Below are 144,179 nucleotides of genomic sequence, written 5' to 3' on the forward strand. Positions count from 1 at the left end.
CAGAACTGCGCAATCAAAAGTATGGTTTAACTCTGTTAGCTGAATGCACATATCAGAAATAAGTTTCACACAATGCCTCTGTGTAGTTTTTATTTGAATATATTATTTTTCCCTATATAGGCCTCTTAGGGCTCAGAATGTCCAATTGCAGTTTCTACAGAAAGAGTGTTTCAGAACGGCTCAATCAAAAGTAAGTTTCAACTCTGTTAGTTGAATGTACAGAACAGAAAGATGTTTCATACAGTGCTTCTGTGTAGTTTATATTTGAACATATTCCTTTTTCCACTATTACCCACTTAGCGCTCCGAATGTCCAGTTGCATTTTCTAAAGACAGAGTGTTTCAAAACTGCTCAGTCAAAAGTATGGTTTAAGTCTGTTAGCTGAATGCTCAGATCAGAAAGAAGTTTCACAGAATGCTTCCGTGTAGTTTATATTTGAATATATTCCTTTTTCCACTACTACCCTCTTATCGCTCCAAATGTCTAGTTGCATTTTCTACAGAAAGAGTGTTCAGAACTGCTCAATGAAAAGTATGGTTTAATTCTGTTAGCTGAATGCACAGATCAGAAATAAGTTTCACAGAATGATTCTGTGTAGTTTATATTTGAAGATGTTACTTTTTCTAGTATTACCCTCTTAGCGCTCAGAATGTCCACTTGCATTTTCTACAGAAAGAGTGTTCAGAACGGCTCAATCAAAAGTATGGTTTTACTCTATTAGTTGAATGCCCATATCCGAAATAAGTTTCACAGAATGCTTCTGTGTAGTTTTTATTTGAAGATATTCTTTTTCAAAATATAGGACTCTTAGCGCTCAGAATGTCCAATTGCAGTTTCTACAGAAAGAGCTTTTCAGAACGGCTCCATCAAAAGTAAGGTTCAACTCAGTTAGTTGAATGCACAGAACAGAAATAAGTTTCACAGAATGCTTCTGTGTAGTTTATATTTGAATATATTCCTTTTCCAGTATTACGGTCGTAGCGCTGCGAATATCCACTTGCATTTTGTAAAGAAAGAGTGTTTCAGAACGGCTCAATCAAAAATAAGGTTCAACTCTGTTAGTTAAATGCACAGAAGAGAAAGGAGTTTCATACAATGCTTCTGTGTAGTTTATATTTGAATATATTACTTTTTCCACTACTACCCTCTTAGCGCTCCAAATGTCCAGTTGCATTTTCTACAGAAAGAGTGTTCAGAACTGCTCAATCAAAAGTATGCTTTAACTCTGTTAGCTGAATGCACAGATCAGAAAGAAGTTTCACAGAATGATTCTGTGTAGTTTATATTTGAAGATATTCCTTTTTCCACTATTACCCACTTAGCGCTCCAAATGTCCAGTAGCATTTTCTACAGAAAGAGTGTTTCAGAACTGCTCAATCCAAAGTATGGTTTAACTCTGTTAGCTGAATGCACAGATCAGAAAGTAGTTTCACAGAATGCTTCTGTGTAGTGTTTATATGAAAATATTCTTTTTACCAATATAGGCCTCTTAGCGCTCAGAATGTCCAATTGCAGTCTCTATAGAAAGCGTGTTTCAGAACGGCTCAATGAAAAGTAAGGTTCACCTCTTTTAGTTGAATGCACAGAACAGAAAGTAGTTTCACAGAATGCTTCTGTGTAGTATTTAGTTGAAGATATTACTTTATTGACTATTACCCACTTAGCGCTCTGAATGTCCACTGGCAGTTTCTACACAAAGAGTGTTTCAGAACTGTTCCTTCAAAAGTAAGGCTCAACTCTATTAGTTGAATTCAGAGAACAGAAAGGAGTTTCAGAGAATTTTTCTGTGTGGTTTTTATTTGGAGATAATCCTTTTTCCCCTATTACAATCTTAGCGCTCCGAAGGTCCACTTATATTTTCTACACAAAGCGTGTTTCATAACTGCTCAATCAAAAGTATGGTTTAGCTCTGTTAACTGAATGCACATATCAGAAATATGTTTCACAGAATGCTTCTGTGTAGTTTTTATTTGAAGATATTCTTTTAAACAATGTAGGCCTCTTAGCGCTTAGAAAGTCCAATTGCAGTTTCTACAGAAAGAGTGTTTCAGAACGGCTCAATCAAATGTAAGGTTCAACTCTGTTAGTTGAATGCACAGAACAGAAAGAAGTTTCACAGAATGCTTCTGTGTAGTTTATATTTGAATATATTCCTTTTTCAACTATTACGCTCTCAGCGCTCTGAAAGTCCACTTGCATTTTCTACAGAAAGAGTGTTCAGAACGGCTCAATCAAAAGTATGGTTTTACTCTGTTAGTTGAATGCACAGATCCGAAAGAAGTTTCACAGAATGCTTCTGTGTAGTTTTTATTTGTAGATATTCTTTTTCCCAATATAGGCCTTTTAGCGGTCAGAATGTCCAATTGCATTTTCTACAGAAAGAGTGTTTCACAACGGCTCCATCAAAAGTAAGGTTCAACTCAGTTAGTTGAATGCACAGAACAGAAAGAAGTTTCACAGAATGCTTCTGTGTAGTTTATAATTGAATATATTCCTTTTTCCACTATTACCGTATTAGCGCTCCGAATGTCCACTTGCATTTTCTACAGAAAGAGTGTTCAGAACTGCGCAATCAAAAGTATGGTTTAACTCTGTTAGCTGAATGCACATATCAGAAATAAGTTTCACACAATTCTGCTGTGTAGTTTTTATTTGAAGATATTATTATTCCCAATATAGGCCTCTTAGAGCTGAGAATGTCCAATTGCAGTTTCTACAGAAAGAGTGTTTCAGAACGGCTCAATCAAAAGTAAGGTTCAACTCTGTTAGTTGAATGCACAGAACAGAAAGAAGTTTCATACAATGCTTCTGTGTTGTTTATATTTGAACATATTCCTTTTTCCATTATTACCCACTTAGCGCTCCGAATGTCCAGTTGCATTTTCTACAGTCAGAGTGTTTCAAATCTCCTCAATCAAAAGTATGGTTTAACTCTGTTAGCGGAATGCTCAGATCAGAAAGAAGTTTCACAGAATGCTTCTGTGTAGCTTATATTTGAATATATTCCTTTTTCCATTACTACCCTCTTAGCGCTCCAAATGTCCAGTTGCATTTTCTACAGAAAGAGTGTTCAGAACTGCACTATCAAAAGTATGGTTTAACTCTGTTAGCTGAATGCACATATCAGAAAGAATTTTCACAGAATGATTCTGTGTAGTTTATATTTGAAGATAATCCTTTTTCCACTATTACCCTCTTAGTGCTCCGAATCTCCACTTTCATTTTCTACAGAAAGAGTGTTTCAGAACGGCTCAATCAAAACTAAGGTTCAACTCTTTTAGTTGAATGCACAGAACAGAAAGAAGTTTCACAGAATGCTTCTGTGTAGTATTATTTGAAGATATTCCTTTTTCGACTATTACCCTCTTAGCGCTCTGAATTTCCACTGGCAGTTTCCACACAAAGAGTGTTTCAGAACTGCTCCTCCAAAAGTAAGGCTCAGCTCTGTTAGTTGAATTCAGAGAACAGAAAGGAGTTTCAGAGAATGCTTCTGTGTAGTTTTTATTTGGAGATATTCCTTTTTCCACTATTACCCACTTAGCGCTCCGAATGTCCAGTTGCATTTTCTACAGACAGACTGTTTCAAAACTGCTCAGTCAAAAGTATGGTTTAACTCTGTTAGCTGAATGCTCAGATCATAAAGAAGTTTCACAGAATGCTTCCGTGTAGTTTATATTTGAATATATTCCTTTTTCCACTACTATTCTCTTATCGCTCCAAATGACTAGTTGCATTTTCTACAGAAAGAGTGTTCAGAACTGCTCAATGAAAAGTATGGTTTAATTCTGTTAGCTGAATGCACAGATCAGAAATAAGTTTCACAGAATGATTCTGTGTAGTTTATATTTGAAGATATTACTTTTTCTAGTATTACCCTCTTAGCGCTCAGAATGTCCACTTGCATTTTCTACAGAAAGAGTGTTCAGAATGGCTCAATCAAAAGTATGGTTTTACTCTATTAGTTGAATGCCCATATCCGAAATAAGTTTCACAGAATGCTTCTGTGTAGTTTTTATTTGAAGATATTCTTTTTCAAAATATAGGCCTCTTAGCGCTCAGAATGTCCAATTGCAGTTTCTACAGAAAGAGCTTTTCAGAACGCCTCCATCAAAAGTAAGGTTCAACTCAGTTAGTTGAATGCACAGAACAGAAATAAGTTTCACAGAATGCTTCTGTGTAGTTTATATTTGAATATATTCCTTTTCCTGTATTACCGTCTTAGCGCTGCGAATATCCACTTGCATTTTCTAAAGAAAGATTGTTTCAGAACGGCTCAATCAGAAATAAGGTTCAACTCTGTTAGTTAAATGCACAGAAGAAAAAGGAGTTTCATACAATTCTTCTGTGTAGTTTATATTTGAATATATTACTTTTTCCACTACTACCCTCTTAGCGCTCCAAATGTCCAGTTGCATTTTCTACACAAAGAGTGTTCAGAACTGCTCAATCAAAGGTATGCTTTAACTCTGTTAGCTGAATGCACAGATCAGAAAGAAGTTTCACAGAATAATTCTGTGTAGTTTATATTTGAAGATATTCCTTTTTCCACTATTACCCACTTAGCGCTCCAAATGTCCAGTAGCATTTTCTACAGAAAGAGTGTTTCAGAACTGCTCAATCCAAAGTATGGTTTAACTCTGTTAGCTGAATGCACAGATCAGAAAGAAGTTTCACAGAATGCTTCTGTTTAGTGTTTATATGAAAATATTCTTTTTACCAATATAGGCCTCTTAGCGCTCAGAATGTCCAATTGCAGTTTCTATAGAAAGAGTGTTTCAGAACGGCTCAATGAAAAGTAAGGTTCACCTCTTTTAGTTGAATGCACAGAACAGAATGTAGTTTCACAGAATGCTTCTGTGTAGTATTTAGTTGAAGATATTCCTTTATTGACTATTACCCACTTAGCGCTCCGAATGTCCACTGGCAGTTTCTACACAAAGAGTGTTTCAGAACTGTTCCTTCAAAAGTAAGGCTCAACTCTGTTAGTTGAATTCAGAGAACAGAAAGGAGTTTCAGAGAATGCTTCTGTGTGGTTTTTATTTGGAGATAATCCTTTTTCCCCTATTACAATCTTAGCGTTTCGAAGGTCCACTTATATTTTCTACACAAAGAGTGTTTCATAACTGCTCAATCAAAAGTATGGTTTAGCTCTGTTAACTGAATGCACATATCAGAAATATGTTTCACAGAATGCTTCTGTGTAGTTTTTATTTGAAGATATTCTTTTTAACAATGTAGGCCCCTTAGCGCTTAGAAAGTCCAATTGCAGTTTCTACAGAAAGAGTGTTTCAGAACGGCTCAATCAAAAGTAAGGTTCAACTCTGTTAGTTGAATGCACAGAACAGAAAGAAGTTTCACAGAATGCTTCTGTGTAGTTTATATTTGAATATATTCCTTTTTCAACTATTACCCTCTTAGCGCTCCGAATGTCCACTTGCATTTTCTACAGAAAGAGTGTTCAGAACGGCTCAATCAAAAGTATGGTTTCACTCTGTTAGTTGAATGCACAGATCCGAAAGAAGTTTCACAGAATGCTTCTGTGTAGTTTTTATTTGTAGATATTCTTTTTCCCAATATAGGCCTTTTAGCGGTCAGAATGTCCAATTGCAGTTTCTACAGAAAGAGTGTTTCACAACGGCTCCATCAAAAGTAAGGTTCAACTCAGTTAGTTCAATGCACAGAACAGAAAGAAGTTTCACAGAATGCTTCTGTGTAGTTTATAATTGAATATATTCCTTTTTCCACTATTACCGTATTAGCGTTCCGAATGTCCACTTGCATTTTCTACAGAAAGAGTGTTCAGAACTGTGCAATCAAAAGTATGGTTTAACTCTGTTAGCTGAATGCACATATCAGAAATAAGTTTCACACAATGCTGCTGTGTAGTTTTTATTTGAAGATATTATTATTCCCAATATAGGCCTCTTAGAGCTGAGAATGTCCAATTGCAGTTTCTACAGAAAGAGTGTTTCAGAACGGCTCAATCCAAAGTAAGGTTCAACTCTGTTAGTTGAATGCACAGAACAGAAAGAAGTTTCATACAATGCTTCTGTGTTGTTTATATTTGAACATATTCCTTTTTCCATTATTACCCACTTAGCGCTCCGAATGTCCAGTTGCATTTTCTACAGTCAGAGTGTTTCAAATCTCCTCAATCAAAAGTATGGTTTAACTCTGTTAGCGGAATGCTCAGATCAGAAAGAAGTTTCACAGAATGCTTCTGTGTAGCTTATATTTGAATATATTCCTTTTTCCACTAATACCATCTTAGCGCTCCAAATGTCCAGTTGCATTTTCTACAGAAAGAGTGTTCAGAACTGCTCAATCAAAAGTATGGTTTAACTCTGTTAGCTGAATGCACATATCAGAAAGAAGTTTCACAGAATGATTCTGTGTAGTTTATATTTGGAGATAATCCTTTTTCCACTATTACCCTCTTAGCGCTGGGAATCTCCACTTTCATTTTCTACAGAAAGAGTGTTTCAGAACGGCTCAATCAAAACTAAGTTTCAACACTTTTAGTTGAATGCACAGAACAGAAAGAAGTTTCACAGAATGCTTCTGTGTAGTATTTAGTTGAAGATATTCCTTTTTCGACTATTACCCTCTTAGCGCTCTGAATTTCCACTGGCAGTTTCTACACAAAGAGTGTTTCAGAACAGCTCCTCCAAAAGTAAGGCTCAGCTCTGTTAGTTGAATGCAGAGAACAGAAAGGAGTTTCAGAGAATGCTTCTGTGTAGTTTTTATATGGAGATATTCCTTTTTCCACTATTACTAACTTAGCGCTCCGAATGTCCATTGCATTTTCTACAGAAAGAGTGTTTCAGAACGGCTCAATCAAAACTAAGGTTCAACACTTTTAGTTGAATGCACAGAACAGAAAGAAGTTTCACAGAATGCTTCTGTGTAGTTTTTATTTGTTGATATTATTTTTCCCAATATAGGCCTCTTAGCGCTCAGAATGTCCAATTGCATTTTCTACAGAAAGAGGTTTCCAGAACGGCTCAATCAAAAGCAAGGTTCAACTCTGTTAGTTGAATGCACAGAACAGAAAGAATTTTCACAGAGTGCTACTGTGTAGTTTATATTTGAATATATTCCTTTTTCCACTATTACCCTCTTAGCGCTCCGAATGTCCACTTGCATTTTCTACAGAAAGAGTGTTCAGAACTGCGCAATCAAAAGTATGGTTTAACTCTGTTAGCTTAATTAACATATCAGAAATAAGTTTCACACAATGCTTCTGTGTAGTTTTTATTTGAAGATATTATTTTTCCCAATAGAGGCCTCTTAGCGCTCAGAATGTCCAATTGCAGTTTCTACAGAAAGAGTGTTTCAGAAAGGCTCAATCAAAAGTAAGGTTCAACTCTGTTAGTTGAATGCACAGAACAGAAAGAAGTTTCATACAATGCTTCTGTGTAGTTTATATTTGAACATATTCTTTTTTCCACTATTACCCACTTAGCGCTACGAATGTCCAGTTGCATTTTCTACAGACAGAGTGTTTCAAATCTGCTCAATCAAAAGTATGGTTTAACTCTGTTAGCTGAATGCTCAGATCAGAAAGAAGTTTCACAGAATGCTTCTGTGTAGTTTATATTTGAATATATTCCTTTTTCCACTAGTACTCTCTTAGCGCTCCAAATGTCCAGTTGCATTTTCTACAGAAAGAGTGTTCAGATCTGCTCAACCAAAAGTATGGTTTAACTCTGTTAGCTGAATGCACAGATCAGAAAGGAGTTTCACAGAATGATTCTGTGTAGTTTATATTTGGAGACATTCCTTTTTCCACTATTACCCTCTTAGGGCTCCGAATCTCCACTTGCATTTTCTACAGAAAGAGTGTTTCAGAACGGCTCAATCAAAACTAAGATTCAACTCTTTTAGTTGAACAAACAGAACAGAAAGAAGTTTCACAAAATTCTTCTGTGTAGTTTTTATTTGTAGACATTCTTTTTCCCTATATAGGCCTCTTAGCCCTCAGAATGTCCAATTGCAGTTTCTACAGAAAGAGTGTTTCAGAACGGCTCAATCAAAAGTAAGGTTCAACTCTGTTAGTTGAATGCACAGAAGAGAAAGAAGTTTCATACAATGCTTCTGAGTAGTTTATATTTGAACATATTCTTTTTTCCACTATTACCCACTTAGCGCTACGAATGTCCAGTTGCATTTTCTACAGACAGAGTGTTTCAAAACTGCTCAATCAAAAGTACGGTTTAACTCTGTTCGCTGAATGCTCAGATCAGAAAGAAGTTTCACAGAATGCTTCTGTGTAGTTTATATTTGAATATATTCCTTTTTCCACTTCTACGCTCTTAGCGCTCCAAATGTCCAGTTGCATTTTCTACAGAAAGAGTGTTCAGATCTGCTCAATCAAAAGTATGGTTTAACTCTGTTAGCTGAATGCACAGATCAGAAAGAAGTTTCACCGAATGATTCTGTGTAGTTTATATTTGAAGACATTCCTTTTTCCACCATTACCCTCTTAGCGCTCCGAATCTCCACTTGCATTTTCTACAAAATGAGTGTTTCATAACTGCTCAATCAAAAATATGTTTTATCTCTGTTAACTGAATTTACAGATCAGAAATAAGTTTCACAGAATGCATCTGTGTAGTTTTTATTTGAAGATATTCTTTTTCCCAATGTAGGCCTCTTAGCGCTTAGCATGTCCAATTGCAGTTTCTACAGAAAGAGTGTTTCAGAACGGCTCAATCAAAAGTAAGGTTCAACTCTGTTAGTTGAATGCACAGAACAGAAAGAATTTTCACAGAGTGCTACTGTGTAGTTTATATTTGAATATATTCCTTTTTCCACTATTACCCTCTTAGCGCTCCGAATGTCCACTTGCATTTTCTACAGAAAGAGTGTTCAGAACTGCGCAATCAAAAGTATGGTTTAACTCTGTTAGATTAATTAACATATCAGAAATAAGTTTCACACAATGCTTCTGTGTAGTTTTTATTTGAAGATATTATTTTTCCCAATAGAGGCCTCTTAGCGCTCAGAATATCCAATTGCAGTTTCTACAGAAAGAGTGTTTCAGAAAGGCTCAATCAAAAGTAAGGTTCAACTCTGTTAGTTGAATGCACAGAACAGAAAGAAGTTTCATACAATGCTTCTGTGTAGTTTATATTTGAACATATTCTTTTTTCCACTATTACCCACTTAGCGCTACGAATGTCCAGTTGCATTTTCTACAGACAGAGTGTTTCAAAACTGCTCAATCAAAAGTATGGTTTAACTCTGTTAGCTGAATGCTCAGATCAGAAAGAAGTTTCACAGAATGCTTCTGTGTAGTTTATATTTGAATATATTCCTTTTTCCACTACTACTCTCTTAGCGCTCCAAATGTCCAGTTGTATTTTCTACAGAAAGAGTGTTCAGATCTGCTCAATCAAAAGTATGGTTTAACTCTGTTAGCTGAATGCACAGATCAGAAAGAAGTTTCACAGAATGATTCTGTGTAGTTTATATTTGGAGACATTCCTTTTTCCACTATTACCCTCTTAGCGCTCCGAATCTCCACTTGCATTTTCTACAGAAAGAGTGTTTCACAACGGCTCAATCAAAACTAAGGTTCAACTCTTTTAGTTGAACAAACAGAACAGAAAGAATTTTCACACAATTCTTCTGTGTAGTTTTTATTTGTAGACATTCTTTTTCCCAATATAGGTCTCTTAGCGCTCAGAATGTCCAATTGCTGTTTCTACAGAAAGAGTGTTTCAGAACGGCTAAATCAAAACTAAGGTTCAACTCTGTTAGTTGAATGCACAGAACAGAAAGAAGTTTCATACAATGCTTCTGTGTAGTTTATATTTGAACATATTCTTTTTTCCACTATTACCCACTTAGCGCTACGAATGTCCAGTTGCATTTTCTACAGACAGAGTGTTTCAAAACTGCTCAATCAAAAGTATGGTTTAAATCTGTTAGCTGAATGCTCAGATCAGAAAGAAGTTTCACAGAATTCTTCTGTTTAGTTTATATTTGAATATATTCCTTTTTCCACTACTACGCTCTTAGCGCTCCAAATGTCCAGTTGCATTTTCTACAGAAAGAGTGTTCAGATCTGCTCAATCAAAAGTATGGTTTAACTCTGTTAGCTGAATGCACAGATCAGAAAGAAGTTTCACCGAATGATTCTGTGTAGTTTGTATTTGAAGACATTACTTTTTCCACTATTACCCTCTTAGCGCTCTGAATCTCCACTTGCATTTTCTACAAAAAGAGTGTTTCATAACTGCTCAATCAAAAATATGTTTTATCTCTGTTACCTGAATTTACAGATCAGAAATAAGTTTCACAGAATTCATCTGTGTAGTTTTTATTTGAAGATATTCTTTTTCCCAATGTAGGCCTCTTAGCGCTTAGCATGTCCAATTGCAGTTTCTACAGAAAGAGTGTTTCAGAACGGCCCAATCAAAAGTAAGGTTCAACTCTGTTAGTTGAATGCACAGAACAGAAAGAATTTTCACAGAATGCTACTGTGTAGTTTATATTTGAATATATTCCTTTTTCCACTATTACCCTCTTAGTGCTCCGAATGTCCACTTGCATTTTCTACAGAAAGAGTGTTCAGAACTGCGCAATCAAAAGTATGGTTTAACTCTGTTAGCTTAATGAACATATCAGAAATAAGTTTCACACAATGCTTCTGTGTAGTTTTTATTTGAAGATATTATTTTTCCCAATAGAGGCCAATTAGCGCTCAGAATGTCCAATTGCAGTTTCTACAGAAAGAGTGTTTCAGAAAGGCTCAATCAAATGTAAGGTTCAACTCTGTTAGTTGAATGCACAGAACAGAAAGGAGTTTCATACAATGCTTCTGTGTAGTTTATATTTGAACATATTCTTTTTTCCACTATTACCCACTTAGCGCTACGAATGTCCAGTTGCATTTTCTACATACAGAGTGTTTCAAAACTGCTCAATCAAAAGTATGGTTTAACTCTGTTAGCTGAATGCTCAGATCAGAAAGAAGTTTCACAGAATGCTTCTGTGTAGTTTATATTTGAATATATTCCTTTTTCCACTACTACTCTCTTAGCGCTCCAAATGTCCAGTTGCATTTTCTACAGAAAGAGTGTTCAGATCTGCTCAACCAAAAGTATGGTTTAACTCTGTTAGCTGAATGCACAGATCAGAAAGAAGTTTCACAGAATGATTCTGTGTAGTTTATATTTGGAGACATTCCTTTTTCCACTATTACCCTCTTAGGGCTCCGAATCTCCACTTGCATTTTCTACAGTAAGAGTGTTTCAGAACGGCTCAATCAAAACTAAGGTTCAACTCTTTTAGTTGAACAAACAGAACAGAAAGTAGTTTCACACAATTCTTCTGTGTAGTTTTTATTTGTAGACATTCTTTTTCCCAATATAGGCCTCTTAGCGCTCAGAATGTCCAATTGCAGTTTCTACAGAAAGAGTGTTTCAGAACGGCTCAATCAAAATTAAGGTTCAACTCTGTTAGTTGAATGCACAGAACAGAAAGAAGTTTCATACAATGCTTCTGTGTAGTTTATATTTGAACATATTCTTTTTTCCACTATTACCCACTTAGCGCTACGAATGTCCAGTTGCATTTTCTACAGACAGAGTGTTTCAAAACTGCTCAATCAAAAGTATGGTTTAACTCTGTTAGCTGAATGCTCAGATCAGAAAGAAGTTTCACAGAATGCTTCTGCGTAGTTTATATTTGAATATATTCCTTTTTCCACTACTACGCTCTTAGCGCTCCAAATGTCCAGTTGCATTTTCTACAGAAAGAGTGTTCAGATCTGCTCAATCAAAAGTTTGGTTTAACTCTGTTAGCTGAATGCACAGATCAGAAAGAAGTTTCACCGAATGATTCTGTGTAGTTTATATTTGAAGACATTCCTTTTTCCACTATTACCCTCTTAGCGCTCCGAATCTCCACTTGCATTTTCTACAAAAAGAGTGTTTCATAACTGCTCAAACAAAAATATGTTTTATCTCTGTTAACTGAATTTACAGATCAGAAATAAGTTTCACAGAATTCATCTGTGTAGTTTTTATTTGAAGATATTCTTTTTCCCAATGTAGGCCTCTTAGCGCTTAGCATGTCCAATTGCAGTTTCTACAGAAAGAGTGTTTCAGAACGGCTCAATCAAAAGTAAGGTTCAACTCTGTTAGTTGAATGCACAGAACAGAAAGAATTTTCACAGAATGCTACTGTGTAGTTTATATTTGAATATATTCCTTTTTCCACTATTACCCTCTTAGCGCTCCGAATGTCCACTTGCATTTTCTACAGAAAGAGTGTTCAGATCTGCGCAATCAAAACTATGGTTTAACTCTGTTAGCTTAATGAACATATCAGAAATAAGTTTCACACAATGCTTCTGTGTAGTTTTTATTTGAAGATATTATTTTTCCCAATAGAGGCCTCTTAGCGCTCAGAATGTCCAATTGCAGTTTCTACAGAAAGAGTGTTTCAGAAAGGCTCAATCAAAAGTAAGGTTCAACTCTGTTAGTTGAATGCACAGAACAGAAAGAAGTTTCATACAATGCTTCCGTGTAGTTTATATTTGAACATATTCTTTTTTCCACTATTACCCACTTAGCGCTACGAATGTCCAGTTGCATTTTCTACAGACAGAGTGTTTCAAATCTGCTCAATCAAGAGTATGGTTTAACTCTGTTAGCTGAATGCTCAGATCAGAAAGAAGTTTCACAGAATGCTTCTGTGTAGTTTATATTTGAATATATTCCTTTTTCCACTAGTACTCTCTTAGCGCTCCAAATGTCCAGTTGCATTTTCTACAGAAAGAGTGTTCAGATCTGCTCAACCAAAAGTATGGTTTAACTCTGTTAGCTGAATGCACAGATCAGAAAGAAGTTTCACAGAATGATTCTGTGTAGTTTATATTTGGAGACATTCCTTTTTCCACTATTACCCTCTTAGGGCTCCGAATCTCCACTTGCATTTTCTACAGAAAGAGTGTTTCAGAACGGCTCAATCAAAACTAAGGTTCAACTCTTTTAGTTGAACAAACAGAACAGAAAGAAGTTTCACACAATTCTTCTGTGTAGTTTTTATTTGTAGACATTCTTTTTCCCTATATAGGCCTCTTAGCCCTCAGAATGTCCAATTGCAGTTTCTACAGAAAGAGTGTTTCAGAACGGCTCAATCAAAAGTAAGGTTCAACTCTGTTAGTTGAATGCACAGAACAGAAAGAAGTTTCATACAATGCTTCTGAGTAGTTTATATTTGAACATATTCTTTTTTCCACTATTACCCACTTAGCGCTACGAATGTCCAGTTGCATTTTCTACAGACAGAGTGTTTCAAAACTGCTCAATCAAAAGTATGGTTTAACTCTGTTAGCTGAATGCTCAGATCAGAAAGAAGTTTCACAGAATGCTTCTGTGTAGTTTATATTTGAATATATTCCTTTTTCCACTACTACGCTCTTAGCGCTCCAAATGTCCAGTTGCATTTTCTACAGAAAGAGTGTTCAGATCTGCTCAATCAAAAGTATGGTTTAACTCTGTTAGCTGAATGCACAGATCAGAAAGAAGTTTCACCGAATGATTCTGTGTAGTTTATATTTGAAGACATTCCTTTTTCCACCATTACCCCCTTAGCGCTAAGAATCTCCACTTGCATTTTCTACAAAAAGAGTGTTTCATAACTGCTCAATCAAAAATATGTTTTATCTCTGTTAACTGAATTTACAGATCAGAAATAAGTTTCACAGAATGCATCTGTGTAGTTTTTATTTGAAGATATTCTTTTTCCCAATGTAGGCCTCTTAGCGCTTAGCATGTCCAATTGCAGTTTCTACAGAAAGAGTGTTTCAGAACGGCTCAATCAAAAGTAAGGTTCAACTCTGTTAGTTGAATGCACAGAACAGAAAGAATTTTCACAGAGTGCTACTGTGTAGTTTATATTTGAATATATTCTTTTTTCCACTATTACCCTCTTAGCGCTCCGAATGTCCACTTGCATTTTCTACAGAAAGAGTGTTCAGAACTGCGCAATCAAAAGTATGGTTTAACTCTGTTAGCTTAATTAACATATCAGAAATAAGTTTCACACAATGCTTCTGTGTAGTTTTTATTTGAAGATATTATTTTTCCCAATAGAGGCCTCTTAGCGCTCAGAATGTCCAATTGCAGTTTCTACAGAAAGAGTGTTTCAGAAAGGCTCAATCAAAAGTAAGGTTCAAATCTGTTAGTTGAATGCACAGAACAGAAATAAGTTTCATACAATGCTTCTGTGTAGTTTATATTTGAACATATTCTTTTTTCCACTATTACCCACTTAGCGCTACGAATGTCCAGTTGCATTTTCTACAGACAGAGTGTTTCAAAACTGCTCAATCAAAAGTATGGTTTAACTCTGTTAGCTGAATGCTCAGATCAGAAAGAAGTTTCACAGAATGCTTCTGTGTAGTTTATATTTGAATATATTCCTTTTTCCACTACTACTCTCTTAGCGCTCCAAATGTCCAGTTGTATTTTCTACAGAAAGAGTGTTCAGATCTGCTCAATCAAAAGTATGGTTTAACTCTGTTAGCTGAATGCACAGATCAGAAAGAAGTTTCACAGAATGATTCTGTGTAGTTTATATTTGGAGACATTCCTTTTTCCACTATTACCCTCTTAGCGCTCCGAATCTCCACTTGCATTTTCTACAGAAAGAGTGTTTCACAACGGCTCAATCAAAACTAAGGTTCAACTCTTTTAGTTGAACAAACAGAACAGAAAGAAGTTTCACACAATTCTTCTGTGTAGTTTTTATTTGTAGACACTCTTTTTCCCAATATAGGCCTCTTAGCGCTCAGAATGTCCAATTGCTGTTTCTACAGAAAGAGTGTTTCAGAACGGCTCAATCAAAACTAAGGTTCAACTCTATTAGTTGAATGCACAGAACAGAAAGAAGTTTCATACAATGCTTCTGTGTAGTTTATATTTGAACATATTCTTTTTCCACTATTACCCACTTAGCGCTACGAATGTCCAGTTGCATTTTCTACGGACAGAGTGTTTCAAAACTGCTCAATCAAAAGTATGGTTTAACTCTGTTAGCTGAATGCTCAGATCAGAAAGAAGTTTCACAGAATGCTTCTGTTTAGTTTATATTTGAATATATTCCTTTTTCCACTACTACGCTCTTAGCGCTCCAAATGTCCAGTTGCATTTTCTACAGAAAGAGTGTTCAGATCTGCTCAATCAAAAGTATGGTTTAACTCTGTTAGCTGAATGCACAGATCAGAAAGAAGTTTCACCGAATGATTCTGTGTAGTTTATATTTGAAGACATTCCTTTTTCCACTATTACCCTCTTAGCGCTCTGAATCTCCACTTGCATTTTCTACAAAAAGAGTGTTTCATAACTGCTCAATCAAAAATATGTTTTATCTCTGTTACCTGAATTTACAGATCAGAAATAAGTTTCACAGAATGCATCTGTGTAGTTTTTATTTGAAGATATTCTTTTTCCCAATGTAGGCCTCTTAGCGCTTAGCATGTCCAATTGCAGTTTCTACAGAAAGAGTGTTTCAGAACGGCCCAATCAAAAGTAAGGTTCAACTCTGTTAGTTGAATGCACAGAACAGAAAGAATTTTCACAGAATGCTACTGTGTAGTTTATATTTGAATATATTCCTTTTCCCACTATTACCCTCTTAGCGCTCCGAATGTCCACTTGCATTTTCTACAGAAAGAGTGTTCAGAACTGCGCAATCAAAAGTATGGTTTAACTCTGTTAGCTTAATGAACATATCAGAAATAAGTTTCACACAATGCTTCTGTGTAGTTTTTATTTGAAGATATTATTTTTCCCAATAGAGGCCTCTTAGCGCTCAGAATGTCCAATTGCAGTTTCTACAGAAAGAGTGTTTCAGAAAGGCTCAATCAAATGTAAGGTTCAACTCTGTTAGTTGAATGCACAGAACAGAAAGAAGTTTCATACAATGTTTCTGTGTAGTTTATATTTGAACATATTCTTTTTTCCACTATTACCCACTTAGCGCTACGAATGTCCAGTTGCATTTTCTACATACAGAGTGTTTCAAAACTGCTCAATCAAAAGTATGGTTTAACTCTGTTAGCTGAATGCTCAGATCAGAAAGAAGTTTCACAGAATGCTTCTGTGTAGTTTATATTTGAATATATTCCTTTTTCCACTACTACTCTCTTAGCGCTCCAAATGTCCAGTTGCATTTTCTACAGAAAGAGTGTTCAGATCTGCTCAACCAAAAGTATGGTTTAACTCTGTTAGCTGAATGCACAGATCAGAAAGAAGTTTCACAGAATGATTCTGTGTAGTTTATATTTGGAGACATTCCTTTTTCCACTATTACCCTCTTAGGGCTCCGAATCTCCACTTGCATTTTCTACAGTAAGAGTGTTTCAGAACGGCTCAATCAAAACTAAGGTTCAACTCTTTTAGTTGAACAAACAGAACAGAAAGAAGTTTCACACAATTCTTCTGTGTAGTTTTTATTTGTAGACATTCTTTTTCCCAATATAGGCCTCTTAGCGCTCAGAATGTCCAATTGCAGTTTCTACAGAAAGAGTGTTTCAGAACGGCTCAATCAAAAGTAAGGTTCAACTCTGTTAGTTGAATGCACAGAACAGAAAGAAGTTTCATACAATGCTTCTGTGTAGTTTATATTTGAACATATTCTTTTTTCCACTATTACCCACTTAGCGCTACGAATGTCCAGTTGCATTTTCTACAGACAGAGTGTTTCAAAACTGCTCAATCAAAAGTATGGTTTAACTCTGTTAGCTGAATGCTCAGATCAGAAAGAAGTTTCACAGAATGCTTCTGTGTAGTTTGTATTTGAATATATTCCTTTTTCCACTACTACGCTCTTAGCGCTCCAAATGTCCAGTTGCATTTTCTACAGAAAGAGTGTTCAGATCTGCTCAATCAAAAGTATGGTTTAACTCTGTTAGCTGAATGCACAGATCAGAAAGAAGTTTCACCGAATGATTCTGTGTAGTTTATATTTGAAGACATTCCTTTTTCCACTATTACCCTCTTAGCGCTCCGAATCTCCACTTGCATTTTCTACAAAAAGAGTGTTTCATAACTGCTCAATCAAAAATATGTTTTATCTCTGTTAACTGAATTTACAGATCAGAAATAAGTTTCACAGAATGCATCTGTGTAGTTTTTATTTGAAGATATTCTTTTTCCCAATGTAGGCCTCTTAGCGCTTAGCATGTCCAATTGCAGTTTCTACAGAAAGAGTGTTTCAGAACGGCTCAATCAAAAGTAAGGTTCAACTCTGTTAGTTGAATGCACAGAACAGAAAGAATTTTCACAGAATGCTACTGTGTAGTTTATATTTGAATATATTCCTTTTTCCACTATTACCCTCTTAGCGCTCCGAATGTCCACTTGCATTTTCTACAGAAAGAGTGTTCAGATCTGCGCAATCAAAACTATGGTTTAACTCTGTTAGCTTAATGAACATATCAGAAATAAGTTTCACACAATGCTTCTGTGTAGTTTTTATTTGAAGATATTATTTTTCCCAATAGAGGCCTCTTAGCGCTCAGAATGTCCAATTGCAGTTTCTACAGAAAGAGTGTTTCAGAACGGCTCAATCAAAAGTAAGGTTCAACTCTGTTAGTTGAATACACAGAACAGAAAGAAGTTTCATACAATGCTTCTGTGTAGTTTATATTTGAACATATTCTTTTTTCCACTATTACCCACTTAGCGCTACGAATGTCCAGTTGCATTTTCTACAGACAGAGTGTTTCAAATCTGCTCAATCAAAAGTATGGTTTAACTCTGTTAGCTGAATGCTCAGATCAGAAAGAAGTTTCACAGAATGTTTCTGTGTAGTTTATATTTGAATATATTCCTTTTTCCACTAGTACTCTCTTAGCGCTCCAAATGTCCAGTTGCATTTTCTACAGAAAGAGTGTTCAGATCTGCTCAACCAAAAGTATGGTTTAACTCTGTTAGCTGAATGCACAGATCAGAAAGAAGTTTCACAGAATGATTCTGTGTAGTTTATATTTGGAGACATTCCTTTTTCCACTATTACCCTCTTAGGGCTCCGAATCTCCACTTGCATTTTCGACAGAAAGAGTGTTTCAGAACGGCTCAATCAAAACTAAGGTTCAACTCTTTTAGTTGAACAAACAGAACAGAAAGAAGTTTCACACAATTCTTCTGTGTTGTTTTTATTTGTAGACATTCTATTTCCCTATATAGGCCTCTTAGCGCTCAGAATGTCCAATTGCAGTTTCTACAGAAAGAGTGATTCAGAACGGCTCAATCAAAAGTAAGGTTCAACTCTGTTAGTTGAATGCACAGAACAGAAAGAAGTTTCATACAATGCTTCTGTGTAGTTTATATTTGAACATATTCTTTTTTCCACTATTACCCACTTAGCGCTACGAATGTCCAGTTGCATTTTCTACAGACAGAGTGTTTCAAAACTGCTCAATCAAAAGTATGGTTTAACTCTGTTAGCTGAATGCTCAGATCAGAAAGAAATTTCACAGAATGCTTCTGTGCAGTTTATATTTGAATATATTCCTTTTTCCACTACTACGCTCTTAGCGCTCCAAATGTCCAGTTGCATTTTCTACAGAAAGAGTGTTCAGATCTGCTCAATCAAAAGTATGGTTTAACTCTGTTAGCTGAATGCACAGATCAGAAAGAAGTTTCACCGAATGATTCTGTGTAGTTTATATTTGAAGACATTCCTTTTTCCACTATTACCCTCTTAGCGCTCCGAATCTCCACTTGCATTTTCTACAAAAAGAGTGTTTCATAACTGCTCAATCAAAAATATGTTTTATCTCTGTTACCTGAATTTACAGATCAGAAATAAGTTTCACAGAATGCATCTGTGTAGTTTTTATTTGAAGATATTCTTTTTCCCAATGTAGGCCTCTTAGCGCTTAGCATGTCCAATTGCAGTTTCTACAGAAAGAGTGTTTCAGAACGGCTCAATCAAAAGTAAGGTTCAACTCTGTTAGTTGAATGCACAGAACAGAAAGAATTTTCACAGAATGCTACTGTGTAGTTTATATTTGAATATATTCCTTTTTCCACTATTACCCTCTTAGCGCTCCGAATGTCCACTTGCATTTTCTACAGAAAGAGTGTTCAGATCTGCGCAATCAAAACTATGGTTTAACTCTGTTAGCTTAATGAACATATCAGAAATAAGTTTCACACAATGCTTCTGTGTAGTTTTTATTTGAAGATATTATTTTTCCCAATAGAGGCCTCTTAGCGCTCAGAATGTCCAATTGCAGTTTCTACAGAAAGAGTGTTTCAGAAAGGCTCAATCAAAAGTAAGGTTCAACTCTGTTAGTTGAATGCACAGAACAGAAAGAAGTTTCATACAATGCTTCTGTGTAGTTTATATTTGAACATATTCTTTTTTCCACTATTACCCACTTAGCGCTACGAATGTCCAGTTGCATTTTCTACAGACAGAGTGTTTCAAATCTGCTCAATCAAAAGTATGGTTTAACTCTGTTAGCTGAATGCTCAGATCAGAAAGAAGTTTCACAGAATGCTTCTGTGTAGTTTATATTTGAATATATTCCTTTTTCCACTAGTACTCTCTTAGCGCTCCAAATGTCCAGTTGCATTTTCTACAGAAAGAGTGTTCAGATCTGCTCAACCAAAAGTATGGTTTAACTCTGTTAGCTGAATGCACAGTTCAGAAAGAAGTTTCACAGAATGATTCTGTGTAGTTTATATATGGAGACATTCCTTTTTCCACTATTACCCTCTTAGGGCTCCGAATCTCCACTTGCAGTTTCTACAGAAAGAGTGTTTCAGAACGGCTCAATCAAAATTAAGGTTCAACTCTGTTAGTTGTATGCACAGAACAGAAAGAAGTTTCATACAATGCTTCTGTGTAGTTTATATTTGAACATATTCTTTTTTCCACTATTACCCACTTAGCGCTACGAATGTCCAGTTGCATTTTCTACAGACAGAGTGTTTCAAAACTGCTCAATCAAAAGTATGGTTTAACTCTGTTAGCTGAATTCTCAGATCAGAAAGAAGTTTCACAGAATGCTTCTGTGTAGTTTATATTTGAATATATTCCTTTTTCCACTACTACGCTCTTAGCGCTCCAAATGTCCAGTTGCATTTTCTACAGAAAGAGTGTTCAGATCTGCTCAATCAAAAGTATGGTTTAACTCTGTTAGCTGAATGCACAGATCAGAAAGAAATTTCACCGAATGATTCTGTGTAGTTTATATTTGGAGACATTCCTTTTTCCACTATTACCCTCTTAGCGCTCCGAATCTCCACTTGCATTTTCTACAAAAAGAGTGTTTCATAACTGCTCAATCAAAAATATGTTTTATCTCTGTTACCTGAATTTACAGATCAGAAATAAGTTTCACAGAATGCATCTGTGTAGTTTTTATTTGAAGATATTCTTTTTCCCAATGTAGGCCTCTTATCGCTTAGCATGTCCAATTGCAGTTTCTACAGAAAGAGTGTTTCAGAACGGCCCAATCAAAAGTAAGGTTCAACTCTGTTAGTTGAATGCACAGAACAGGAAGAATTTTCACAGAATGCTACTGTGTAGTTTATATTTGAATATATTCCTTTTTCCACTAGTACCCTCTTAGCGCTCCGAATGTCCACTTGCATTTTCTACAGAAAGAGTGTTCAGAACTGCGCAATCAAAAGTATGGTTTAACTCTGTTAGCTTAATGAACATATCAGAAATAAGTTTCACACAATGCTTCTGTGTAGTTTTTATTTGAAGATATTATTTTTCCCAATAGAGGCCTCTTAGCGCTCAGAATGTCCAATTTCAGTTTCTACAGAAAGAGTGTTTCAGAAAGGCTCAATCAAAAGTAATGTTCAACTCTGTTAGTTGAATGCACTGAACAGAAAGTAGTTTCATACAATGCTTCTGTGTAGTTTATATTTGAACATATTCTTTTTTCCACTATTACCCACTTAGTGCTACGAATGTCCAGTTGCATTTTCTACAGACAGAGTGTTTCAAAACTGCTCAATCAAAAGTATGGTTTAACTCTGTTAGCTGAATGCTCAGATCAGAAAGAAGTTTCACAGAATGCTTCTGTGTAGTTTATATTTGAATATATTCCTTTTTCCACTACTACGCTCTTAGCGCTCCAAATGTCCAGTTGCATTTTCTACAGAAAGAGTGTTCAGATCTGCTCAATCAAAAGTATGGTTTAACTCTGTTAGCTGAATGCACAGATCAGAAAGAAATTTCACCGAATGATTCTGTGTAGTTTATATTTGAAGACATTCCTTTTTCCACTATTACCCTCTTAGCGCTCCGAATCTCCACTTGCATTTTCTACAAAAAGAGTGTTTCATAACTGCTCAATCAAAAATATGTTTTATCTCTGTTACCTGAATTTACAGATCAGAAATAAGTTTCACAGAATGCATCTGTGTAGTTTTTATTTGAAGATATTCTTTTTCCCAATGTAGGCCTCTTAGCGCTTAGCATGTCCAATTGCAGTTTCTACAGAAAGAGTGTTTCAGAACGGCTCAATCAAAAGTAAGGTTCAACTCTGTTAGTTGAATGCACAGAACAGAAAGAATTTTCACAGAATGCTACTGTGTAGTTTATATTTGAATATATTCCTTTTTCCACTATTACCCTCTTAGCGTTCCGAATGTCCACTTGCATTTTCTACAGAAAGAGTGTTCAGATCTGCGCAATCAAAACTATGGTTTAACTCTGTTAGCTTAATGAACATATCACAAATAAGTTTCACACAATGCTTCTGTGTAGTTTTTATTTGAAGATACTATTTTTCCCAATAGAGGCCTCTTAGCGCTCAGAATGTCCAATTGCAGTTTCTACAGAAAGAGTGTTTCAGAAAGGCTCAATCAAAAGTAAGGTTCAACTCTGTTAGTTGAATGCACAGAACAGAAAGAAGTTTCATACAATGCTTCTGTGTAGTTTATATTTGAACATATTCTTTTTTCCACTATTACCCACTTAGCGTTACGAATGTCCAGTTGCATTTTCTACAGACAGAGTGTTTCAAATCTGCTCAATCAAAAGTATGGTTTAACTCTGTTAGCTGAATGCTCAGATCAGAAAGAAGTTTCACAGAATGCTTCTGTGTAGTTTATATTTGAATATATTCCTTTTTCCACTAGTACTCTCTTAGCGCTCCAAATGTCCAGTTGCATTTTCTACAGAAAGAGTGTTCAGATCTGCTCAACCAAAAGTATGGTTTAACTCTGTTAGCTGAATGCACAGATCAGAAAGAAGTTTCACAGAATGATTCTGTGTAGTTTATATTTGGAGACATTCCTTATTCCACTATTACCCTCTTAGGGCTCCGAATCTCCACTTGCATTTTCTACAGAAAGAGTGTTTCAGAACGGCTCAATCAAAACTAAGGTTCAACTCTTTTATTTGAACAAACAGAACAGAAAGAAGTTTCACACAATTCTTCTGTGTAGTTTTTATTTGTAGACATTCTTTTTCCCTATATAGGCCTCTTAGCGCTCAGAATGTCCAATTGCAGTTTCTACAGAAAGAGTGTTTCAGAACGGCTCAATCAAAAGTAAGGTTCAACTCTGTTAGTTGAATGCACAGAACAGAAAGAAGTTTCATACAATGCTTCTGTGTAGTTTATATTTGAACATATTCTTTTTTCCACTATTACCCACTTAGCGCTACGAATGTCCAGTTCCATTTTCTACAGACAGAGTGTTTCAAAACTGCTCAATCAAAAGTATGGTTTAACTCTGTTAGCTGAATGCTCAGATCAGAAAGAAGTTTCACAGAATGCTTCTGTGTAGTTTATATTTGAATATATTCCTTTTTCCACTACTACTCTCTTAGCGCTCCAAATGTCCAGTTGCATTTTCTACAGAAAGAGTGTTCAGATCTGCTCAATCAAAAGTATGGTTTAACTCTGTTAGCTGAATGCACAGATCAGAAAGAAGTTTCACCGAATGATTCTGTGTAGTTTATATTTGAAGACATTCCTTTTTCCACCATTACCCTCTTAGCGCTCCGAATCTCCACTTGCATTTTCTACAAAAAGAGTGTTTCATAACTGCTCAATCAAAAATATGTTTTATCTCTGTTAACTGAATTTACAGATCAGAAATAAGTTTCACAGAATGCATCTGTGTAGTTTTTATTTGAAGATATTCTTTTTCCCAATGTAGGCCTCTTAGCGCTTAGCATGTCCAATTGCAGTTTCTACAGAAAGAGTGTTTCAGAACGGCTCAATCAAAAGTAAGGTTCAACTCTGTTAGTTGAATGCACAGAACAGAAAGAATTTTCACAGAATGCTACTGTGTAGTTTATATTTGAATATATTCCTTTTTCCACTATTACCCTCTTAGCGCTCCGAATGTCCACTTGCATTTTCTACAGAAAGAGTGTTCAGATCTGCGCAATCAAAACTATGGTTTAACTCTGTTAGCTTAATGAACATATCACAAATAAGTTTCACACAATGCTTCTGTGTAGTTTTTATTTGAAGATACTATTTTTCCCAATAGAGGCCTCTTAGCGCTCAGAATGTCCAATTGCAGTTTCTACAGAAAGAGTGTTTCAGAAAGGCTCAATCAAAAGTAAGGTTCAACTCTGTTAGTTGAATGCACAGAACAGAAAGAAGTTTCATACAATGCTTCTGTGTAGTTTATATTTGAACATATTCTTTTTTCCACTATTACCCACTTAGCGTTACGAATGTCCAGTTGCATTTTCTACAGACAGAGTGTTTCAAATCTGCTCAATCAAAAGTATGGTTTAACTCTGTTAGCTGAATGCTCAGATCAGAAAGAAGTTTCACAGAATGCTTCTGTGTAGTTTATATTTGAATATATTCCTTTTTCCACTAGTACTCTCTTAGCGCTCCAAATGTCCAGTTGCATTTTCTACAGAAAGAGTGTTCAGATCTGCTCAACCAAAAGTATGGTTTAACTCTGTTAGCTGAATGCACAGATCAGAAAGAAGTTTCACAGAATGATTCTGTGTAGTTTATATTTGGAGACATTCCTTATTCCACTATTACCCTCTTAGGGCTCCGAATCTCCACTTGCATTTTCTACAGAAAGAGTGTTTCAGAACGGCTCAATCAAAACTAAGGTTCAACTCTTTTATTTGAACAAACAGAACAGAAAGAAGTTTCACACAATTCTTCTGTGTAGTTTTTATTTGTAGACATTCTTTTTCCCTATATAGGCCTCTTAGCGCTCAGAATGTCCAATTGCAGTTTCTACAGAAAGAGTGTTTCAGAACGGCTCAATCAAAAGTAAGGTTCAACTCTGTTAGTTGAATGCACAGAACAGAAAGAAGTTTCATACAATGCTTCTGTGTAGTTTATATTTGAACATATTCTTTTTTCCACTATTACCCACTTAGCGCTACGAATGTCCAGTTCCATTTTCTACAGACAGAGTGTTTCAAAACTGCTCAATCAAAAGTATGGTTTAACTCTGTTAGCTGAATGCTCAGATCAGAAAGAAGTTTCACAGAATGCTTCTGTGTAGTTTATATTTGAATATATTCCTTTTTCCACTACTACTCTCTTAGCGCTCCAAATGTCCAGTTGCATTTTCTACAGAAAGAGTGTTCAGATCTGCTCAATCAAAAGTATGGTTTAACTCTGTTAGCTGAATGCACAGATCAGAAAGAAGTTTCACCGAATGATTCTGTGTAGTTTATATTTGAAGACATTCCTTTTTCCACCATTACCCTCTTAGCGCTCCGAATCTCCACTTGCATTTTCTACAAAAAGAGTGTTTCATAACTGCTCAATCAAAAATATGTTTTATCTCTGTTAACTGAATTTACAGATCAGAAATAAGTTTCACAGAATGCATCTGTGTAGTTTTTATTTGAAGATATTCTTTTTCCCAATGTAGGCCTCTTAGCGCTTAGCATGTCCAATTGCAGTTTCTACAGAAAGAGTGTTTCAGAACGGCTCAATCAAAAGTAAGGTTCAACTCTGTTAGTTGAATGCACAGAACAGAAAGAATTTTCACAGAATGCTACTGTGTAGTTTATATTTGAATATATTCCTTTTTCCACTATTACCCTCTTAGCGCTCCGAATGTCCACTTGCATTTTCTACAGAAAGAGTGTTCAGATCTGCGCAATCAAAACTATGGTTTAACTCTGTTAGCTTAATGAACATATCAGAAATAAGTTTCACACAATGCTTCTGTGTAGTTTTTATTTGAAGATATTATTTTTCCCAATAGAGGCCTCTTAGCGCTCAGAATGTCCAATTGCAGTTTCTACAGAAAGAGTGTTTCAGAAAGGCTCAATCAAAAGTAAGGTTCAACTCTGTTAGTTGAATGCACAGAATAGAAAGAAGTTTCATACAATGCTTCTGTGTAGTTTATATTTGAACATATTCTTTTTTCCACTATTACCCACTTAGCGCTACGAATGTCCATTTGCATTTTCTACAGACAGAGTGTTTCAAATCTGCTCAATCAAAAGTATGGTTTAACTCTGTTAGCTGAATGCTCAGATCAGAAAGAAGTTTCACAGAATGCTTCTGTGTAGTTTATATTTGAATATATTCCTTTTTCCACTAGTACTCTCTTAGCGCTCCAAATGTCCAGTTGCATTTTCTACAGAAAGAGTGTTCAGATCTGCTCAACCAAAAGTATGGTTTAACTCTGTTAGCTGAATGCACAGATCAGAAAGAAGTTTCACAGAATTATTCTGTGTAGTTTATATTTGGAGACATTCCTTTTTCCACTATTACCCTCTTAGGGCTCCGAATCTCCACTTGCATTTTCTACAGAAAGAGTGTTTCAGAACGGCTCAATCAAAACTAAGATTCAACTCTTTTAGTTGAACAAACAGAACAGAAAGAAGTTTCACACAATTCTTCTGTGTAGTTTTTATTTGTAGACATTCTTTTTCCCTATATAGGCCTCTTAGCGCTCAGAATGTCCAACTGCAGTTTCTACAGAAAGAGTGTTTCAGAACGGCTCAATCAAAAGTAAGGTTCAACTCTGTTAGTTGAATGCACAGAACAGAAAGAAGTTTCATACAATGCTTCTGTGTAGTTTATATTGGAACATATTCTTTTTTCCACTATTACCCACTTAGCGCTACGAATGTCCAGTTCCATTTTCTACAGACAGAGTGTTTCAAAACTGCTCAATCAAAAGTATGGTTTAACTCTGTTAGCTGAATGCTCAGATCAGAAAGAAGTTTCACAGAATGCTTCTGTGTAGTTTATATTTGAATATATTCATTTTCCACTACTACGCTCTTAGCGCTCCAAATGTCCAGTTGCATTTTCTACAGAAAGAGTGTTCAGATCTGCTCAATCAAAAGTATGGTTTAACTCTGTTACCTGAATGCACAGATCAGAAAGAAGTTTCACCGAATGATTCTGTGTAGTTTATATTTGAAGACATTCCTTTTTCCACCATTACCTTCTTAGCGCTCCGAATCTCCACTTGCATTTTCTGCAAAAAGAGTGTTTCATAACTGCTCAATCAAAAATATGTTTTATCTCTGTTAACTGAATTTACAGATCAGAAATAAGTTTCACAGAATGCATCTGTGTAGTTTTTATTTGAAGATATTTTTTTCCCAATGTAGGCCTCTTAGCGCTTAGCATGTCCAATTGCAGTTTCTACAGAAAGAGTGTTTCAGAACGGCCCAATCAAAAGTAAGGTTCAACTCTGTTAGTTGAATGCACAGAACAGGAAGAATTTTCACAGAATGCTACTGTGTAGTTTATATTTGAATATATTCCTTTTTCCACTAGTACACTCTTAGCGCTCCGAATGTCCACTTGCATTTTCTACAGAAAGAGTGTTCAGAACTGCGCAATCAAAAGTATGGTTTAACTCTGTTAGCTTAATGAACATATCAGAAATAAGTTTCACACAATGCTTCTGTGTAGTTTTTATTTGAAGATATTATTTTTCCCAATAGAGGCCTCTTAGCGCTCAGAATGTCCAATTTCAGTTTCTACAGAAAGAGTGTTTCAGAAAGGCTCAATCAAATGTAATGTTCAACTCTGTTAGTTGAATGCACAGAACAGAAAGAAGTTTCATACAATGCTTCTGTGTAGTTTATATTTGAACATATTCTTTTTTCCACTATTACCCACTTAGCGCTACGAATGTCCAGTTGCATTTTCTACAGACAGAGTGTTTCAAAACTGCTCAATCAAAAGTATGGTTTAACTCTGTTAGCTGAATGCTCAGATCAGAAAGAAGTTTCACAGAATGCTTCTGTGTAGTTTATATTTGAATATATTCCTTTTTCCACTACTACGCTCTTAGCGCTCCAAATGTCCAGTTGCATTTTCTACAGAAAGAGTGTTCAGATCTGCTCAATCAAAAGTATGGTTTAACTCCGTTAGCTGAATGCACAGATCAGAAAGAAGTTTCACCGAATGATTCTGTGTAGTTTATATTTGAAGACATTCCTTTTTCCACTATTACCCACTTAGCGCTCCGAATCTCCACTTGCATTTTCTACAAAAAGAGTGTTTCATAACTGCTCAATCAAAAATATGTTTTATCTCTGTTACCTGAATTTACAGATCAGAAATAAGTTTCACAGAATGCATCTGTGTAGTTTTTATTTGAAGATATTCTTTTTCCCAATGTAGGCCTCTTAGCGCTTAGCATGTCCAATTGCAGTTTCTACAGAAAGAGTGTTTCAGAACGGCTCAATCAAAAGTAAGGTTCAACTCTGTTAGTTGAATGCACAGAACAGAAAGAATTTTCACAGAATGCTACTGTGTAGTTTATATTTGAATATATTCCTTTTTCCACTATTACCCTCTTAGCGCTCCGAATGTCCACTTGCATTTTCTACAGAAAGAGTGTTCAGATCTGCGCAATCAAAACTATGGTTTAACTCTGTTAGCTTAACGAACATATCACAAATAAGTTTCACACAATGCTTCTGTGTAGTTTTTATTTGAAGATACTATTTTTCCCAATAGAGGCCTCTTAGCGCTCAGAATGTCCAATTGCAGTTTCTACAGAAAGAGTGTTTCAGAAAGGCTCAATCAAAAGTAAGGTTCAACTCTGTTAGTTGAATGCACAGAACAGAAAGAAGTTTCATACAATGCTTCTGTGTAGTTTATATTTGAACATATTCTTTTTTCCACTATTACCCACTTAGCGTTACGAATGTCCAGTTGCATTTTCTACAGACAGAGTGTTTCAAATCTGCTCAATCAAAAGTATGGTTTAACTCTGTTAGCTGAATGCTCAGATCAGAAAGAAGTTTCACAGAATGCTTCTGTGTAGTTTATATTTGAATATATTCCTTTTTCCACTAGTACTCTCTTAGCGCTCCAAATGTCCAGTTGCATTTTCTACAGAAAGAGTGTTCAGATCTGCTCAACCAAAAGTATGGTTTAACTCTGTTAGCTGAATGCACAGATCAGAAAGAAGTTTCACAGAATGATTCTGTGTAGTTTATATTTGGAGACATTCCTTATTCCACTATTACCCTCTTAGGGCTCCGAATCTCCACTTGCATTTTCTACAGAAAGAGTGTTTCAGAACGGCTCAATCAAAACTAAGGTTCAACTCTTTTATTTGAACAAACAGAACAGAAAGAAGTTTCACACAATTCTTCTGTGTAGTTTTTATTTGTAGACATTCTTTTTCCCTATATAGGCCTCTTAGCGCTCAGAATGTCCAATTGCAGTTTCTACAGAAAGAGTGTTTCAGAACGGCTCAATCAAAAGTAAGGTTCAACTCTGTTAGTTGAATGCACAGAACAGAAAGAAGTTTCATACAATGCTTCTGTGTAGTTTATATTTGAACATATTCTTTTTTCCACTATTACCCACTTAGCGCTACGAATGTCCAGTTCCATTTTCTACAGACAGAGTGTTTCAAAACTGCTCAATCAAAAGTATGGTTTAACTCTGTTAGCTGAATGCTCAGATCAGAAAGAAGTTTCACAGAATGCTTCTGTGTAGTTTATATTTGAATATATTCCTTTTTCCACTACTACTCTCTTAGCGCTCCAAATGTCCAGTTGCATTTTCTACAGAAAGAGGGTTCAGATCTGCTCAATCAAAAGTATGGTTTAACTCTGTTAGCTGAATGCACAGATCAGAAAGAAGTTTCACCGAATGATTCTGTGTAGTTTATATTTGAAGACATTCCTTTTTCCACCATTACCCTCTTAGCGCTCCGAATCTCCACTTGCATTTTCTACAAAAAGAGTGTTTCATAACTGCTCAATCAAAAATATGTTTTATCTCTGTTAACTGAATTTACAGATCAGAAATAAGTTTCACAGAATGCATCTGTGTAGTTTTTATTTGAAGATATTCTTTTTCCCAATGTAGGCCTCTTAGCGCTTAGCATGTCCAATTGCAGTTTCTACAGAAAGAGTGTTTCAGAACGGCTCAATCAAAAGTAAGGTTCAACTCTGTTAGTTGAATGCACAGAACAGAAAGAATTTTCACAGAATGCTACTGTGTAGTTTATATTTGAATATATTCCTTTTTCCACTATTACCCTCTTAGCGCTCCGAATGTCCACTTGCATTTTCTACAGAAAGAGTGTTCAGATCTGCGCAATCAAAACTATGGTTTAACTCTGTTAGCTTAATGAACATATCACAAATAAGTTTCACACAATGCTTCTGTGTAGTTTTTATTTGAAGATATTATTTTTCCAAATAGAGGCCTCTTAGCGCTCAGAATGTCCAATTGCAGTTTCTACAGAAAGAGTGTTTCAGAAAGGCTCAATCAAAAGTAAGGTTCAACTCTGTTAGTTGAATGCACAGAATAGAAAGAAGTTTCATACAATGCTTCTGTGTAGTTTATATTTGAACATATTCTTTTTTCCACTATTACCCACTTAGCGCTACGAATGTCCATTTGCATTTTCTACAGACAGAGTGTTTCAAATCTGCTCAATCAAAAGTATGGTTTAACTCTGTTAGCTGAATGCTCAGATCAGAAAGAAGTTTCACAGAATGCTTCTGTGTAGTTTATATTTGAATATATTCCTTTTTCCACTAGTACTCTCTTAGCGCTCCAAATGTCCAGTTGCATTTTCTACAGAAAGAGTGTTCAGATCTGCTCAACCAAAAGTATGGTTTAACTCTGTTAGCTGAATGCACAGATCAGAAAGAAGTTTCACAGAATTATTCTGTGTAGTTTATATTTGGAGACATTCCTTTTTCCACTATTACCCTCTTAGGGCTCCGAATCTCCACTTGCATTTTCTACAGAAAGAGTGTTTCAGAACGGCTCAATCAAAACTAAGATTCAACTCTTTTAGTTGAACAAACAGAACAGAAAGAAGTTTCACACAATTCTTCTGTGTAGTTTTTATTTGTAGACATTCTTTTTCCCTATATAGGCCTCTTAGCGCTCAGAATGTCCAACTGCAGTTTCTACAGAAAGAGTGTTTCAGAACGGCTCAATCAAAAGTAAGGTTCAACTCTGTTAGTTGAATGCACAGAACAGAAAGAAGTTTCATACAATGCTTCTGTGTAGTTTATATTGGAACATATTCTTTTTTCCACTATTACCCACTTAGCGCTACGAATGTCCAGTTCCATTTTCTACAGACAGAGTGTTTCAAAACTGCTCAATCAAAAGTATGGTTTAACTCTGTTAGCTGAATGCTCAGATCAGAAAGAAGTTTCACAGAATGCTTCTGTGTAGTTTATATTTGAATATATTCATTTTCCACTACTACGCTCTTAGCGCTCCAAATGTCCAGTTGCATTTTCTACAGAAAGAGTGTTCAGATCTGCTCAATCAAAAGTATGGTTTAACTCTGTTACCTGAATGCACAGATCAGAAAGAAGTTTCACCGAATGATTCTGTGTAGTTTATATTTGAAGACATTCCTTTTTCCACCATTACCTTCTTAGCGCTCCGAATCTCCACTTGCATTTTCTGCAAAAAGAGTGTTTCATAACTGCTCAATCAAAAATATGTTTTATCTCTGTTAACTGAATTTACAGATCAGAAATAAGTTTCACAGAATGCATCTGTGTAGTTTTTATTTGAAGATATTTTTTTCCCAATGTAGGCCTCTTAGCGCTTAGCATGTCCAATTGCAGTTTCTACAGAAAGAGTGTTTCAGAACGGCCCAATCAAAAGTAAGGTTCAACTCTGTTAGTTGAATGCACAGAACAGGAAGAATTTTCACAGAATGCTACTGTGTAGTTTATATTTGAATATATTCCTTTTTCCACTAGTACCCTCTTAGCGCTCCGAATGTCCACTTGCATTTTCTACAGAAAGAGTGTTCAGAACTGCGCAATCAAAAGTATGGTTTAACTCTGTTAGCTTAATGAACATATCAGAAATAAGTTTCACACAATGCTTCTGTGTAGTTTTTATTTGAAGATATTATTTTTCCCAATAGAGGCCTCTTAGCGCTCAGAATGTCCAATTTCAGTTTCTACAGAAAGAGTGTTTCAGAAAGGCTCAATCAAATGTAATGTTCAACTCTGTTAGTTGAATGCACAGAACAGAAAGAAGTTTCATACAATGCTTCTGTGTAGTTTATATTTGAACATATTCTTTTTTCCACTATTACCCACTTAGCGCTACGAATGTCCAGTTGCATTTTCTACAGACAGAGTGTTTCAAAACTGCTCAATCAAAAGTATGGTTTAACTCTGTTAGCTGAATGCTCAGATCAGAAAGAAGTTTCACAGAATGCTTCTGTGTAGTTTATATTTGAATATATTCCTTTTTCCACTAATACGCTCTTAGCGCTCCAAATGTCCAGTTGCATTTTCTACAGAAAGAGTGTTCAGATCTGCTCAATCAAAAGTATGGTTTAACTCCGTTAGCTGAATGCACAGATCAGAAAGAAGTTTCACCGAATGATTCTGTGTAGTTTATATTTGAAGACATTCCTTTTTCCACTATTACCCACTTAGCGCTCCGAATCTCCACTTGCATTTTCTACAAAAAGAGTGTTTCATAACTGCTCAATCAAAAATATGTTTTATCTCTGTTACCTGAATTTACATATCAGAAATAAGTTTCACAGAATGCATCTGTGTAGTTTTTATTTGAAGATATTCTTTTTCCCAATGTAGGCCTCTTAGCGCTTAGCATGTCCAATTGCAGTTTCTACAGAAAGAGTGTTTCAGAACGGCTCAATCAAAAGTAAGGTTCAACTCTGTTAGTTGAATGCACAGAACAGAAAGAATTTTCACAGAATGCTACTGTGTAGTTTATATTTGAATATATTCCTTTTTCCACTATTACCCTCTTAGCGCTCCGAATGTCCACTTGCATTTTCTACAGGAAGAGTGTTCAGATCTGCGCAATCAAAACTATGGTTTAACTCTGTTAGCTTAATGAACATATCAGAAATAAGTTTCACACAATGCTTCTGTGTAGTTTTTATTTGAAGATATTATTTTTCCCAATAGAGGCCTCTTAGCGCTCAGAATGTCCAATTGCAGTTTCTACAGAAAGAGTGTTTCAGAAAGGCTCAATCAAAAGTAAGGTTCAACTCTGTTAGTTGAATGCACAGAACAGAAAGAAGTTTCATACAATGCTTCTGTGTAGTTTATATTTGAACATATTCTTTTTTCCACTATTACCCACTTAGCGCTACGAATGTCCAGTTGCATTTTCTACAGACAGAGTGTTTCAAATCTGCTCAATCAAAAGTATGGTTTAACTCTGTTAGCTGAATGCTCAGATCAGAAAGAAGTTTCACAGAATGCTTCTGTGTAGTTTATATTTGAATATATTCCTTTTTCCACTAGTACTCTCTTAGCGCTCCAAATGTCCAGTTGCATTTTCTACAGAAAGAGTGTTCAGATCTGCTCAACCAAAAGTATGGTTTAACTCTGTTAGCTGAATGCACAGATCAGAAAGAAGTTTCACAGAATGATTCTGTGTAGTTTATATTTGGAGACATTCCTTTTTCCACTATTACCCTCTTAGGGCTCCGAATCTCCACTTGCATTTTCTACAGAAAGAGTGTTTCAGAACGGCTCAATCAAAACTAAGGTTCAACTCTTTTAGTTGAACAAACAGAACAGAAAGAAGTTTCACACAATTCTTCTGTCTAGTTTTTATTTGTAGACATTCTTTTTCCCTATATAGGCCTCTTAGCGCTCAGAATGTCCAATTGCAGTTTCTACAGAAAGAGTGTTTCAGAACGGCTCAATCAAAAGTAAGGTTCAACTCTGTTAGGTGAATGCACAGAACAGAAAGAAGTTTCATACAATGCTTCTGTGTAGTTTATATTTGAACATATTCTTTTTTCCACTATTACCCACTTAGCGCTATGAATGTCCAGTTCCATTTTCTACAGAGTGTTTCAAAACTACTCAATCAAAAGTATGGTTTAACTCTGTTAGCTGAATGCTCAGATCAGAAAGAAGTTTCACAGAATGCTTCTGTGTAGTTTATATATGTATATATTCCTTTTTCCACTACTACTCTCTTAGTGCTCCAAATGTCCAGTTGCATTTTCTACAGAAAGAGTGTTCAGATCTGCTCAATCAAAAGTATGGTTTAACTCTGTTAGCTGAATGCACAGATCAGAAAAAAGTTTCACCGAATGATTCTGTGTAGTTTATATTTGAAGACATTCCTTTTTCCACCATTACCCTCTTAGCGCTCCGAATCTCCACTTGCATTTTCTACAAAAAGAGTGTTTCATTACTGCTCAATCAAAAATATGTTTTATCTCTGTTAACTGAATTTACAGATCAGAAATAAGTTTCACAGAATGCATCTGTGTAGTTTTTATTTGAAGATATTCTTTTTCCCAATGTAGGCCTCTTAGCGCTTAGCATGTCCAATTGCAGTTTCTACAGAAAGAGTGTTTCAGAACGGCTCAATCAAAAGTAAGGTTCAACTCTGTTAGTTGAATGCACAGAACAGAAAGAATTTTCACAGAATGCTACTGTGTAGTTTATATTTGAATATATTCCTTTTTCCACTATTACCCTCTTAGCGCTCCGAATGTCCACTTGCATTTTCTACAGAAAGAGTGTTCAGATCTGCGCAATCAAAACTATGGTTTAACTCTGTTAGCTTAATGAACATATCAGAAATAAGTTTCACACAATGCTTCTGTGTAGTTTTTATTTGAAGATATTATTTTTCCCAATAGAGGCCTCTTAGCGCTCAGAATGTCCAATTGCAGTTTCTACAGAAAGAGTGTTTCAGAAAGGCTCAATCTAAAGTAAGGTTCAACTCTGTTAGTTGAATGCACAGAACAGAAAGAAGTTTCATACAATGCTTCTGTGTAGTTTATATTTGAACATATTCTTTTTTCCACTATTACCCACTTAGCGCTACGAATGTCCAGTTGCATTTTCTACAGACAGAGTGTTTCAAATCTGCTCAATCAAAAGTATGGTTTAACTCTGTTAGCTGAATGCTCAGATCAGAAAGAAGTTTCACAGAATGCTTCTGTGTAGTTTATATTTGAATATATTCCTTTTTCCACTAGTACTCTCTTAGCGCTCCAAATGTCCAGTTGCATTTTCTACAGAAAGAGTGTTCAGATCTGCTCAACCAAAAGTATGGTTTAACTCTGTTAGCTGAATGCACAGATCAGAAAGAAGTTTCACAGAATGATTCTGTGTAGTTTATATTTGGAGACATTCCTTTTTCCACTATTACCCTCTTAGGGCTCCGAATCTCCACTTGCATTTTCTACAGAAAGAGTGTTTCAGAACGGCTCAATCAAAACTAAGGTTCAACTCTTTTAGTTGAACAAACAGAACAGAAAGAAGTTTCACACAATTCTTCTGTCTAGTTTTTATTTGTAGACATTCTTTTTCCCTATATAGGCCTCTTAGCGCTCAGAATGTCCAATTGCAGTTTCTACAGAAAGATTGTTTCAGAACGGCTCAATCAAAAGTAAGGTTCAACTCTGTTAGTTGAATGCACAGAACAGAAAGAAGTTTCATACAATGCTTCTGTGTAGTTTATGTTTGAACATATTCTTTTTTCCACTATTACCCACTTAGCGCTACGAATGTCCAGTTGCATTTTCTACAGACAGAGTGTTTCAAAACTGCTCAATCAAAAGTATGGTTTAACTCTGTTAGCTGAATGCTCAGATCAGAAAGAAGTTTCACAGAATGCTTCTGTGTAGTTTATATTTGAATATATTCCTTTTTCCACTACTACGCTCTGAGCACTCCAAATGTCCAGTTGCATTTTCTACAGAAAGAGTGTTCAGATCTGCTCAATCAAAAGTATGGTTGAACTCTGTTAGCTGAATGCACAGATCAGAAAGAAGTTTCACCGAATGATTCTGTGTAGTTTATATTTGGAGACATTCCTTTTTCCACTATTACCATCTTAGCGCTCCGAATCTCCACTTGCATTTTCTACAAAAAGAGTGTTTCATAACTGCTCAATCAAAAATATGTTTTATCTCTGTTAACTGAATTTACAGATCAGAAATAAGTTTCACAGAATGCATCTGTGTAGTTTTTATTTGAAGATATTCTTTTTCCCAATGTAGGCCTCTTAGCGCTTAGCATGTCCAATTGCAGTTTCTACAGAAAGAGTGTTTCAGAACGGCTCAATCAAAAGTAAGGTTCAACTCTGTTAGTTGAATGCACAGAACAGAAAGAATTTTCACAGAATGCTACTGTGTAGTTTATATTTGTATATATTCCTTTTTCCACTATTACCCTCTTAGCGCTCCGAATGTCCACTTGCATTTTCTACAGAAAGAGTGTTCAGAACTGCGCAATCAAAAGTATGGTTTAACTCTGTTAGCTTAATGAACATATCAGAAATAAGTTTCACACAATGCTTCTGTTTAGTTTTTATTTGAAGATATTATTTTTCCCAATAGAGGCCTCTTAGCGCTCAGAATGTCCAATTGCAGTTTCTACAGAAAGAGTGTTTCAGAAAGGCTCAATCAAAAGTAAGGTTCAACTCTGTTAGTTGAATGCACAGAACAGAAAGAAGTTTCATACAATGCTTCTGTGTAGTTTATATTTGAACATATTCTTTTTTCCACTATTACCCACTTAGCGCTACGAATGTCCAGTTGCATTTTCTACAGACAGAGTGTTTCAAAACTGCTCAATCAAAATATGGTTTAACTCTGCTAGCTGAATGCTCAGATCAGAAAGAAGTTTCACAGAATGCTTCTGTGTAGTTTATATTTGAATATATTCCTTTTTCCACTACTACTCTCTTAGCGCTCCAAATGTCCAGTTGCATTTTCTACAGAAAGAGTGTTCAGATCTGCTCAATCAAAAGTATGGTTTAACTCTGTTAGCTGAATGCACAGATCAGAAAGAAGTTTCACAGAATGATTCTGTGTAGTTTATATTTGGAGACATTCCTTTTTCCACTATTACCCTCTTACCGCTCCGAATCTCCACTTGCATTTTCTACAGAAAGAGTGTTTCAGAACGGCTCAATCAAAACTAAGGTTCAACTCTTTTAGTTGAACAAACAGAACAGAAAGATGTTTCACACAATTCTTCTGTGTAGTTTTTATTTTTAGACATTCTTTTTCCCTATATAGGCCTCTTAGCGCTCAGAATGTCCAATTGCATTTTCTACAGAAAGAGTGTTCCAGAACGGCTCAATCAAAAGCAAGGTTCAACTCAGTTAGTTGAATGCAGAGAACAGAAAGAAGTTTCACAGAATGATTCTTTGCAGTTTATATTTGGGTATATTGCTTTTTCCACTATTACCCTCTTAGCGCTCCGAATTTCAACTTGCATTTTCTACAGAAAGAGTGTTCAGTACTGCGCAATCAAAAGTATGGTTTAACTCTGTTAGCTGAATGCACATATCAGAAATAAGTTTCACACAATGCATCTGTGTAGTTTTTATTTGAATATATTATTTTTCCCAATATAGGCCTCTTAGGGCTCAGAATGTCCAATTGCAGTTTCTACAGAAAGAGTGTTTCAGAACGGCTCAATCAAAAGTAAGTTTCAACTCTGTTAGTTGAATGTACAGAACAGAAAGTTGTTTCATACAGTGCTTCTGTGTAGTTTATATTTGAACATATTCCTTTTTCCACTATTACCCACTTAGCGCTCCGAATGTCCAGTTGCATTTTCTAAAGACAGAGTGTTTCAAAACTGCTCAATCAAAAGTATGGTTTAACTCTGTTAGCTGAATGCTCAGATCAGAAAGAAGTTTCACAGAATGCTTCCGTGTAGTTTATATTTGAATATATTCCTTTTTCCACTACTACCCTCTTATCGCTTCAAATGTCTAGTTGCATTTTCTACAGAAAGAGTGTTCAGAACTGCTCAATGAAAAGTATGGTTTAATTCTGTTAGCTGAATGCACAGATCAGAAAGAAGTTTCACAGAATGATTCTGTGTAGTTTATATTTGAAGATATTACTTTTTCTAGTATTACCCTCTTAGCGCTCAGAATGTCCACTTGCATTTTCTACAGAAAGAGTGTTCAGAACGGCTCAATCAAAAGTATGGTTTTACTCTATTAGTTGAATGCCCATATCCGAAATAAGTTTCACAGAATGCTTCTGTGTAGTTTTTATTTGAAGATATTCTTTTTCAAAATATAGGCCTCTTAGCGCTCAGAATGTCCAATTGCAGTTTCTACAGAAAGAGCTTTTCAGAACGGCTCCATCAAAAGTAAGGTTCAACTCAGTTAGTTGAATGCACAGAACAGAAATAAGTTTCTCAGAATGCTTCTGTGTAGTTTATATTTGAATATATTCCTTTTCCAGTATTACCGTCGTAGCGCTGCGAATATCCACTTGCATTTTGTAAAGAAAGAGTGTTTCAGAACGGCTCAATCAAAAATAAGGTTCAACTCTGTTAGTTAAATGCACAGAAGAGAAAGGAGTTTCATACAATGCTTCTGTGTAGTTTATATTTGAATATATTACTTTTTCCACTACTACCCTCTTAGCGCTCCAAATGTCCAGTTGCATTTTCTACAGAAAGAGTGTTCAGAACTGCTCAATCAAAAGTATGCTTTAACTCTGTTAGCTGAATGCACAGATCAGAAAGAAGTTTCATAGAATGATTCTGTGTAGTTTATATTTGAAGATATTCCTTTTTCCACTATTACCCACTTAGCGCTCCAAATGTCCAGTAGCATTTTCTACAGAAAGAGTGTTTCAGAACTGCTCAATCCAAAGTATGGTTTAACTCTGTTAGCTGAATGCACAGATCAGAAAGTAGTTTCACAGAATGCTTCTGTGTAGTGTTTATATGAACATATTCTTTTTACCAATATAGGCCTCTTAGCGCTCAGAATGTCCAATTGCAGTCTCTATAGAAAGCGTGTTTCAGAACGGCTCAATGAAAAGTAAGGTTCACCTCTTTTAGTTGAATGCACAGAACAGAAAGTAGTTTCACAGAATGCTTCTGTGTAGTATTTAGTTGAAGATATTACTTTATTGACTATTACCCACTTAGCGCTCTGAATGTCCACTGGCAGTTTCTACACAAAGAGTGTTTCAGAACTGTTCCTTCAAAAGTAAGGCTCAACTCTATTAGTTGAATTCAGAGAACAGAAAGGAGTTTCAGAGAATTTTTCTGTGTGGTTTTTATTTGGAGATAATCCTTTTTCCCCTATTACAATCTTAGCGCTCCGAAGGTCCACTTATATTTTCTACACAAAGCGTGTTTCATAACGGCTCAATCAAAAGTATGGTTTAGCTCTGTTAACTGAATGCACATATCAGAAATATGTTTCACAGAATGCTTCTGTGTAGTTTTTATTTGAAGATATTCTTTTAAACAATGTAGGCCTCTTAGCGCTTAGAAAGTCCAATTGCAGTTTCTACAGAAAGAGTGTTTCAGAACGGCTCAATCAAAAGTAAGGTTCAATTCTGTTAGTTGAATGCACAGAACAGAAAGAAGTTTCACAGAATGCTTCTGTGTAGTTTATATTTGAATATATTCCTTTTTCAACTATTACGCTCTCAGCGCTCCGAAAGTCCACTTGCATTTTCTACAGAAAGAGTGTTCAGAACGGCTCAATCAAAAGTATGGTTTTACTCTGTTAGTTGAATGCACAGATCCGAAAGAAGTTTCACAGAATGCTTCTGTGTAGTTTTTATTTGTAGATATTCTTTTTCCCAATATAGGCCTTTTAGCGGTCAGAATGTCCAATTGCAGTTTCTACAGAAAGAGTGTTTCACAACGGCTCCATCAAAAGTAAGGTTCAACTCAGTTAGTTGAATGCACAGAACAGAAAGAAGTTTCACAGAATGGTTCTGCGTAGTTTATAATTGAATATATTCCTTTTTCCACTATTACCGTATTAGCGCTCCGAATGTCCACTTGCATTTTCTACAGAAAGAGTGTTCAGAACTGCGCAATCAAAAGTATGGTTTAACTCTGTTAGCTGAATGCACATATCAGAAATAAGTTTCACACAATTCTGCTGTGTAGTTTTTATTTGAAGGTATTATTATTCCCAATATAGGCCTCTTAGAGCTGAGAATGTCCAATTGCAGTTTCTACAGAAAGAGTGTTTCAGAACGGCTCAATCAAAAGTAAGGTTCAACTCTGTTAGTTGAATGCACAGAACAGAAAGAAGTTTCATACAATGCTTCTGTGTTGTTTATATTTGAACATAATCCTTTTTCCATTATTACCCACTTAGCGCTCCGAATGTCCAGTTGCATTTTCTACAGTCAGAGTGTTTCAAATCTCCTCAATCAAAAGTATGGTTTAACTCTGTTAGCGGAATGCTCAGATCAGAAAGAAGTTTCACAGAATGCTTCTGTGTAGCTTATATTTGAATATATTCCTTTTTCCAATACTACCCTCTTAGCGCTCCAAATGTCTAGTTGCATTTTCTACAGAAAGAGTGTTCAGAACTGCACTATCAAAAGTATGGTTTAACTCTGTTAGCTGAATGCACATATCAGAAAGAAGTTTCACAGAATGATTCTGTGTAGTTTATATTTGAAGATAATCCTTTTTCCACTATTACCCTCTTAGCGCTCCGAATCTCCACTTTCATTTTCTACAGAAAGAGTGTTTCAGAACGGCTCAATCAAAATTAAGGTTCAATTCTTTTAGTTGAATGCACAGAACAGAAAGAAGTTTCACAGAATGCTTCTGTGTAGTATTTAGTTGAAGATATTCCTTTTTCGACTATTACCCTCTTAGCGCTCTGAATTTCCACTGGCAGTTTCCACACAAAGAGTGTTTCAGAACTGCTCCTCCAAAAGTAAGGCTCAGCTCTGTTAGTTGAATGTAGAGAACAGAAAGGAGTTTCAGAGAATGCTTCTGTGTAGTTTTTATTTGGAGATATTCCTTTTTCCACTATTACTAACTTAGCGCTCCGAATGTCCACTTGCATTTTCTACAGAAAGAGTGTTTCAGAATGGCTCAATCAAAACTAAGGTTCAACACTGTTAGTTGAATGTACAGAACAGAAAAGTGTTTCATACAATGCTTCTGTGTAGTTTATATTTGAACATATTCCTTTTTCCACTATTACCCACTTAGCGCTCCGAATGTCCAGTTGCATTTTCTACAGACAGAGTGTTTCAAAACTGCTCAATCAAAAGTATGGTTTAACTCTGTTAGCTGAATGCTCGGATCAGAAAGAAGTTTCACAGAATGCTTCCGTGTAGTTTATATTTGAATATATTCCTTTTTCCACTACTACCCTCTTATCGCTCCAAATGTCTAGTTGCATTTTCTACAGAAAGAGTGTTCAGAACTGCTCAATGAAAAGTATGGTTTAATTCTGTTAGCTGAATGCACAGATCAGAAATAAGTTTCACAGAATGATTCTGTGTAGTTTATATTTGAAGATATTACTTTTTCTAGTATTACCCTCTTAGCGCTCAGAATGTCCACTTGCATTTTCTACAGAAAGAGTGTTCAGAACGGCTCAATCAAAAGTATGGTTTTACTCTATTAGTTGAATGCCCATATCCGAAATAAGTTTCACAGAATGCTTCTGTGTAGTTTTTATTTGAAGATATTCTTTTTCAAAATACAGGCCTCTTAGCGCTCAGAATGTCCAATTGCAGTTTCTACAGAAAGAGCTTTTCAGAACGCCTCCATCAAAAGTAAGGTTCAACTCAGTTAGTTGAATGCACAGAACAGAAATAAGTTTCACAGAATGCTTCTGTGTAGTTTATATTTGAATATATTCCTTTTCCAGTATTACCGTCTTAGCGCTGCGAATATCCACTTGCATTTTCTAAAGAAAGAGTGTTTCAGAACGGCTCAATCAGAAATAAGGTTCAACTCTGTTAGTTAAATGCACAGAAGAAAAAGGAGTTTCATACAATTCTTCTGTGTAGTTTATATTTGAATATATTACTTTTTCCACTACTACCCTCTTAGCGCTCCAAATGTCCATTTGCATTTTCTACACAAAGAGGGTTCAGAACTGCTCAATCAAAGGTATGCTTTAACTCTGTTAGCTGAATGCACAGATCAGAAAGAAGTTTCACAGAATAATTCTGTGTAGTTTATATTTGAAGATATTCCTTTTTCCACTATTACCCACTTAGCGCTCCAAATGTCCAGTAGCATTTTCTACAGAAAGAGTGTTTCAGAACTGCTCAATCCAAAGTATGGTTTAACTCTGTTAGCTGAATGCACAGATCAGAAAGAAGATTCACAGAATGCTTCTGTGTAGTGTTTATATGAAAATATTCTTTTTACCAATATAGGCCTCTTAGCGCTCAGAATGTCCAATTGCAGTTTCTATAGAAAGAGTGTTTCAGAACGGCTCAATGAAAAGTAAGGTTCACCTCTTTTAGTTGAATGCACAGAACAGAAAGTAGTTTCACAGAATGCTTCTGTGTAGTATTTAGTTGAAGATATTCCTTTATTGACTATTACCCACTTAGCGCTCCGAATGTCCACTGGCAGTTTCTACACAAAGAGTGTTTCAGAACTGTTCCTTCAAAAGTAAGGCTCAATTCTGTTAGTTGAATTCAGAGAACAGAAAGGAGTTTCAGAGAATGCTTCTGTGTGGTTTTTATTTGGAGATAATCCTTTTTCCCCTATTACAATCTTAGCGCTCCGAAGGTCCACTTATATTTTCTACACAAAGAGTGTTTCATAACTGCTCAATCAAAAGTATGGTTTAGCTCTGTTAACTGAATGCACATATCAGAAATATGTTTCACAGAATGCTTCTGTGTAGTTTTTATTTGAAGATATTCTTTTTAACAATGTAGGCCCCTTAGCGCTTCGAAAGTCCAATTGCAGTTTCTACAGAAAGAGTGTTTCAGAACGGCTCAATCAAAAGTAAGGTTCAACTCTGTTAGTTGAATGCACAGAACAGAAAGAAGTTTCACAGAATGCTTCTGTGTAGTTTATATTTGAATATATTCCTTTTTCAACTATTACCCTCTTAGCGCTCCGAATGTCCACTTGCATTTTCTACAGAAAGTGTGTTCAGAACGGCTCAATCAAAAGTATGGTTTCACTCTGTTAGTTGAATGCACAGATCCGAAAGAAGTTTCACAGAATGCTTCTGTGTAGTTTTTATTTGTAGATATTCTTTTTCCCAATATAGGCCTTTTAGCGGTCAGAATGTCCAATTGCAGTTTCTACAGAAAGAGTGTTTCACAACGGCTCCATCAAAAGTAAGGTTCAACTCAGTTAGTTCAATGCACAGAACAGAAAGAAGTTTCACAGAATGCTTCTGTGTAGTTTATAATTGAATATATTCCTTTTTCCACTATTATCGTATTAGCGTTCCGAATGTCCACTTGCATTTTCTACAGAAAGAGTGTTCAGAACTGTGCAATCAAAAGTATGGTTTAACTCTGTTAGCTGAATGCACATATCAGAAATAAGTTTCACACAATGCTGCTGTGTAGTTTTTATTTGAAGATATTATTATTCCCAATATAGGCCTCTTAGAGCTGAGAATGTCCAATTGCAGTTTCTACAGAAAGAGTGTTTCAGAACGGCTCAATCCAAAGTAAGGTTCAACTCTGTTAGTTGAATGCACAGAACAGAAAGAAGTTTCATACAATGCTTCTGTGTTGTTTATATTTGAACATATTCCTTTTTCCATTATTACCCACTTAGCGCTCCGAATGTCCAGTTGCATTTTCTACAGTCAGAGTGTTTCAAATCTCCTCAATCAAAAGTATGGTTTAACTCTGTTAGCGGAATGCTCAGATCAGAAAGAAGTTTCACAGAATGCTTCTGTGTAGCTTATATTTGAATATATTCCTTTTTCCACTAATACCCTCTTAGCGCTCCAAATGTCCAGTTGCATTTTCTACAGAAAGAGTGTTCAGAACTGCTCAATCAAAAGTATGGTTTAACTCTGTTAGCTGAATGCACATATCAGAAAGAAGTTTCACAGAATGATTCTGTGTAGTTTATATTTGGAGATAATCCTTTTTCCACTATTACCCTCTTAGCGCTGGGAATCTCCACTTTCATTTTCTACAGAAAGAGTGTTTCAGAACGGCTCAATCAAAACTAAGTTTCAACTCTTTTAGTTGAATGCACAGAACAGAAAGAAGTTTCACAGAATGCTTCTGTGTAGTATTTAGTTGAAGATATTCCTTTTTCGACTATTACCCTCTTAGCACTCTGAATTTCCACTGGCAGTTTCTACACAAAGAGTGTTTCAGAACAGCTCCTCCAAAAGTAAGGCTCAGCTCTGTTAGTTGAATGCAGAGAACAGAAAGGAGTTTCAGAGAATGCTTCTGTGTATTTTTTATATGGAGATATTCCTTTTTCCACTATTACTAACTTAGCGCTCCGAATGTCCATTGCATTTTCTACAGAAAGAGTGTTTCAGAACGGCTCAATCAAAACTAAGGTTCAACACTTTTAGTTGAATGCACAGAACAGAAAGAAGTTTCACAGAATGCTTCTGTGTAGTTTTTATTTGTTGATATTCTTTTTCCCAATATAGGCATCTTAGCGCTCAGAATGTCCAATTGCATTTTCTACAGAAAGAGGGTTCCAGAACGGCTTAATCAAAAGCAAGGTTCAACTCAGTTAGTTGAATGCAGAGAACAGAAAGAAGTTTCACAGAATGCTTCTTTGTAGTTTATATTTGAGTATATTGCTTTTTCCACTATTACCCTCTTAGCGCTCCGAATTTCAACTTGCATTTTCTACAGAAAGAGTGTTCAGAACTGCGCAATCAAAAGTATGGTTTAACTCTGTTAGCTGAATGCACATATCAGAAATAAGTTTCACACAATGCTGCTGTGTAGTTTTTATTTGAAGATATTATTATTCCCAATATAGGCCTCTTAGAGCTGAGAATGTCCAATTGCAGTTTCTACAGAAAGAGTGTTTCAGAACGGCTCAATCCAAAGTAAGGTTCAACTCTGTTAGTTGAATGCACAGAACAGAAAGAAGTTTCATAGAATGCTTCTGTGTTGTTTATATTTGAACATATTCCTTTTTCCATTATTACCCACTTAGCGCTCCGAATGTCCAGTTGCATTTTCTACAGTCAGAGTGTTTCAAATCTCCTCAATCAAAAGTATGGTTTAACTCTGTTAGCGGAATGCTCAGATCAGAAAGAAGTTTCACAGAATGCTTCTGTGTAGCTTATATTTGAATATATTCCTTTTTCCACTAATACCCTCTTAGCGCTCCAAATGTCCAGTTGCATTTTCTACAGAAAGAGTGTTCAGAACTGCTCAATCAAAAGTATGGTTTAACTCTGTTAGCTGAATGCACATATCAGAAAGAAGTTTCACAGAATGATTCTGTGTAGTTTATATTTGGAGATAATCCTTTTTCCACTATTACCCTCTTAGCGCTGGGAATCTCCACTTTCATTTTCTACAGAAAGAGTGTTTCAGAACGGCTCAATCAAAACTAAGTTTCAACTCTTTTAGTTGAATGCACAGAACAGAAACAAGTTTCACAGAATGCTTCTGTGTAGTATTTAGTTGAAGATATTCCTTTTTCGACTATTACACTCTTAGCACTCTGAATTTCCACTGGCAGTTTCTACACAAAGAGTGTTTCAGAACAGCTCCTCCAAAAGTAAGGCTCAGCTCTGTTAGTTGAATGCAGAGAACAGAAAGGAGTTTCAGAGAATGCTTCTGTGTATTTTTTATATGGAGATATTCCTTTTTCCACTATTACTAACTTAGCGCTCCGAATGTCCATTGCATTTTCTACAGAAAGAGTGTTTCAGAACGGCTCAATCAAAACTAAGGTTCAACACTTTTAGTTGAATGCACAGAACAGAAAGAAGTTTCACAGAATGCTTCTGTGTAGTTTTTATTTGTTGATATTCTTTTTCCCAATATAGGCCTCTTAGCGCTCAGAATGTCCAATTGCATTTTCTACAGAAAGAGGGTTCCAGAACGGCTTAATCAAAAGCAAGGTTCAACTCAGTTAGTTGAATGCAGAGAACAGAAAGAAGTTTCACAGAATGCTTCTTTGTAGTTTATATTTGAGTATATTGCTTTTTCCACTATTACCCTCTTAGCGCTCCGAATTTCAACTTGCATTTTCTACAGAAAGAGTGTTCAGAACTGCGCAATCAAAAGTATGGTTTAACTCTGTTAGCTGAATGCACATATCAGAAATAAGTTTCACACAATGCCTCTGTGTAGTTTTTATTTGAATATATTATTTTTCCCAATATAGGCCTCTTAGGGCTCAGAATGTCCAGTTGCATTTTCTACAGAAAGAGTGTTTCAGAACGGCTCAATCAAAAGTAAGGTTCAACTCTGTTAGTTGAATGCACAGAACAGAAAGAATTTTCACAGAATGCTACTGTGTAGTTTATATTTGAATATATTCCTTTTTCCACTACTACTCTCTTAGCGCTCCAAATGTCCAGTTGCGTTTTCTACAGAAAGAGTGTTCAGATCTGCTCAACCAAAAGTATGGTTTAACTCTGTTAGCTGAATGCACAGATCAGAAAGAAGTTTCACAGAATGATTCTGTGTAGTTTATATTTGGAGACATTCCTTTTTCCACTATTACCCTCTTAGCGCTCCGAATCTCCACTTGCATTTTCTACAGAAAGAGTGTTTCAAAACGGCTCAATCAGAACTAAGTTTCAACTCTTTTAGTTGAACAAACAGAACAGAAAGAAGTTTCACACAATTCTTCTGTGTAGTTTATATTTGTAGACATTCTTTTTCCCAATATAGGCCTCTTAGCGCTCAGAATGTCCAATTGCAGTTTCTACAGAAAGAGTGTTTCAGAACGGCTCAATCAAAAGTAAGGTTCAACTCTGTTAGTTGAATGCACAGAACAGAAAGAAGTTTCATACAATGCTTCTGTGTAGTTTATATTTGAACATATTCTTTTTTCCACTATTACCCACATAGCGCTACGAATGTCCAGTTGCATTTTCTACAGACAGAGTGTTTCAAATCTGCTCAATCAAAAGTATGGTTTAACTCTGTTCGCTGAATGCTCAGATCAGAAAAATGTTTCACAGAATGCTTCTGTGTAGTTTATATTTGAATATATTCCTTTTTCCACTACTACGCTCTTAGCGCTCCAAATGTCCAGTTGCATTTTCTACAGAAAGAGTGTTCAGATCTGCTCAATCAAAAGTATGGTTTAACTCTGTTAGCTGAATGCACAGATCAGAAAGAAGTTTCACCGAATGATTCTGTGTAGTTTATATTTGAAGACATTCCTTTTTCCACTATTACCCTCTTAGCGCTCCGAATCTCCACTTGCATTTTCTACAAAAAGTGTGTTTCATAACTGCTCAATCAAAAATATGTTTTATCTCTGTTAACTGAGTTTACAGATCAGAAATAAGTTTCACAGAATGCATCTGTGTAGTTTTTATTTGAAGATATTCTTTTTCCCAATGTAGGCCTCTTAGCGCTTAGCATGTCCAATTGCAGTTCCTACAGAAAGAGTGTTTCAGAACGGCTCAATCAAAAGTAAGGTGCAACTCTGTTAGTTGAATGCACAGAACAGAAAGAATTTTCACAGAATGCTACTGTGTAGTTTATATTTGAATATATTCCTTTTTCCACTATTACCCTCTTAGCGCTCCGAATGTCCACTTGCATTTTCTACAGAAAGAGTGTTCAGAACTGCGCAATCAAAAGTATGGTTTAACTCTGTTAGCTTAATGAACATATCAGAAATAAGTTTCACACAATGCTTCTGTGTAGTTTTTATTTGAAGATATTATTTTTCCCAATAGAGGCCTCTTAGCGCTCAGAATGTCCAATTGCAGTTTCTACAGAAAGAGAGTTTCAGAAAGGCTCAATCAAAAGTAAGGTTCAACTCTGTTAGTTGAAACACAGAACAGAAAGAAGTTTCATAAAATGCTTCTTTGTAGTTTATATTTGAACATATTCTTTTTTCCACTATTACCCACTTAGCGCTACGAATGTCCAGTTGCATTTTCTACATACAGAGTGTTTCAAAACTGCTCAATCAAAATTATGGTTTAACTCTGTTAGCTGAATGCTCAGATCAGAAAGAAGTTTCACAGAATGCTTCTGTGTAGTTTATATTTGAATATATTCCTTTTTCCACTACTACTCTCTTAGCGCTCCAAATGTCCAGTTGCATTTTCTACAGAAAGAGTGTTCAGATCTGCTCAACCAAAAGTATGGTTTAACTCTGTTAGCTGAATGCACAGATCAGAAAGAAGTTTCACAGAATGATTCTGTGTAGTTTATATTTGGAGACATTAATTTTTCCACTATTACCCTCTTAGCGCTCCGAATCTCCACTTGCATTTTCTACAGAAAGAGTGTTTCAGAACGGCTCAATCAAAACTAAGGTTCAACTCTTTTAGTTGAACAAACAGAACAGAAAGAAGTTTCACACAATTCTTCTGTGTAGTTTTTATTTGTAGACATTCTTTTTCCCAATATAGGCCTCTTAGCGCTCAGAATGTCCAATTGCAGTTTCTACAGAAAGAGTGTTTCAGAACGGCTCAATCAAAAGTAAGGTTCAACTCTGTTAGTTGAATGCACAGAACAGAAAGAAGTTTCATACAATGCTTCTGTGTAGTTTATATTTGAACATATTCTTTTTTCCACTATTACCCACTTAGCGCTACGAATGTCCAGTTGCATTTTCTACAGACAGAGTGTTTCAAAACTGCTCAATCAAAAGTATGGTTTAACTCTGTTAGCTGAATGCTCAGATCAGAAAGATGTTTCACAGAATGCTTCTGTGTAGTTTATATTTGAATATATTCCTTTTTGCACTACTACGCTCTTAGCGCTCCAAATGTCCAGTTGCATTTTCTACAGAAAGAGTGTTCAGATCTGCTCAATCAAAAGTATGGTTTATCTCTGTTAGCTGAACGCACAGATCAGAAAGAAGTTTCACCGAATGATTCTGTGTAGTTTATATTTGAAGACATTCCTTTTTCCACTATTACCCACTTAGCGCTCCGAATCTCCACTTGCATTTTCTACAAAAAGAGTGTTTCATAACTGCTCAATCAAAAATATGTTTTATCTCTGTTAACTGAATTTACAGATCAGAAATAAGTTTCACAGAATGCATCTGTGTAGTTTTTATTTGAAGATATTCTTTTTCCCAATGTAGGCCTCTTAGCGCTTAGCATGTCCAATTGCAGTTTCTACAGAAAGAGTGTTTCAGAACGGCTCAATCAAAAGTAAGGTTCAACTCTGTTAGTTGAATGCACAGAACAGAAAGAATTTTCACAGAATGCTACTGTGTAGTTTATATTTGAATATATTCCTTTTTCCACTATTACCCTCTTAGCGCTCCGAATGTCCACTTGCATTTTCTACAGAAAGAGTGTTCAGAACTGCGCAATCAAAAGTATGGTTTAACTCTGTTAGCTTAATGAACATATCAGAAATAAGTTTCACACAATGCTTCTGTGTAGTTTTTATTTGAAGATATTATTTTTCCCAATAGAGGCCTCTTAGCGCTCAGAATGTCCAATTGCAGTTTCTACAGAAAGAGTGTTTCAGAAAGGCTCAATCAAAAGTAAGGTTCAACTCTGTTAGTTGAATGCACAGAACAGAAAGAAGTTTCATACAATGTTTCTGTGTAGTTTATATTTGAACATATTCTTTTTTCCACTATTACCCACTTAGCGCTACGAATGTCCAGTTGCATTTTCTACATACAGAGTGTTTCAAAACTGCTCAATCAAAAGTATGGTTTAACTCTGTTAGCTGAATGCTCAGATCAGAAAGAAGTTTCACAGAATGCTTCTGTGTAGTTTATATTTGAATATATTCCTTTTTCCACTACTACTCTCTTAGCGCTCCAAATGTCCAGTTGCATTTTCTACAGAAAGAGTGTTCAGATCTGCTCAACCAAAAGTATGGTTTAACTCTGTTAGCTGAATGCACAGATCAGAAAGAAGTTTCACAGAATGATTCTGTGTAGTTTATATTTGGAGACATTCCTTTTTCCACTATTACCCTCTTAGCGCTCCGAATCTCCACTTGTATTTTCTACAGAAAGAGTGTTTCAGAACGGCTCAATCAAAACTAAGGTTCAACTCTTTTAGTTGAACAAACAGAACAGAAAGAAGTTTCACACAATTCTTCTGTGTAGTTTTTATTTGTAGACATTCTTTTTCCCAATATAGGCCTCTTAGCGCTCAGAATGTCCAATTGCAGTTTCTACAGAAAGAGTGTTTCAGAACGGCTCAATCAAAAGTAAGGTTCAACTCTGTTAGTTGAATGCACAGAACAGAAAGAAGTTTCATACAATGCTTCTGTGTAGTTTATATTTGAACATATTCTTTTTTCCACTATTACCCACTTAGCGCTACGAATGTCCAGTTGCATTTTCTACAGACAGAGTGTTTCAAAACTGCTCAATCAAAAGTATGGTTTAACTCTGTTAGCTGAATGCTCAGATCAGAAAGAAGTTTCACAGAATGCTTCTGTGTAGTTTATATTTGAATATATTACTTTTTCCACTACTACTCTCTTAGCGCTCCAAATGTCCAGTTGCATTTTCTACAGAAAGAGTGTTCAGATCTGCTCAATCAAAATATGGTTTATCTCTGTTAGCTGAATGCACAGATCAGAAAGAAGTTTCACCGAATGATTCTGTGTAGTTTATATTTGAAGACATTTCTTTTTCCACTATTACCCACTTAGCGCTCCGAATCTCCACTTGCATTTTCTACAAAAAGAGTGTTTCATAACTGCTCAATCAAAAATATGTTTTATCTCTGTTAACTGAATTTACAGATCAGAAATAAGTTTCACAGAATGCATCTGTGTAGTTTTTATTTGAAGATATTCTTTTTCCCAATGTAGGCCTCTTAGCGCTTAGCATGTCCAATTGCAGTTTCTACAGAAAGAGTGTTTCAGAACGGCTCAATCAAAAGTAAGGTTCAACTCTGTTAGTTGAATGCACAGAACAGAAAGAATTTTCACAGAATGCTACTGTGTAGTTTATATTTGAATATATTCCTTTTTCCACTATTACCCTCTTAGCGCTCCGAATGTCCACTTGCATTTTCTACAGAAAGAGTGTTCAGAACTGCGCAATCAAAAGTATGGTTTAACTCTGTTAGCTTAATGAACATATCAGAAATAAGTTTCACACAATGCTTCTGTGTAGTTTTTATTTGAAGATATTATTTTTCCCAATAGAGGCCTCTTAGCGCTCAGAATGTCCAATTGCAGTTTCTACAGAAAGAGTGTTTCAGAAAGGCTCAATCAAAAGTAAGGTTCAACTCTGTTAGTTGAATGCACAGAACAGAAAGAAGTTTCATACAATGCTTCTGTGTAGTTTATATTTGAACATATTCTTTTTTCCACTATTACCCACTTAGCGCTACGAATGTCCAGTTGCATTTTCTACAGACAGAGTGTTTCATAACTGCTCAATCAAAAGTATGGTTTAACTCTGTTAGCTGAATGCTCAGATCAGAAAGAAGTTTCACAGAATGCTTCTGTGTAGTTTATATTTGAATATATTCCTTTTTCCACTACTACTCTCTTAGCGCTCCAAATGTCCAGTTGCATTTTCTACAGAAAGAGTGTTCAGATCTGCTCAACCAAAAGTATGGTTTAACTCTGTTAGCTGAATGCACAGATCAGAAAGAAGTTTCACAGAATGATTCTGTGTAGTTTATATTTGGAGACATTCCTTTTTCCACTATTACCCTCTTAGCGCTCCGAATCTCCACTTGCATTTTCTACAGAAAGAGTGTTTCAGAACGGCTCAATCAAAACTAAAGTTCAACTCTTTTAGTTGAACAAACAGAACAGAAAGAAGTTTCACACAATTCTTCTGTGTAGTTTTTATTTGTAGACATTCTTTTTCCCAATATAGGCCTCTTAGCGCTCAGAATGTCCAATTGCAGTTTCTACAGAAAGAGTGTTTCAGAACGGCTCAATCAAAAGTAAGGTTCAACTCTGTTAGTTGAATGCACAGAACAGAAAGAAGTTTCATACAATGCTTCTGGGTAGTTTATATTTGAACATATTCTTTTTTCCACTATTACCCACTTAGCGCTACGAATGTCCAGTTGCATTTACTACAGACAGAGTGTTTCAATACTGCTCAATCAAAAGTATGGTTTAACTCTGTTCGCTGAATGCTCAGATCAGAAAGAAGTTTCACAGAATGCTTCTGTGTAGTTTATATTTGAATATATTCCTTTTTCCACTACTACGCTCTTAGCGCTCAAAATGTCCAGTTGCATTTTCTACAGAAAGAGTGTTCAGATCTGCTCAATCAAAAGTATGGTTTAACTCTGTTAGCTGAATGCACAGATCAGAAAGAAGTTTCACCGAATGATTCTGTGTAGTTTATATTTGAAGACATTCCTTTTTCCACTATCACCCTCTTAGCGCTCCGAATCTCCACTTGCATTTTCTACAAAAAGAGTGTTTCATAACTGCTCAATCAAAAATATGTTTTATCTCTGTTAACTGAATTTACAGATCAGAAATAAGTTTCACAGAATGCATCTGTGTAGTTTTTATTTGAAGATATTCTTTTTCCCAATGTAGGCCTCTTAGCGCTTAGCATGTCCAATTGCAGTTTCTACAGAAAGAGTGTTTCAGAACGGCTCAATCAAAAGTAAGGTTCAACTCTGTTAGTTGAATGCACAGAACAGAAAGAATTTTCACAGAATGCTACTGTGTAGTTTATATTTGAATATATTCCTTTTTCCAATATTACCCTCTTAGCGCTCCGAATGTCCACTTGCATTTTCTACAGAAAGAGTGTTCAGAACTGCGAAATCAAAAGTATGGTTTAACTCTGTTAGCTTAATGAACATATCAGAAATAAGTTTCACACAATGCTTCTGTGTAGTTTTTATTTGAAGATATTATTTTTCCCAATAGAGGCCTCTTAGCACTCAGAATGTCCAATTGCAGTTTCTACAGAAAGAGTGTTTCAGAAAGGCTCAATCAAAAGTAAGGTTCAACTCTGTTAGTTGAATGCACAGAACAGAAAGAAGTTTCATACAATGCTTCTGTGTAGTTTATATTTGAACATATTCTTTTTTCCACTATTACCCACTTAGCGCTACGAATGTCCAGTTGCATTTTCTACAGACAGAGTGTTTCAAAACTGCTCAATCAGAAGTATGGTTTAACTCTGTTAGCTGAATGCTCAGATCAGAAATAAGTTTCACAGAATGCTTCTGTGTAGTTTATATTTGAATATATTCCTTTTTCCACTACTACGCTCTTAGCGCTCCAAATGTCCAGTTGCATTTTCTACAGAAAGAGTGTTCAGATCTGCTCAATCAAAAGTATGGTTTAACTCTGTTAGCTGAATGCTCAGATCAGAAAGAAGTTTCACAGAATGCTTCTGTGTAGTTTATATTTGAATATATTCCTTTTTCCACTACTACGCTCTTAGCGCTCCAAATGTCCAGTTGCATTTTCTACAGAAAGAGTGTTCAGATCTGCTCAACCAAAAGTATGGTTTAACTCTGTTAGCTGAATGCACAGATCAGAAAGAAGTTTCACAGAATGATTCTGTGTAGTTTATATTTGGAGACATTCCTTTTTCCACTATTACCCTCTTAGCGCTCCGAATCTCCACTTGCATTTTCTACAGAAAGAGTGTTTCAGAACTGCTCAATCAAAACTAAGGTTCAACTCTTTTAGTTGAACAAACAGAACAAAAGAAGTTTCACAGAATTCTTCTGTGTAGTTTTTATTTGTAGACATTCTATTTCCCAATATAGGCCTCTTAGCGCTCAGAATGTCCAATTGTAGTTTCTACAGAAAGAGTGTTTCAGAACGGCTCAATCAAAAGTAAGGTTCAACTCTGTTAGTTGAAAGCACAGAACAGAAAGAAGTTTCATACAATGCTTCTGTGTAGTTTATATTTGAACATATTATTTTTTCCACTATTACCCACTTAGCGCTACGAATGTCCAGTTGCATTTTCTACAGACAGAGTGTTTCAAAACTGCTCAATCAAAAGTATGGTTTAACTCTGTTAGCTGAATGCTCAGATCAGAAAGAAGTTTCACAGAATGCTTCTGTGTAGTTTTTATTTGAATATATTCCTTTTTCCACTACTACGCTCTTAGCGCTCCAAATGTCCAGTTGCATTTTCTACAGAAAGAGTGTTCAGATCTGCTCAATCAAAAGTATGGTTTAACTCTGTTAGCTGAATGCACAGATCAGAAAGAAGTTTCACCGAATGATTCTGTGTAGTTTATATTTGAAGACTTTCCTTTTTCCACTATTACCCTCTTAGCGCTCCGAATCTCCACTTGCATTTTCTACAAAAAGAGTGTTTCATAACTGCTCAATCAAAAATATGTTTTATCTCTGTTAACTGAGTTTACAGATCAGAAATAAGTTTCACAGAATGCATCTGTGTAGTTTTTATTTGAAGATATTCTTTTTCCCAATGTAGGCCTCTTAGCGCTTAGCATGTCCAATTGCAGTTTCTACAGAAAGAGTGTTTCAGAACGGCTCAATCAAAAGTAAGGTTCAACTCTGTTAGTTGAATGCACAGAACAGAAAGAATTTTCACAGAATGCTACTGTGTAGTTTATAGTTGAATATATTCCTTTTTCCACTATTACCCTCTTAGCGCTCCGAATGTCCACTTGCATTTTCTACAGAAAGAGTGTTCAGAACTGCGCAATCAAAAGTATGGTTTAACTCTGTTAGCTTAATGAACATATCAGAAATAAGTTTCACACAATGCTTCTGTGTAGTTTTTATTTGAAGATATTATTTTCCCAATAGAGGCCTCTTAGCGCTCAGAATGTCCAATTGCAGTTTCTACAGAAAGAGTGTTTCAGAAAGGCTCAATCAAATGTAAGGTTCAACTCTGTTAGTTGAATGGACAGAACAGAAAGAATTTTCATACAATGTTTCTGTGTAGTTTATATTTGAACATATTCTTTTTTCCACTGTTACCCACATAGCGCTACGAATGTCCAGTTGCATTTTCTACAGACAGAGTGTTTCAAAACTGCTCAATCAAAAGTATGGTTTAACTCTGTTAGCTGAATGCTCAGATCAGAAAGAAGTTTCACAGAATGCTTCTGTGTAGTTTATATTTGAATATATTCCTTTTTCCACTACTACTCTCTTAGCGCTCCAAATGTCCAGTTGCATTTTCTACAGAAAGAGTGTTCAGATCTGCTCAATCAAAAGTATGGTTTAACTCTGTTAGCTGAATGCACAGAACAGAAAGAAGTTTCACAGAATGATTCTGTGTAGTTTATATTTGGAGACATTCCTTTTTCCACTATTACCCTCTTAGCGCTCCGAATCTCCACTTGCATTTTCTACAGAAAGAGTGTTTCATAACTGCTCAATCAAAAATATGTTTTATCTCTGTTAACTGAATTTACAGATCAGGAATAAGTTTCACACAATGCTTCTGTGTAGTTTTTATTTGAAGATATTATTTTTCCCAATATACGCCTCTTAGCGCTCAGAATGTCCAATTGCAGTTTCTACAGAAAGAGTGTTTCAGAAAGGCTCAATCAAAAGTAAGTTTCAACTCTGTTAGTTGAATGCACAGAACAGAAAGAAGTTTCATACAATGCTTCTGTGTAGTTTATATTTGAACATATTCTTTTTTCCACTATTACCCACTTAGCGCTACGAATGTCCAGTTGCATTTTCTACAGACAGAGTGTTTCAAAACTGCTCAATCAAAAGTATGGTTTAACTCTGTTAGCTGAATGCTCAGATCAGAAAGAAGTTTCACAGAATGCTTCTGTGTAGTTTATATTTGAATATATTCCTTTTTCCACTACTACTCTCTTAGCGCTCCAAATGTCCAGTTGCATTTTCTACAGAAAGAGTGTTCAGATCTGCTCAACCAAAAGTATGGTTTAACTCTGTTAGCTGAATGCACAGATCAGAAAGAAGTTTCACAGAATGATTCTGTTTAGTTTATATTTGGAGACATTCCTTTTTCCACTATTACCCTCTTAGCGCTCCGAATCTCCACTTGCATTTTCTACAGAAAGAGTGTTTCAGAACGGCTCAATCAAAACTAAGGTTCAACTCTTTTAGTTGAACAAACAGAACAGAAAGAAGTTTCACACAATTCTTCTGTGTAGTTTTTATTTGTAGACATTCTTTTTCCCAATATAGGCCTCTTAGCGCTCAGAATGTCCAATTGCAGTTTCTACAGAAAGAGTGTTTCAGAACGGCTCAATCAAAAGTAAGGTTCAACTCTGTTAGTTGAATGCACAGAACAGAAAGAAGTTTCATACAATGATTCTGTGTAGTTTATATTTGAACATATTCTTTTTTCCACTATTACCCACTTAGCGCTACGAATGTCCAGTTGCATTTTCTACAGACAGAGTGTTTCAAAACTGCTCAATCAAAAGTATGGTTTAACTCTGTTAGCTGAATGCTCAGATCAGAAAGAAGTTTCACAGAATGCTTCTGTGTAGTTTATATTTGAATATATTACTTTTTCCACTACTACTCTCTTAGCGCTCCAAATGTCCAGTTGCATTTTCTACAGAAAGAGTGTTCAGATCTGCTCAATCAAAATATGGTTTATCTCTGTTAGCTGAATGCACAGATCAGAAAGAAGTTTCACCGAATGATTCTGTGTAGTTTATATTTGAAGACATTCCTTTTTCCACTATTACCCACTTAGCGCTCCGAATCTCCACTTGCATTTTCTACAAAAAGAGTGTTTCATAACTGCTCAATCAAAAATATGTTTTATCTCTGTTAACTGAATTTACAGATCAGAAATAAGTTTCACAGAATGCATCTGTGTAGTTTTTATTTGAAGATATTCTTTTTCCCAATGTAGGCCTCTTAGCGCTTAGCATGTACAATTGCAGTTTCTACAGAAAGAGTGTTTCAGAACGGCTCAATCAAAAGTAAGGTTCAACTCTGTTAGTTGAATGCACAGAACAGAAAGGATTTTCACAGAATGCTACTGTGTAGTTTATATTTGAATATATTCCTTTTTCCACTATTACCCTCTTAGCGCTCCGAATGTCCACTTGCATTTTCTACAGAAAGAGTGTTCAGAACTGCGCAATCAAAAGTATGGTTTAACTCTGTTAGCTTAATGAACATATCAGAAATAAGTTTCACACAATGCTTCTGTGTAGTTTTTATTTGAAGATATTATTTTTCCCAATAGAGGCCTCTTAGCGCTCAGAATGTCCAATTGCAGTTTCTTCAGAAAGAGTGTTTCAGAAAGGCTCAATCAAAAGTAAGGTTCAACTCTGTTAGTTGAATGCACAGAACAGAAAGAAGTTTCATACAATGCTTCTGTGTAGTTTATATTTGAACATATTCTTTTTTCCACTATTACCCACTTAGCGCTACGAATGTCCAGTTGCATTTTCTACAGACAGAGTGTTTCATAACTGCTCAATCAAAAGTATGGTTTAACTCTGTTAGCTGAATGCTCAGATCAGAAAGAAGTTTCACAGAATGCTTCTGTGTAGTTTATAGTTGAATATATTCCTTTTTCCACTATTACCCTCTTAGCGCTCCGAATGTCCACTTGCATTTTCTACAGAAAGAGTGTTCAGAACTGCGCAATCAAAAGTATGGTTTAACTCTGTTAGCTTAATGAACATATCAGAAATAAGTTTCACACAATGCTTCTGTGTAGTTTTTATTTGAAGATATTATTTTTCCCAATAGAGGCCTCTTAGCGCTCAGAATGTCCAATTGCAGTTTCTACAGAAAGAGTGTTTCAGAAAGGCTCAATCAAATGTAAGGTTCAACTCTGTTAGTTGAATGCACAGAACAGAAAGTAGTTTCATACAATGCTTCTGTGTAGTTTATATTTGAACATATTCTTTTTTCCACTATTACCCACTTAGCGCTACGAATGTCCAGTTGCATTTTCTACAGACAGAGTGTTTCAAAACTGCTCAATCAAAAGTATGCTTTAATTCTGTTAGCTGAATGCTCAGATCAGAAAGAAGTTTCACAGAATGCTTCTGTGTAGTTTATATTTGAATATATTCCTTTTTCCACTACTACTCTCTTAGCGCTCCAAATGTCCAGTTGCATTTTCTACAGAAAGAGTGTTCAGATCTGCTCAATCAAAAGTATGGTTTAACTCTGTTAGCTGAATGCACAGAACAGAAAGAAGTTTCACAGAATGATTCTGTGTAGTTTATATTTGGAGACATTCCTTTTTCCACTATTACCCTCTTAGCGCTCCGAATCTCCACTTGCATTTTCTACAGAAAGAGTGTTTCATAACTGCTCAATCAAAAATATGTTTTATCTCTGTTAACTGAATTTACAGATCAGGAATAAGTTTCACACAATGCTTCTGTGTAGTTTTAATTTGAAGATATTATTTTTCCCAATATACGCCTCTTAGCGCTCAGAATGTCCAATTGCAGTTTCTACAGAAAGAGTGTTTCAGAAAGGCTCAATCAAAAGTAAGTTTCAACTCTGTTAGTTGAATGCACAGAACAGAAAGAAGTTTCATACAATGCTTCTGTGTAGTTTATATTTGAACATATTCTTTTTTCCACTATTACCCACTTAGCGCTACGAATGTCCAGTTGCATTTTCTACAGACAGAGTGTTTCAAAACTGCTCAATCAAAAGTATGGTTTAACTCTGTTAGCTGAATGCTCAGATCAGAAAGAAGTTTCACAGAATGCTTCTGTGTAGTTTATATTTGAATATATTCCTTTTTCCACTACTACTCTCTTAGCGCTCCAAATGTCCAGTTGCATTTTCTACAGAAAGAGTGTTCAGATCTGCTCAACCAAAAGTATGGTTTAACTCTGTTAGCTGAATGCACAGATCAGAAAGAAGTTTCACAGAATGATTCTGTGTAGTTTATATTTGGAGACATTCCTTTTTCCACTATTACCCTCTTAGCGCTCCGAATCTCCACTTGCATTTTCTACAGAAAGAGTGTTTCAGAATGGCTCAATCAAAACTAAGGTTCAACTCTTTTAGTTGAACAAACAGAACAGAAAGAAGTTTCACACAATTCTTCTGTGTAGTTTTTATTTGTAGACATTCTTTTTCCCAATATAGGCCTCTTAGCGCTCAGAATGTCCAATTGCAGTTTCTACAGAAAGAGTGTTTCAGAACGGCTCAATCAAAAGTAAGGTTCAACTCTGTTAGTTGAATGCACAGAACAGAAAGAAGTTTCATACAATGCTTCTGTGTAGTTTATATTTGAATATATTCTTTTTTCCACTATTACCCACTTAGCGCTACGAATGTCCAGTTGCATTTTCTACAGACAGAGTGTTTCAAAACTGCTCAATCAAAAGTATGGTTTAATTCTGTTAGCTGAATGCTCAGATCAGAAAGAAGTTTCACAGAATGCTTCTGTGTAGTTTATATTTGAATATATTCCTTTTTCCACTACTACGCTCTTAGCGCTCCAAATGTCCAGTTGCATTTTCTACAGAAAGAGTGTTCAGATCTGCTCAATCAAAAGTATGGTTTAACTCTGTTAGCTGAATGCACAGATCAGAAAGAAGTTTCACCGAATGATTCTGTGTAGTTTATATTTGAAGACATTCCTTTTTCCACTATTACCCACTTAGCGCTCTGAATCTCCACTTGCATTTTCTACAAAAAGAGTGTTTCATAACTGCTCAATCAAAAATATGTTTTATCTCTGTTAACTGAATTTACAGATCAGAAATAAGTTTCACAGAATGCATCTGTGTAGTTTTTATTTGAAGATATTCTTTTTCCCAATGTAGGCCTCTTAGCGCTTAGCATGTCCAATTGCAGTTTCTACAGAAAGAGTGTTTCAGAACGGCTCAATCAAAAGTAAGGTTCAACTCTGTTAGTTAAATGCACAGAACAGAAAGAATTTTCACAGAATGCTACTGTGTAGTTTATATTTGAATATATTCCTTTTTCCACTATTACCCTCTTAGCGCTCCGAATGTCCACTTGCATTTTCTACAGAAAGAGTGTTCAGAACTGCGCAATCAAAAGTATGGTTTAACTCTGTTAGCTTAATGAACATATCAGAAATAAGTTTCAGACAATGCTTCTGTGTAGTTTTTATTTGAAGATATTATTTTTACCAATAGAGGCCTCTTAGCGCTCAGAATGTCCAATTGCAGTTTCTACAGAAAGAGTGTTTCAGAAAGGCTCAATCAAAAGTAAGGTTCAACTGTTAGTTGAATGCACAGAACAGAAAGAAGTTTCTTACAATGCTTCTGTGTAGTTTATATTTGAACATATTCTTTTTTCCACTATTACCCACTTAGCGCTACGAATGTCCAGTTGCATTTTCTACAGACAGAGTGTTTCAAAACTGCTCAATCAAAAGTATGGTTTAACTCTGTTAGCTGAATGCTCAGATCAGAAAGAAGTTTCACAGAATGCTTCTGTGTAGTTTATATTTGAATATATTCCTTTTTCCACTACTACGCTCTTAGCGCTCCAAATGTCCAGTTGCATTTTCTACAGAAAGAGTGTTCAGATCTGCTCAGTCAAAAGTATGGTTTAACTCTGTTAGCTGAATGCACAGATCAGAAAGAAGTTTCACCGAATGATTCTGTGTAGTTTATATTTGAAGACATTCCTTTTTCCACTATTACCCACTTAGCGCTCCGAATCTCCACTTGCATTTTCTACAAAAACAGTGTTTCATAACTGCTCAATCAAAAATATGTTTTACCTCTGTTAACTGAATTTACAGATCAGAAATAAGTTTCACAGAATGCATCTGTGTAGTTTTTATTTGAAGATATTCTTTTTCCCAATGTAGGCCTCTTAGCGCTTAGCATGTCCAATTGCAGTTTCTACAGAAAGAGTGTTTCAGAACGGCTCAATCAAAAGTAAGGTTCAACTCTGTTAGTTGAATGCACAGAACAGAAAGAATTTTCACAGAATTCTACTGTGTAGTTTATATTTGAATATATTCCTTTTTCCACTATTACCCTCTTAGCGCTCCGAATGTCCACTTGCATTTTCTACAGAAAGAGTGTTCAGAACTGCGCAATCAAAAGTATGGTTTAACTCTGTTAGCTTAATGAACATATCAGAAATAAGTTTCACACAATGCTTCTGTGTAGTTTTTATTTGAAGATATTATTTTTCCCAATAGAAGCCTCTTAGCGCTCAGAATGTCCAATTGCAGTTTCTACAGAAAGAGTGTTTCAGAAAGGCTCAATCAAAAGTAAGGTTCAACTCTGTTAGTTGAATGCACAGAACAGAAAGAAGTTTCATACAATGCTTCTGTGTAGTTTATATTTGAACATACTCTTTTTTCCACTATTACCCACTTAGCGCTACGAATGTCCAGTTGCATTTTCTACAGACAGAGTGTTTCAAAACTGCTCAATCAAAAGTATGGTTTAACTCTGTTAGCTGAATGCTCAGATCAGAAAGAAGTTTCACAGAATGCTTCTGTGTAGTTTATATTTGAATATATTCCTTTTTCCACTACTACGCTCTTAGCGCTCCAAATGTCCAGTTGCATTTTCTACAGAAAGAGTGTTCAGATCTGCTCAATCAAAGTACTGTTTAACTCTGTTAGCTGAATGCACAGATCAGAAAGAAGTTTCACCGAATGATTCTGTGTAGTTTATATTTGAAGACATTCCTTTTTCCACTATTACCCTCTTAGCGCTCCGAATCTCCACTTGCATTTCCTACAAAAAGAGTGTTTCATAACTGCTCAATCAAAAATATGTTTTATCTCTGTTAACTGAATTTACAGATCAGAAATAAGTTTCACAGAATGCATCTGTGTAGTTTTTATTTGAAGATATTCTTTTTCCCAATGTAGGCCTCTTAGCGCTTAGCATGTCCAATTGCAGTTTCTACAGAAAGAGTGTTTCAGAACGGCTCAATCAAAAGTAAGGTTCAACTCTGTTAGTTGAATGCACAGAACAGAAAGAATTTTCACAGAATGCTACTGTGTAGTTTATATTTGAATATATTCCTTTTTCCACTATTACCCTCTTAGCGCTACGAATGCCACTTGCATTTTCTACAGAAAGAGTGTTCAGAACTGCGCAATCAAAAGTATGGTTTAACTCTGTTAGCTTAATGAACATATCAGAAATAAGTTTCACACAATGCTTCTGTGTAGTTTTTATTTGAAGATATTATTTTTACCAATAGAGGCCTCTTAGCGCTCAGAATATCCAATTGCAGTTTCTACAGAAAGAGTGTTTCAGAAAGGCTCAATCAAAAGTAAGGTTCAACTCTGTTAGTTGAATGCACAGAACAGAAAGAAGTTTCATACAATGCTTCTGTGTAGTTTATATTTGAACATATTCTTTTTTCCACTATTACCCACTTAGCGCTACGAATGTCCAGTTGCATTTTCTACAGACAGAGTGTTTCAAAACTGCTCAATCAAAAGTATGGTTTAACTCTGTTAGCTGAATGCTCAGATCAGAAAGAAGTTTCACAGAATGCTTCTGTGTAGTTTATATTTGAATATATTCCTTTTTCCACTACTACGCTCTTAGCGCTCCAAATGTCCAGTTGCATTTTCTACAGAAAGAGTGTTCAGATCTGCTCAATCAAAGTATGGTTTAACTCTGTTAGCTGAATGCACAGATCAGAAAGAAGTTTCACCGAATGATTCTGTGTAGTTTATATTTGAAGACATTCCTTTTTCCACTATTACCCACTTAGCGCTCTGAATCTCCACTTGCATTTTCTACAAAAAGAGTGTTTCATAACTGCTCAATCAAAAATATGTTTTATCTCTGTTAACTGAATTTACAGATCAGAAATAAGTTTCACAGAATGCATCTGTGTAGTTTTTATTTGAAGATATTCTTTTTCCCAATGTAGGCCTCTTAGCGCTTAGCATGTCCAATTGCAGTTTCTACAGAAAGAGTGTTTCAGAACGGCTCAATCAAAAGTAAGGTTCAACTCTGTTAGTTGAATGCACAGAACAGAAAGAATTTTCACAGAATGCTACTGTGTAGTTTATATTTGAATATATTCCTTTTTCCACTATTACCCTCTTAGCGCTCCGAATGTCCACTTGCATTTTCTACAGAAAGAGTGTTCAGAACTGCGCAATCAAAAGTATGGTTTAACTCTGTTAGCTTAATGAACATATCAGAAATAAGTTTCAGACAATGCTTCTGTGTAGTTTTTATTTGAAGATATTATTTTTACCAATAGAGGCCTCTTAGCGCTCAGAATGTCCAATTGCAGTTTCTACAGAAAGAGTGTTTCAGAAAGGCTCAATCAAAAGTAAGGTTCAACTCTGTTAGTTGAATGCACAGAACAGAAAGAAGTTTCTTACAATGCTTCTGTTTAGTTTATATTTGAACATATTTTTTTTTCCACTATTACCCACTTAGCGCTACGAATGTCCAGTTGCATTTTCTACAGACAGAGTGTTTCAAAACTGCTCAATCAAAAGTATGGTTTAACTCTGTTAGCTGAATGCTCAGATCAGAAAGAAGTTTCACAGAATGCTTCTGTGTAGTTTATATTTGAATATATTCCTTTTTCCACTACTACGCTCTTAGCGCTCCAAATGTCCAGTTGCATTTTCTACAGAAAGAGTGTTCAGATCTGCTCAGTCAAAAGTATGGTTTAACTCTGTTAGCTGAATGCACAGATCAGAAAGAAGTTTCACCGAATGATTCTGTGTAGTTTATATTTGAAGACATTCCTTTTTCCACTATTACCCACTTAGCGCTCCGAATCTCCACTTGCATTTTCTACAAAAAGTGTGTTTCATAACTGCTCAATCAAAAATATGTTTTATCTCTGTTAACTGAATTTACAGATCAGAAATAAGTTTCACAGAATGCATCTGTGTAGTTTTTATTTGAAGATATTCTTTTTCCCAATGTAGGCCTCTTAGCGCTTAGCATGTCCAATTGCAGTTTCTACAGAAAGAGTGTTTCAGAACGGCTAAATCAAAAGTAAGGTTCAACTCTGTTAGTTGAATGAACAGAACAGAAAGAATTTTCACAGAATGCTACTGTGTAGTTTATATTTGAATATATTCCTTTTTCCACTATTACCCTCTTAGCGCTCCGAATGTCCACTTGCATTTTCTACAGAAAGAGTGTTCAGAACTGCGCAATCAAAAGTATGGTTTAACTCTGTTAGCTTAATGAACATATCAGAAATAAGTTTCACACAATGCTTCTGTGTAGTTTTTATTTGAAGATATTATTTTTCCCAATAGAAGCCTCTTAGCGCTCAGAGTGTCCAAGTGCAGTTTCTACAGAAAGAGTGTTTCAGAAAGGCTCAATCAAAAGTAAGGTTCAACTCTTTTAGTTGAATGCACAGAACAGAAAGAAGTTTCATACAATGCTTCTGTGTAGTTTATATTTGAACATATTCTTTTTTCCACTATTACCCACTTAGCGCTACGAATGTCCAGTTGCATTTTCTACAGACAGAGTGTTTCAAAACTGCTCAATCAAATGTTTGGTTTAAGTCTGTTAGCTGAATGCTCAGATCAGAAAGAAGTTTCACAGAATGCTTCTGTGTAGTTTATATTTGAATATATTCCTTTTTCCGCTACTACTCTCTTAGCGCTCCAAATGTCCAGTTGCATTTTCTACAGAAAGAGTGTTCAGATCTGCTCAACCAAAAGTATGGTTTAAATCTGTTAGCTGAATGCACAGATCAGAAAGAAGTTTCACAGAATGATTCTGTGTAGTTTATATTTGGAGACATTCCTTTTTCCACTATTACCCCCTTAGCGCTCCGAATCTCCACTTGCATTTTCTACAGAAAGAGTGTTTCAGAACGGCTCAATCAAAACTAAGGTTCAACTCTTTTAGTTGAACAAACAGAACAGAAAGAAGTTTCACACAATTCTTCTGTGTAGTTTTTATTTGTAGACATTCTTTTTCCCAATATAGGCCTCTTAGCGCTCAGAATGTCCAATTGCAGTTTCTACAGAAAGAGTGTTTCAGAACGGCTCAATCAAAAGTAAGGTTCAACTCTGTTAGTTGAATGCACAGAACAGAAAGAAGTTTCATACAATGCTTCTGTGTAGTTTATATTTGAACATACTCTTTTTTCCACTATTACCCACTTAGCGCTACGAATGTCCAGTTGCATTTTCTACAGACAGAGTGTTTCAAAACTGCTCAATCAAAAGTATGGTTTAACTCTGTTAGCTGAATGCTCAGATCAGAAAGGAGTTTCACAGAATGCTTCTGTGTAGTTTATATTTGAATATATTCCTTTTTCCACTACTACGCTCTTAGCGCTCCAAATGTCCAGTTGCATTTTCTACAGAAAGAGTGTTCAGATCTGCTCAATCAAAGTATGGTTTAACTCTGTTAGTTGAATGCACAGATCAGAAAGAAGTTTCACCGAATGATTCTGTGTAGTTTATATTTGAAGACATTCCTTTTTCCACTATTACCCTCTTAGCGCTCCGAATCTCCACTTGCATTTCCTACAAAAAGAGTGTTTCATAACTGCTCAATCAAAAATATGTTTTATCTCTGTTAACTGAATTTACAGATCAGAAATAAGTTTCACAGAATGCATCTGTGTAGTTTTTATTTGAAGATATTCTTTTTCCCAATGTAGGCCTCTTAGCGCTTAGCATGTCCAATTGCAGTTTCTACAGAAAGAGTGTTTCAGAACGGCTCAATCAAAAGTAAGGTTCAACTCTGTTAGTTGAATGCAGAGAACAGAAAGAATTTTCACAGAATGCTACTGTGTAGTTTATATTTGAATATATTCCTTTTTCAACTATTACCCTCTTAGTGCTCCGAATGTCCACTTGCATTTTCTACAGAAAGAGTGTTCAGAACTGCGCAATCAAAAGTATGGTTTAACTCTGTTAGCTTTATGAACATATCAGAAATAAGTTTCACACAATGCTTCTGTGTAGTTTTTATTTGAAGATATTATTTTTACCAATAGAGGCCTCTTAGCGCTCAGAATGTCCAATTGCAGTTTCTACAGAAAGAGTGTTTCAGAAAGGCTCAATCAAAAGTAAGGTTCAACTCTGTTAGTTGAATGCACAGAACAGAAAGAAGTTTCATACAATGCTTCTGTGTAGTTTATATTTGAACATATTCTTTTTTCCACTATTACCCACTTAGCGCTACGAATGTCCAGTTGCATTTTCTACAGACAGAGTGTTTCAAAACTGCTCAATCAAAAGTATGGTTTAACTCTGTTAGCTGAATGCTCAGATCAGAAAGAAGTTTCACAGAATGCTTCTGTGTAGTTTATATTTGAATATATTCCTTTTTCCACTACTACGCTCTTAGCGCTCCAAATGTCCAGTTGCATTTTCTACAGAAAGAGTGTTCAGATCTGCTCAATCAATAGTATGGTTTAACTCTGTTAGCTGAATGCACAGATCAGAAAGAAGTTTCACCGAATGATTCTGTGTAGTTTATATTTGAAGACATTCCTTTTTCCACTATTACCCACTTAGCGCTCTGAATCTCCACTTGCATTTTCTACAAAAAGAGTGTTTCATAACTGCTCAATCAAAAATATGTTTTATCTCTGTTAACTGAATTTACAGATCAGAAATAAGTTTCACAGAATGCATCTGTGTAGTTTTTATTTGAAGATATTCTTTTTCCCAATGAAGGCCTCTTAGCGCTTAGCATGTCCAATTGCAGTTTCTACAGAAAGAGTGTTTCAGAACGGCTCAATCAAAAGTAAGGTTCAACTCTGTTAGTTGAATGCACAGAACAGAAAGAATTTTCACAGAATGCTACTGTGTAGTTTATATTTGAATATATTCCTTTTTCCACTATTACCCTCTTAGCGCTCCGAATGTCCACTTGCATTTTCTACAGAAAGAGTGTTCAGAACTGCGCAATCAAAAGTATGGTTTAACTCTGTTAGCTTAATGAACATATCAGAAATAAGTTTCACACAATGCTTCTGTGTAGTTTTTATTTGAAGATATTATTTTTACCAATAGAGGCCTCTTAGCGCTCAGAATGTCCAATTGCAGTTTCTACAGAAAGAGTGTTTCAGAAAGGCTCAATCAAAAGGAAGGTTCAACTCTGTTAGTTGAATGCACAGAACAGAAAGAAGTTTCTTACAATGCTTCTGTGTAGTTTATATTTGAACATATTCTTTTTTCCACTATTACCCACTTAGCGCTACGAATGTCCAGTTGCATTTTCTACAGACAGAGTGTTTCAAAACTGCTCAATCAAAAGTATGGTTTAACTCTGTTAGCTGAATGCTCAGATCAGAAAGAAGTTTCACAGAATGCTTCTGTGTAGTTTATATTTGAATATATTCCTTTTTCCACTACTACGCTCTTAGCGCTCCAAATGTCCAGTTGCATTTTCTACAGAAAGAGTGTTCAGATCTGCTCAGTCAAAAGTATGGTTTAACTCTGTTAGCTGAATGCACAGATCAGAAAGAAGTTTCACCGAATGATTCTGTGTAGTTTATATTTGAAGACATTCCTTTTTCCACTATTACCCACTTAGCGCTCCGAATCTCCACTTGCATTTTCTACAAAAACAGTGTTTCATAACTGCTCAATCAAAAATATGTTTTATCTCTGTTAACTGAATTTACAGATCAGAAATAAGTTTCACAGAATGCATGTGTGTAGTTTTTATTTGAAGATATTCTTTTTCCCATTGTAGGCCTCTTAGCGCTTAGCATGTCCAATTGCAGTTTCTACAGAAAGAGTGTTTCAGAACGGCTCAATCAAAAGTAAGGTTCAACTCTGTTAGTTGAATGCACAGAACAGAAAGAATTTTCACAGAATGCTACTGTGTAGTTTATATTTGAATATATTCCTTTTTCCACTATTACCCTCTTAGCGCTCCGAATGTCCACTTGCATTTTCTACAGAAAGAGTGTTCAGAACTGCGCAATCAAAAGTATGGTTTAACTCTGTTAGCTTAATGAACATATCAGAAATAAGTTTCACACAATGCTTCTGTGTAGTTTTTATTTGAAGATATTATTTTTCCCAATAGAAGCCTCTTAGCGCTCAGAGTGTCCAAGTGCAGTTTCTACAGAAAGAGTGTTTCAGAAAGGCTCAATCAAAAGTAAGGTTCAACTCTTTTAGTTGAATGCACAGAACAGAAAGAAGTTTCATACAATGCTTCTGTGTAGTTTATATTTGAACATATTCTTTTTTCCACTATTACCCACTTAGCGCTACGAATGTCCAGTTGCATTTTCTACAGACAGAGTGTTTCAAAACTGCTCAATCAAATGTTTGGTTTAACTCTGTTAGCTGAATGCTCAGATCAGAAAGAAGTTTCACAGAATGCTTCTGTGTAGTTTATATTTGAATATATTCCTTTTTCCGCTACTACTCTCTTAGCGCTCCAAATGTCCAGTTGCATTTTCTACAGAAAGAGTGTTCAGATCTGCTCAACCAAAAGTATGGTTTAAATCTGTTAGCTGAATGCACAGATCAGAAAGAAGTTTCACAGAATGATTCTGTGTAGTTTATATTTGGAGACATTCCTTTTTCCACTATTACCCCCTTAGCGCTCCGAATCTCCACTTGCATTTTCTACAGAAAGAGTGTTTCAGAACGGCTCAATCAAAACTAAGGTTCAACTCTTTTAGTTGAACAAACAGAACAGAAAGAAGTTTCACACAATTCTTCTGTGTAGTTTTTATTTGTAGACATTCTTTTTCCCAATATAGGCCTCTTAGCGCTCAGAATGTCCAATTGCAGTTTCTACAGAAAGAGTGTTTCAGAACGGCTCAATCAAAAGTAAGGTTCAACTCTGTTAGTTGAATGCACAGAACAGAAAGAATTTTCATACAATGCTTCTGTGTAGTTTATATTTGAACATACTCTTTTTTCCACTATTACCCACTTAGCGCTACGAATGTCCAGTTGCATTTTCTACAGACAGAGTGTTTCAAAACTGCTCAATCAAAAGTATGGTTTAACTCTGTTAGCTGAATGCTCAGATCAGAAAGGAGTTTCACAGAATGCTTCTGTGTAGTTTATATTTGAATATATTCCTTTTTCCACTACTACGCTCTTAGCGCTCCAAATGTCCAGTTGCATTTTCTACAGAAAGAGTGTTCAGATCTGCTCAATCAAAGTATGGTTTAACTCTGTTAGTTGAATGCACAGATCAGAAAGAAGTTTCACCGAATGATTCTGTGTAGTTTATATTTGAAGACATTCCTTTTTCCACTATTACCCTCTTAGCGCTCCGAATCTCCACTTGCATTTCCTACAAAAAGAGTGTTTCATAACTGCTCAATCAAAAATATGTTTTATCTCTGTTAACTGAATTTACAGATCAGAAATAAGTTTCACAGAATGCATCTGTGTAGTTTTTATTTGAAGATATTCTTTTTCCCAATGTAGGCCTCTTAGCGCTTAGCATGTCCAATTGCAGTTTCTACAGAAAGAGTGTTTCAGAACGGCTCAATCAAAAGTAAGGTTCAACTCTGTTAGTTGAATGCAGAGAACAGAAAGAATTTTCACAGAATGCTACTGTGTAGTTTATATTTGAATATATTCCTTTTTCAACTATTACCCTCTTAGTGCTCCGAATGTCCACTTGCATTTTCTACAGAAAGAGTGTTCAGAACTGCGCAATCAAAAGTATGGTTTAACTCTGTTAGCTTTATGAACATATCAGAAATAAGTTTCACACAATGCTTCTGTGTAGTTTTTATTTGAAGATATTATTTTTACCAATAGAGGCCTCTTAGCGCTCAGAATGTCCAATTGCAGTTTCTACAGAAAGAGTGTTTCAGAAAGGCTCAATCAAAAGTAAGGTTCAACTCTGTTAGTTGAATGCACAGAACAGAAAGAAGTTTCATACAATGCTTCTGTGTAGTTTATATTTGAACATATTCTTTTTTCCACTATTACCCACTTAGCGCTACGAATGTCCAGTTGCATTTTCTACAGACAGAGTGTTTCAAAACTGCTCAATCAAAAGTATGGTTTAACTCTGTTAGCTGAATGCTCAGATCAGAAAGAAGTTTCACAGAATGCTTCTGTGTAGTTTATATTTGAATATATTCCTTTTTCCACTACTACGCTCTTAGCGCTCCAAATGTCCAGTTGCATTTTCTACAGAAAGAGTGTTCAGATCTGCTCAATCAATAGTATGGTTTAACTCTGTTAGCTGAATGCACAGATCAGAAAGAAGTTTCACCGAATGATTCTGTGTAGTTTATATTTGAAGACATTCCTTTTTCCACTATTACCCACTTAGCGCTCTGAATCTCCACTTGCATTTTCTACAAAAAGAGTGTTTCATAACTGCTCAATCAAAAATATGTTTTATCTCTGTTAACTGAATTTACAGATCAGAAATAAGTTTCACAGAATGCATCTGTGTAGTTTTTATTTGAAGATATTCTTTTTCCCAATGAAGGCCTCTTAGCGCTTAGCATGTCCAATTGCAGTTTCTACAGAAAGAGTGTTTCAGAACGGCTCAATCAAAACTAAGGTTCAACTCTTTTAGTTGAACAAACAGAACAGAAAGAAGTTTCACACAATTCTTCTGTGTAGTTTTTATTTGTAGACATTCTTTTTCCCAATATAGGCCTCTTAGCGCTCAGAATGTCCAATTGCAGTTTCTACAGAAAGAGTGTTTCAGAACGGCTCAATCAAAAGTAAGGTTCAACTCTGTTAGTTGAATGCACAGAACAGAAAGAATTTTCATACAATGCTTCTGTGTAGTTTATATTTGAACATACTCTTTTTTCCACTATTACCCACTTAGCGCTACGAATGTCCAGTTGCATTTTCTACAGACAGAGTGTTTCAAAACTGCTCAATCAAAAGTATGGTTTAACTCTGTTAGCTGAATGCTCAGATCAGAAAGGAGTTTCACAGAATGCTTCTGTGTAGTTTATATTTGAATATATTCCTTTTTCCACTACTACGCTCTTAGCGCTCCAAATGTCCAGTTGCATTTTCTACAGAAAGAGTGTTCAGATCTGCTCAATCAAAGTATGGTTTAACTCTGTTAGTTGAATGCACAGATCAGAAAGAAGTTTCACCGAATGATTCTGTGTAGTTTATATTTGAAGACATTCCTTTTTCCACTATTACCCTCTTAGCGCTCCGAATCTCCACTTGCATTTCCTACAAAAAGAGTGTTTCATAACTGCTCAATCAAAAATATGTTTTATCTCTGTTAACTGAATTTACAGATCAGAAATAAGTTTCACAGAATGCATCTGTGTAGTTTTTATTTGAAGATATTCTTTTTCCCAATGTAGGCCTCTTAGCGCTTAGCATGTCCAATTGCAGTTTCTACAGAAAGAGTGTTTCAGAACGGCTCAATCAAAAGTAAGGTTCAACTCTGTTAGTTGAATGCAGAGAACAGAAAGAATTTTCACAGAATGCTACTGTGTAGTTTATATTTGAATATATTCCTTTTTCAACTATTACCCTCTTAGTGCTCCGAATGTCCACTTGCATTTTCTACAGAAAGAGTGTTCAGAACTGCGCAATCAAAAGTATGGTTTAACTCTGTTAGCTTTATGAACATATCAGAAATAAGTTTCACACAATGCTTCTGTGTAGTTTTTATTTGAAGATATTATTTTTACCAATAGAGGCCTCTTAGCGCTCAGAATGTCCAATTGCAGTTTCTACAGAAAGAGTGTTTCAGAAAGGCTCAATCAAAAGTAAGGTTCAACTCTGTTAGTTGAATGCACAGAACAGAAAGAAGTTTCATACAATGCTTCTGTGTAGTTTATATTTGAACATATTCTTTTTTCCACTATTACCCACTTAGCGCTACGAATGTCCAGTTGCATTTTCTACAGACAGAGTGTTTCAAAACTGCTCAATCAAAAGTATGGTTTAACTCTGTTAGCTGAATGCTCAGATCAGAAAGAAGTTTCACAGAATGCTTCTGTGTAGTTTATATTTGAATATATTCCTTTTTCCACTACTACGCTCTTAGCGCTCCAAATGTCCAGTTGCATTTTCTACAGAAAGAGTGTTCAGATCTGCTCAATCAATAGTATGGTTTAACTCTGTTAGCTGAATGCACAGATCAGAAAGAAGTTTCACCGAATGATTCTGTGTAGTTTATATTTGAAGACATTCCTTTTTCCACTATTACCCACTTAGCGCTCTGAATCTCCACTTGCATTTTCTACAAAAAGAGTGTTTCATAACTGCTCAATCAAAAATATGTTTTATCTCTGTTAACTGAATTTACAGATCAGAAATAAGTTTCACAGAATGCATCTGTGTAGTTTTTATTTGAAGATATTCTTTTTCCCAATGAAGGCCTCTTAGCGCTTAGCATGTCCAATTGCAGTTTCTACAGAAAGAGTGTTTCAGAACGGCTCAATCAAAAGTAAGGTTCAACTCTGTTAGTTGAATGCACAGAACAGAAAGAATTTTCACAGAATGCTACTGTGTAGTTTATATTTGAATATATTCCTTTTTCCACTATTACCCTCTTAGCGCTCCGAATGTCCACTTGCATTTTCTACAGAAAGAGTGTTCAGAACTGCGCAATCAAAAGTATGGTTTAACTCTGTTAGCTTAATGAACATATCAGAAATAAGTTTCACACAATGCTTCTGTGTAGTTTTTATTTGAAGATATTATTTTTACCAATAGAGGCCTCTTAGCGCTCAGAATGTCCAATTGCAGTTTCTACAGAAAGAGTGTTTCAGAAAGGCTCAATCAAAAGGAAGGTTCAACTCTGTTAGTTGAATGCACAGAACAGAAAGAAGTTTCTTACAATGCTTCTGTGTAGTTTATATTTGAACATATTCTTTTTTCCACTATTACCCACTTAGCGCTACGAATGTCCAGTTGCATTTTCTACAGACAGAGTGTTTCAAAACTGCTCAATCAAAAGTATGGTTTAACTCTGTTAGCTGAATGCTCAGATCAGAAAGAAGTTTCACAGAATGCTTCTGTGTAGTTTATATTTGAATATATTCCTTTTTCCACTACTACGCTCTTAGCGCTCCAAATGTCCAGTTGCATTTTCTACAGAAAGAGTGTTCAGATCTGCTCAGTCAAAAGTATGGTTTAACTCTGTTAGCTGAATGCACAGATCAGAAAGAAGTTTCACCGAATGATTCTGTGTAGTTTATATTTGAAGACATTCCTTTTTCCACTATTACCCACTTAGCGCTCCGAATCTCCACTTGCATTTTCTACAAAAACAGTGTTTCATAACTGCTCAATCAAAAATATGTTTTATCTCTGTTAACTGAATTTACAGATCAGAAATAAGTTTCACAGAATGCATGTGTGTAGTTTTTATTTGAAGATATTCTTTTTCCCATTGTAGGCCTCTTAGCGCTTAGCATGTCCAATTGCAGTTTCTACAGAAAGAGTGTTTCAGAACGGCTCAATCAAAAGTAAGGTTCAACTCTGTTAGTTGAATGCACAGAACAGAAAGAATTTTCACAGAATGCTACTGTGTAGTTTATATTTGAATATATTCCTTTTTCCACTATTACCCTCTTAGCGCTCCGAATGTCCACTTGCATTTTCTACAGAAAGAGTGTTCAGAACTGCGCAATCAAAAGTATGGTTTAACTCTGTTAGCTTAATGAACATATCAGAAATAAGTTTCACACAATGCTTCTGTGTAGTTTTTATTTGAAGATATTATTTTTCCCAATAGAAGCCTCTTAGCGCTCAGAGTGTCCAAGTGCAGTTTCTACAGAAAGAGTGTTTCAGAAAGGCTCAATCAAAAGTAAGGTTCAACTCTTTTAGTTGAATGCACAGAACAGAAAGAAGTTTCATACAATGCTTCTGTGTAGTTTATATTTGAACATATTCTTTTTTCCACTATTACCCACTTAGCGCTACGAATGTCCAGTTGCATTTTCTACAGACAGAGTGTTTCAAAACTGCTCAATCAAATGTTTGGTTTAACTCTGTTAGCTGAATGCTCAGATCAGAAAGAAGTTTCACAGAATGCTTCTGTGTAGTTTATATTTGAATATATTCCTTTTTCCGCTACTACTCTCTTAGCGCTCCAAATGTCCAGTTGCATTTTCTACAGAAAGAGTGTTCAGATCTGCTCAACCAAAAGTATGGTTTAAATCTGTTAGCTGAATGCACAGATCAGAAAGAAGTTTCACAGAATGATTCTGTGTAGTTTATATTTGGAGACATTCCTTTTTCCACTATTACCACCTTAGCGCTCCGAATCTCCACTTGCATTTTCTACAGAAAGAGTGTTTCAGAACGGCTCAATCAAAACTAAGGTTCAACTCTTTTAGTTGAACAAACAGAACAGAAAGAAGTTTCACACAATTCTTCTGTGTAGTTTTTATTTGTAGACATTCTTTTTCCCAATATAGGCCTCTTAGCGCTCAGAATGTCCAATTGCAGTTTCTACAGAAAGAGTGTTTCAGAACGGCTCAATCAAAAGTAAGGTTCAACTCTGTTAGTTGAATGCACAGAACAGAAAGAAGTTTCATACAATGCTTCTGTGTAGTTTATATTTGAACATACTCTTTTTTCCACTATTACCCACTTAGCGCTACGAATGTCCAGTTGCATTTTCTACAGACAGAGTGTTTCAAAACTGCTCAATCAAAAGTATGGTTTAACTCTGTTAGCTGAATGCTCAGATCAGAAAGGAGTTTCACAGAATGCTTCTGTGTAGTTTATATTTGAATATATTCCTTTTTCCACTACTACGCTCTTAGCGCTCCAAATGTCCAGTTGCATTTTCTACAGAAAGAGTGTTCAGATCTGCTCAATCAAAGTATGGTTTAACTCTGTTAGTTGAATGCACAGATCAGAAAGAAGTTTCACCGAATGATTCTGTGTAGTTTATATTTGAAGACATTCCTTTTTCCACTATTACCCTCTTAGCGCTCCGAATCTCCACTTGCATTTCCTACAAAAAGATTGTTTCATAACTGCTCAATCAAAAATATGTTTTATCTCTGTTAACTGAATTTACAGATCAGAAATAAGTTTCACAGAATGCATCTGTGTAGTTTTTATTTGAAGATATTCTTTTTCCCAATGTAGGCCTCTTAGCGCTTAGCATGTCCAATTGCAGTTTCTACAGAAAGAGTGTTTCAGAACGGCTCAATCAAAAGTAAGGTTCAACTCTGTTAGTTGAATGCAGAGAACAGAAAGAATTTTCACAGAATGCTACTGTGTAGTTTATATTTGAATATATTCCTTTTTCAACTATTACCCTCTTAGCGCTCCGAATGTCCACTTGCATTTTCTACAGAAAGAGTGTTCAGAACTGCGCAATCAAAAGTATGGTTTAACTCTGTTAGCTTTATGAACATATCAGAAATAAGTTTCACACAATGCTTCTGTGTAGTTTTTATTTGAAGATATTATTTTTACCAATAGAGGCCTCTTAGCGCTCAGAATGTCCAATTGCAGTTTCTACAGAAAGAGTGTTTCAGAAAGGCTCAATCAAAAGTAAGGTTCAACTCTGTTAGTTGAATGCACAGAACAGAAAGAAGTTTCATACAATGCTTCTGTGTAGTTTATATTTGAACATATTATTTTTTCCACTATTACCCACTTAGCGCTACGAATGTCCAGTTGCATTTTCTACAGACAGAGTGTTTCAAAACTGCTCAATCAAAGGTATGGTTTACCTCTGTTAGCTGAATGCTCAGATCAGAAAGAAGTTTCACAGAATGCTTCTGTGTAGTTTATATTTGAATATATTCCTTTTTCCACTACTACGCTCTTAGCGCTCCAAATGTCCAGTTGCATTTTCTACAGAAAGAGTGTTCAGATCTGCTCAATCAAAAGTATGGTTTAACTCTGTTAGCTGAATGCACAGATCAGAAAGAAGTTTCACCGAATGATTCTGTGTAGTTTATATTTGAAGACATTCCTTTTTCCACTATTACCCACTTAGCGCTCTGAATCTCCACTTGCATTTTCTACAAAAAGAGTGTTTCATAACTGCTCAATCAAAAATATGTTTTATCTCTGTTAACTGAATTTACAGATCAGAAATAAGTTTCACAGAATGCATCTGTGTAGTTTTTATTTGAAGATATTCTTTTTCCCAATGTAGGCCTCTTAGCGCTTAGCATGTCCAATTGCAGTTTCTACAGAAAGAGTGTTTCAGAACGGCTCAATCAAAAGTAAGGTTCAACTCTGGTAGTTGAATGCACAGAACAGAAAGTATTTTCACAGAATGCTACTGTGTAGTTTATATTTGAATATATTCCTTTTTCCACTATTACCCTCTTAGCGCTCCGAATGTCCACTTTCATTTTCTACAGAAAGAGTGTTCAGAACTGCGCAATCAAAAGTATGGTTTAACTCTGTTAGCTTAATGAACATATCAGAAATAAGTTTCAGACAATGCTTCTGTGTAGTTTTTATTTGAAGATATTATTTTTACCAATAGAGGCCTCTTAGCGCTCAGAATGTCCAATTGCAGTTTCTACAGAAAGAGTGTTTCAGAAAGGCTCAATCAAAAGTAAGGTTCAACTCTGTTAGTTGAATGCACAGAACAGAAAGAAGTTTCTTACAATGCTTCTGTGTAGTTTATATTTGAACATATTTTTTTTTCCACTATTACCCACTTAGCGCTACGAATGTCCAGTTGCATTTTCTACAGACAGAGTGTTTCAAAACTGCTCAATCAAAAGTATGGTTTAACTCTGTTAGCTGAATGCTCAGATCAGAAAGAAGTTTCACAGAATGCTTCTGTGTAGTTTATATTTGAATATATTCCTTTTTCCACTACTACGCTCTTAGCGCTCCAAATGTCCAGTTGCATTTTCTACAGAAAGAGTGTTCAGATCTGCTCAGTCAAAAGTATGGTTTAACTCTGTTAGCTGAATGCACAGATCAGAAAGAAGTTTCACCGAATGATTCTGTGTAGTTTATATTTGAAGACATTCCTTTTTCCACTATTACCCACTTAGCGCTCCGAATCTCCACTTGCATTTTCTACAAAAAGTGTGTTTCATAACTGCTCAATCAAAAATATGTTTTATCTCTGTTAACTGAATTTACAGATCAGAAATAAGTTTCACAGAATGCATCTGTGTAGTTTTTATTTGAAGATATTCTTTTTCCCAATGTAGGCCTCTTAGCGCTTAGCATGTCCAATTGCAGTTTCTACAGAAAGAGTGTTTCAGAACGGCTCAATCAAAAGTAAGGTTCAACTCTGTTAGTTGAATGCACAGAACAGAAAGAATTTTCACAGAATGCTACTGTGTAGTTTATATTTGAATATATTCCTTTTTCCACTATTACCCTCTTAGCGCTCCGAATGTCCACTTGCATTTTCTACAGAAAGAGTGTTCAGAACTGCGCAATCAAAAGTATGGTTTAACTCTGTTAGCTTAATGAACATATCAGAAATAAGTTTCACACAATGCTTCTGTGTAGTTTTTATTTGAAGATATTATTTTTCCCAATAGAAGCCTCTTAGCGCTCAGAATGTCCAATTGCAGTTTCTACAGAAAGAGTGTTTCAGAAAGGCTCAATCAAAAGTAAGGTTCAACTCTGTTAGTTGAATGCACAGAACAGAAAGAAGTTTCATACAATGCTTCTGTGCAGTTTATATTTGAACATATTCTTTTTTCCACTATTACCCACTTAGCGCTACGAATGTCCAGTTGCATTTTCTACAGACAGAGTGTTTCAAAACTGCTCAATCAAAAGTATGGTTTAACTCTGTTAGCTGAATTCTCAGATCAGAAAGAAGTTTCACAGAATGCTTCTGTGTAGTTTATATTTGAATATATTCCTTTTTCCACTACTACGCTCTTAGCGCTCCAAATGTCCAGTTGCATTTTCTACAGAAAGAGTGTTCAGATCTGCTCAATCAAAAGTATGGTTTAACTCTGTTAGCTCAATGCACAGATCAGAAAGAAGTTTCACCGAATGATTCTGTGTAGTTTATATTTGAAGACATTCCTTTTTCCACTATTACCCACTTAGCGCTCCGAATCTCCACTTGCATTTTCTACAAAAAGAGTGTTTCATAACTGCTCAATCAAAAATATGTTTTATCTCTGTTAACTGAATTTACAGATCAGAAATAAGTTTCACAGAATGCATCTGTGTAGTTTTTATTTGAAGATATTCTTTTTCCCAATGTAGGCCTCTTAGCGCTTAGCATGTCCAATTGCAGTTTCTACAGAAAGCGTGTTTCAGAACGGCTCAATCAAAAGTAAGGTTCAACTCTGTTAGTTGAATGCACAGAACAGAAAGTATTTTCACAGAATGCTACTGTGTAGTTTATATTTGAATATATTCCTTTTTCCACTATTACCCTCTTAGCGCTCCGAATGTCCACTTGCATTTTCTACAGAAAGAGTGTTCAGAACTGCGCAATCAAAAGTATGGTTTAACTCTGTTAGCTTAATGAACATATCAGAAATAAGTTTCACACAATGCTTCTGTGTAGTTTTTATTTGAAGATATTATTTTTCCCAATAGAAGCCTCTTTGCGCTCAGAATGTCCAATTGCAGTTTCTACAGAAAGAGTGTTTCAGAAAGGCTCAATCAAAAGTAAGGTTCAACTCTGTTAGTTGAATGCACAGAACAGAAAGAAGTTTCATACAATGCTTCTGTGTAGTTTATATTTGAACATATTCTTTTTTCCACTATTACCCACTTAGCGCTACGAATGTCCAGTTGCATTTTCTACAGACAGAGTGTTTCAAAACTGCTCAATCAAAAGTATGGTTTAACTCTGTTAGCTGAATGCTCAGATCAGAAAGAAGTTTCACAGAATGCTTCTGTGTAGTTTATATTTGAATATATTCCTTTTTCCACTACTACTCTCTTAGCGCTCCAAATGTCCAGTTGCATTTTCTACAGAAAGAGAGTTCAGATCTGCTCAATCAAAAGTATGGTTTAATTCTGTTAGCTGAATGCACAGATCAGAAAGAAGTTTCACAGAATGATTCTGTGTAGTTTATATTTGGAGACATTCCATTTTCCTCTATTACCCTCTTAGCGCTCCGAATCTCCACTTGCATTTTCTACAGAAAGAGTGTTTCAGAACGGCTCAATCAAAACTAAGGTTCAACTCTTTTAGTTCAAAAAATAGAACAGAAAGAAGTTTCACACAATTCTTCTGTGTAGTTTTTATTTGTAGACATTCTTTTTCCCAATATAGGCCTCTTAGCGCTCAGAATGTCCAATTGCAGTTTCTACAGAAAGAGTGTTTCAGAACGGCTCAATCAAAAGTAAGGTTCAACTCTGTTAGTTGAATGCACAGAACAGAAAGAAGTTTCATACAATGCTTCTCTGTAGTTTATATTTTAACATATTCTTTTTTCCACTATTACCCACTTAGCGCTACGAATGTCCAGTTGCATTTTCTGCAAACAGAGTGTTTCAAAACTACTCAATCAAAAGTATGGTTTAACTCTGTTAGCTGAATGCTCAGATCAGAAAGAAGTTTCACAGAATGCTTCTGTGTAGTTTATATTTGAATATATTCCTTTTTCCACTACTACGCTCTTAGCGCTCCAAATGTCCAGTTGTATTTTCTACAGAAAGAGTGTTCAGATCTGTTCAATCAAAGTATGGTTTAACTCTATTAGCTGAATGCACAGATCAGAAAGAAGTTTCACCGAATGATTCTGTGTAGTTTATGTTTGAAGACATTCCTTTTTCCACTATTACCCTCTTAGCGCTCCGAATCTCCACTTGCATTTTCTACAAAAAGAGTGTTTCATAACTGCTCAATCAAAAATATGTTTTATCTCTGTTAACTGAATTTACATATCAGAAATAAGTTTCACAGAATGCATCTGTGTATTTTTTATTTGAAGATATTCTTTTTCCCAATGTAGGCCTCTTAGCGCTTAGCATGTCAAATTGCAGTTTCTACAGAAAGAGTGTTTCAGAACGGCTCAATCCAAAGTAAGGTTCAACTCTGTTAGTTGAATGCACAGAACAGAAAGAATTTTCACAGAATGCTACTGTGTAGTTTATATTTGAATATATTCCTTTTTCCACTATTACCCTCTTAGCGCTCCGAATGTCCACTTGCATTTTCTACAGAAAGAGTGTTCAAAACTGCGCAATCAAAAGTATGGTTTAACTCTGTTAGCTTAATGAACATATCAGAAATAAGTTTCACACAATGCTTCTGTGTAGTTTTTATTTGAAGATATTATTTTTCCCAATATAGGCCTCTTAGCGCTCAGAATGTCCAATTGCAGTTTCTACAGAAAGAGTGTTTCAGAAAGGCTCAATCAAAAGTAAGGTTCAACTCTGTTAGTTGAATGCACAGAACAGAAAGAAGTTTCATACAATGCTTCTGTGTAGTTTATATTTGAACATATTATTTTTTCCACTATTACCCACTTAGCGCTACGAATGTCCAGTTGCATTTTCTACAGACAGAGTGTTTCAAAACTGCTCAATAAAAAGTAAGGTTTAACTCTGTTAGCTGAATGCTCAGATCTGAAAGAAGTTTCACAGAATGCTTCTGTGTAGTTTATATTTGAATATATTCCTTTTTCCACTACTACTCTCTTAGCGCTCCAAATGTCCAGTTGCATTTTCTACAGAAAGAGTGTTCAGATCTGCTCAATCAAAAGTATGGTTTAACTCTGTTAGCTGAATGCACAGATCAGAAAGGAGTTTCACAGAATGATTCTGTGTAGTTTATATTTGGAGACATTCCTTTTTCCACTATTACCCACTTAGCGCTCCGAATCTCCACTTGCATTTTCTACAGAAAGATTGTTTCAGAACGGCTCAATCAAAACTAAGGTTCAACTCTTTTAGTTGAACAAACAGAACAGAAAGAAGTTTCACACAATTCTTCTTTGTAGTTTTTATTTGTAGACATTCATTTTCCCAATATAGGCCTCTTAGCCCTCAGAATGTCCAATTGCAGTTTCTACAGAAAGAGTGTTTCAGAACGGCTCAATCAAAAGTAAGGTTCAACTCTGTTAGTTGAATGCACAGAACAGAAAGAAGTTTCATACAATGCTTCTGTGTAGTTTATATTTGAACATATACTTTTTTCCACTATTACCCACTTAGCGCTACGAATGTCCAGTTGCATTTTCTACAGACAGAGTGTTTCAAAACTTCTCAATCAAAAGTATGGTTTAACTCTGTTAGCTGAATGCTCAGATCAGAAAGAAGTTTCACAGAATGCTTCTGTGTAGTTTATATTTGAATATATTCCTTTTTCCACTACTACGCTCTTAGCGCTCCAAATGTCCAGTTGCATTTTCTACAGAAAGAGTGTTCAGATCTGCTCATTCAAAAGTATGGTTTAACTCTGTTAGCTGAATGCGCAGATCAGAAAGAAGTTTCAACGAATGATTCTGTGTAGTTTATATTTGAAGACATTCCTTTTTCCACTATTATCCTCTTAGCGCTCCGAATCTCCACTTGCATTTTCCACAAAAAGAGAGTTTCATAACTGCTCAATCAAAAATATGTTTTATCTCTGTTAACTGAATTTACAGATCAGAAATAAGTTTCACAGAATGCATCTGTGTAGTTTTTATTTGAAGATATTCTTTTTCCCAATGTAGGCCTCTTAGCGCTTAGCATGTCCAATTGCAGTTTCTACAGAAAGAGTGTTTCAGAACGGCTCAATGAAAAGTAAGGTTCAACGCTGTTAGTTGAATGCACAGAACAGAAATAATTTTCACAGAATGCTACTGTGTAGTTTATATTTGAATATATTCCTTTTTCCACTATTACCCTCTTAGCGCTCCGAATGTCCACTTGCATTTTCTACAGAAAGAGTGTTCAGAACTGTGCAATCAAAAGTATGGTTTAACTCTGTTAGCTTAATGAACATATCAGAAATAAGTTTCACACAATGCTTCTGTGTAGTTTTTATTTGAAGATATTATTTTTCCCAATAGAGTCCTCTTAGCGCTCAGAATGTCCAATTGCAGTTTCTACAGAAAGAGTGTTTAAGAAAGGCTCAATCAAAAGTAAGGTTCAACTCTGTTAGTTGAATGCACAGAACAGAAAGAAGTTTCATACAATGATTCTGTGTAGTTTATATTTGAACATATTCTTTTTTCCACTATTACCCACTTAGCGCTACGAATGTCCAGTTGCATTTTCTACAGACAGAGTGTTTCAAAACTGCTCAATCAAAAGTATGGTTTAACTCTGTTAGCTGAATGCTCAGATCAGAAAGAAGTTTCACAGAATGCTTCTGTGTAGTTTATATTTGAATATATTCCTTTTTCCACTACTACCCTCTTAGCGCTCCAAATGTCCAGTTGCATTTTCTACAGAAAGAGAGTTCAGATCTGCTCAACCAAAAGTATGGTTTAACTCTGTTAGCTGAATGCACAGATCAGAAAGAAGTTTCACCGAATGATTCTGTGTAGTTTATATTTGGAGACATTCCTTTTTCCACTATTACCCTCTTAGCACTCCGAATCTCCACTTGCATTTTCTACAGAAAGAGTGTTACAGAACGGCTCAATCAAAACTAAGGTTGAACTCTTTTAGTTGAACAAACAGAACAGTAAGAAGTTTCACACAATTCTTCTGTGTAGTTTTTATTTGTAGACATTCGTTTTCCCAATATAGGCCTCTTAGCGCTCAGAATGTCCAATTGCAGTTTCTACAGAAAGAGTGTTTCAGAACGGCTCAATCAAAAGTAAGGTTCACCTCTGTTAGTTGAATGCACAGAACAGAAAGTAGTTTCATACAATGCTTCTGTGTAGTTTATATTTGAACATATTCTTTTTTCCACTATTACCCACTTAGCGCTACGAATGTCCAGTTGCATTTTCTGCAAACAGAGTGTTTCAAAACTGCTCAATCAAAAGTATGGTTTAACTCTGTTAGCTGAATGCTCAGATCAGAAAGAAGTTTCACAGAATGCTTCTGTGTAGTTTATATTTGAATATATTCCTTTTTCCACTACTACGCTCTTAGCGCTCCAAATGTCCAGTTGCATTTTCTACAGAAAGAGTGTTCAGATCTGTTCAATCAAAGTATGGTTTAACTCTATTAGCTGAATGCACAGATCAGAAAGAAGTTTCACCGAATGATTCTGTGTAGTTTATATTTGAAGACATTCCTTTTTCCACTATTACCCTCTTAGCGCTCCGAATCTCCACTTGCATTTTCTACAAAAAGAGTGTTTCATAACTGCTCAATCAAAAATATGTTTTATCTCTGTTAACTGAATTTACATATCAGAAATAAGTTTCACAGAATGCATCTGTGTATTTTTTATTTGAAGATATTCTTTTTCCCAATGTAGGCCTCTTAGCGCTTAGCATGTCAAATTGCAGTTTCTACAGAAAGAGTGTTTCAGAACGGCTCAATCCAAAGTAAGGTTCAACTCTGTTAGTTGAATGCACAGAACAGAAAGAATTTTCACAGAATGCTACTGTGTAGTTTATATTTGAATATATTCCTTTTTCCACTATTACCCTCTTAGCGCTCCGAATGTCCACTTGCATTTTCTACAGAAAGAGTGTTCAAAACTGCGCAATCAAAAGTATGGTTTAACTCTGTTAGCTTAATGAACATATCAGAAATAAGTTTCACACAATGCTTCTGTGTAGTTTTTATTTGAAGATATTATTTTTCCCAATATAGGCCTCTTAGCGCTCAGAATGTCCAATTGCAGTTTCTACAGAAAGAGTGTTTCAGAAAGGCTCAATTAAAAGTAAGGTTCAACTCTGTTAGTTGAATGCACAGAACAGAAAGAAGTTTCATACAATGCTTCTGTGTAGTTTATATTTGAACATATTATTTTTTCCACTATTACCCACTTAGCGCTACGAATGTCCAGTTGCATTTTCTACAGACAGAGTGTTTCAAAACTGCTCAATCAAAAGTAAGGTTTAACTCTGTTAGCTGAATGCTCAGATCTGAAAGAAGTTTCACAGAATGCTTCTGTGTAGTTTATATTTGAATATATTCCTTTTTCCACTACTACTCTCTTAGCGCTCCAAATGTCCAGTTGCATTTTCTACAGAAAGAGTGTTCAGATCTGCTCAATCAAAAGTATGGTTTAACTCTGTTAGCTGAATGCACAGATCAGAAAGAAGTTTCACAGAATGATTCTGTGTAGTTTATATTTGGAGACATTCCTTTTTCCACTATTACCCACTTAGCGCTCCGAATCTCCACTTGCATTTTCTACAGAAAGAGTGTTTCAGAACGACTCAATCAAAACTAAGGTTCAACTCTTTTAGTTGAACAAACAGAACAGAAAGAAGTTTCACACAATTGTTCTTTGTAGTTTTTATTTGTAGACATTCATTTTCCCAATATAGGCCTCTTAGCCCTCAGAATGTCCAATTGCAGTTTCTACAGAAAGAGTGTTTCAGAACGGCTCAATCAAAAGTAAGGTTCAACTCTGTTAGTTGAATGCACAGAACAGAAAGAAGTTTCATACAATGCTTCTGTGTAGTTTATATTTGAACATATACTTTTTTCCACTATTACCCACTTAGCGCTACGAATGTCCAGTTGCGTTTTCTACAGACAGAGTGTTTCAAAACTTCTCAATCAAAAGTATGGTTTAACTCTGTTAGCTGAATGCTCAGATCAGAAAGAAGTTTCACAGAATGCTTCTGTGTAGTTTATATTTGAATATATTCCTTTTTCCACTACTACGCTCTTAGCGCTCCAAATGTCCAGTTGCATTTTCTACAGAAAGAGTGTTCAGATCTGCTCATTCAAAAGTATGGTTTAACTCTGTTAGCTGAATGCGCAGATCAGAAAGAAGTTTCAACGAATGATTCTGTGTAGTTTATATTTGAAGACATTCCTTTTTCCACTATTATCCTCTTAGCGCTCCGAATCTCCACTTGCATTTTCCACAAAAAGAGAGTTTCATAACTGCTCAATCAAAAATATGTTTTATCTCTGTTAACTGAATTTACAGATCAGAAATAAGTTTCACAGAATGCATCTGTGTAGTTTTTATTTGAAGATATTGTTTTTCCCAATGTAGGCCTCTTAGCGCTTAGCATGTCCAATTGCAGTTTCTACAGAAAGAGTGTTTCAGAACGGCTCAATGAAAAGTAAGGTTCAACGCTGTTAGTTGAATGCACAGAACAGAAATAATTTTCACAGAATGCTACTGTGTAGTTTATATTTGAATATATTCCTTTTTCCACTATTACCCTCTTAGCGCTCCGAATGTCCACTTGCATTTTCTACAGAAAGAGTGTTCAGAACTGTGCAATCAAAAGTATGGTTTAACTCTGTTAGCTTAATGAACATATCAGAAATAAGTTTCACACAATGCTTCTGTGTAGTTTTTATTTGAAGATATTATTTTTCCCAATAGAGTCCTCTTAGCGCTCAGAATGTCCAATTGCAGTTTCTACAGAAAGAGTGTTTAAGAAAGGCTCAATCAAAAGTAAGGTTCAACTCTGTTAGTTGAATGCACAGAACAGAAAGAAGTTTCATACAATGCTTCTGTGTAGTTTATATTTGAACATATTCTTTTTTCCACTATTACCCACTTAGCGCTACGAATGTCCAGTTGCATTTTCTACAGACAGAGTGTTTCAAAACTGCTCAATCAAAAGTATGGTTTAACTCTGTTAGCTGAATGCTCAGATCAGAAAGAAGTTTCACAGAATGCTTCTGTGTAGTTTATATTTGAATATATTCCTTTTTCCACTACTACCCTCTTAGCGCTCCAAATGTCCAGTTGCATTTTCTACAGAAAGAGTGTTCAGATCTGCTCAACCAAAAGTATGGTTTAACTCTGTTAGCTGAATGCACAGATCAGAAAGAAGTTTCACCGAATGATTCTGTGTAGTTTATATTTGGAGACATTCCTTTTTCCACTATTACCCTCTTAGCACTCCGAATCTCCACTTGCATTTTCTACAGAAAGTGTGTTACAGAACGGCTCAATCAAAACTAAGGTTGAACTCTTTTAGTTGAACAAACAGAACAGTAAGAAGTTTCACACAATTCTTCTGTGTAGTTTTTATTTGTAGACATTCGTTTTCCCAATATAGGCCTCTTAGCGCTCAGAATGTCCAATTGCAGTTTCTACAGAAAGAGTGTTTCAGAACGGCTCAATCAAAAGTAAGGTTCACCTCTGTTAGTTGAATGCACAGAACAGAAAGTAGTTTCATACAATGCTTCTGTGTAGTTTATATTTGAACATATTCTTTTTTCCACTATTACCCACTTAGCGCTACGAATGTCCAGTTGCATTTTCTGCAAACAGAGTGTTTCAAAACTGCTCAATCAAAAGTATGGTTTAACTCTGTTAGCTGAATGCTCAGATCAGAAAGAAGTTTCACAGAATGCTTCTGTGTAGTTTATATTTGAATATATTCCTTTTTCCACTACTACGCTCTTAGCGCTCCAAATGTCCAGTTGCATTTTCTACAGAAAGAGTGTTCAGATCTGTTCAATCAAAGTATGGTTTAACTCTATTAGCTGAATGCACAGATCAGAAAGAAGTTTCACCGAATGATTCTGTGTAGTTTATATTTGAAGACATTCCTTTTTCCACTATTACCCTCTTAGCGCTCCGAATCTCCACTTGCATTTTCTACAAAAAGTGTGTTTCATAACTGCTCAATCAAAAATATGTTTTATCTCTGTTAACTGAATTTACATATCAGAAATAAGTTTCACAGAATGCATCTGTGTATTTTTTATTTGAAGATATTCTTTTTCCCAATGTAGGCCTCTTAGCGCTTAGCATGTCAAATTGCAGTTTCTACAGAAAGAGTGTTTCAGAACGGCTCAATCCAAAGTAAGGTTCAACTCTGTTAGTTGAATGCACAGAACAGAAAGAATTTTCACAGAATGCTACTGTGTAGTTTATATTTGAATATATTCCTTTTTCCACTATTACCCTCTTAGCGCTCCGAATGTCCACTTGCATTTTCTACAGAAAGAGTGTTCAAAACTGCGCAATCAAAAGTATGGTTTAACTCTGTTAGCTTAATGAACATATCAGAAATAAGTTTCACACAATGCTTCTGTGTAGTTTTTATTTGAAGATATTATTTTTCCCAATATAGGCCTCTTAGCGCTCAGAATGTCCAATTGCAGTTTCTACAGAAAGAGTGTTTCAGAAAGGCTCAATCAAAAGTAAGGTTCAACTCTGTTAGTTGAATGCACAGAACAGAAAGAAGTTTCATACAATGCTTCTGTGTAGTTTATATTTGAACATATTATTTTTTCCACTATTACCCACTTAGCGCTACGAATGTCCAGTTGCATTTTCTACAGACAGAGTGTTTCAAAACTGCTCAATCAAAAGTAAGGTTTAACTCTGTTAGCTGAATGCTCAGATCTGAAAGAAGTTTCACAGAATGCTTCTGTGTAGTTTATATTTGAATATATTCCTTTTTCCACTACTACGCTCTTAGCGCTCCAAATGTCCAGTTGCATTTTCTACAGAAAGAGTGTTCAGATCTGCTCAATCAAAAGTATGGTTTAACTCTGTTAGCTGAATGCACAGATCAGAAAGAAGTTTCACAGAATGATTCTGTGTAGTTTATATTTGGAGACATTCCTTTTTCCACTATTACCCACTTAGCGCTCCGAATCTCCACTTGCATTTTCTACAGAAAGAGTGTTTCAGAACGACTCAATCAAAACTAAGGTTCAACTCTTTTAGTTGAACAAACAGAACAGAAAGAAGTTTCACACAATTCTTCTTTGTAGTTTTTATTTGTAGACATTCATTTTCCCAATATAGGCCTCTTAGCCCTCAGAATGTCCAATTGCAGTTTCTACAGAAAGAGTGTTTCAGAACGGCTCAATCAAAAGTAAGGTTCAACTCTGTTAGTTGAATGCACAGAACAGAAAGAAGTTTCATACAATGCTTCTGTGTAGTTTATATTTGAACATATACTTTTTTCCACTATTACCCACTTAGCGCTACGAATGTCCAGTTGCATTTTCTACAGACAGAGTGTTTCAAAACTTCTCAATCAAAAGTATGGTTTAACTCTGTTAGCTGAATGCTCAGATCAGAAAGAAGTTTCACAGAATGCTTCTGTGTAGTTTATATTTGAATATATTCCTTTTTCCACTACTACGCTCTTAGCGCTCCAAATGTCCAGTTGCATTTTCTACAGAAAGAGTGTTCAGATCTGCTCATTCAAAAGTATGGTTTAACTCTGTTAGCTGAATGCGCAGATCAGAAAGAAGTTTCAACGAATGATTCTGTGTAGTTTATATTTGAAGACATTCCTTTTTCCACTATTATCCTCTTAGCGCTCCGAATCTCCACTTGCATTTTCCACAAAAAGAGAGTTTCATAACTGCTCAATCAAAAATATGTTTTATCTCTGTTAACTGAATTTACAGATCAGAAATAAGTTTCACAGAATGCATCTGTGTAGTTTTTATTTGAAGATATTCTTTTTCCCAATGTAGGCCTCTTAGCGCTTAGCATGTCCAATTGCAGTTTCTACAGAAAGAGTGTTTCAGAACGGCTCAATGAAAAGTAAGGTTCAACGCTGTTAGTTGAATGCACAGAACAGAAATAATTTTCACAGAATGCTACTGTGTAGTTTATATTTGAATATATTCCTTTTTCCACTATTACCCTCTTAGCGCTCCGAATGTCCACTTGCATTTTCTACAGAAAGAGTGTTCAGAACTGTGCAATCAAAAGTATGGTTTAACTCTGTTAGCTTAATGAACATATCAGAAATAAGTTTCACACAATGCTTCTGTGTAGTTTTTATTTGAAGATATTATTTTTCCCAATAGAGTCCTCTTAGCGCTCAGAATGTCCAATTGCAGTTTCTACAGAAAGAGTGTTTAAGAAAGGCTCAATCAAAAGTAAGGTTCAACTCTGTTAGTTGAATGCACAGAACAGAAAGAAGTTTCATACAATGCTTCTGTGTAGTTTATATTTGAACATATTCTTTTTTCCACTATTACCCACTTAGCGCTACGAATGTCCAGTTGCATTTTCTACAGACAGAGTGTTTCAAAACTGCTCAATCAAAAGTATGGTTTAACTCTGTTAGCTGAATGCTCAGATCAGAAAGAAGTTTCACAGAATGCTTCTGTGTAGTTTATATTTGAATATATTCCTTTTTCCACTACTACCCTCTTAGCGCTCCAAATGTCCAGTTGCATTTTCTACAGAAAGAGTGTTCAGATCTGCTCAACCAAAAGTATGGTTTAACTCTGTTAGCTGAATGCACAGATCAGAAAGAAGTTTCACCGAATGATTCTGTGTAGTTTATATTTGGAGACATTCCTTTTTCCACTATTACCCTCTTAGCACTCCGAATCTCCACTTGCATTTTCTACAGAAAGAGTGTTACAGAACGGCTCAATCAAAACTAAGGTTGAACTCTTTTAGTTGAACAAACAGAACAGTAAGAAGTTTCACACAATTCTTCTGTGTAGTTTTTATTTGTAGACATTCGTTTTCCCAATATAGGCCTCTTAGCGCTCAGAATGTCCAATTGCAGTTTCTACAGAAAGAGTGTTTCAGAACGGCTCAATCAAAAGTAAGGTTCACCTCTGTTAGTTGAATGCACAGAACAGAAAGTAGTTTCATACAATGCTTCTGTGTAGTTTATATTTGAACATATTCTTTTTTCCACTATTACCCACTTAGCGCTACGAATGTCCAGTTGCATTTTCTACAGACAGAGTGTTTCAAAACTGCTCAATCAAAAGTATGGTTTAACTCTGTTCGCTGAATGCTCAGATCAGAAAGAAGTTTCACAGAATGCTTCTGTGTAGTTTATATTTGAATATATTCCTTTTTCCACTACTACGCTCTTAGCGCTCCAAATGTCCAGTTGCATTTTCTACAGAAAGAGTGATCAGATCTGCTCAATCAAAAGTATGGTTTAACTCTGTTAGCTGAATGCACAGATCAGAAAGAAGTTTCACCGAATGATTCTGTGTAGTTTATATTTGAAGACATTCCTTTTTCCACTATTACCCTCTTAGCGCTCCGAATCTCCACTTGCATTTTCTGCAAAAAGAGTGTTTCATAACTGCTCAATCAAAAATATGTTTTATCTCTGTTAACTGAATTTACAGATCAGAAATAAGTTTCACAGAATGCATCTGTGTAGTTTTTATTTGAAGATATTCTTTTTCCCAATGTAGGCCTCTTAGCGCTTAGAATGTCCAATTGCAGTTTCTACAGAAAGAGTGTTTCAGAACGGCTCAATCAAAAGTAAGGTTCAACTCTGTTAGTTGAATGCACAGAACAAAAAGAAGTTTCACAGAATGCTACTGTGTAGTTTATATTTGAATATATTCCTTTTTCCACTATTACCCACTTAGCGCTCCGAATGTCCACTTGCATTTTCTACAGAAAGAGAGTTCAGATCTGCTCAATCAAAAGTATGGTTTAACTCTGTTAGCTGAATGCACAGATCAGAAAGAAGTTTCACAGAATGATTCTGTGTAGTTTATATTTGGAGACATTCCTTTTTTCCACTATTACCCACTTAGCGCTCCGAATCTCCACTTGCATTTTCTACAGAAAGAGTGTTTCAGAACGGCTCAATCAAAACTAAGGTTCAACTCTTTTAGTTGAACAAACAGAACAGAAAGAAGTTTCACACAATTCTTCTTTGTAGTTTTTATTTGTAGACATTCCTTTTCCCAATATAGGCCTCTTAGCGCTCAGAATGTCCAATTGCAGTTTCTACAGAAAGAGTGTTTCAGAACGGCTCAATCAAAAGTAAGGTTCAACTCTGTTAGTTGAATGCACAGAACAGAAAGAAGTTTCATACAATGCTTCTGTGTAGTTTATATTTGAACATATTCTTTTTTCCACTATTACCCACTTAGCGCTACGAATGTCCAGTTGCATTTTCTACAGACAGAGTGTTTCAAAACTGCTCAATCAAAAGTATGGTTTAACTCTGTTAGCTGAATGCTCAGATCAGAAAGAAGTTTCACAGAATGCTTCTGTGTAGTTTATATTTGAATATATTCCTTTTTCCACTACTACGCTCTTAGCGCTCCAAATGTCCAGTTGCATTTTCTACAGAAAGAGTGTTCAGATCTGCTCAATCAAAAGTATGGTTTAACTCTGTTAGCTGAATGCACAGATCAGAAAGAAGTTTCAACGAATGATTCTGTGTAGTTTATATTTGAAGACATTCCTTTTTCCACTATTATCCTCTTAGCGCTCCGAATCTCCACTTGCATTTTCCACAAAAAGAGAGTTTCATAACTGCTCAATCAAAAATATGTTTTATCTCTGTTAACTGAATTTACAGATCAGAAATATGTTTCACAGAATGCATCTGTGTAGTTTTTATTTGAAGATATTCTTTTTCCCAATGTAGGCCTCTTAGCGCTTAGCATGTCCAATTGCAGTTTCTACAGAAAGAGTGTTTCAGAACGGCTCAATCAAAAGTAAGGTTCAACTCTGTTAGTTGAATGCACAGAACAGAAAGAATTTTCACAGAATGCTACTGTGTAGTTTATATTTGAATATATTCCTTTTTCCACTATTACCCTCTTAGCGCTCCTAATGTCCACTTGATTTTTCTACAGAAAGAGTGTTCAGAACTGCGCAATCAAAAGTATGGTTTAACTCTGTTAGCTTAATGAACATATCAGAAATAAGTTTCAGACAATGCTTCTGTGTAGTTTTTATTTGAAGATATTATTTTTCCCAATAGAGGCCTCTTAGCGCTCAGAATGTCCAATTGCAGTTTCTACAGAAAGAGTGTTTAAGAAAGGCTCAATCAAAAGTAAGGTTCAACTCTGTTAGTTGAATGCACAGAACAGAAAGAAGTTTCATACAATGCTTCTGTGTAGTTTATATTTGAACATATTCTTTTTTCCACTATTACCCACTTAGCGCTACGAATGTCCAGTTGCATTTTCTGCAGACAGAGTGTTTCAAAACTGCTCAATCAAAAGTATGGTTTAACTCTGTTAGCTGAATGCTCAGATCAGAAAGAAGTTTCACAGAATGCTTCTGTGTAGTTTATATTTGAATATATTCCTTTTTCCACTACTACGCTCTTAGCGCTCCAAATGTCCAGTTGCATTTTCTACAGAAAGAGTGTTCAGATCTGCTCAATCAAAGTATGGTTTAACTCTGTTAGCTGAATGCACAGATCAGAAAGAAGTTTCACCGAATGATTCTGTGTAGTTTATATTTGAAGACATTCCTTTTTCCACTATTACCCTCTTAGCGCTCCGAATCTCCACTTGCATTTTCTACAAAAAGAGTGTTTCATAACTGCTCAATCAAAAATATGTTTTATCTCTGTTAACTGAATTTACAGATCAGAAATAAGTTTCACAGAATGCATCTGTGTAGTTTTTATTTGAAGATATTCTTTTTCCCAATGTAGGCCTCTTAGCGCTTAGCATGTCCAATTGCAGTTTCTACAGAAAGAGTGTTTCAGAACGGCTCAATCCAAAGTAAGGTTCAACTCTGTTAGTTGAATGCACAGAACAGAAAGAATTTTCACAGAATGCTACTGTGTAGTTTATATTTGAATATATTCCTTTTTCCACTATTACCCTCTTAGCGCTCCGAATGTCCACTTGCATTTTCTACAGAAAGAGTGTTCAAAACTGCGCAATCAAAAGTATGGTTTAACTCTGTTAGCTTAATGAACATATCAGAAATAAGTTTCACACAATGCTTCTGTGTAGTTTTTATTTGAAGATATTATTTTTCCCAATATAGGCCTCTTAGCGCTCAGAATGTCCAATTGCAGTTTCTACAGAAAGAGTGTTTCAGAAAGGCTCAATCAAAAGTAAGGTTCAACTCTGTTAGTTGAATGCACAGAACAGAAAGAAGTTTCATACAATGCTTCTGTGTAGTTTATATTTGAACATATTCTTTTTTCAACTATTACCCACTTAGCGCTACGAATATCCAGTTGCATTTTCTACAGACAGAGTGTTTCAAAACTGCTCAATCAAAAGTATGGTTTAAATCTGTTAGCTGAATGCTGAGATCTGAAAGAAGTTTCACAGAATGCTTCTGTGTAGTTTATATTTGAATATATTCCTTTTTCCACTACTACTCTCTTAGCGCTCCAAATGTCCAGTTGCATTTTCTACAGAAAGAGTGTTCAGATCTGCTCAATCAAAAGTATGGTTTAACTCTGTTAGCTGAATGCACAGATCAGAAAGAAGTTTCACAGAATGATTCTGTGTAGTTTATATTTGGAGATATTCCTTTTTCCACTATTACCCACTTAGCGCTCCGAATCTCCACTTGCATTTTCTACAGAAAGAGTGTTTCAGAACGGCTCAATCAAAACTAAGGTTCAACTCTTTTAGTTGAACAAACAGAACAGAATGAAGTTTCACACAATTCTTCTTTGTAGTTTTTATTTGTAGACATTCCTTTTCCCAATATAGGCCTCTTAGCGCTCAGAATGTCCAATTGCAGTTTCTACAGAAAGAGTGTTTCAGAACGGATCACTCAAAAGTAAGGTTCAACTCTGTTAGTTGAATGCACAGAACAGAAAGAAGTTTCATACAATGCTTCTGTGTAGTTTATATTTGAACATATTCTTTTTTCCACTATTACCCACTTAGCGCTACGAATGTCCAGTTGCATTTTCTACAGACAGAGTGTTTCAAAACTGCTCAATCAAAAGTATGGTTTAACTCTGTTAGCTGAATGCTCAGATCAGAAAGAAGTTTCACAGAATGCTTCTGTGTAGTTTATATTTGAATATATTCCTTTTTCCACTACTACGCTCTTAGCGCTCCAAATGTCCAGTTGCATTTTCTACAGAAAGAGTGTTCAGATCTGCTCAATCAAAAGTATGGTTTAACTCTGTTAGCTGAATGCACAGATCAGAAAGAAGTTTCAACGAATGATTCTGTGTAGTTTATATTTGAAGACATTCCTTTTTCCACTATTATCCTCTTAGCGCTCCGAATCTCCACTTGCATTTTCCACAAAAAGAGAGTTTCATAACTGCTCAATCAAAAATATGTTTTATCTCTGTTAACTGAATTTACAGATCAGAAATAAGTTTCACAGAATGCATCTGTGTAGTTTTTATTTGAAGATATTCTTTTTCCCAATGTAGGCCTCTTAGCGCTTAGCATGTCCAATTGCAGTTTCTACAGAAAGAGTGTTTCAGAACGGCTCAATCAAAAGTAAGGTTCAACTCTGTTAGTTGAATGCACAGAACAGAAATAATTTTCACAGAATGCTACTGTGTAGTTTATATTTGAATATATTCCTTTTCCCACTATTACCCTCTTAGCGCTCCGAATGTCCACTTGCATTTTCTACAGAAAGAGTGTTCAGAACTGCGCAATCAAAAGTATGGTTTAACTCTGTTAGCTTAATGAACATATCAGAAATAAGTTTCACACAATGCTTCTGTGTAGTTTTAATTTGAAGATATTATTTTTCCCAATAGAGGCCTCTTAGCGCTCAGAATGTCCAATTGCAGTTTCTACAGAAAGAGTGTTTAAGAAAGGCTCAATCAAAAGTAAGGTTCAACTCTGTTAGTTGAATGCACAGAACAGAAAGGAGTTTCATACAATGCTTCTGTGTAGTTTATATTTGAACATATTCTTTTTTCCACTATTACCCACTTAGCGCTACGAATGTCCAGTTGCATTTTCTACAGACAGAGTGTTTCAAAACTGCTCAATCAAAAGTATGGTTTAACTCCGTTAGCTGAATGCTCATATCAGAAAGAAGTTTCACAGAATGCTTCTGTGTAGTTTATATTTGAATATATTCCTTTTCCCACTACTACCCTCTTAGCGCTCCAAATGTCCAGTTGCATTTTCTACAGAAAGAGTGTTCAGATCTGCTCAAACAAAAGTATGGTTTAACTCTGTTAGCTGAATGCACAGATCAGAAAGAAGTTTCACCGAATGATTCTGTGTAGTTTATATTTGGAGACATTCCTTTTTCCACTATTAACCTCTTAGCGCTCCGAATCTCCACTTGCATTTTCTACAGAAAGAGTGTTACAGAACGGCTCAATCAAAACTAAGTTTGAACTCTTTTATTTGAACAAACAGAACAGTAAGAAGTTTCACACAATTCTTCTGTGTAGTTTTTATTTGTAGACATTCTTTTTCCCAATATAGGCCTGTTAGCGCTCAGAATGTCCAATTGCAGTTTCTACAGAAAGAGTGTTTCAGAACGGCTCAATCAAAAGTAAGGTTCAACTCTGTTAGTTGAATGCACAGAACAGAAAGAAGTTTCATACAATGCTTCTGTGTAGTTTATATTTGAACATATTCTTTTTTCCACTATTACCCACTTAGCGCTACGAATGTCCAGTTGCATTTTCTACAGACAGAGTGTTTCAAAACTGCTCAATCAAAAGTATGGTTTAACTCTGTTAGCTGAATGCTCTGATCAGAAAGAAGTTTCACAGAATGCTTCTGTGTAGTTTATATTTGAATATATTCCTTTTTCCACTACTACGCTCTTAGCGCTCCAAATGTCCAGTTGCATTTTCTACAGAAAGAGTGTTCAGATCTGCTCAATCAAAAGTATGGTTTAACTCTGTTAGCTGAATGCACAGATCAGAAAGAAGTTTCACCGAATGATTCTGTGTAGTTTATATTTGAAGACATTCCTTTTTCCACTATTACCCTGTTAGCGCTCCGAATCTCCACTTGCATTTTCTACAAAAAGAGTGTTTCATAACTGCTCAATCAAAAATATGTTTTATCTCTGTTAACTGAATTTACAGATCAGAAATAAGTTTCACAGAATGCATCTGTGTAGTTTTTATTTGAAGATATTCTTTTTCCCAATGTAGGCCTCTTAGCGCTTAGCATGTCCAATTGCAGTTTCTACAGAAAGAGTGTTTCAGAACGGCTCAATCAAAAGTAAGGTTCAACCCTGTTAGTTGAATGCACAGAACAGAAAGAAGTTTCACAGAATGCTACTGTGTAGTTTATATTTGAATATATTCCTTTTTCCACTATTACCCTCTTAGCGCTCCGAATGTCCACTTGCATTTTCTACAGAAAGAGTGTTCAGAACTGCGCAATCAAAAGTATGGTTTAACTCTGTTAGCTTAATGAACATATCAGAAATAAGTTTCACACAACGCTTCTGTGTAGTTTTTATTTGAAGATATTATTTTTCCCAATATAGGCCTCTTAGCGCTCAGAATGTCCAATTGCAGTTTCTACAGAAAGAGTGTTTCAGAAAGGCTCAATCAAAAGTAAGGTTCAACTCTGTTAGTTGAATGCACAGAACAGAAAGAAGTTTCATACAATGCTTCTGTGTAGTTTATATTTGAACATATTCTTTCTTCCACTATTACCCACTTAGCGCTACGAATGTCCAGTTGCATTTTCTACAGACAGAGTGTTTCAAAACTGCTCAATCAAAAGTATGGTTTAACTCTGTTAGCTGAATGCTCAGATCAGAAAGAAGTTTCACAGAATGCTTCTGTGTAGTTTATATTTGAATATATTCCTTTTTCCACTACTACGCTCTTAGCGCTCCAAATGTCCAGTTGCATTTTCTACAGAAAGAGTGTTCAGATCTGCTCAATCAAAAGTATGGTTTAACTCTGTTAGCTGAATGCACAGATCAGAAAGAAGTTTCACAGAATGATTCTGTGTAGTTTATATTTGGAGACATTCATTTTTCCACTATTACCCTCTTAGCGCTCCGAATCTCCACTTGCATTTTCTACAGAAAGAGTGTTACAGAACGGCTCAATCAAAACTAAGGTTGAACTCTTTTAGTTGAACAAACAGAACAGTAAGAAGTTTCACACAATTCTTCTGTGTAGTTTTTATTTGTAGACATTCTTTTTCCCAATATAGGCCTCTTAGCGCTCAGAATGTCCAATTGCAGTTTCTACAGAAAGAGTGTTTCAGAACGGCTCAATCAAAAGTAAGGTTCACCTCTGTTAGTTGAATGCACAGAACAGAAAGAAGTTTCATACAATGCTCCTGTGTAGTTTATATTTGAACATATTCTTTTTTCCACTATTACCCACTTAGCGCTACGAATGTCCAGTTGCATTTTCTACAGACAGAGTGTTTCAAAACTGCTCAATCAAAAGTATGGTTTAACTCTGTTAGCTGAATGCTCAGATCAGAAAGAAGTTTCACAGAATGCTTCTGTGTAGTTTATATTTGAATATATTCCTTTTTCCACTACTACGCTCTTAGCGCTCCAAATGTCCAGTTGCATTTTCTACAGAAAGAGTGTTCAGATCTGCTCAATCAAAAGTATGGTTTAACTCTGTTAGCTGAATGCACAGATCAGAAAGAAGTTTCAACGAATGATTCTGTGTAGTTTATATTTGAAGACATTCCTTTTTCCACTATTATCCTCTTAGCGCTCCGAATCTCCACTTGCATTTTCCACAAAAAGAGAGTTTCATAACTGCTCAATCAAAAATATGTTTTATCTCTGTTAACTGAATTTACAGATCAGAAATAAGTTTCACAGAATGCATCTGTGTAGTTTTTATTTGAAGATATTCTTTTTCCCAATGTAGGCCTCTTAGCGCTTAGCATGTCCAATTGCAGTTTCTACAGAAAGAGTGTTTCAGAACGGCTCAATCAAAAGTAAGGTTCAACTCTGTTAGTTGAATGCACAGAACAGAAATAATTTTCACAGAATGCTACTGTGTAGTTTATATTTGAATATATTCCTTTTTCCACTATTACCCTCTTAGCGCTCCGAATGTCCACTTGCATTTTCTACAGAAAGAGTGTTCAGAACTGCGCAATCAAAAGTATGGTTTAACTCTGTTAGCTTAATGAACATATCAGAAATAAGTTTCACACAATGCTTCTGTGTAGTTTTAATTTGAAGATATTATTTTTCCCAATAGAGGCCTCTTAGCGCTCAGAATGTCCATTTGCAGTTTCTACAGAAAGAGTGTTTAAGAAAGGCTCAATCAAAAGTAAGGTTCAACTCTGTTAGTTGAATGCACAGAACAGAAAGGAGTTTCATACAATGCTTCTGTGTAGTTTATATTTGAACATATTCTTTTTTCCACTATTACCCACTTAGCGCTACGAATGTCCAGTTGCATTTTCTACAGACAGAGTGTTTCAAAACTGCTCAATCAAAAGTATGGTTTAACTCCGTTAGCTGAATGCTCAGATCAGAAAGAAGTTTCACAGAATGCTTCTGTGTAGTTTATATTTGAATATATTCCTTTTCCCACTACTACCCTCTTAGCGCTCCAAATGTCCAGTTGCATTTTCTACAGAAAGAGTGTTCAGATCTGCTCAAACAAAAGTATGGTTTAACTCTGTTAGCTGAATGCACAGATCAGAAAGAAGTTTCACCGAATGATTCTGTGTAGTTTATATTTGGAGGCATTCCTTTTTCCACTATTACCCTCTTAGCGCTCCGAATCTCCACTTGCATTTTCTACAGAAAGAGTGTTACAGAACGGCTCAATCAAAACTAAGGTTGAACTCTTTTATTTGAACAAACAGAACAGTAAGAAGCTTCACACAATTCTTCTGTGTAGTTTTTATTTGTAGACATTCTTTTTCCCAATATAGGCCTCTTAGCGCTCAGAATGTCCAATTGCAGTTTCTACAGAAAGAGTGTTTCAGAACGGCTCAATCAAAAGTAAGGTTCAACTCTGTTAGTTGAATGCACAGAACAGAAAGAAGTTTCATACAATGCTTCTGTGTAGTTTATATTTGAACATATTCTTTTTTCCACTATTACCCACTTAGCGCTACGAATGTCCAGTTGCATTTTCTACAGACAGAGTGTTTCAAAACTGCTCAATCAAAAGTATGGTTTAACTCTGTTAGCTGAATGCTCTGATCAGAAAGAAGTTTCACAGAATGCTTCTGTGTAGTTTATATTTGAATATATTCCTTTTTCCACTACTACGCTCTTAGCGCTCCAAATGTCCAGTTGCATTTTCTACAGAAAGAGTGTTCAGATCTGCTCAATCAAAAGTATGGTTTAACTCTGTTAGCTGAATGCACAGATCAGAAAGAAGTTTCACCGAATGATTCTGTGTAGTTTATATTTGAAGACATTCCTTTTTCCACTATTACCCTGTTAGCGCTCCGAATCTCCACTTGCATTTTCTACAAAAAGAGTGTTTCATAACTGCTCAATCAAAAATATGTTTTATCTCTGTTAACTGAATTTACAGATCAGAAATAAGTTTCACAGAATGCATCTGTGTAGTTTTTATTTGAAGATATTCTTTTTCCCAATGTAGGCCTCTTAGCGCTTAGCATGTCCAATTGCAGTTTCTACAGAAAGAGTGTTTCAGAACGGCTCAATCAAAAGTAAGGTTCAACCCTGTTAGTTGAATGCACAGAACAGAAAGAAGTTTCACAGAATGCTACTGTGTAGTTTATATTTGAATATATTCCTTTTTCCACTATTACCCTCTTAGCGCTCCGAATGTCCACTTGCATTTTCTACAGAAAGAGTGTTCAGAACTGCGCAATCAAAAGTATGGTTTAACTCTGTTAGCTTAATGAACATATCAGAAATAAGTTTCACACAACGCTTCTGTGTAGTTTTTATTTGAAGATATTATTTATCCCAATATAGGCCTCTTAGCGCTCAGAATGTCCAATTGCAGTTTCTACAGAAAGAGTGTTTCAGAAAGGCTCAATCAAAAGTAAGGTTCAACTCTGTTAGTTGAATGCACAGAACAGAAAGAAGTTTCATACAATGCTTCTGTGTAGTTTATATTTGAACATATTCTTTTTTCCACTATTACCCACATAGCGCTACGAATGTCCAGTTGCATTTTCTACAGACAGAGTGTTTCAAAACTGCTCAATCAAAAGTATGGTTTAACTCTGTTAGCTGAATGCTCAGATCAGAAATAAGTTTCACAGAATGCTTCTGTGTAGTTTATATTTGAATATATTCCTTTTTCCACTACTACTCTCTTAGCGCTCCAAATGTCCAGTTGCATTTTCTACAGAAAGAGTGTTCAGATCTGCTCAACCAAAAGTATGGTTTAACTCTGTTAGCTGAATGCACAGATCAGAAAGAAGTTTCACAGAATGATTCTGTGTAGTTTATATTTGGAGACATTCCTTTTTCCACTATTACCCTCTTAGCGCTCCGAATCTCCACTTGCATTTTCTACAGAAAGAGTGTTTCAGAACGGCTCAATCAAAACTAAGGTTCAACTCTTTTAGTTGAACAAACAGAACAGAAAGAAGTTTCACACAATTCTTCTGTGTAGTTTTTATTTGTAGACATTCTTTTTCCCAATATAGGCCTCTTAGCGCTCAGAATGTCCAATTGCAGTTTCTACAGAAAGAGTGTTTCAGAACGGCTCAATCAAAATTAAGGTTCAACTCTGTTAGTTGAATGCACAGAACAGAAAGAAGTTTCTTACAATGCTTCTGTGTAGTTTATATTTGAACATATTCTTTTTTCCACTATTACCAACTTAGCGCTACGAATGTCCAGTTGCATTTTCTACAGACAGAGTGTTTCAAAACTGCTCAATCAAAAGTATGGTTTAACTCTGTTAGCTGAATTCTCAGATCAGAAAGAAGTTTCACAGAATGCTTCTGTGTAGTTTATATTTGAATATATTCCTTTTTCCACTACTACGCTCTTAGCGCTCCAAATGTCCAGTTGCATTTTCTACAGAAAGAGTGTTCAGATCTGCTCAATCAAAAGTATGGTTTAACTCTGTTAGCTCAATGCACAGATCAGAAAGAAGTTTCACCGAATGATTCTGTGTAGTTTATATTTGAAGACATTCCTTTTTCCACTATTACCCACTTAGCGCTCCGAATCTCCACTTGCATTTTCTACAAAAAGAGTGTTTCATAACTGCTCAATCAAAAATATGATTTATCTCTGTTAACTGAATTTACAGATCAGAAATATGTTTCACAGAATGCATCTGTGTAGTTTTTATTTGAAGATATTATTTTTCCCAATGTAGGCCTCTTAGCGCTTAGCATGTCCAATTGCAGTTTCTACAGAAAGAGTGTTTCAGAACGGCTCAATCAAAAGTAAGGTTCAACTCTGTTAGTTGAATGCACAGAACAGAAAGTATTTTCACAGAATGCTACTGTGTAGTTTATATTTGAATATATTCCTTTTTCCACTATTACCCTCTTAGCGCTCCGAATGTCCACTTGCATTTTCTACAGATAGAGTGTTCAGAACTGCGCAATCAAAAGTATGGTTTAACTCTGTTAGCTTAATGAACATATCAGAAATAAGTTTCACACAATGCTTCTGTGTAGTTTTTATTTGAAGATATTATTTTTCCCAATAGAAGCCTCTTTGCGCTCAGAATGTCCAATTGCAGTTTCTACAGAAAGAGTGTTTCAGAAAGGCTCAATCAAAAGTAAGGTTCAACTCTGTTAGTTGAATGCACAGAACAGAAAGAAGTTTCATACAATGCTTCTGTGTAGTTTATATTTGAACATATTCTTTTTTCCACTATTACCCACTTAGCGCTACGAATGTCCAGTTGCATTTTCTACAGACAGAGTGTTTCAAAACTGCTCAATCAAAAGTATGGTTTAACTCTGTTAGCTGAATGCTCAGATCAGAAAGAAGTTTCACAGAATGCTTCTGTGTAGTTTATATTTGAATATATTCCTTTTTCCACTACTACTCTCTTAGCGCTCCAAATGTCCAGTTGCATTTTCTACAGAAAGAGAGTTCAGATCTGCTCAATCAAAAGTATGGTTTAACTCTGTTAGCTGAATGCACAGATCAGAAAGAAGTTTCACAGAATGATTCTGTGTAGTTTATATTTGGAGACATTCCATTTTCCTCTATTACCCTCTTAGCGCTCCGAATCTCCACTTGCATTTTCTACAGAAAGAGTGTTTCAGAACGGCTCAATCAAAACTAAGGTTCAACTCTTTTAGTTCAAAAAATAGAACAGAAAGAAGTTTCACACAATTCTTCTGTGTAGTTTTTATTTGTAGACATTCTTTTTCCCAATATAGGCCTCTTAGCGCTCAGAATGTCCAATTGCAGTTTCTACAGAAAGAGTGTTTCAGAACGGCTCAATCAAAAGTAAGGTTCAACTCTGTTAGTTGAATGCACAGAACAGAAAGAAGTTTCATACAATGCTTCTCTGTAGTTTATATTTTAACATATTCTTTTTTCCACTATTACCCACTTAGCGCTACGAATGTCCAGTTGCATTTTCTGCAAACAGAGTGTTTCAAAACTGCTCAATCAAAAGTATGGTTTAACTCTGTTAGCTGAATGCTCAGATCAGAAAGAAGTTTCACAGAATGCTTCTGTGTAGTTTATATTTGAATATATTCCTTTTTCCACTACTACGCTCTTAGCGCTCCAAATGTCCAGTTGCATTTTCTACAGAAAGAGTGTTCAGATCTGTTCAATCAAAGTATGGTTTAACTCTATTAGCTGAATGCACAGATCAGAAAGAAGTTTCACCGAATGATTCTGTGTAGTTTATGTTTGAAGACATTCCTTTTTCCACTATTACCCTCTTAGCGCTCCGAATCTCCACTTGCATTTTCTACAAAAAGAGTGTTTCATAACTGCTCAATCAAAAATATGTTTTATCTCTGTTAACTGAATTTACATATCAGAAATAAGTTTCACAGAATGCATCTGTGTATTTTTTATTTGAAGATATTCTTTTTCCCAATGTAGGCCTCTTAGCGCTTAGCATGTCAAATTGCAGTTTCTACAGAAAGAGTGTTTCAGAACGGCTCAATCCAAAGTAAGGTTCAACTCTGTTAGTTGAATGCACAGAACAGAAAGAATTTTCACAGAATGCTACTGTGTAGTTTATATTTGAATATATTCCTTTTTCCACTATTACCCTCTTAGCGCTCCGAATGTCCACTTGCATTTTCTACAGAAAGAGTGTTCAAAACTGCGCAATCAAAAGTATGGTTTAACTCTGTTAGCTTAATGAACATATCAGAAATAAGTTTCACACAATGCTTCTGTGTAGTTTTTATTTGAAGATATTATTTTTCCCAATATAGGCCTCTTAGCGATCAGAATGTCCAATTGCAGTTTCTACAGAAAGAGTGTTTCAGAAAGGCTCAATCAAAAGTAAGGTTCAACTCTGTTAGTTGAATGCACAGAACAGAAAGAATTTTCATACAATGCTTCTGTGTAGTTTATATTTGAACATATTATTTTTTCCACTATTACCCACTTAGCGCTACGAATGTCCAGTTGCATTTTCTACAGACAGAGTGTTTCAAAACTGCTCAATCAAAAGTAAGGTTTAACTCTGTTAGCTGAATGCTCAGATCTGAAAGAAGTTTCACAGAATGCTTCTGTGTAGTTTATATTTGAATATATTCCTTTTTCCACTACTACTCTCTTAGCGCTCCAAATGTCCAGTTGCATTTTCTACAGAAAGAGTGTTCAGATCTGCTCAATCAAAAGTATGGTTTAACTCTGTTAGCTGAATGCACAGATCAGAAAGAAGTTTCACAGAATGATTCTGTGTAGTTTATATTTGGAGACATTCCTTTTTCCACTATTACCCACTTAGCGCTCCGAATCTCCACTTGCATTTTCTACAGAAAGAGTGTTTCAGAACGGCTCAATCAAAACTAAGGTTCAACTCTTTTAGTTGAACAAACAGAACAGAAAGAAGTTTCACACAATTCTTCTTTGTAGTTTTTATTTGTAGACATTCATTTTCCCAATATAGGCCTCTTAGCCCTCAGAATGTCCAATTGCAGTTTCTACAGAAAGAGTGTTTCAGAACGGCTCAATCAAAAGTAAGGTTCAACTCTGTTAGTTGAATGCACAGAACAGAAAGAAGTTTCATACAATGCTTCTGTGTAGTTTATATTTGAACATATACTTTTTTCCACTATTACCCACTTAGCGCTACGAATGTCCAGTTGCATTTTCTACAGACAGAGTGTTTCAAAACTTCTCAATCAAAAGTATGGTTTAACTCTGTTAGCTGAATGCTCAGATCAGAAAGAAGTTTCACAGAATGCTTCTGTGTAGTTTATATTTGAATATATTCCTTTTTCCACTACTACGCTCTTAGCGCTCCAAATGTCCAGTTGCATTTTCTACAGAAAGAGTGTTCAGATCTGCTCATTCAAAAGTATGGTTTAACTCTGTTAGCTGAATGCGCAGATCAGAAAGAAGTTTCAACGAATGATTCTGTGTAGTTTATATTTGAAGACATACCTTTTTCCACTATTATCCTCTTAGCGCTATGAATCTCCACTTGCATTTTCCACAAAAAGAGAGTTTCATAACTGCTCAATCAAAAATATGTTTTATCTCTGTTAACTGAATTTACAGATCAGAAATAAGTTTCACAGAATGCATCTGTGTAGTTTTTATTTGAAGATATTCTTTTTCCCAATGTAGGCCTCTTAGCGCATAGCATGTCCAATTGCAGTTTCTACAGAAAGAGTGTTTCAGAACGGCTCAATGAAAAGTAAGGTTCAACGCTGTTAGTTGAATGCACAGAACAGAAATAATTTTCACAGAATGCTACTGTGTAGTTTATATTTGAATATATTCCTTTTTCCACTATTACCCTCTTAGCGCTCCGAATGTCCACTTGCATTTTCTACAGAAAGAGTGTTCAGAACTGTGCAATCAAAAGTATGGTTTAACTCTGTTAGCTTAATGAACATATCAGAAATAAGTTTCACACAATGCTTCTGTGTAGTTTTTATTTGAAGATATTATTTTTCCCAATAGAGTCCTCTTAGCGCTCAGAATGTCCAATTGCAGTTTCTACAGAAAGAGTGTTTAAGAAAGGCTCAATCAAAAGTAAGGTTCAACTCTGTTAGTTGAATGCACAGAACAGAAAGAATTTTCATACAATGCTTCTGTGTAGTTTATATTTGAACATATTCTTTTTTCCACTATTACCCACTTAGCGCTACGAATGTCCAGTTGCATTTTCTACAGACAGAGTGTTTCAAAACTGCTCAATCAAAAGTATGGTTTAACTCTGTTAGCTGAATGCTCAGATCAGAAAGAAGTTTCACAGAATGCTTCTGTGTAGTTTATATTTGAATATATTCCTTTTTCCACTACTACCCTCTTAGCGCTCCAAATGTCCAGTTGCATTTTCTACAGAAAGAGTGTTCAGATCTGCTCAACCAAAAGTATGGTTTAACTCTGTTAGCTGAATGCACAGATCAGAAAGAAGTTTCACCGAATGATTCTGTGTAGTTTATATTTGGAGACATTCCTTTTTCCACTATTACCCTCTTAGCACTCCGAATCTCCACTTGCATTTTCTACAGAAAGAGTGTTACAGAACGGCTCAATCAAAACTAAGGTTGAACTCTTTTAGTTGAACAAACAGAACAGTAAGAAGTTTCACACAATTCTTCTGTGTAGTTTTTATTTGTAGACATTCGTTTTCCCAATATAGGCCTCTTAGCGCTCAGAATGTCCAATTGCAGTTTCTACAGAAAGAGTGTTTCAGAACGGCTCAATCAAAAGTAAGGTTCACCTCTGTTAGTTGAATGCACAGAACAGAAAGTAGTTTCATACAATGCTTCTGTGTAGTTTATATTTGAACATATTCTTTTTTCCACTATTACCCACTTAGCGCTACGAATGTCCAGTTGCATTTTCTGCAAACAGAGTGTTTCAAAACTGCTCAATCAAAAGTATGGTTTAACTCTGTTTGCTGAATGCTCAGATCAGAAAGAAGTTTCACAGAATGCTTCTGTGTAGTTTATATTTGAATATATTCCTTTTTCCACTACTACGCTCTTAGCGCTCCAAATGTCCAGTTGCATTTTCTACAGAAAGAGTGTTCAGATCTGTTCAATCAAAGTATGGTTTAACTCTATTAGCTGAATGCACAGATCAGAAAGAAGTTTCACCGAATGATTCTGTGTAGTTTATATTTGAAGACATTCCTTTTTCCACTATTACCCTCTTAGCGCTCCGAATCTCCACTTGCATTTTCTACAAAAAGAGTGTTTCATAACTGCTCAATCAAAAATATGTTTTATCTCTGTTAACTGAATTTACATATCAGAAATAAGTTTCACAGAATGCATCTGTGTATTTTTTATTTGAAGATATTCTTTTTCCCAATGTAGGCCTCTTAGCGCTTAGCATGTCAAATTGCAGTTTCTACAGAAAGAGTGTTTCAGAACGGCTCAATCCAAAGTAAGGTTCAACTCTGTTAGTTGAATGCACAGAACAGAAAGAATTTTCACAGAATGCTACTGTGTAGTTTATATTTGAATATATTCCTTTTTCCACTATTACCCTCTTAGCGCTCCGAATGTCCACTTGCATTTTCTACAGAAAGAGTGTTCAAAACTGCGCAATCAAAAGTATGGTTTAACTCTGTTAGCTTAATGAACATATCAGAAATAAGTTTCACACAATGCTTCTGTGTAGTTTTTATTTGAAGATATTATTTTTCCCAATAGAGTCCTCTTAGCGCTCAGAATGTCCAATTGCAGTTTCTACAGAAAGAGTGTTTAAGAAAGGCTCAATCAAAAGTAAGGTTCAACTCTGTTAGTTGAATGCACAGAACAGAAAGAAGTTTCATACAATGCTTCTGTGTAGTTTATATTTGAACATATTCTTTTTTCCACTATTACCCACTTAGCGCTACGAATGTCCAGTTGCATTTTCTACAGACAGAGTGTTTCAAAACTGCTCAATCAAAAGTATGGTTTAACTCTGTTAGCTGAATGCTCAGATCAGAAAGAAGTTTCACAGAATGCTTCTGTGTAGTTTATATTTGAATATATTCCTTTTTCCACTACTACTCTCTTAGCGCTCCAAATGTCCAGTTGCATTTTCTACAGAAAGAGTGTTCAGATCTGCTCAATCAAAAGTATGGTTTAACTCTGTTAGCTGAATGCACAGATCAGAAAGAAGTTTCACAGAATGATTCTGTGTAGTTTATATTTGGAGACATTCCTTTTTCCACTATTACCCACTTAGCGCTCCGAATCTCCACTTGCATTTTCTACAGAAAGAGTGTTTCAGAACGACTCAATCAAAACTAAGGTTCAACTCTTTTAGTTGAACAAACAGAACAGAAAGAAGTTTCACACAATTCTTCTTTGTAGTTTTTATTTGTAGACATTCATTTTCCCAATATAGGCCTCTTAGCCCTCAGAATGTCCAATTGCAGTTTCTACAGAAAGAGTGTTTCAGAACGGCTCAATCAAAAGTAAGGTTCAACTCTGTTAGTTGAATGCACAGAACAGAAAGAAGTTTCATACAATGCTTCTGTGTAGTTTATATTTGAACATATACTTTTTTCCACTATTACCCACTTAGCGCTACGAATGTCCAGTTGCATTTTCTACAGACAGAGTGTTTCAAAACTTCTCAATCAAAAGTATGGTTTAACTCTGTTAGCTGAATGCTCAGATCAGAAAGAAGTTTCACAGAATGCTTCTGTGTAGTTTATATTTGAATATATTCCTTTTTCCACTACTACGCTCTTAGCGCTCCAAATGTCCAGTTGCATTTTCTACAGAAAGAGTGTTCAGATCTGCTCATTCAAAAGTATGGTTTAACTCTGTTAGCTGAATGCGCAGATCAGAAAGAAGTTTCAACGAATGATTCTGTGTAGTTTATATTTGAAGACATTCCTTTTTCCACTATTATCCTCTTAGCGCTCCGAATCTCCACTTGCATTTTCCACAAAAAGAGAGTTTCATAACTGCTCAATCAAAAATATATTTTATCTCTGTTAACTGAATTTACAGATCAGAAATATGTTTCACAGAATGCATCTGTGTAGTTTTTATTTGAAGATATTCTTTTTCCCAATGTAGGCCTCTTAGCGCTTAGCATGTCCAATTGCAGTTTCTACAGAAAGAGTGTTTCAGAACGGCTTAATGAAAAGTAAGGTTCAACGCTGTTAGTTGAATGCACAGAACAGAAATAATTTTCACAGAATGCTACTGTGTAGTTTATATTTGAATATATTCCTTTTTCCACTATTACCCTCTTAGCGCTCCGAATGTCCACTTGCATTTTCTACAGAAAGAGTGTTCAGAACTGTGCAATCAAAAGTATGGTTTAACTCTGTTAGCTTAATGAACATATCAGAAATAAGTTTCACACAATGCTTCTGTGTAGTTTTTATTTGAAGATATTATTTTTCCCAATAGAGTCCTCTTAGCGCTCAGAATGTCCAATTGCAGTTTCTACAGAAAGAGTGTTTAAGAAAGGCTCAATCAAAAGTAAGGTTCAACTCTGTTAGTTGAATGCACAGAACAGAAAGAAGTTTCATACAATGCTTCTGTGTAGTTTATATTTGAACATATTCTTTTTTCCACTATTACCCACTTAGCGCTACGAATGTCCAGTTGCATTTTCTACAGACAGAGTGTTTCAAAACTGCTCAATCAAAAGTATGGTTTAACTCTGTTAGCTGAATGCTCAGATCAGAAAGAAGTTTCACAGAATGCTTCTGTGTAGTTTATATTTGAATATATTCCTTTTTCCACTACTACCCTCTTAGCGCTCCAAATGTCCAGTTGCATTTTCTACAGAAAGAGTGTTCAGATCTGCTCAACCAAAAGTATGGTTTAACTCTGTTAGCTGAATGCACAGATCAGAAAGAAGTTTCACCGAATGATTCTGTGTAGTTTATATTTGGAGACATTCCTTTTTCCACTATTACCCTCTTAGCACTCCGAATCTCCACTTGCATTTTCTACAGAAAGAGTGTTACAGAACGGCTCAATCAAAACTAAGGTTGAACTCTTTTAGTTGAACAAACAGAACAGTAAGAAGTTTCACACAATTCTTCTGTGTAGTTTTTATTTGTAGACATTCGTTTTCCCAATATAGGCCTCTTAGCGCTCAGAATGTCCAATTGCAGTTTCTACAGAAAGAGTGTTTCAGAACGGCTCAATCAAAAGTAAGGTTCACCTCTGTTAGTTGAATGCACAGAACAGAAAGTAGTTTCATACAATGCTTCTGTGTAGTTTATATTTGAACATATTCTTTTTTCCACTATTACCCACTTAGCGCTACGAATGTCCAGTTGCATTTTCTACAGACAGAGTGTTTCAAAACTGCTCAATCAAAAGTATGGTTTAACTCTGTTCGCTGAATGCTCAGATCAGAAAGAAGTTTCACAGAATGCTTCTGTGTAGTTTATATTTGAATATATTCCTTTTTCCACTACTACGCTCTTAGCGCTCCAAATGTCCAGTTGCATTTTCTACAGAAAGAGTGATCAGATCTGCTCAATCAAAAGTATGGTTTAACTCTGTTAGCTGAATGCACAGATCAGAAAGAAGTTTCACCGAATGATTCTGTGTAGTTTATATTTGAAGACATTCCTTTTTCCACTATTACCCTCTTAGCGCTCCGAATCTCCACTTGCATTTTCTGCAAAAAGAGTGTTTCATAACTGCTCAATCAAAAATATGTTTTATCTCTGTTAACTGAATTTACAGATCAGAAATAAGTTTCACAGAATGCATCTGTGTAGTTTTTATTTGAAGATATTCTTTTTCCCAATGTAGGCCTCTTAGCGCTTAGAATGTCCAATTGCAGTTTCTACAGAAAGAGTGTTTCAGAACGGCTCAATCAAAAGTAAGGTTCAACTCTGTTAGTTGAATGCACAGAACAGAAAGAAGTTTCACAGAATGCTACTGTGTAGTTTATATTTGAATATATTCCTTTTTCCACTATTACCCACTTAGCGCTCCGAATGTCCACTTGCATTTTCTACAGAAAGAGAGTTCAGTTCTGCTCAATCAAAAGTATGGTTTAACTCTGTTAGCTGAATGCACAGATCAGAAAGAAGTTTCACAGAATGATTCTGTGTAGTTTATATTTGGAGACATTCCTTTTTCCACTATTACCCACTTAGCGCTCCGAATCTCCACTTGCATTTTCTACAGAAAGAGTGTTTCAGAACGGCTCAATCAAAACTAAGGTTCAACTCTTTTAGTTGAACAAACAGAACAGAAAGAAGTTTCACACAATTCTTCTTTGTAGTTTTTATTTGTAGACATTCCTTTTCCCAATATAGGCCTCTTAGCGCTCAGAATGTCCAATTGCAGTTTCTACAGAAAGAGTGTTTCAGAACGGCTCAATCAAAAGTAAGGTTCAACTCTGTTAGTTGAATGCACAGAACAGAAAGAAGTTTCATACAATGCTTCTGTGTAGTTTATATTTGAACATATTCTTTTTTCCACTATTACCCACTTAGCGCTACGAATGTCCAGTTGCATTTTCTACAGAGTGTTTCAAAACTGCTCAATCAAAAGTATGGTTTAACTCTGTTAGCTGAATGCTCAGATCAGAAAGAAGTTTCACAGAATGCTTCTGTGTAGTTTATATTTGAATATATTCCTTTTTCCACTACTACGCTCTTAGCGCTCCAATTGTCCAGTTGCATTTTCTACAGAAAGAGTGTTCAGATCTGCTCAATCAAAAGTATGGTTTAACTCTGTTAGCTGAATGCACAGATCAGAAAGAAGTTTCAACGAATGATTCTGTGTAGTTTATATTTGAAGACATTCCTTTTTCCACTATTATCCTCTTAGCGCTCCGAATCTCCACTTGCATTTTCCACAAAAAGAGAGTTTCATAACTGCTCAATCAAAAATATGTTTTATCTCTGTTAACTGAATTTACAGATCAGAAATATGTTTCACAGAATGCATCTGTGTAGTTTTTATTTGAAGATATTCTTTTTCCCAATGTAGGCCTCTTAGCGCTTAGCATGTCCAATTGCAGTTTCTACAGAAAGAGTGTTTCAGAACGGCTCAATCAAAAGTAAGGTTCAACTCTGTTAGTTGAATGCACAGAACAGAAAGAATTTTCACAGAATGCTACTGTGTAGTTTATATTTGAATATATTCCTTTTTCCACTATTACCCTCTTAGCGCTCCTAATGTCCACTTGATTTTTCTACAGAAAGAGTGTTCAGAACTGCGCAATCAAAAGTATGGTTTAACTCTGTTAGCTTAATGAACATATCAGAAATAAGTTTCAGACAATGCTTCTGTGTAGTTTTTATTTGAAGATATTATTTTTCCCAATAGAGGCCTCTTAGCGCTCAGAATGTCCAATTGCAGTTTCTACAGAAAGAGTGTTTAAGAAAGGCTCAATCAAAAGTAAGGTTCAACTCTGTTAGTTGAATGCACAGAACAGAAAGAAGTTTCATACAATGCTTCTGTGTAGTTTATATTTGAACATATTCTTTTTTCCACTATTACCCACTTAGCGCTACGAATGTCCAGTTGCATTTTCTGCAGACAGAGTGTTTCAAAACTGCTCAATCAAATGTATGGTTTAACTCTGTTAGCTGAATGCTCAGATCAGAAAGAAGTTTCACAGAATGCTTCTGTGTAGTTTATATTTGAATATATTCCTTTTTCCACTACTACGCTCTTAGCGCTCCAAATGTCCAGTTGCATTTTCTACAGAAAGAGTGTTCAGATCTGCTCAATCAAAGTATGGTTTAACTCTGTTAGCTGAATGCACAGATCAGAAAGAAGTTTCACCGAATGATTCTGTGTAGTTTATATTTGAAGACATTCCTTTTTCCACTATTACCCTCTTAGCGCTCCGAATCTCCACTTGCATTTTCTACAAAAAGAGTGTTTCATAACTGCTCAATCAAAAATATGTTTTATCTCTGTTAACTGAATTTACAGATCAGAAATAAGTTTCACAGAATGCATCTGTGTAGTTTTTATTTGAAGATATTCTTTTTCCCAATGTAGGCCTCTTAGCGCTTAGCATGTCCAATTGCAGTTTCTACAGAAAGAGTGTTTCAGAACGGCTCAATCCAAAGTAAGGTTCAACTCTGTTAGTTGAATGCACAGAACAGAAAGAATTTTCACAGAATGCTACTGTGTAGTTTATATTTGAATATATTCCTTTTTCCACTATTACCCTCTTAGCGCTCCGAATGTCCACTTGCATTTTCTACAGAAAGAGTGTTCAAAACTGCGCAATCAAAAGTATGGTTTAACTCTGTTAGCTTAATGAACATATCAGAAATAAGTTTCACACAATGCTTCTGTGTAGTTTTTATTTGAAGATATTATTTTTCCCAATATAGGCCTCTTAGCGCTCAGAATGTCCAATTGCAGTTTCTACAGAAAGAGTGTTTCAGAAAGGCTCAATCAAAAGTAAGGTTCAACTCTGTTAGTTGAATGCACAGAACAGAAAGAAGTTTCATACAATGCTTCTGTGTAGTTTATATTTGAACATATTCTTTTTTCAACTATTACCCACTTAGCGCTACGAATATCCAGTTGCATTTTCTACAGACAGAGTGTTTCAAAACTGCTCAATCAAAAGTATGGTTTAAATCTGTTAGCTGAATGCTGAGATCTGAAAGAAGTTTCACAGAATGCTTCTGTGTAGTTTATATTTGAATATATTCCTTTTTCCACTACTACTCTCTTAGCGCTCCAAATGTCCAGTTGCATTTTCTACAGAAAGAGTGTTCAGATCTGCTCAATCAAAAGTATGGTTTAACTCTGTTAGCTGAATGCACAGATCAGAAAGAAGTTTCACAGAATGATTCTGTGTAGTTTATATTTGGAGATATTCCTTTTTCCACTATTACCCACTTAGCGCTCCGAATCTCCACTTGCATTTTCTACAGAAAGAGTGTTTCAGAACGGCTCAATCAAAACTAAGGTTCAACTCTTTTAGTTGAACAAACAGAACAGAATGAAGTTTCACACAATTCTTCTTTGTAGTTTTTATTTGTAGACATTCCTTTTCCCAATATAGGCCTCTTAGCGCTCAGAATGTCCAATTGCAGTTTCTACAGAAAGAGTGTTTCAGAACGGATCAATCAAAAGTAAGGTTCAACTCTGTTAGTTGAATGCACAGAACAGAAAGAAGTTTCATACAATGCTTCTGTGTAGTTTATATTTGAACATATTCTTTTTTCCACTATTACCCACTTAGCGCTACGAATGTCCAGTTGCATTTTCTACAGACAGAGTGTTTCAAAACTGCTCAATCAAAAGTATGGTTTAACTCTGTTAGCTGAATGCTCAGATCAGAAAGAAGTTTCACAGAATGCTTCTGTGTAGTTTATATTTGAATATATTCCTTTTTCCACTACTACGCTCTTAGCGCTCCAAATGTCCAGTTGCATTTTCTACAGAAAGAGTGTTCAGATCTGCTCAATCAAAAGTATGGTTTAACTCTGTTAGCTGAATGCACAGATCAGAAAGAAGTTTCAACGAATGATTCTGTGTAGTTTATATTTGAAGACATTCCTTTTTCCACTATTATCCTCTTAGCGCTCCGAATCTCCACTTGCATTTTCCACAAAAAGAGAGTTTCATAACTGCTCAATCAAAAATATGTTTTATCTCTGTTAACTGAATTTACAGATCAGAAATAAGTTTCACAGAATGCATCTGTGTAGTTTTTATTTGAAGATATTCTTTTTCCCAATGTAGGCCTCTTAGCGCTTAGCATGTCCAATTGCAGTTTCTACAGAAAGAGTGTTTCAGAACGGCTCAATCAAAAGTAAGGTTCAACTCTGTTAGTTGAATGCACAGAACAGAAATAATTTTCACAGAATGCTACTGTGTAGTTTATATTTGAATATATTCCTTTTCCCACTATTACCCTCTTAGCGCTCCGAATGTCCACTTGCATTTTCTACAGAAAGAGTGTTCAGAACTGCGCAATCAAAAGTATGGTTTAACTCTGTTAGCTTAATGAACATATCAGAAATAAGTTTCACACAATGCTTCTGTGTAGTTTTAATTTGAAGATATTATTTTTCCCAATAGAGGCCTCTTAGCGCTCAGAATGTCCAATTGCAGTTTCTACAGAAAGAGTGTTTAAGAAAGGCTCAATCAAAAGTAAGGTTCAACTCTGTTAGTTGAATGCACAGAACAGAAAGGAGTTTCATACAATGCTTCTGTGTAGTTTATATTTGAACATATTATTTTTTCCACTATTACCCACTTAGCGCTACGAATGTCCAGTTGCATTTTCTACAGACAGAGTGTTTCAAAACTGCTCAATCAAAAGTATGGTTTAACTCTGTTAGCTGAATGCTCAGATCTGAAAGAAGTTTCACAGAATGCTTCTGTGTAGTTTATATTTGAATATATTCCTTTTTCCACTACTACTCTCTTAGCGCTCCAAATGTCCAGTTGCATTTTCTACAGAAAGAGTGTTCAGATCTGCTCAATCAAAAGTATGGTTTAACTCTGTTAGCTGAATGCACAGATCAGAAAGAAGTTTCACAGAATGATTCTGTGTAGTTTATATTTGGAGACATTCCTTTTTCCACTATTACCCACTTAGCGCTCCGAATCTCCACTTGCATTTTCTACAGAAAGAGTGTTTCAGAACGGCTCAATCAAAACTAAGGTTCAACTCTTTTAGTTGAACAAACAGAACAGAAAGAAGTTTCACACAATTCTTCTTTGTAGTTTTTATTTGTAGACATTCCTTTTCCCAATATAGTCCTCTTAGCGCTCAGAATGTCCAATTGCAGTTTCTACAGAAAGAGTGTTTCAGAACGGCTCAATCAAAAGTAAGGTTCAACTCTGTTAGTTGAATGCACAGAACAGAAAGAAGTTTCATACAATGCTTCTGTGTAGTTTATATTTGAACATATTCTTTTTTCCACTATTACCCACTTAGCGCTACGAATGTCCAGTTGCATTTTCTACAGACAGAGTGTTTCAAAACTGCTCAATCAAAAGTATGGTTTAACTCTGTTAGCTGAATGCTCAGATCAGAAAGAAGTTTCACAGAATGCTTCTGTGTAGTTTATATTTGAATATATTCCTTTTTCCACTACTACGCTCTTAGCGCTCCAAATGTCCAGTTGCATTTTCTACAGAAAGAGTGTTCAGATCTGCTCAATCAAAAGTATGGTTTAACTCTGTTAGCTGAATGCACAGATCAGAAAGAAGTTTCACCGAATGATTCTGTGTTGTTTATATTTGAAGACATTCCTTTTTCCACTATTATCCTCTTAGCGCTCCGAATCTCCACTTGCATTTTCCACAAAAAGAGTGTTTCATAACTGCTCAATCAAAAATATGTTTTATCTCTGTTAACTGAATTTACAGATCAGAAATAAGTTTCACAGAATGCATCTGTGTAGTTTTTATTTGAAGATATTCTTTTTCCCAATGTAGGCCTCTTAGCGCTTAGCATGTCCAATTGCAGTTTCTACAGAAAGAGTGTTTCAGAACGGCTCAATCAAAAGTAAGGTTCAACTCTGTTAGTTGAATGCACAGAACAGAAAGAAGTTTCACAGAATGCTACTGTGTAGTTTATATTTGAATATATTCCTTTTTCCACTATTACCCTCTTAGCGCTCCGAATGTCCACTTGCATTTTCTACAGAAAGAGTGTTCAGAACTGCGCAATCAAAAGTATGGTTTAACTCTGTTAGCTTAATGAACATATCAGAAATAAGTTTCACACAAAGCTTCTGTGTAGTTTTTATTTGAAGATATTATTTTTCCCAATATAGGCCTCTTAGCGCTCAGAATGTCCAATTGCAGTTTCTACAGAAAGAGTGTTTCAGAAAGGCTCAATCAAATGTAAGGTTCAACTCTGTTAGTTGAATGCACAGAACAGAAAGAAGTTTCATACAATGCTTCTGTGTAGTTTATATTTGAACATATTCTTTCTTCCACTATTACCCACTTAGCGCTACGAATGTCCAGTTGCATTTTCTACAGACAGAGTGTTTCAAAACTGCTCAATCAAAAGTATGGTTTAACTCTGTTAGCTGAATGCTCAGATCAGAAAGAAGTTTCACAGAATGCTTCTGTGTAGTTTATATTTGAATATATTCCTTTTTCCACTACTACGCTCTTAGCGCTCCAAATGTCCAGTTGCATTTTCTACAGAAAGAGTGTTCAGATCTGCTCAATCAAAAGTATGGTTTAACTCTGTTAGCTGAATGCACATATCAGAAAGAAGTTTCACAGAATGATTCTGTGTAGTTTTTATTTGGAGACATTCATTTTTCCACTATTACCCTCTTAGCGCTCCGAATCTCCACTTGCATTTTCTACAGAAAGAGTGTTACAGAACGGCTCAATCAAAACTAAGGTTGAACTCTTTTAGTTGAACAAACAGAACAGTAAGAAGTTTCACACAATTCTTCTGTGTAGTTTTTATTTGTAGACATTCTTTTTCCCAATATAGGCCTCTTAGCGCTCAGAATGTCCAATTGCAGTTTCTACAGAAAGAGTGTTTCAGAACGGCTCAATCAAATGTAAGGTTCACCTCTGTTAGTTGAATGCACAGAACAGAAAGAAGTTTCATACAATGCTTCTGTGTAGTTTATATTTGAACATATTCTTTTTTCCACTATTACCCACTTAGCGCTACGAATGTCCAGTTGCATTTTCTACAGACAGAGTGTTTCAAAACTGCTCAATCAAAAGTATGGTTTAACTCTGTTAGCTGAATGCTCAGATCAGAAAGAAGTTTCACAGAATGCTTCTGTGTAGTTTATATTTGAATATATTCCTTTTTCCACTACTACGCTCTTAGCGCTCCAAATGTCCAGTTGCATTTTCTACAGAAAGAGTGTTCAGATCTGCTCAATCAAAAGTATGGTTTAACTCTGTTAGCTGAATGCACAGATCAGAAAGAAGTTTCAACGAATGATTCTGTGTAGTTTATATTTGAAGACATTCCTTTTTCCACTATTATCCTCTTAGCGCTCCGAATCTCCACTTGCATTTTCCACAAAAAGAGAGTTTCATAACTGCTCAATCAAAAATATGTTTTATCTCTGTTAACTGAATTTACAGATCAGAAATAAGTTTCACAGAATGCATCTGTGTAGTTTTTATTTGAAGATATTCTTTTTCCCAATGTAGGCCTCTTAGCGCTTAGCATGTCCAATTGCAGTTTCTACAGAAAGAGTGTTTCAGAACGGCTCAATCAAAAGTAAGGTTCAACTCTGTTAGTTGAATGCACAGAACAGAAATAATTTTCACAGAATGCTACTGTGTAGTTTATATTTGAATATATTCCTTTTTCCACTATTACCCTCTTAGCGCTCCGAATGTCCACTTGCATTTTCTACAGAAAGAGTGTTCAGAACTGCGCAATCAAAAGTATGGTTTAACTCTGTTAGCTTAATGAACATATCAGAAATAAGTTTCACACAATGCTTCTGTGTAGTTTTTATTTGAAGATATTATTTTTCCCAATATAGGCCTCTTAGCGCTCAGAATGTCCAATTGCAGTTTCTACAGAAAGAGTGTTTCAGAAAGGCTCAATCAAAAGTAAGGTTCAACTCTGTTAGTGGAATGCACAGAACAGAAAGAAGTTTCATACAATGCTTCTGTGTAGTTTATATTTGAACATATTCTTTTTTCAACTATTACCCACTTAGCGCTACGAATATCCAGTTGCATTTTCTACAGACAGAGTGTTTCAAAACTGCTCAATCAAAAGTATGGTTTAAATCTGTTAGCTGAATGCTGAGATCTGAAAGAAGTTTCACAGAATGCTTCTGTGTAGTTTATATTTGAATATATTCCTTTTTCCACTACTACTCTCTTAGCGCTCCAAATGTCCAGTTGCATTTTCTACAGAAAGAGTGTTCAGATCTGCTCAATCAAAAGTATGGTTTAACTCTGTTAGCTGAATGCACAGATCAGAAAGAAGTTTCACAGAATGATTCTGTGTAGTTTATATTTGGAGATATTCCTTTTTCCACTATTACCCACTTAGCGCTCCGAATCTCCACTTGCATTTTCTACAGAAAGAGTGTTTCAGAACGGCTCAATCAAAACTAAGGTTCAACTCTTTTAGTTGAACAAACAGAACAGAAGGAAGTTTCACACAATTCTTCTTTGTAGTTTTTATTTGTAGACATTCCTTTTCCCAATATAGGCCTCTTAGCGCTCAGAATGTCCAATTGCAGTTTCTACAGAAAGAGTGTTTCAGAACGGATCAATCAAAAGTAAGGTTCAACTCTGTTAGTTGAATGCACAGAACAGAAAGAAGTTTCATACAATGCTTCTGTGTAGTTTATATTTGAACATATTCTTTTTTCCACTATTACCCACTTAGCGCTACGAATGTCCAGTTGCATTTTCTACAGACAGAGTGTTTCAAAACTGCTCAATCAAAAGTATGGTTTAACTCTGTTAGCTGAATGCTCAGATCAGAAAGAAGTTTCACAGAATGCTTCTGTGTAGTTTATATTTGAATATATTCCTTTTTCCACTACTACGCTCTTAGCGCTCCAAATGTCCAGTTGCATTTTCTACAGAAAGAGTGTTCAGATCTGCTCAATCAAAAGTATGGTTTAACTCTGTTAGCTGAATGCACAGATCAGAAAGAAGTTTCAACGAATGATTCTGTGTAGTTTATATTTGAAGACATTCCTTTTTCCACTATTATCCTCTTAGCGCTCCGAATCTCCACTTGCATTTTCCACAAAAAGAGAGTTTCATAACTGCTCAATCAAAAATATGTTTTATCTCTGTTAACTGAATTTACAGATCAGAAATAAGTTTCACAGAATGCATCTGTGTAGTTTTTATTTGAAGATATTCTTTTTCCCAATGTAGGCCTCTTAGCGCGTAGCATGTCCAATTGCAGTTTCTACAGAAAGAGTGTTTCAGAACGGCTCAATCAAAAGTAAGGTTCAACTCTGTTAGTTGAATGCACAGAACAGAAATAATTTTCACAGAATGCTACTGTGTAGTTTATATTTGAATATATTCCTTTTCCCACTATTACCCTCTTAGCGCTCCGAATGTCCACTTGCATTTTCTACAGAAAGAGTGTTCAGAACTGCGCAATCAAAAGTATGGTTTAACTCTGTTAGCTTAATGAACATATCAGAAATAAGTTTCACACAATGCTTCTGTGTAGTTTTAATTTGAAGATATTATTTTTCCCAATAGAGGCCTCTTAGCGCTCAGAATGTCCAATTGCAGTTTCTACAGAAAGAGTGTTTAAGAAAGGCTCAATCAAAAGTAAGGTTCAACTCTGTTAGTTGAATGCACAGAACAGAAAGGAGTTTCATACAATGCTTCTGTGTAGTTTATATTTGAACATATTCTTTTTTCCACTATTACCCACTTAGCGCTACGAATGTCCAGTTGCATTTTCTACAGACAGAGTGTTTCAAAACTGCTCAATCAAAAGTATGGTTTAACTCCGTTAGCTGAATGCTCATATCAGAAAGAAGTTTCACAGAATGCTTCTGTGTAGTTTATATTTGAATATATTCCTTTTCCCACTACTACCCTCTTAGCGCTCCAAATGTCCAGTTGCATTTTCTACAGAAAGAGTGTTCAGATCTGCTCAAACAAAAGTATGGTTTAACTCTGTTAGCTGAATGCACAGATCAGAAAGAAGTTTCACCGAATGATTCTGTGTAGTTTATATTTGGAGACATTCCTTTTTCCACTATTACCCTCTTAGCGCTCCGAATCTCCACTTGCATTTTCTACAGAAAGAGTGTTACAGAACGGCTCAATCAAAACTAAGGTTGAACTCTTTTATTTGAACAAACAGAACAGTAAGTAGTTTCACACAATTCTTCTGTGTAGTTTTTATTTGTAGACATTCTTTTTCCCAATATAGGCCTGTTAGCGCTCAGAATGTCCAATTGCAGTTTCTACAGAAAGAGTGTTTCAGAACGGCTCAATCAAAAGTAAGGTTCAACTCTGTTAGTTGAATGCACAGAACAGAAAGAAGTTTCATACAATGCTTCTGTGTAGTTTATATTTGAACATATTCTTTTTTCCACTATTACCCACTTAGCGCTACGAATGTACAGTTGCATTTTCTACAGACAGAGTGTTTCAAAACTGCTCAATCAAAAGTATGGTTTAACTCTGTTAGCTGAATGCTCTGATCAGAAAGAAGTTTCACAGAATGCTTCTGTGTAGTTTATATTTGAATATATTCCTTTTTCCACTACTACGCTCTTAGCGCTCCAAATGTCCAGTTGCATTTTCTACAGAAAGAGTGTTCAGATCTGCTCAATCAAAAGTATGGTTTAACTCTGTTAGCTGAATGCACAGATCAGAAAGAAGTTTCACCGAATGATTCTGTGTAGTTTATATTTGAAGACATTCCTTTTTCCACTATTACCCTGTTAGCGCTCCGAATCTCCACTTGCATTTTCTACAAAAAGAGTGTTTCATAACTGCTCAATCAAAAATATGTTTTATCTCTGTTAACTGAATTTACAGATCAGAAATAAGTTTCACAGAATGCATCTGTGTAGTTTTTATTTGAAGATATTCTTTTTCCCAATGTAGGCCTCTTAGCGCTTAGCATGTCCAATTGCAGTTTCTACAGAAAGAGTGTTTCAGAACGGCTCAATCAAAAGTAAGGTTCAACCCTGTTAGTTGAATGCACAGAACAGAAAGAAGTTTCACAGAATGCTACTGTGTAGTTTATATTTGAATATATTCCTTTTTCCACTATTACCCTCTTAGCGCTCCGAATGTCCACTTGCATTTTCTACAGAAAGAGTGTTCAGAACTGCGCAATCAAAAGTATGGTTTAACTCTGTTAGCTTAATGAACATATCAGAAATAAGTTTCACACAACGCTTCTGTGTAGTTTTTATTTGAAGATATTATTTTTCCCAATATAGGCCTCTTAGCGCTCAGAATGTCCAATTGCAGTTTCTACAGAAAGAGTGTTTCAGAAAGGCTCAATCAAAAGTAAGGTTCAACTCTGTTAGTTGAATGCACAGAACAGAAAGAAGTTTCATACAATGCTTCTGTGTAGTTTATATTTGAACATATTCTTTTTTCCACTATTACCCACATAGCGCTACGAATGTCCAGTTGCATTTTCTACAGACAGAGTGTTTCAAAACTGCTCAATCAAAAGTATGGTTTAACTCTGTTAGCTGAATGCTCAGATCTGAAAGAAGTTTCACAGAATGCTTCTGTGTAGTTTATATTTGAATATATTCCTTTTTCCACTACTACCCTCTTAGCGCTCCAAATGTCCAGTTGCATTTTCTACAGAAAGAGTGTTCAGATCTGCTCAATCAAAAGTATGGTTTAACTCTGTTAGCTGAATGCACAGATCAGAAAGAAGTTTCACAGAATGATTCTGTGTAGTTTATATTTGGAGACATTCCTTTTTCCACTATTACCCTCTTAGCGCTCCGAATCTCCACTTGCATTTTCTACAGAAAGAGTGTTTCAGAACGGCTCAATCAAAACTAAGTTTCAACTCTTTTAGTTGAACAAACAGAACAGAAAGTAGTTTCACACAATTCTTCTGTGTAATTTTTATTTGTAGACATTCCTTTTCCCAATATAGGCCTCTTAGCGCTCAGAATGTCCAATTGCAGTTTCTACAGAAAGAGTGTTTCAGAACGGCTCAATCAAAAGTAAGGTTCAACTCTGTTAGTTGAATGCACAGAACAGAAAGAAGTTTCATACAATGCTTCTGTGTAGTTTATATTTGAACATATTCTTTTTTCCACTATTACCCACTTAGCGCTACGAATGTCCAGTTGCATTTTCTACAGACAGAGTGTTTCAAAACTGCTCAATCAAAAGTATGGTTTAACTCTGTTAGCTGAATGCTCAGATCAGAAAGAAGTTCCACAGAATGCTTCTGTGTAGTTTATATTTGAATATATTCCTTTTTCCACTACTACGCTCTTAGGGCTCCAAATGTCCAGTTGCATTTTCTACAGAAAGAGTGTTCAGATCTGCTCAATCAAAAGTATGGTTTAACTCTTTTAGCTGAATGCACAGATCAGAAAGAAGTTTCACCGAATGATTCTGTGTAGTTTATATTTGAAGACATTCCTTTTGCCACTATTAACCTCTTAGCGCTCCGAATCTCCACTTGCATTTTCTACAAAAAGAGTGTTTCATAACTGCTCAATCAAAAATATGTTTTATCTCTGTTATCTGAACTTACAGATCAGAAATAAGTTTCACAGAATTCATCTGTGTAGTTTTTATTTGAAGATATTCTTTTTCCCAATGTAGGCCTCTTACCGCTTAGCATGTCCAATTGCAGTTTCTAGAGAAAGAGTGTTTCAGAACGGCTCAATCAAAAGTAAGGTTCAACTCTGTTAGTTGAATGCACAGAACAGAAAGAAGTTTCACAGAAAGCTACTGTGTAGTTTATATTTGCATATATTCCTTTTTCCACTATTACCCTCTTAGCGCTCCGAATGTCCACTTGCATTTTCTACAGAAAGAGTGTTCAGAACTGCGCAATCAAAAGTATGGTTTAACTCTGTTAGCTTAATGAACATATCAGAAATAAGTTTCACACAATGCTTCTGTGTAGTTTTTATTTGAAGATATTTTTTTTCCCAATAGAGGCCTCTTAGCGCTCAGAATGTCCAATTGCAGTTTCTACAGAAAGAGTGTTTCAGAAAGGCTCAATCAAAAGTAAGGTTCAACTCTGTTAGTTGAATGCACAGAACAGAAAGAAGTTTCATACAATGCTTCTGTGTAGTTTATATTTGAACATATTCTTTTTTCCACTATTACCCACTTAGCGCTACGAATGTCCAGTTGCATTTTCTACAGACAGAGTGTTTCAAAACTGCTCAATCAAAAGTATGGTTTAACTCTGTTAGCTGAATGCTCAGATCAGAAAGAAGTTTCACAGAATGCTTCTGTGTAGTTTATATTTGAATATATTCTTTTTCCCACTACTACGCTATTAGTGCTCCAAATGTCCAGTTGCATTTTCTACAGAAAGAGTGTTCAGATCTGCTCAATCAAAAGTATGGTTTAACTCTGTTAGCTGAATGCACAGATCAGAAAGAAGTTTCACCGAATGATTCTGTGTAGTTTATATTTGAAGACATTCCTTTTTCCACTATTACCCTCTTAGCGCTCCGAATCTCCACTTGCATGTTCTACAAAAAGAGGGTTTCATAACTGCTCAATCAAAAATATGTTTTATCTCTGTTAACTGAATTTACAGATCAGAAATAAGTTTCACAGAATGCATCTGTGTAGTTTTTATTTGAAGATATTCTTTTTCCCAATGTAGGCCTCTTAGCGCTTAGCATGTCCAATTGCAATTTCTACAGAAAGAGTATTTCAGAACGGCTCAATCAAAAGTAAGATTCAACTCTGTTAGTTGAATGCACAGAACAGAAAGAATTTTCACAGAATGCTACTGTGAGGTTTATATTTGCATATATTCCTTTTTCCACTATTACCCTCTTAGCGCTCCGAATGTCCACTTGCATTTTCTACAGAAAGAGTGTTCAGAACTGCGCAATCAAAAGTATGGTTTAACTCTGTTAGCTTAATGAACATATCAGAATTAAGTTTCACACAATGCTTCTGTGTAGTTTTTATTTGAAGATATTATTTTTCCCAATAGAGGCCTCTTAGCGCTCAGAATGTGCAATTGCAGTTTCTACAGAAAGAGTGTTTCAGAAAGGCTCAATCAAAAGTAAGGTTCAACTCTGTTAGTTGAATGCACAGAACAGAAAGAAATTTCATACAATGCTTCTGTGTAGTTTATATTTGAACATATTCTTTTTTCCACTATTACCCACTTAGCGCTACGAATGTCCAGTTGCATTTTCTACAGACAGAGTGTTTCAAAACTGCTCAATCAAAAGTATGGTTTAACTCTGTTAGCTGAATGCTCAGATCAGAAAGAAGTTTCACAGAATGCTTCTGTGTAGTTTATATTTGAATATATTCCTTTTTCCACTACTACTCTCTTAGCGCTCCAAATGTCCAGTTGCATTTTCTACAGAAAGAGTGTTCAGATCTGTTCAATCAAAAGTATGGTTTAAATCTGTTAGCTGAATGCACAGATCAGAAAGAAGTTTCACAGAATGATTCTGTGTAGTTTATATTTGGAGACATTCCTTTTTCCACTATTACCCTCTTAGCGCTCCGAATCTCCACTTGCATTTTCTACAGAAAGAGTGTTTCAGAACGTCTGAATCAAAACTAAGGTTCAACTCTTTTAGTTGAACAAACAGAACAGAAAGAAGTTTCACACAATTCTTCTGTGTAGTTTTTATTTGTAGACATTCCTTTTCCCAATATAGGCCTCTTAGCGCTCAGAATGTGCAATTGCAGTTTCTACAGAAAGAGTGTTTCAGAACGGCTCAATCAAATTAAGGTTCAACTCTGTTAGTTGAATGCACAGAACAGAAAGAAGTTTCATACAATGCTTCTGTGTAGTTTATATTTGAACATATTCTTTTTTCCAGTATTACCCACTTAGCGCTACGAATATCCAGTTGCATTTTCTACAGACAGAGTGTTTCAAAACTGCTCAATCAAAAGTATGGTTTAACTCTGTTAGCTGAATGCTCAGATCAGAAAGAAGTTTCACAGAATGCTTCTGTGTAGTTTATATTTGATTATATTCCTTTTTCCACTACTACTCTCTTAGCGCTCCAAATGTCCAGTTGCATTTTCTACAGAAAGAGTGTTCAGATCAGCTCAATCAAAAGTATGGTTTAAGTCTGTTAGCTGAATGCACAGATCAGAAAGAAGTTTCACAGAATGATTCTGTGTAGTTTATATTTGGAGACATTCCTTTTTCCACTATTACCCTCTTAGCGCTCCGAATCTCCACTTGCATTTTCTACAGAAAGAGTGTTTCAGAACGGCTCAATCAAAACTAAGGTTCAACTCTTTTAGTAGAACAAACAGAACAGAAAGAAGTTTCACACAATTCTTCTGTGTAATTTTTATTTGTAGACATTCTTTTTCCCAATATAGGCCTCTTAGCGCTCAGAATGTCCAATTGCAGTTTCTACAGAAAGAGTGTTTCAGAACGGCTCAATCAAAAGTAAGGTTCAACTCTGTTAGTTGAATGCACAGAACAGAAAGAAGTTTCATACAATGCTTCTGTGTAGTTTATATTTGAACATATTCTTTTTTCCACTATTACCCACTTAGCGCTACGAATGTCCAGTTGCATTTTCTACAGACAGAGTGTTTCAAAACTGCTCAATCAAAAGTATGGTTTAACTCTGTTAGCTGAATGCTCAGATCAGAAAGAAGTTCCACAGAATGCTTCTGTGTAGTTTATATTTGAATATATTCCTTTTTCCACTACTACGCTCTTAGGGCTCCAAATGTCCAGTTGCATTTTCTACAGAAAGAGTGTTCAGATCTGCTCAATCAAAAGTATGGTTTAACTCTGTTAGCTGAATGCACAGATCAGAAAGAATTTTCACCGAATGATTCTGTGTAGTTTATATTTGAAGACATTCCTTTTTCCACTATTACACTCTTAGCGCTCCGAATCTCCACTTGCATTTTCTACAAAAAGAGTTTTTCATAACTGCTCAATCAAAAATATGTTTTATCTCTGTTAACTGAATTTACAGATCAGAAATAAGTTTCACAGAATGCATCTGTGTAGTTTTTATTTGAAGATATTCTTTTTCCCAATGTAGGCCTCTTAGCGCAAAGCATGTCCAATTGCAGTTTCTACAGAAAGAGTGTTTCAGAACGGCTCAATCAAAAGTAAGGTTCAACTCTGTTAGTTGAATGCACAGAACAGAAAGAATTTTCACAGAATGCTACTGTGTAGTTTATATTTGAATATATTCCTTTTTCCACTATTACCCTCTTAGCGCTCCGAATGTCCACTTGCATTTTCTACAGAAAGAGTGTTCAGAACTGCGCAATCAAAAGTATGGTTTAACTCTGTTAGCTTAATGAACATATCAGAAATAAGTTTCACACAATGCTTCTGTGTAGTTTTTATTTGAAGATATTATTTTTCCCAATAGAGGCCTCTTAGCGCTCAGAATGTCCAATTGCAGTTTCTACAGAAAGAGTGTTTCAGAAAGGCTCAATCAAATGTAAGGTTCAACTCTGTTAGTTGAATGCACAGAACAGAAAGAAGTTTCATACAATGCTTCTGTGTAGTTTATATTTGAACATATTCTTTTTTCCACTATTACCCACTTAGCGCTACGAATGTCCAGTTGCATTTTCTACAGACAGAGTGTTTCAAAACTGCTCAATCAAAAGTATGGTTTAACTCTGTTAGCTGAATGCTCAGATCAGAAAGAAGTTTCACAGAATGCTTCTGTGTAGTTTATATTTGAATATATTCTTTTTCCCACTACTACGCTCTTAGCGCTCCAAATGTCCAGTTGCATTTTCTACAGAAAGAGTGTTCAGATCTGCTCAATCAAAAGTATGGTTTAACTCTGTTAGCTGAATGCACAGATCAGAAAGAAGTTTCACCGAATGATTCTGTGTAGTTTATATTTGAAGACATTCCTTTTTCCAGTATTACCCTCTTAGCGCTCCGAATCTCCACTTGCATGTTCCACAAAAAGAGTGTTTCATAACTGCTCAATCAAAAATATGTTTTATCTCTGTTAACTGAATTTACAGATCAGAAATAAGTTTCACAGAATGCATCTGTGTAGTTTTTATTTGAAGATATTCTTTTTCCCAATGTAGGCCTCTTAGCGCTTAGCATGTCCAATTGCAGTTTCTACAGAAAGAGTGTTTCAGAACGGCTCAATCAAAAGTAAGATTCAACTCTGTTAGTTGAATGCACAGAACAGAAAGTATTTTCACAGAATGCTACTGTGTAGTTTATATTTGCATATATTCCTTTTTCCACTATTACCCTCTTAGCGCTCCGAATGACCACTTGCATTTTCTACAGAAAGAGTGTTCAGAACTGCGCAATCAAAAGTATGGTTTAACTCTGTTAGCTTAATGAACATATCAGAATTAAGTTTCACACAATGCTTCTGTGTAGTTTTTATTTGAAGATATTATTTTTCCCAATAGAGGCCTCTTAGCGCTCAGAATGTCCAATTGCAGTTTCTACAGAAAGAGTGTTTCAGAAAGGCTCAATCAAAATTAAGGTTCAACTCTGTTAGTTGAATGCACAGAACAGAAAGAAGTTTCATACAATGCTTCTGTGTAGTTTATATTTGGACATATTCTTTTTTCCACTATTACCCACTTAGCGCTACGAATGTCCAGTTGCATTTTCTACAGACAGAGTGTTTCAAAACTGCTCAATCAAAAGTATGGTTTAACTCTGTTAGCTGAATGCTCAGATCAGAAAGAAGTTTCACAGAATGCTTCTGTGTAGTTTATATTTGAATATATTCCTTTTTCCACTACTACTCTCTTAGCGCTCCAAATGTCCAGTTGCATTTTCTACAGAAAGAGTGTTCAGATCTGCTCAATCAAAAGTATGGTTTAACTCTGTTAGCTGAATGCACAGATCAGAAAGAAGTTTCACAGAATGATTCTGTGTAGTTTATATTTGGAGACATTCCTTTTTCCACTATTACCCTCTAAGCGCTCGGAATCTCCACTTGCATTTTCTACAGAAAGAGTGTTTCAGAACGGCTCAATCAAAACTAAGGTTCAACTCTTTTAGTTGAACAAACAGAACAGAAAGAAGTTTCACACAATTCTTCTGTGTAGTTTTTATTTGTAGATATTCTTTTTCCCAATATAGGCCTCCTAGCGCTCAGAATGTCCAATTGCAGTTTCTACAGAAAGAGTGTTTCAGAACGGCTCAATCAAAAGTAAGGTTCAACTCTGTTAGTTGAATGCACAGAACAGAAAGAAGTTTCATACAATGCTTCTGTGTAGTTTATATTTGAACATATTCTTTTTTCCACTATTACCCACTTAGCGCTACGAATGTCCAGTTGCATTTTCTACAGACAGAGTGTTTCAAAACTGCTCAATCAAAAGTATGGTTTAACTCTGTTAGCTGAATGCTCAGATCAGAAAGAAGTTTCACAGAATGCTTCTGTGTAGTTTATATTTGAATATATTCCTTTTTCCACTACTACGCTCTTAGCGCTCCAAATGTCCAGTTGCATTTTCTACAGATAGAGTGTTCAGATCTGCTCAATCAACAGTATGGTTTAACTCTGTTAGCTGAATGCACAGATCAGAAAGAAGTTTCTCCGAATGATTCTGTGTAGTTTATATTTGAAGACATTCCTTTTTCCACTACTACCCCCTTAGCGCTCCGAATCTCCACTTGCATTTTCTACAAAAAGAGTGTTTCATAACTGCTCAATCAAAAATAAGTTTTATCTCTGTTAACTGAATTTACAGATCAGAAATAAGTTTCACAGAATGCATATATGTAGTTTTTATTTGAAAATATTCTTTTTCCCAATGTAGGCCTCTTAGCGCTTAGCATGTCCAATTGCAGTTTCTACAGAAAGAGTGTATCAGATCGGCTCAATCAAAAGTAAGGTTCAACTCTGTTAGTTGAATGCACAGAACAGAAAGAATTTTCACAGAATGCTACTGTGTAGTTTACATTTGAATATATTCCTTTTTCCACTATTACCCTCTTAGCGCTCGGAATGTCCACTTGCATTTTCTACAGAAAGAGTGTTCAGAACTGCGCAATCAAAAGTATGGTTTAACTCTGTTAGCGTAATGAACATATCAGAAATAAGTTTCACACAATGCTTCTGTGTAGTTTTTATTTGAAGATATTATTTTTCCCAATATAGGCCTCTTAGCGCTCAGAATGTCCAATTGCAGTTTCTACGGAAAGAGTGTTTCAGAAAGGCTCAATCAAAAGTAAGGTTCAACTCTGTTAGTTGAATGCACAGAACAGAAAGAAGTTTCATACAATGCTTCTGTGTAGTTTATATTTGAACATATTCTTTTTTCCACTATTACCCACTTAGCGCTCCGAATGTCCAGTTGCATTTTCTACAGACAGAGTGTTTCAAAACTGCTCAATCAAAACTAAGGTTCAACACTTTTAGTTGAACAAACAGAACAGAAAGAAGTTTCACACAATTCTTCTGTGTAGTTTTTATTTGTAGACATTCCTTTTCCCAATATAGGCCTCTTAGCGCTCAGAATGTGCAATTGCAGTTTCTACAGAAAGAGTGTTTCAGAACGGCTCAATCAAATTAAGGTTCAACTCTGTTAGTTGAATGCACAGAACAGAAAGAAGTTTCATACAATGCTTCTGTGTAGTTTATATTTGAACATATTCTTTTTTCCAGTATTACCCACTTAGCGCTACGAATATCCAGTTGCATTTTCTACAGACAGAGTGTTTCAAAACTGCTCAATCAAAAGTATGGTTTAACTCTGTTAGCTGAATGCTCAGATCAGAAAGAAGTTTCACAGAAGGCTTCTGTGTAGTTTATATTTGATTATATTCTTTTTCCACTACTACTCTCTTAGCGCTCCAAATGTCCAGTTGCATTTTCTACAGAAAGAGTGTTCAGATCTGCTCAATCAAAAGTATGGTTTAAGTCTGTTAGCTGAATGCACAGATCAGAAAGAATTTTCACAGAATGATTCTGTGTAGTTTATATTTGGAGACATTCCTTTTTCCACTATTACCCTCTTAGCGCTCCGAATCTCCACTTGCATTTTCTACAGAAAGAGTGTTTCAGAACGGCTCAATCAAAACTAAGGTTCAACTCTTTTAGTTGAACAAACAGAACAGAAAGAAGTTTCACACAATTCTTCTGTGTAATTTTTATTTGTAGACATTCTTTTTCCAAATATAGGTCTCTTAGCGCTCAGAATGTCCAATTGCAGTTTCTACAGAAAGAGTGTTTCAGAACGGCTCAATCAAAAGTAAGGTTCAACTCTGTTAGTTGAATGCACAGAACAGAAAGAAGTTTCATACAATGCTTCTGTGTAGTTTATATTTGAACATATTCTTTTTTCCACTATTACCCACTTAGCGCTACGAATGTCCAGTTGCATTTTCTACAGACAGAGTGTTTCAAAACTGCTCAATCAAAAGTATGGTTTAACTCTGTTAGCTGAATGCTCAGATCAGAGAGAAGTTCCACAGAATGCTTCTGTGTAGTTTATATTTGAATATATTACTTTTTCCACTACTACGCTCTTAGGGCTCCAAATGTCCAGTTGCATTTTCTACAGAAAGAGTGTTCAGATCTGCTCAATCAAAAGTATGGTTTAACTCTGTTAGCTGAATGCACAGATCAGAAAGAAGTTTCACCGAATGATTCTGTGTAGTTTATATTTGAAGACATTCCTTTTTCCACTATTACACACTTAGCGCTCCGAATCTCCACTTGCATTTTCTACAAAAAGAGTTTTTCATAACTGCTCAATCAAAAATATGTTTTATCTCTGTTAACTGAATTTACAGATCAGAAATAAGTTTCACAGAATGCATCTGTGTAGTTTTTATTTGAAGATATTCTTTTTCCCAATGTAGTCCTCTTAGCGCATAGCATGTCCAATTGCAGTTTCTACAGAAAGAGTGTTTCAGAACGGCTCAATCAAAAGTAAGGTTCAACTCTGTTAGTTGAATGCACAGAACAGAAAGAATTTTCACAGAATGCTACTGTGTAGTTTATATTTGAATATATTCCTTTTTCCACTATTACCCTCTTAGCGCTCCGAATGTCCACTTGCATTTTCTACAGAAAGAGTGTTCAGAACTGCGCAATCAAAAGTATGGTTTAACTCTGTTAGCTTAATGAACATATCAGAAATAAGTTTCACACAATGCTTCTGTGTAGTTTTTATTTGAAGATATTATTTTTCCCAATAGAGGCCTCTTAGCACTCAGAATGTCCAATTGCAGTTTCTACAGAAAGAGTGTTTCAGAAAGGCTCAATCAAAAGTAAGGTTCAACTCTGTTAGTTGAATGCACAGAACAGAAAGAAGTTTCATACAATGCTTCTGTGTAGTTTATATTTGAACATATTCTTTTTTCCACTATTACCCACTTAGCGCTACGAATGTCCAGTTGCATTTTCTACAGACAGAGTGTTTCAAAACTGCTCAATCAAAAGTATGGTTTAAATCTGTTAGCTGAATGCTCAGATCAGAAAGAAGTCTCACAGAATGCTTCTGTGTAGTTTATATTTGAATATATTCCTTTTTCCACTACTACGCTCTTAGCGCTCCAAATGTCCAGTTGCATTTTCTACAGAAAGAGTGTTCAGATCTGCTCAATCAAAAGTATGGTTTAACTCTGTTAGCTGAATGCACAGATCAGAAAGAAGTTTCCCTGAATGATTCTGTGTAGTTTATATTTGAAGACATTCCTTTTTCCACTATTACCCTCTTAGCGCTCCGAATCTCCACTTGCATGTTCTACAAAAAGAGTGTTTCATAACTGCTCAATCAAAAATATGTTTTATCTCTGTTAACTGAATTTACAGATCAGAAATAAGTTTCACAGAATGCATCTGTGTAGTTTTTATTTGAAGATATTCTTTTTCCCAATGTAGGCCTCTTAGCGCTTAGCATGTCCAATTGCAGTTTCTACAGAAAGAGTGTTTCAGAACGGCTCAATCAAAAGTAAGATTCAACTCTGTTAGTTGAATGCACAGAACAGAAAGAATTTTCACAGAATGCTACTGTGTAGTTTATATTTGCATATATTCCTTTTTCCACTATTACCCTCTTAGCGCTCCGAATCTCCACTTGCATTTTCTACAGAAAGAGTGTTCAGAACTGCGCAATCAAAAGTATGGTTTAACTCTGTTAGCTTAATGAACATATCAGAATTAAGTTTCACACAATGCTTCTGTGTAGTTTTTATTTGAAGATATTATTTTTCCCAATATAGGCCTCTTAGCGCTCAGAATGTCCAATTGCAGTTTCTACAGAAAGAGTGTTTCAGAAAGGCTCAATCAAAAGTAAGGTTCAACTCTGTTAGTTGAATGCACAGAACAGAAAGAAATTTCATACAATGCTTCTGTGTAGTTTATATTTGAACATATTCTTTTTTCCACCATTACCCAATTAGCGCTACGAATGTCCAGTTGCATTTTCTACAGACAGAGTGTTTCAAAACTGCTCAATCAAAAGTATGGTTTAAATCTGTTAGCTGAATGCTCAGATCAGAAAGAAGTTTCACAGAATGCTTCTGTGTAGTTTATATTTGAATATATTCCTTTTTCCACTACTACTCTCTTAGCGCTCCAAATGTCCAGTTGCATTTTCTACAGAAAGAGTGTTCAGATCTGTTCAATCAAAAGTATGGTTTAACTCTGTTAGCTGAATGCACAGATCAGAAAGAAGTTTCACAGAATGATTCTGTGTAGTTTATATTTGGAGACATTCCTTTTTCCACTATTACCCTCTTAGCGCTCCGAATCTCCACTTGCATTTTCTACAGAAAGAGTGTTTCAGAACGGCTCAATCAAAACTAAGGTTCAACTCTTTTAGTTGAACAAACAGAACAGAAAGTAGTTTCACACAATTCTTCTGTGTAGTTTTTATTTGTAGACATTCCTTTTCCCAATATAGGCCTCTTAGCGCTCAGAATGTCCAATTGCAGTTTCTACAGAAAGAGTGTTTCCGAACGGCTCAATCAAAAGTAAGGTTCAACTCTGTTAGTTGAATGCACAGAGCAGAAAGTAGTTTCATACAATGCTTCTGTGTAGTTTATATTTGAACATATTCTTTTTTCCACTATTACCCACTTAGCGCTACGAATGTCCAGTTGCATTTTCTACAGACAGAGTGTTTCAAAACTTCTCAATCAAAAGTATGGTTTAACTCTGTTAGCTGAATGCTCAGATCAGAAAGAAGTTTCACAGAATGCTTCTGTGTAGTTTATATTTGAATATATTCCTTTTTCCACTACTACGCTCTTAGGGCTCCAAATGTCCAGTTGCATTTTCTACAGAAAGAGTGTTCAGATCTGCTCAATCAAAAGTATGGTTTAACTCTGTTAGCTGAATGCACGGATCAGAAAGAAGTTTCACCGAATGATTCTGTGTAGTTTATATTTGAAGACATTCCTTTTTCCACTATTACATTCTTAGCGCTCCGAATCTCCACTTGCATTTTCTACAAAAAGAGTTTTTCATAACTGCTCAATCAAAAATATGTTTTATCTCTGTTAACTGAATTTACAGATCAGAAATAAGTTTCACAGAATGCATCTGTGTAGTTTTTATTTGAAGATATTCTTTTTCCCAATGTAGGCCTCTTAGCGCATAGCATGTCCAATTGCAGTTTCTACAGAAAGAGTGTTTCAGAACCGCTCAATCAAAAGTAAGGTTCAACTCTGTTAGTTGAATGCACAGAACAGAAAGAATTTTCACAGAATGCTACTGTGTAGTTTATATTTGAATATATTCCTTTTTCCACTATTACCCTCTTAGCGCTCCGAATGTCCACTTGCATTTTCTACAGAAAGAGTGTTCAGAACTGCGCAATCAAAAGTATGGTTTAACTCTGTTAGCTTAATGAACATATCAGAAATAAGTTTCACACAATGCTTCTGTGTAGTTTTTATTTGAAGATATTATTTTTCCCAATAGAGGCCTCTTAGCACTCAGAATGTCCAATTGCAGTTTCTACAGAAAGAGTGTTTCAGAAAGGCTCAATCAAAAGTAAGGTTCAACTCTGTTAGTTGAATGCACAGAACAGAAAGAAGTTTCATACAATGCTTCTGTGTAGTTTATATTTGAACATATTCTTTTTTCCACTATTACCCACTTAGCGCTACGAATGTCCAGTTGCATTTTCTACAGACAGAGTGTTTCAAAACTGCTCAATCAAAAGTATGGTTTAACTCTGTTAGCTGAATGCTCAGATCAGAAAGAAGTTTCACAGAATGCTTCTGTGTAGTTTATATTTGAATATATTCTTTTTCCCACTACTACGCTCTTAGCGCTCCAAATGTCCAGTTGCATTTTCTACAGAAAGAGTGTTCAGATCTGCTCAATCAAAAGTATGGTTTAACTCTGTTAGCTGAATGCACAGATCAGAAAGAAGTTTCACCGAATGATTCTGTGTAGTTTATATTTGAAGACATTCCTTTTTCCACTATTACCCTCTTAGCGCTCCGAATCTCCACTTGCATGTTCTACAAAAAGAGTGTTTCATAACTGCTCAATCAAAAATATGTTTTATCTCTGTTAACTGAATTTACAGATCAGAAATAAGTTTCACAGAATGCATCTGTGTAGTTTTTATTTGAAGATATTCTTTTTCCCAATGTAGGCCTCTTAGCGCTTATCATGTCCAATTGCAGTTTCTACAGAAAGAGTGTTTCAGAACGGCTCAATCAAAAGTAAGATTAAACTCTGTTAGTTGAATGCACAGAACAGAAAGAATTTTCACAGAATGCTACTGTGTAGTTTATATTTGCATATATTCCTTTTTCCACTATTACACTCTTAGCGCTCCGAATCTCCACTTGCATTTTCTACAGAAAGAGTGTTCAGAACTGCGCAATCAAAAGTATGGTTTAACTCTGTTAGCTTAATGAACATATCAGAATTAAGTTTCACACAATGCTTCTGTGTAGTTTTTATTTGAAGATATTATTTTTCCCAATATAGGCCTCTTAGCGCTCAGAATGTCCAATTGCAGTTTCTACAGAAAGAGTGTTTCAGAAAGGCTCAATCAAAAATAAGGTTCAACTCTGTTAGTTGAATGCACAGAACAGAAAGAAATTTCATACAATGCTTCTGTGTAGTTTATATTTGAACATATTCTTTTTTCCACTATTACCCACTTAGCGCTACGAATGTCCAGTTGCATTTTCTACAGACAGAGTGTTTCAAAACTGCTCAATCAAAAGTATGGTTTAAATCTGTTAGCTGAATGCTCAGATCAGAAAGAAGTTTCACAGAATGCTTCTGTGTAGTTTATATTTGAATATATTCCTTTTTCCACTACTACTCTCTTAGCGCTCCAAATGTCCAGTTGCATTTTCTACAGAAAGAGTGTTCAGATCTCCTCAATCAAAAGTATGGTTTAACTCTATTAGCTGAATGCACAGATCAGAAAGAAGTTTCACAGAATGATTCTGTGTAGTTTATATTTGGAGACATTCCTTTTTCCACTATTACCCTCTTAGCGCTCCGAATCTCCACTTGCATTTTCTACAGAAAGAGTGTTTCAGAACGGCTCAATCAAAACTAAGGTTCAACTTTTTAGTTGAACAAACAGAACAGAAAGTAGTTTCACACAATTCTTCTGTGTAGTTTTTATTTGTAGACATTCCTTTTCCCAATATAGGCCTCTTAGCGCTCAGAATGTCCAATTGCAGTTTCTACAGAAAGAGTGTTTCCGAACTGCTCAATCAAAAGTAAGGTTCAACTCTGTTAGTTGAATGCACAGAGCAGAAAGTAGTTTCATACAATGCTTCTGTGTAGTTTATATTTGAACATATTCTTTTTTCCACTATTACCCACTTAGCGCTACGAATGTCCAGTTGCATTTTCTACAGACAGAGTGTTTCAAAACTTCTCAATCAAAAGTATGGTTTAACTCTGTTAGCTGAATGCTCAGATCAGAAAGAAGTTTCACAGAATGCTTCTGTGTAGTTTATATTTGAATATATTCCTTTTCCCACTATTACGCTCTTAGCGCTCCAAATGTCCAGTTGCATTTTCTACAGAAAGAGTGTTCAGATCTGCTCAATCAAAAGTATGGTTTAACTCTGTTAGCTGAATGCACAGATCAGAAATAAGTTTCACCGAATGATTCTGTGTAGTTTATATTTGAAGACATTCCTTTTTCCACTATTACCCTCTTAGCGCTCCGAATCTCAAATTGCATGTTCTACAAAAAGAGTGTTTCATAACTGCTCAATCAAAAATATGTTTTATCTCTGTTAACTGAATTTACAGATCAGAAATAAGTTTCACAGAATGCATCTGTGTAGTTTTTATTTGAAGATATTCTTTTTCCCAATGTAGGCCTCTTAGCGCTTAGCATGTCCAATTGCAGTTTCTACAGAAAGAGTGTTTCAGAACGGCTAAATCAAAAGTAAGGTTCAACTCTGTTAGTTGAATGCACAGAACAGAAAGAATTTTCACAGAATGCTACTGTGTAGTTTATATTCGCATATATTCCTTTTTCCACTATTACCCTCTTAGCGCTCCGAATGTCCACTTGCATTTTCTACAGAAAGAGTGTTCAGAACTGCGCAATCAAAAGTATGGTTTAACTCTGTTAGCTTAATGAACATATCAGAATTAAGTTTCACACAATGCTTCTGTGTAGTTTTTATTTGAAGATATTATTTTTCCCAATATAGGCCTCTTAGCGCTCAGAATGTCCAATTGCAGTTTCTACAGAAAGAGTGTTTCAGAAAGGCTCAATCAAAAGTAAGGTTCAACTCTGTTAGTTGAATGCACAGAACAGAAAGAAGTTTCATACAATGCTTCTGTGTAGTTTATATTTGAACATATTCTTTTTTCCACTATTACCCACTTAGCGCTACGAATGTCCAGTTGCATTTTCTACAGACAGAGTGTTTCAAAACTGCTCAATCAAAAGTATGGTTTAACTCTGTTAGCTGAATGCTCAGATCAGAAAGAAGTTTCACAGAATGCTTCTGTGTAGTTTATATTTGAATATATTCCTTTTTCCACTACTACTCTCTTAGCGCTCCAAATGTCCAGTTGCATTTTCTACAGAAAGAGTGTTCAGATCTGTTCAATCAAAAGTATGTTTTAACTCTGTTAGCTGAATGCACAGATCAGAAAGAAGTTGCACAGAATGATTCTGTGTAGTTTATATTTGGAGACATTCCTTTTTCCACTATTACCCTCTTAGCGCTCCGAATCTCCACTTGCATTTTCTACAGAAAGAGTGTTTCAGAACGGCTCAATCAAAACTAAGGTTCAACTCTTTTAGTTGAACAAACAGAACAGAAAGAAGTTTCACACAAATCTTCTGTGTAGTTTTTATTTGTAGATATTCCTTTTCCCAATATAGGCCTCTTAGCGCTCAGAATGTCCAATTGCAGTTTCTACAGAAAGAGTGTTTCAGAACGGCTCAATCAAAAGTAAGGTTCAACTCTGTTAGTTGAATGCACAGAACAGAAAGAAGTTTCATACAATGCTTCAATGTAGTTTATATTTGAACATATTTTTTTTCCACTATTACGCACTTAGCGCTACGAATGTCCAGTTGCATTTTCTACAGACAGAGTGTTTCAAAACTGCTCAATCAAAAGTATGGTTTAACTCTGTTAGCTGAATGCTCAGATCAGAAAGATGTTTCACAGAATGCTTCTGTGTAGTTTATATTTGAATATATTACTTTTTCCACTACTACGCTCTTAGCGCTCCAAATGTCCAGTTACATTTTCTACAGAAAGAGTGTTCAGATCTGCTCAATCAAAAGTATGGTTTAACTCTGTTAGCTGAATGCACAGATCAGAAAGAAGTTTCACCGAATGATTCTGTGTAGTTTATATTTGAAGACATTCCTTTTGCCACTATTAACCTCTTAGCGCTCCGAATCTCCACTTGCATTTTCTACAAAAAGAGTGTTTCATAACTGCTCAATCAAAAATATGTTTTATCTCTGTTATCTGAACTTACAGATCAGAAATAAGTTTCACAGAATTCATCTGTGTAGTTTTTATTTGAAGATATTCTTTTTCCCAATGTAGGCCTATTACCGCTTAGCATGTCCAATTGCAGTTTCTAGAGAAAGAGTGTTTCAGAACGGCTCAATCAAAAGTAAGGTTCAACTCTGTTAGTTGAATGCACAGAACAGAAAGAAGTTTCACAGAAAGCTACTGTGTAGTTTATATTTGCATATATTCCTTTTTCCACTATTACCCTCTTAGCGCTCTGAATGTCCACTTGCATTTTCTACAGAAAGAGTGTTCAGAACTGCGCAATCAAAAGTATGGTTTAACTCTGTTAGCTTAATGAACATATCAGAAATAAGTTTCACACAATGCTTCTGTGTAGTTTTTATTTGAAGATATTATTTTTCCCAATAGAGGCCTCTTAGCGCTCAGAATGTCCAATTGCAGTTTCTACAGAAAGAGTGTTTCAGAAAGGCTCAATCAAATGTAAGGTTCAACTCTGTTAGTTGAATGCACAGAACAGAAAGAAGTTTCATACAATGCTTCTGTGTAGTTTATATTTGAACATATTCTTTTTTCCACTATTACCCACTTAGCGCTACGAATGTCCAGTTGCATTTTCTACAGACAGAGTGTTTCAAAACTGCTCAATCAAAAGTATGGTTTAACTCTGTTAGCTGAATGCTCAGATCAGAAAGAAGTTTCACAGAATGCTTCTGTGTAGTTTATATTTGAATATATTTTTTTCCCACTACTACGCTCTTAGCGCTCCAAATGTCCAGTTGCATTTTCTACAGAAAGAGTGTTCAGATCTGCTCAATCAAAAGTATTGTTTAACTCTGTTAGCTGAATGCACAGATCAGAAAGAAGTTTCACCGAATGATTCTGTGTAGTTTATATTTGAAGACATTCCTTTTTCCACTATTACCCTCTTAGCGCTCCGAATCTCCACTTGCATGTTCTACAAAAAGAGTGTTTCATAACTGCTCAATCAAAAATATGTTTTATCTCTGTTAACTGAATTTACAGATCAGAAATAAGTTTCACAGAATGCATCTGTGTAGTTTTTATTTGAAGATATTCTTTTTCCCAATGTAGGCCTCTTAGCGCTTAGCATGTCCAATTGCAGTTTCTACAGAAAGAGTGTTTCAGAACGGCTCAATCAAAAGTAAGATTCAACTCTGTTAGTTGAATGCACAGAACAGAAAGAATTTTCACAGAATGCTACTGTGTAGTTTATATTTGCATATATTCCTTTTTCCACTATTACCCTCTTAGCGCTCCGAATGTCCACTTGCATTTTCTACAGAAAGAGTGTTCAGAACTGCGCAATCAAAAGTATGGTTTAACTCTGTTAGCTTAATGAACATATCAGAATTAAGTTTCACACAATGCTTCTGTGTAGTTTTTATTTGAAGATATTATTTTTCCCAATATAGGCCTCTTAGCGCTCAGAATGTCCAATTGCAGTTTCTACAGAAAGAGTGTTTCAGAAAGGCTCAATCAAAAGTAAGGTTCAACTCTGTTAGTTGAATGCACAGAACAGAAAGAAGTTTCATACAATGCTTCTGTGTAGTTTATATTTGAACATATTCTTTTTTCCACTATTACCCACTTAGCGCTACGAATGTCCAGTTGCATTTTCTACAGACAGAGTGTTTCAAAACTGCTCAATCAAAAGTATGGTTTAACTCTGTTAGCTGAATGCTCAGATCAGAAAGAAGTTTCACAGAATGCTTCTGTGTAGTTTATATTTGAATATATTCCTTTTTCCACTACTACTCTCTTAGCGCTCCAAATGTCCAGTTGCATTTTCTACAGAAAGAGTGTTCAGATCTGTTCAATCAAAAGTATGGTTTAACTCTGTTAGCTGAATGCACAGATCAGAAAGAAGTTGCACAGAATGATTCTGTGTAGTTTATATTTGGAGACATTCCTTTTTCCACTATTACCCTCTTAGCGCTCCGAATCTCCACTTGCATTTTCTACAGAAAGAGTGTTTCAGAACGGCTCAATCAAAACTAAGGTTCAACTCTTTTAGTTGAACAAACAGAACAGAAAGAAGTTTCACACAAATCTTCTGTGTAGTTTTTATTTGTAGACATTCCTTTTCCCAATATAGGCCTCTTAGCGCTCAGAATGTCCAATTGCAGTTTCTACAGAAAGAGTGTTTCAGAACGGCTCAATCAAAAGTAAGGTTCAACTCTGTTAGTTGAATGCACAGAACAGAAAGAAGTTTCATACAATGCTTCAATGTAGTTTATATTTGAACATATTTTTTTTCCACTATTACGCACTTAGCGCTACGAATGTCCAGTTGCATTTTCTACAGACAGAGTGTTTCAAAACTGCTCAATCAAAAGTATGGTTTAACTCTGTTAGCTGAATGCTCAGATCAGAAAGATGTTTCACAGAATGCTTCTGTGTAGTTTATATTTGAATATATTACTTTTTCCACTACTACGCTCTTAGCGCTCCAAATGTCCAGTTACATTTTCTACAGAAAGAGTGTTCAGATCTGCTCAATCAAAAGTATGGTTTAACTCTGTTAGCTGAATGCACAGATCAGAAAGAAGTTTCACCGAATGATTCTGTGTAGTTTATATTTGAAGACATTCCTTTTGCCACTATTAACCTCTTAGCGCTCCGAATCTCCACTTGCATTTTCTACAAAAAGAGTGTTTCATAACTGCTCAATCAAAAATATGTTTTATCTCTGTTATCTGAACTTACAGATCAGAAATAAGTTTCACAGAATTCATCTGTGTAGTTTTTATTTGAAGATATTCTTTTTCCCAATGTAGGCCTCTTACCGCTTAGCATGTCCAATTGCAGTTTCTAGAGAAAGAGTGTTTCAGAACGGCTCAATCAAAAGTAAGGTTCAAATCTGTTAGTTGAATGCACAGAACAGAAAGAAGTTTCACAGAAAGCTACTGTGTAGTTTATATTTGCATATATTCCTTTTTCCACTATTACCCTCTTAGCGCTCCGAATGTCCACTTGAATTTTCTACAGAAAGAGTGTTCAGAACTGCGCAATCAAAAGTATGGTTTAACTCTGTTAGCTTAATGAACATATCAGAAATAAGTTTCACAGAATGCTTCTGTGTAGTTTTTATTTGAAGATATTATTTTTCCCAATAGAGGCCTCTTAGCGCTCAGAATGTCCAATTGCAGTTTCTACAGAAAGAGTGTTTCAGAAAGGCTCAATCAAAAGTAAGGTTCAACTCTGTTAGTTGAATGCACAGAACAGAAAGAAGTTTCATACAATGCTTCTGTGTAGTTTATATTTGAACATATTCTTTTTTCCACTATTACCCACTTAGCGCTACGAATGTCCAGTTGCATTTTCTACAGACAGAGTGTTTCAAAACTGCTCAATCAAAAGTATGGTTCAACTCTGTTAGCTGAATGCTCAGATCAGAAAGAAGTTTCACAGAATGCTTCTGTGTAGTTTATATTTGAATATATTCTTTTTCCCACTACTACGCTCTTAGCGCTCCAAATGTCCAGTTGCATTTTCTACAGAAAGAGTGTTCAGATCTGCTCAATCAAAAGTATGGTTTAACTCTGTTAGCTGAATGCACAGATCAGAAAGAAGTTTCACCGAATGATTCTGTGTAGTTTATATTTGAAGACATTCCTTTTTCCACTATTACCCTCTTAGCGCTCCGAATCTCCACTTGCATGTTCTACAAAAAGAGTGTTTCATAACTGCTCAATCAAAAATATGTTTTATCTCTGTTAACTGAATTTACAGATCAGAAATAAGTTTCACAGAATGCATCTGTGTAGTTTTTATTTGAAGATATTCTTTTTCCCAATGTAGGCCTCTTAGCGCTTAGCATGTCCAATTGCAGTTTCTACAGAAAGAGTGTTTCAGAACGGCTCAATCAAAAGTAAGATTCAACTCTGTTAGTTGAATGCACAGAACAGAAAGAATTTTCACAGAATGCTACTGTGTAGTTTATATTTGCATATATTCCTTTTTCCACTATTACCCTCTTAGCGCTCCGAATGTCCACTTGCATTTTCTACAGAAAGAGTGTTCAGAACTGCGCAATCAAAAGTATGGTTTAACTCTGTTAGCTTAATGAACATATCAGAATTAAGTTTCACACAATGCTTCTGTGTAGTTTTTATTTGAAGATATTATTTTTCCCAATATAGGCCTCTTAGCGCTCAGAATGTCCAATTGCAGTTTCTACAGAAAGAGTGTTTCAGAAAGGCTCAATCAAAAGTAAGGTTCAACTCTGTTAGTTGAATGCACAGAACAGAAAGAAGTTTCATACAATGCTTCTGTGTAGTTTATATTTGAACATATTCTTTTTTCCACTATTACCCACTTAGCGCTACGAATGTCCAGTTGCATTTTCTACAGACAGAGTGTTTCAAAACTGCTCAATCAAAAGTATGGTTTAACTCTGTTAGCTGAATGCTCAGATCAGAAAGAAGTTTCACAGAATGCTTCTGTGTAGTTTATATTTGAATATATTCCTTTTTCCACTACTACTCTCTTAGCGCTCCAAATGTCCAGTTGCATTTTCTACAGAAAGAGTGTTCAGATCTGTTCAATCAAAAGTATGGTTTAACTCTGTTAGCTGAATGCACAGATCAGAAAGAAGTTGCACAGAATGATTCTGTGTAGTTTATATTTGGAGACATTCCTTTTTCCACTATTACCCTCTTAGCGCTCCGAATCTCCACTTGCATTTTCTACAGAAAGAGTGTTTCAGAACGGCTCAATCAAAACTAAGGTTCAACTCTTTTAGTTGAACAAACAGAACAGAAAGAAGTTTCACACAAATCTTCTGTGTAGTTTTTATTTGTAGACATTCCTTTTCCCAATATAGGCCTCTTAGCGCTCAGAATGTCCAATTGCAGTTTCTACAGAAAGAGTGTTTCAGAACGGCTCAATCAAAAGTAAGGTTCAACTCTGTTAGTTGAATGCACAGAACAGAAAGAAGTTTCATACAATGCTTCAATGTAGTTTATATTTGAACATATTTTTTTTCCACTATTACGCACTTAGCGCTACGAATGTCCAGTTGCATTTTCTACAGACAGAGTGTTTCAAAACTGCTCAATCAAAAGTATGGTTTAACTCTGTTAGCTGAATGCTCAGATCAGAAAGATGTTTCACAGAATGCTTCTGTGTAGTTTGTATTTGAATATATTACTTTTTCCACTACTACGCTCTTAGCGCTCCAAATGTCCAGTTACATTTTCTACAGAAAGAGTGTTCAGATCTGCTCAATCAAAAGTATGGTTTAACTCTGTTAGCTGAATGCACAGATCAGAAAGAAGTTTCACCGAATGATTCTGTGTAGTTTATATTTGAAGACATTCCTTTTGCCACTATTAACCTCTTAGCGCTCCGAATCTCCACTTGCATTTTCTACAAAAAGAGTGTTTCATAACTGCTCAATCAAAAATATGTTTTATCTCTGTTATCTGAACTTACAGATCAGAAATAAGTTTCACAGAATTCATCTGTGTAGTTTTTATTTGAAGATATTCTTTTTCCCAATGTAGGCCTCTTACCGCTTAGCATGTCCAATTGCAGTTTCTAGAGAAAGAGTGTTTCAGAACGGCTCAATCAAAAGTAAGGTTCAAATCTGTTAGTTGAATGCACAGAACAGAAAGAAGTTTCACAGAAAGCTACTGTGTAGTTTATATTTGCATATATTCCTTTTTCCACTATTACCCTCTTAGCGCTCCGAATGTCCACTTGCATTTTCTACAGAAAGAGTGTTCAGAACTGCGCAATCAAAAGTATGGTTTAACTCTGTTAGCTTAATGAACATATCAGAAATAAGTTTCACAGAATGCTTCTGTGTAGTTTTTATTTGAAGATATTATTTTTCCCAATAGAGGCCTCTTAGCGCTCAGAATGTCCAATTGCAGTTTCTACAGAAAGAGTGTTTCAGAAAGGCTCAATCAAAAGTAAGGTTCAACTCTGTTAGTTGAATGCACAGAACAGAAAGAAGTTTCATACAATGATTCTGTGTAGTTTATATTTGAACATATTCTTTTTTCCACTATTACCCACTTAGCGCTACGAATGTCCAGTTGCATTTTCTACAGACAGAGTGTTTCAAAACTGCTCAATCAAAAGTATGGTTTAACTCTGTTAGCTGAATGCTCAGATCAGAAAGAAGTTTCACAGAATGCTTCTGTGTAGTTTATATTTGAATATATTCTTTTTCCCACTACTACGCTCTTAGCGCTCCAAATGTCCAGTTGCATTTTCTACAGAAAGAGTGTTCAGATCTGCTCAATCAAAAGTATGGTTTAACTCTGTTAGCTGAATGCACAGATCAGAAAGAAGTTTCACCGAATGATTCTGTGTAGTTTATATTTGAAGACATTCCTTTTTCCACTATTACCCTCTTAGCGCTCCGAATCTCCACTTGCATGTTCTACAAAAAGAGTGTTTCATAACTGCTCAATCAAAAATATGTTTTATCTCTGTTAACTGAATTTACAGATCAGAAATAAGTTTCACAGAATGCATCTGTGTAGTTTTTATTTGAAGATATTCTTTTTCCCAATGTAGGCCTCTTAGCGCTTAGCATGTCCAATTGCAGTTTCTACAGAAAGAGTGTTTCAGAACGGCTCAATCAAAAGTAAGATTCAACTCTGTTAGTTGAATGCACAGAACAGAAAGAATTTTCACAGAATGCTACTGTGTAGTTTATATTTGCATATATTCCTTTTTCCACTATTACCCTCTTAGCGCTCCGAATCTCCACTTGCATTTTCTACAGAAAGAGTGTTCAGAACTGCGCAATCAAAAGTATGGTTTAACTCTGTTAGCTTAATGAACATATCAGAATTAAGTTTCACACAATGCTTCTGTGTAGTTTTTATTTGAAGATATTATTTTTCCCAATATAGGCCTCTTAGCGCTCAGAATGTCCAATTGCAGTTTCTACAGAAAGAGTGTTTCAGAAAGGCTCAATCAAAAGTAAGGTTCAACTCTGTTAGTTGAATGCACAGAACAGAAAGAAGTTTCATACAATGCTTCTGTGTAGTTTATATTTGAACATATTCTTTTTTCCACTATTACCCACTTAGCGCTACGAATGTCCAGTTGCATTTTCTACAGACAGAGTGTTTCAAAACTGCTCAATCAAAAGTATGGTTTAACTCTGTTAGCTGAATGCTCAGATCAGAAAGAAGTTTCACAGAATGCTTCTGTGTAGTTTATATTTGAATATATTCCTTTTTCCACTACTACTTTCTTAGCGCTCCAAATGTCCAGTTGCATTTTCTACAGAAAGAGTGTTCAGATCTGTTCAATCAAAAGTATGGTTTAACTCTGTTAGCTGAATGCACAGATCAGAAAGAAGTTGCACAGAATGATTCTGTGTAGTTTATATTTGGAGACATTCCTTTTTCCACTATTACCCTCTTAGCGCTCCGAATCTCCACTTGCATTTTCTACAGAAAGAGTGTTTCAGAACGGCTCAATCAAAACTAAGGTTCAACTCTTTTAGTTGAACAAACAGAACAGAAAGAAGTTTCACACAAATCTTCTGTGTAGTTTTTATTTGTAGACATTCCTTTTCCCAATATAGGCCTCTTAGCGCTCAGAATGTCCAATTGCAGTTTCTACAGAAAGAGTGTTTCAGAACGGCTCAATCAAAAGTAAGGTTCAACTCTGTTAGTTGAATGCACAGAACAGAAAGAAGTTTCATACAATGCTTCAATGTAGTTTATATTTGAACATATTTTTTTTCCACTATTACGCACTTAGCGCTACGAATGTCCAGTTGCATTTTCTACAGACAGAGTGTTTCAAAACTGCTCAATCAAAAGTATGGTTTAACTCTGTTAGCTGAATGCTCAGATCAGAAAGATGTTTCACAGAATGCTTCTGTGTAGTTTATATTTGAATATATTACTTTTTCCACTACTACGCTCTTAGCGCTCCAAATGTCCAGTTACATTTTCTACAGAAA

Source organism: Symphalangus syndactylus, chromosome 12 (assembly GCF_028878055.3).
Source record: "Symphalangus syndactylus isolate Jambi chromosome 12, NHGRI_mSymSyn1-v2.1_pri, whole genome shotgun sequence".
Taxonomy (NCBI): domain Eukaryota; kingdom Metazoa; phylum Chordata; class Mammalia; order Primates; family Hylobatidae; genus Symphalangus; species Symphalangus syndactylus.